This window comes from Heloderma suspectum, chromosome 4 (genome assembly GCF_057233095.1).
Source record: "Heloderma suspectum isolate Gila_16-S chromosome 4, 16-S_ref, whole genome shotgun sequence".
Classification (NCBI taxonomy): Eukaryota; Metazoa; Chordata; class Lepidosauria; order Squamata; family Helodermatidae; genus Heloderma; species Heloderma suspectum.
The window spans coordinates 305,469,711-305,613,889 of NC_139461.1; the positions used below are offsets into that span (position 1 = coordinate 305,469,711).

Sequence of the window (144,179 nt, forward strand, 5' to 3'; positions counted from 1 at the left end):
CTGGTGATTGCTTGATGATGCCCCCACACAGTTTGTACAGTCATAGGAAGGCGTGCATAATCACACACAGCTCTATCAGAATGAGGGATACAAAGATTGTGGAAAACCTGTACCATCTGTGTTCTGTGGATTGTCAAGAGCCTTTCGTTCTGCAGTCCACTTATTGACGGAATCAGATTCTTTAGTTCCCGAATTTGCACAAATGATCATTTGCGTAAAAATGTGCAGTTGTGCAAAATTCACATTTGCACAAATTTGCATGTGCGAAAAATGTGAAAATCCCCCCAAATGTACAACTCCCCTCCCCCAGTGTTCATTTTCATGCTTTAGCTTTGCCTTTAGGGCAGTATAGAAATGAAATGAAATGAAATGAAATGAAATGAAATGAAAGAAAGAAAGAAAGAAAGAAAGAAAGAAATTTAGCCTGTGGAGAAATGTGCATTTTTGGACATTTAAAAAATGTTTTGCATGATTGTTGACAATGAATTTTGCACAAAATTGGGATTTGGGAGAGAAAAATGGTCTGCAAGTTGGTGGAAGCCACCTGACAGATATCATCAATATCTGAACTCATTTGGTTCGATTGTGGATATCTCCCGAGTAGAGATGGCATGGCGCAGGTGCCAGATTCCATCTAGGAATCCAACAGGAATCCCTGCACCCACTTCCCAGAGCCATGCTCACCAAACCCCTGCCCACTGCCCTCTCTCACCGAGCCACCCACACTCACCCGGGTGGTGATGGTATGTGCCGCAATTGCCATTTTACATTTTTGAAAAGGCGATCAGGGAGTTTGACGAGGCCACTGGGTGAGTGCGGGCAGCTCAGCAGGCGGGGAGCCCAAGCGTGGGTCTGGGTGCACACAAGCAGGGGCAGGGGCTGTGTGGGCACCAGAGAACCTGGACAGGCAGGTGCCTGCCCATCCCTACTCTCGACATCCCTAAACAGAACATCGGCAAGTGCAGCAACTGACTGCTCAGTCAAGAGGGGGAGCTGGGGGACTAAATCCAGCCCCCTGAACAGGTGGTCAGCATGTTCACCAATTTGTCAGGTAGGGGCTAAGTGCACAGTGCTTTGGCTGCTAAATTGGATTGGGGCTTACCCTGCCACACACCGATGGATATTTATTTACTGATTTAATCTATTTGTGCATCACCCTTCAGTAAATAATTACCAGGGCATTTCACAAAGAAATGATAAAGGAGGACCACACAATACAACTGCGATGGTCACATGGCTACTTCTGCCCCACTGTCCACACATTCATGTGGACATCTGAAGCATGGAAGCCTGTATGTGCCAACCTCTATGTGTGAAAACTTCCCTGGATCCTGGAAGTGAGAGATTCCAGTGGATCCACTGTGGTGCAGCTAATGCTGAAGTGCAGGGTCTGGCAGCCCCCCATAAGACCACTAAGTCCACGGTAGGGATGTACGGAGTGTGTAAAATCCGTTCCGTCTGTGTTTCATGGATTCTCAGGTGCCTTTTGTTCCATTGTCCACCCACAGACAGATGCAAATATTTTTTTCGTCATGTGGAAAATACGGAAATAATTACATAGTATTTGTGTAAGTATTTATATACCTTAGTAAGTAACATCGAGTGTATTGTCCCCCATTCCATTCAGCATTTCCTCAGTAGAAACTTATGTATTTTCCTACGAATTTATATGTGCAAATTTCGGGAAGGTAAAAAAATCATCCGAAAGTCCACGGACTTCACGCAGCCTGAGGGAGCTGCTCTGCAGTGGATTCCACAAGTCGGATTCTAAGAAACCCGAGCTCATTTTAGCCCATCTCAAATTTCTCCACCATCCCTAGTCCATGGTCCAAAATTACCTAGCTGCATCCCTGTCCTCACATAGAGGTCTACATGCTAGGGCTTCCCCATGGCTATGTGAATGGCAGGGGTGGGACCAGAGGAAGTCGTGTGACATTGGGAGCATGGCTAAAGGCACAACCCTATTGCTGCTTTGAAAATGGTAATGCATCAAGGGGGCTATAGAGTTTTGGGCATGAAAGCCTGGTCATACATATTTATGCCCCCTAGCTAGATTGGGCCACTGGGTTTATTGAGCCCATACTGGAAGGGATGCCATAACTGACTGTTGGGGGAGTTCATCTTGGTAGGTCATAAATTATCTAGGCTTCAAGCCTTGCTTGAGCTCTGAGATAGGCCACAACAGGCAATGGGTCCAGTTCTGGTGCAAGCAAACAACAGATCAAAAGGGTTGAGACGGAGGACATGGTTGAAGACAGGCTTGTGGTTGGGTTCTGGAGAAAGCAGACTAGGGATGTACAAGACTTCTTTTTTCTTTTTCTTCACGGATCATGTGAACATGTCCCACTCGCAATCCCAAAGGTGAGTGGAAGCAGGGGTATTTTTTAAAAAAAAATGTTCACAAATTCCCAAATACGTTTCATTGTTCGAAAAATCTATTTAAAAAAATGAGCACTTTGAAAGGCTCATATTATTTAAAACTGTGCATTTTCACACTAATTTTTCTTTATTACATTTATATCCCACTTTTTTTTCTCCTTAAGGAACCTAAGGCGGCGACATTGGGGACTTTAGTCATTGGGGAAATGTACACTTTTGAAAAATATGCACAGAAGTACACGATTTTCCCATTCGGATAAGCAAAAAAACCAAATGAAAATGGGAGAGAGCCAAAACGAGTTTTGAAGTGATGTTTATAGCTTAAAAATCACTGGTTCTTCCATCCCTAAAGTAGATGAGGATTGGGGGCCATATGCAAATGACTAGACAACTAGTGGTCAGGTTCCAGAGGAAACAAGGCAAGGAAATTTGACACCTAATATGACTTTGTTGTGCAGGCTTTATATGGCCTGGCGCCCCCATTAGCCTGTGAGGTCAGCTCACCATACTCAGGCTAGAACTGCAGCCCACTCTTGACCTACAGAGGCCAATCCACCTGGTTTGATGAGAGACCTTAGTGCAGTTGAATTAAGAATGAAGGTGCCAAAAACTGGCTGCTGGACACCCTGGTTTGAGACACACACACCCCCCCTTGGTAAGCAGGCCTGCTGTGCTGTAGGGATGAGGTCTTCCCCCAGATTGCCACCCTTTGTGCCTGACAGCCCCCAGGCCATGGCTTGCTTGTATTGGATGGTCAAGGTGCACAAATGGAGCTCAGTATCATCAGTTCCAAATGATGGAAGAGCCCCAGAGTCCAGAACGCAACTTGCACTTATTGTGACCCAGTGAACATCTTGACTGTGCCCTGTCTGTCAGCCAGCATGCAACGCAATAAGAGAAAGGCCATGCTTCCCTCTGGCCAAATCAGGCTATGAAACAACCAGGAGTTTTGGAAAGGAACCAACACATTGAACAGTTTTTCCAGAACAAAACAGCGACATTCTCTGAGAATGTATAATCTCTAGAAACTCTTACTGTTTTTTTTTTTTTTTAAGGTATTAAATTTGAAGGGCAAATGGTGAACTCCTGGTTTGTAAGTAATTTCTCCTGTAGTGATTCATAAAAGGGTTTACAAGGCAGATGCTTTCAGCCAAAGATGAGACATAAGGAAATAGAATGAATGAGCTAGGGGCGCAGAATCTCAGGTCTTTGGTCCCAATCTTAGGGATGGATGGACTCACCTGCGCTCGGCTTTGTTGGGTGCTTGCTGAGATGCTGCCACTGCCACCACCTACCCCTGCTCACGGCGCTGCACGAGTTTTGGCGTGACCCAGAGAGGGCCCGACGAAGCTGCAGGGCTAGCCGTCCTCCCTAGCAAGCCACCATTGTGAGCAACAGTGGAGGCTCAGGTGCTTCCAGGTAGGTAATGTTGCATACTTGACAGCCACAAAGACCCCTTTTACACAATGTTAACATTGCGTAAATAGGCCCTTAACAGCTGCCAAGTACAGAACATTACCTACCCAGAAGCACCCAAGCCACCACTTTTGTTCACCATGGTGGCTCATTAGGGAGGACGGGCAGCTGCCAGGCACTCGCCAAGCCATGGGATGCTCGCCAAGCAGGTCTGCGAGCACCCCGTGGTTCAGCGAGCAGGGTCCAGGAGGGCGGGCGAGGGGGAGTCTGTCAGACTCCACCACCACCACCACCACCACCACCACCACTGACTCTCACAACAATTTTACCCAATCTGGGCCTTCAGGCTTCCCCAGATGGCCATGAACCTGGGCCTTTTCCCCAACTACCAATCATTGGTGGAGTCCTGGCTTGGTGGTTTTCCTGTGCAGTTTTCCACCATTCTAATATGTTGAAAGGCCTCCCCTAAGACTTCGTTCCTGGCAGTTAGAGCTCTAAAATATGCTGGTATTTTTAGTTTTAGAGTCTCACCCATTTTGTTTTTGGCTACACCCCTTTTGCCTTTGGCCCCACCCACCACTGGAATAACACCCCAAAGAGCTTCTCTGAAATGGAATTTGTCCCTCAGGCTCAAAGAGCTTCTGCACCCCTTGCACAATCCCATATTCTATCCCCTGTTCCCTTCCATGTTAAACATGCCTTCTCCCCTCTGTCTCCCTCTTTTCCTCCAAAACCCTGATGCTTGGAACACCAGCCTCTCACACAAGCCTTCCTGGGGCTTCACGTTCAAGAAAGATAAGAAAAGAATGATACAAGGCCACAATTACTCAGAAATCCTTTATTTCAAGTCTGTTCATGAAGCTTCAACAATTGATTCTCTGAATCGAGAAAGGTTTGGTCCAGAGTCACAGGTAATACATGTCTGGGGAAGTCATCCTCATGTTTCAATCTCCCTCCCTTCCAAAGAGTCTCCTTTCTGTCTTGCTTACATAATTTGAAAAGTTTTAAGAGTTAACCTGAGTTCACATCCTCAAGGAAAAGATTGAACTGGCATGGACCAGGCTTGGCTTGGTCCCAGATTAGAAGTGTAGAGCCCATAGGTACCTCTGCCAAAAAGGATCAAACCATAAATGATAGTATTCACCCTTCAACCCTTTTTCCCATCAATGAAACATTCCTATGTGCTAACAGTGGTGATGGGCCATGTGGACATATATGCCATTTTCCCTCAGATCTGCTAATCAAGTATGGCTTGACCCAAGAGTTGAAGCTGCATCTTCCTAGCTATATGGACTCCAACAGATAAAACTCCCCTTCATTATCAGCCTGCATTTCAGCTGCATTAGAAAAGAAAAAATCCACATTATGCACGTAGAAAATGCAAATTCTGCAACTGGAATACTTGATGTAAATTAAGCCTGATGCTTTGAAAAGAAATGGAAGGAACAGGGCATAACAGAGTAGATGCAAAATATTGCACGTGATGCCTTTTATTAGATCCATTGTGTTTATTATCAAGGGGGGGTTGCCACATGGGGTTCTTTGTTGGCCATTCCCTTCATGAAGAAGAAATCTGGGCAGAACATAAGAAGAGATATGCTGGATCAGACCAAAAGCCTTTCTAGTCCAGCATTCTGTTACCACAGTAGCAAACCAGGTGCCTATGGGAAGCTCACAACTAGGACACGAGCGTAATACCACCCTCCTGCTTGTGTTCCCCAACAACTGGAATTCAGAGGCATACTGCTCCAATACTGGAGGTAACACATCATAGCTTGCTACTTCCAGAAGCTTCCAAAGCTTGCTACTACTCTTTGCACAACTTCCAAAGTTTACTATTGTTCCAGTGTTATTGGCCCAGTAAAAGGAATTGTCAAGGCCATTTTGGATCCTCAAAATCTTTCTCTGGAAGCAACGTAGTGAGGGCTTTTCTTTCCCCCCATTTTTTTTTCTTTTTTGTAAGCTGTATCATGGGACACTGCTTCTAACTGCTTTAGCTGCAACCCAACAGAGCAGCCCACCCTGTGAAGGGAAGCAGAACTCTTCCATTGCCAGCATGACAGAGGAAAGCACCCTGTGAAGGTGTAGAACTCTGTATGACAGTGCCAGAAACAGGAATCCTGCACATATGTGGGGCTCTGGACTGCAGCTGTCTCTCTGATGTACTTTTTCTTCCCTTTCTCTCAGACCCAGATTCCACTGATATACACATTATCTCAAGAGTCACGCAGCACAGCCTTTTCTAGGCTGTCTCATTTCAGACTCTACCACCAAGTGAAGGATCTCGTGCGTGCCTGACTATTTCTGTGATGCAGAAAGCTCCCTGCAAATGCAAAACTAGCAAGTCAAGGAGAAGTGTTCTAGCCTCGTCTTCTTCCAGATGTGCTCAGTTTGTACATACAGGGAATATTTAAACATGTCTGCAGTCTGATATGGCCCAGCAGAAGCTGCAACTTGTGACTCTTCTGAACATATATATCAGCTCACAGATGAATTAGTCAATGTACACAGTCCAGCAGTGGCAGACACACTGCATGTCTTTCCTACAGTTTGCTCAGTTTCTTTATGAAGCAGAACTCTGAGGATCAGGAGAACTTGCTTTGGGAGTTTTTAATTTTTTATTTCCACCAAAATATTTCAACAACAAAACCCCATCATCTCAGCCTTCATTACCTGTTGTGCAAAATACGCACCAATGACTCCCTTAACTTGGTTCTGCAGCGCTACAGCTCAGTTCCAAGCCACTGTTTTACTCCTCAGCTAACTTGCCAGGGACTGAGTTGGTATGTTAGCGCCTCTGTTTGCACTCGCTTTAAGGGAACACAGCCATGCTCTTAGGAGTATATATGACAACAACTGCTGTCATGCTATGGAAAACCTTTAATTAACCAGCCCCTCCCCACCCACCACCCACCCTCCCAAAGAGATATAGAAGATGAAATTAGCTTAGGCAGGTGATGCAACCTTGGAAGGCATCCCGAGAGCTTCCGGGAATAATTCATGCACAGACGTTATGGTCAATTATCCTTAGTGGCTGTCTCCAGCATTCAGGTTTTCCCCTTCCAGGTGGACTGAAATCTGTTGAATGAGATGCAACGGATTCCTTTTCAGAGTTGTTTTGTTCCTAGATCATCCCTGCCAGCCAAGGCGGGAGGAAAAGCCCTACAGTTCCCAGCAAGCAGACTATGATGAACATCCAGAGGAAGATTCTGTCGATGACCATTGCAACATACTTCCAGTCCTCCTTCACCTGGGACATCAGAGAGGAGAAGAAAAGCGTTTACCAACAATACAGTGACTATTCTTTTTTTTGCGGGGGTGGGGAGGTTGATGCTGTAGTCAACTTAGGCAGAACTGGCTCCAGATCTGAGGGGACCCTTGGCAGAGTGCCTATGTAGGTGGGGCTCCCTAAGGTTCACCACGGACACTTACTTTCGCATGGCAGAGTGCTGAGCTTTCCTTCTTCCTTCTTTTAATCGTAAGAAGCAGTAAAGCTCTGAGCATCCTCCTCCCAGTGATCATCATTTTTCCCCATAATGCCTTGGACAAAACAAAAATGGCAGCCAGCACAAAAACACAGTGGCCATCAATTTGGACCACCATGTTTTGTGGTAACTACCATTTTGTTTTTCCTATAATGCCCTGGACCAAAGCAATCTCTGAGGCACTAGGGGAAAACAAAATAGCATCAACCATCCAGAGCTCAATCGTGTGTGTGTGTGTGTGTGAGAGAGAGGGGGGGGGGCAAGTAGGCATCTATGTTGCCTTCCTCTGAACCCTCTCCAGTTTGTTTGTATCCTTCTTAAAGTCTGGTGTCCAGAACTGGACACAGTGCTCAAGATGCAGCCTAACCAGTGCTGAGTAGAGGGGAACTAGTACTTCCTGGGATTTGGAAGCTATAGTTCTATTAATGCATCCCTAAATAGCATTTGCCTGTTTTGCAGCCACATCACCTTGTTGGCTCATATTCAGCTTGTGATCTACCACAATTCCAAGATCCTTCTAGCTTGTAGTATTGTTGAGCCACATATCCCCCATCTCGTAACTGTGCCTTTGGTTTCTTTTTCTAGGTGCAGAACTTGGCATTTATCCCTGTTAAATGTCATTCTGTTGTTTTCTGCCCAGCACTCTATTCTATCAAGATCACTTTGAATTTTGTTTCTGTCTTCCAAGGTATTAGCTATCCCGCCCAATTATGTTGTTTTTGAAATGTTATAAATGTCTTTTTTTCTCTCTTTTCTTGTGATTTGTGAAAATAATTAAAAAGCATACTAAAAATGCCTGTGTTCTATTTTTACACTGCTTTGCTAGATAATGTAATAGAACAAGCATAGAGGTTAATGGGATCTCATGTCTGACAAGTTTCTGAACTGCTGTTGCAATATTACTCCACTAACACTATCCCACCACATAAGAAAAAAAACCAAGTATTGGTTGTCTTTTAACATCTCTAACAAATATTCAGAAAGCTTCCATGCATTCTCTGCAATCTCATTTGAGTATAATACTACCACATAAACTTTCTGTGGAGCTCGAATCTAACGAGTATCTAGGAGTTTCTCAGTAAATGAGTATCTGTCAAGTGGCAGGGGAGAGGGACCAATCTGAAGCCCTCAACAGTGTTGTTTGACTAGGTCCAATGGACTCCTCACCCCCCACTGCTCACCCCACTGAACCTGGCTTGGTGAGCTGCTGACCAAGTCTACTGACCCTCACCCTTTTCTATATCTAACGTTGTGGAAATGGCCTTTAACAGCTCCTGCTGTGCACAACATTAGATATACGAAAATCTAGAGCCCCCATCTTCTATAAAAATAGCAGCTTGCATGGAGCAGTGAGTGGCTGTGGGCACATCTGGACTGCTCACCAAGCCCTCCAGGGGTTCTTGCGGCCCAGCTCGCATGGTCGAGCGGCAGCTGTAGCTTCTCAAGTGCCCACCAAGCGTGGACTAGGGTGAGTCCGTCCATCCCTAAATTAGCAGGCTTTTGTGAACACTGTATCTTCATAATGGTGTTCTGATGATACCATCGATTTTAAACACTAATTTACCATTGATGCTTAAAATGGTCCGTTCCTGGAGGGTAAGTCCATCAATGGATACTATTTATGATGACTATATGCTATCCCCAGGATCAGAGGCCTCTGAACACCAGCTGGGAAAACCAGGGAACAACAGAGGGACAGCACTACTGCCCTCATGTCTGGCCTATGGGATTCCCATAGGCTGGTCACAGGTTAGCTGCTGTCGGAAACAGGACGCTGGACTACATAGACCGCATAGAGCTTTGATCTGATGAAGAAAGATTCTTCTTATGTTGGTTCTGTTCATGGGGGGGGGGGAGGTTTCCAGTTTAGTTAACATTATTGTTGATTTATATTTTCCTAGCCACTATTTCAAAGAACTACTCTGTTCTTTGGAATAGAAAAGAGGGATGGAAATACTCTGAAACAAATAAGCAGATTAAAACAGTACCCTGCCCTGGGAATGGAAATGACCAGTTTTGGCTCAGGAAATTTATCCTGTTCCCACCCTTTAGGTAGCATCAGCCCTCACTATCCACATATCTGCTCTTCTGATCTATCATTCTGTCCAGCTTGACACTTTCCAGGAATACAGCCATGTAAAATCATCAGTCATACTCACTTCTGACATTAATTACAATCATGCTGCAGTGTGGGGGGTTTGGGGTTTTTTAAATCTTGTATGCAAGGAAAATCATGTCACATCAAGATAGCATGAAGTTCTGACTGAAGCATGTTGTCATTCTGTTAACAGCTCTTAGAATTATTTATGGTGCATAAGTTATCTGGCAAATTCACCTTTTTGCTCAGCTTGCAAATCATTTCCAAAACACACTTTGGTTTCTTAGGATGTGCTGTCGAGTTATAAGTGCTCAGTGAAGAATTTAAGACAATGAATTTTAGAAAGATCATGTAATCCATTCTGTTCCCTTCTTCTATCAGCGATATTAAGATATCTTTATCATTGGATCCCAGTTCATTTATGGGCACACTTAAAGATGATTGTTTTGACTGTTTAAAGGTATTATGGGGGGGACGGGACATTTTTCTGTCAAGGGCCATATTACCTCAGGGCTAATCTGGCAGGGGCCACATGCCAGTGGTGCATGGGGCTGAAACCAGCAGTGTTTAGGGCCAGACCCAAAAGTGGGTAAAGCCATCCTCCCCGTCTCTTTCTGCCACTCCCCTCTTGTTTCCTCTCCCTCTCTCTCTGCTGCCCCTTCTTCCTCACCTCTTGCTTTCTGTGTGCCATCCCCTTCTTCCTCTCTCTTTCTGCCACCCCCTTCTTCCTCCTCTCTCTCTCTCTCTTTCTGCTACCGCTTTTTCCTCACCTCTCTCTTCCTCTGTGCCACCCCCTTCTTCCTCTCTCATGGTCACTTTCTGCTACCCCCTTCTTCCTTTCTCTCTCTGCCACCCCTTCTTCTTCTCTCTCTCCTTTTGCCACCTGCTTCTTCCTCTCTCATTCTCTCTCTCTCTCTTTCTGCCACCCCTTCTTCCTCTCTCTCTTTCTTTCTGCTATCCCTTCTTCTTCTCTCACTATCTTTGCCACCCCTTCCTCTCTCTCTCTGTCTCTGCCACCCCTTCTTCCTCTCTTTCTCTCTCTCCCTCCCTATGCTACCCCTTCTTCCTCTCTCTCTGCTACCCCTTCTTCCTCTCTCTCTGCTACCCCGTCTTCCTCCCTCTGCTACCCCTTCCTCCTCTCTATCTGCTACCCCTTCTTCCTCTCTCTTTCTGCCACCCCTTCTTCCTCTCTCTCTCTCTCTCTCTCTCCCTCTACCCCCCACCTAGTGGGATGCTAGGAACTGACATATTGCCTTTGCCAGACCTGATCACTTCTAGAAGGCTTTTTGAAATTGGGACAAGGGTCACAAGAAATTCTGCTTTAGACCACATGCAGTCTAGGGATACAGGTTGCCCAGCCCTGCACTGAACAATCTGAAGCTGTCTCATGGACTGCCCCCTCCTCCTTAGCTGCCAGACAGCAGCTGAAACCATCTTCAGAGGCCCTTCTCAAGGAGTCCCTGTCTTTCAGGGGTGAGGCAGATAGCTAACAGAGGCCTTTTCAGTAGGGATGGATGTGGCTGTCGAGGGCTTGCTGCATCGCTGCCAGCTTGCTGCGCTGCACAAGCCCCTGGATGGCTCAGCAAGCACCTGGACAGCTCCACAGGGCCACCTATCCCCTTAGCGAGCTGCCATTTTGCATAAAAACGGTGGCTCAGTTTTGCATAAATGGTGGCCGTAAAGGGGCCATTTACGCAACATTACAGGCATAAACGGTCCATTTACACCATGCACAAGCGCCCGGCGAAGTAAATGGTGGTAGCTCAGCTGGCAGCGTCTGGGGGGCCAAGTGGTGGGGAGTCCACCAAACTCCACCCCCTCTTGGATGCCTACAACATCCCTGCTTCTCAGTAGTTGCTACATCCTGACTATGGCGCTCCCTCCAACCCGAAATCAGGTTGGCACCTACTTTACTGTTCTTTAAGTACCAGGAGAAGGCTGTCCTGTTTTCCCAAACTTCCAGTTGATGGACTATCATAATGGAGTTTGATTACGTTATGTTTTATGTTAGCTATGTTCTGTAGCAGTGGTGGGGAACACGTGGCCCTCTAGATGTAGTTGGACTGGAACTCTTGCCGTTGGTTCTGCTGACTAGGACAGATGGGAGTTGCATCCCTGGTAGATCACATTGCTTTGATTTGCTTTATTTATTTATTACATTTATACCCCGCCTTTTTTCCTCCTTAAGGAACCCAAGGCGGCATACATAGGCGGCATCATAAAACAGAGGCGGCCTCCTCCTCCATTTTATCCTCACAACAACAACCCTGTGAGGTGGGTTGAGCTGAGAGTCTGTGACTGGCCCAAAGTCACCCAGTGAGCTTCCATGGCAGAGTGGGGACTAGAACCTGGATCTCCCAACTCCCACTAGCCACTACGCCACACTTTTACAGCTGCTTTGAGTTACGGATTTGTTGCAGCTGCTGCTGTTGTGTTTATATTGTTGTATTCTTGTTTTAATGGTTTTTACAACTACTGAGCTGAACGTTGTCTACAGGGAACCTTTAGCTTGAATGTTGTGGTCCGGGGGGGGGGGGGTTAACTAGGGAGTTCTGTGGAACTCCCTCCCTAGGGAACTCCGTCATGCCCCCTCTTTAATGAGCTTCCGTCGTGCATTAAAAACGTGGTTGTTCAGGCAGGCATTTGGGGTGGGTTAGGGTATTTTTAAAAAAATGTTTATGGTAAAATTTTATTATTTTAAATTGTTTTATGGTGGGTTGTACATTGCCCAGAGTGGCTGAGTGACCAGTCAGATGGGCGATTAATAAATTTAATAAATAAATAAATAAATAAATAAATAAATAAATAAATAAATAAACTAAAACTGGGGCACCAAAAATCACTGCCCTCTGCTAGAGTCCTTCCAGTGGCTGCCATCTGGAGTATGCCATTTCTTTCTCTGCCATACCCCCCAAAGTGACTTTGCAGTGACATAGCATCACTCTAATGGGGGTTTCTGGGTGGACAGAATCGATTATAGTGCAGCATCATACTCACTCAGGGTTTGGGCTGTGGGGGGATTGCATCCACTAATCAAGCCGCAAGGTGCTCTGATGAAGGAAGGCCATTTTCTCTCACCACCCTCTCTTTAGCTATCTCCCTCTCCCTCATACACACACATACCTGAATTCTGCTGAAAATCAGCCAAAATGGCACCCATATTTCATTGCCTGCAGTTGGAGTGGCAAAACATTTTATGGAAGGCTTTCCCCAGTGAGGCCCACTGGGGCCAGCACCGTCATATTGTCAGTGACTTCCCTGTACTCACAGGTATTTGACAGCATATGATAAGACGGGTCCTGGGATTTTTTGTTCATTGCTGTTCTTCGGATTGTTTAAAATGGCTAGTTTTGTACTTAATTATTTTTATATTATGTTATCACATTGTATTTTTAGGGTTCTAATCTTTGTAAATTGCCCAGAGAGCTTTGGCTATTGGGCAGTATAGAAAGGTAATAAAATGAATGAAATGAAATAGCAGCACAATGGAACCAATGACCTAGGGAGGTGGTGGGCTCCCCCACACTGGAGGCATTCAAGACGAGGCTGGACAGCCATCTGTCAGGGATGCTCTGACTTGGATTCCTGCATTAAGCAGGTGGTTGGACCCGATGGCTTTGTAGACCCCTTCCAACCCTACTATTCTATGATTCTATGATTCTTTGAAATGAATGAAATGAAATGAATGAATGAACACAGCATTTCAGCTTGGCCTTCATTTTCACATACCCTTGAATAGGGATGTAGGAGAATTTTATTTTTGTTTGCAAAACATGTGAGCATGCCCTGTTTGGAGGCCCAAATGTGAGCATGTGTCTGCCCCCCAAAAGTGCACACATCGTTGAACACGTGCTTGCATTCATCTCATTCCTGATTCCAAGTTTGATTTGTGCGCATTTCCCTAAATTTAGTAGACTAAATCAGCCCCACTTTAGTCTATGGAGGAAATGGTCATGTTTCCCTTGGGCCCCCTCTTTCCTGATGCACTCACACACAGAGATACAGAGGCTTCAGTCTCAGGCCTCTAATTCATTATCAACAGGTTCATTACAGATGCAAATCCTCCAAGACTCTCCAGCTACAAAGGAATGCCTCCAGGGGATTCAAATGGGAACACCGATGTTGCCTACAGTTTGAAGTGAGGCTTGCTGGCTAGACTAACTTGGGGAGGGATGTCCCGCCCTTTCAGTGATGCTTCCCTATGTTGCCTCTCATGCATCGCTAACCGGGTCAACCGTCTGAGCTCCGCCCCTGAAGTTTCCCTCTTAGCTCTGCACCGTAGTCTACCATCTCTTAGGTCACAGCTCCCACTCTCCTCCTCCTCCTCCTCCTCCCAGCTTCTCACAGAGGGGCGCAATGGGGGGGGGGCTTCAGGCCCAGCTATCTGGTAGTTAGTAACCTGAGAAGCACGCCTACCCATATCTGAACTGGCTCGGGAAAATGCATCCCATGGTTCTGGCTGTTTCTCTTCTGAATCTGAGCTGCTAACTATTTCCCTGTGCTCGGATGAATTTCTCTTCTGAATCTGAGCTGCTAACTATTTACCTGTGCTCGGATGAATTTCTCGGATGAATTTCAGGAGATCTGCCCAAATTTTTGAAGATTTGTGCATATCTCCCATTCATTCGTCACCCGGTTTGTGCAAATCTCTCATTCACGCAAAGTGAGCACTGATCACAAACGTGAACAGGAATCCAGTGTGAGACGAGCAGCAAGGTGATGTTCAGTGCATCCTAGCATTCCGAACATTGCTTGCCCATTCCTACACTCGAATACCACAATGCATTATGCATTGCGCAGTCCCATGGGCATTCCAGGAAATCTTGCTGGATTGCAACTTGTACAATTCCCAGTCAGCATGGCCATTGGCGGGGAATCATGGGAGTTGCAGTCCAACACATCTGGAGGGCACCAGGTCGGCGAAAGCTGGCATACATATAGCTAGAAATTATTATATGCATCTTAGGCTGGAGTCCTATGGTCCCTGGGAAGGTGTCCCAGGGGCCATAGGTACAATGGGATCCCCGACTCCAAGGACAGAAAGAAAGGTCCACCATCAAAGGAGAAGATCTGACCATGGATCCAGTGGAGGTTGGTGGCTCCATTGTCAGTGGGGCAGCAAATCCGCTCCAGGTTTCAGTCAGAACCAGACAGAACTCTAAAAGCTTCACCCCTTGGATAGCTCCTTCAGAGTTCTGACTGGTTCTGACTGAAGCCTGGAGTGGATCCACTGCCCCACTGACATTAGATCCACCAGCCTCCACTGCTTGAATCCCTTTCCCTCCCTTCTTGCTCCCAGTAACCTCTACAGCTGGCCCCTATCCGACATCAGAACTCAGATGCTGGAGACGGTGGGAAGGGGGCATGCTGGGTGTGTGGCAGCAGGCCTGCTGGTTGCCAGACATACCCACAAACTGGATAGAATTCTACACCAGGCCTGGAGCTAGTACAGATGAGTCCCCTCCTGTTGGTTTCAATTGGAGGGAATTGGTAAAACGGAGGGAGAACCTCAGCTGTGTGGAGGGAGGAAAACAATAAAAACGCTGCTCCTCCCTCACTTCCAGCTACCCAGCATGACCTGGCAGGACGCTGGACATCTCGGAGGCTCTGTCATCAGAACTCTCCAAGATCCAGAATAGGATCGCCCCCTTAATAAACGTATACATGCAGAGTTTGGGACCATCCACATGATAAAAACAGAGCAGAATGTAACTTGAAAATTGCGAAACACGGATAAAACAACAACAAAAAACCAAACAACCCTGAGCTCCGTTGCTCCCTAGTCTCATGACTCTAATAAGACTTGCTTGTGTGTTTAGGCATAATTTGGTTTCAGTTCTCATAATCCATGCATATTTAACTTCATCACTTTCTACATATTTCCCCAAGAGTCAAATTAAAGTAATATCAAGCCGACTAGAAATGATCTCTGGAGGGCAATTAAAATCCCTAAGTACTTTTGGGGTGGAGAAATCAGATCAGAGGGGAAGAGAAAAAACATTTCAATGAACAGCTTAAAATTTTAATTAATGTGGAAGATTGGAAGATGGTCCTTCTCCGTTCATTATAATGAGGCTAGGGGGAAAAGCTGGTCTAAGACAATGAGCAACAGAGCGAAGCTTGATCCTATGCACGTCCCCCAAGGTCCTTACATACAGCATCGTTAAATGGCTTTTCAACTTTTTATATTGTATTTAATGTTTTAAGTTTTGTAAACCAACCAGACAGCTTCGGCTATGGGGCGGTGTAGAAATGGAAATAATAATAATAATAATAATAATAATAATAATAATAATAATTTTCACATTGCTTCCCTTTTTTCTTCCTGCGGTTCTTCATAAAATCAGTTTTGCATGAAATCCAGCATTCAGGCAGGTGTTTAGAATCCCCTAATAACGGCAGATGAAAAATCTTGATGGGCTATTTACAAAATTTCAGTTGGCTGTTATACCAGCTACATCTTTATGTGGACAGAGATAGCCTAGCTACCATGCTCTGATAACCTTTGTTTGAATTACTGCAATTTAGGATGTTGTGGGAGTCTGAGAGTGGGTGGAGTCTGGTGGAATTCCCCCCACTCGGCCTCCCAGGCTCCGTTCACTGAGCTACCGTGCACTTACCAGACCCACTCATCGAGCGCCATGCAGTCTGTGAGCACTGTGGAGCCACCTATCCACTTAGCGAGCCACCATTTTGCAGAGAAACAATGGGCTGGGTTTTTCCAAAAATGTAATGTTGCATAAATGGTGGTTGCAAAGGGGCCATTTACGCAAAATTACAGGTGTGAATGGTCTATTTGTGCCTGTAATGTTGCGTAAATGGTGCCCGCAAAGGGGCCATTTATGCAAAATTACAGGTGCGAATGGTCTATTTGTGCCTGTAATGTTGCGTAAATGGTGCCCGCAAAGGGGGCATTTACGCAAAATTACAGGTGCGAATGGTCTATTTGTGCCTGTAATGTTGCGTAAATGGCCCCTTTGCAACCACCATTTATGCAACATTATGTTCCTGGAAAACCCCGAGCTGCCATTTTTATGTAAAATGGCGACTTGCTGAGGGGACAGGCAGCCCCATGGGGCTCACCAGGTGTTCTCCAGGCCATCCAGCAGCCCACATGGTGCAGCAAATGGGGGGGGCAGCGACGGTTCTGTAAGCACCCATCGAGCGTGGGCAGAGCTGAGTCCATCTAGCCATAACTGCAAAGTGTTATGTGCCAGGCTGCCTTGAAAAGGTCCAGAAACTTCAGCTGGTCCAAAATAGGGCAGAGAGAGATTGTTAACAGGGACTGGCTAATGCAGAATTATAGAATCATAGGATTGGAAGGACCCTATAAGACCATTGAGTCCAACCCCCTGCTCAATGCAGGAATCTAAGCCAAAGCATCCCTGACAGATGGCTGTCTAGCCTTGTCTTGAATGCCTCCAGTGTGGAACAGCCCAACACATCCCTAGGGAATTGGTTTGATTTTTGTATTGCTGTAATGATCAGGAATTTTTTCCTGATGTTCAGCTGGAATCTGGCTTCCGGTAACTTGAGCCCATTATTCTATGTCCTGCACTCTGGGATGATTAGGGATGGGCAGATTACTTACCCCATTCTGGGTGGGGGCATCCACTGGGGGGGGAGGCAACCCGTCCCTCCCCCCGGAATCCTCCCCAGCTGGCTCCGTTCCGTGGTGAGTCTGCAGAACTGCCAGCCAGGCCCACCCGCAGCTGGACTTCCGTCCACTGCCGGGCTGCAGCCTCAAATGGTGTCTGGCATAGCAGGCGCCATTTGCATCCCTACATTAGCAGTGATAGGCTACGTATATATTTACGTAGGCTATCACAGCAAACAGTAGCGACGCAAATGGCATAGCAGACCCCATTTGCGTCCCTGCTCTTTGCCATGATAGGCTACGTAAATACTTACATAGCCTATCATTGCTAATGCAGGGAGGCAAACGGCGGCCGCAGACCGGGGCAGCCATTCGCGGCCACAGACTGGGGCAGCAGATAGACTGGACCAGCCGATGCCAGGTAGGGTCCATCCTGGGAAAATTTTGTGGGGTGGCGGCAGAGGGGCTGCTCCATTCCGCCATGGACTCCGGGAGGCTGGATTCTAAAGAATCCGGCCTCATTGGAGTCCATGGAGGAATTCTCTAACATCCCTAGGGATGACTGAGAAGAGATCCTGGCCTTCCTCTCTATAACACCCTTTCAGGTACTTGAAGAGCACTATCATATCTCCCCTCAGTCTTCTCTTCTCAAGGCTAAACATGCCCAGTTCTTTCATTCTCTCCTTGTCGTAGGGCTTTGTTTCCAGTCCCTTGATCATCTTCGTTGCCCTCCTCTGAACCCTCTCCAGCTTGTCTGCATCCTTCTGAAAGTGTGGTGCCCAGAACTGGACACAGTACTCAAGATGAGGCCTAACTAGTGCTGAGTAGAGGGGAACTAGTACTTCCCGGGATCATATTATGCCAGTTGGCATCAGATGGATATTATCCATCTGCACTGGCTGCCAGCCCATGTCCAGGCCTGGTTCAAAGTGCTAATACGAACATCCAAATCCCCAAATGGCTTGGAGCCAGGCTACCTGAAAGATTGCCTCCTCCTATATACACCTGCCCAGACCCTCAGATCACCATCAGCACTCCCTCTCTGGGAGCCCCTGCCAAATGAAGTGAGGTGGGTGGCTGCTAAGAAGCGTTGTAGTTTTAAACTTCTAAACATTTATACTGTATTTTATTGTCTGTATTTTATTTTATCATCTTGTATCTTATGGTTTTAATTGTTGTGAACCAACCAGAGAGCGTCAGCTATTGGGTGGTATAAAAATGAAACAAACAAACAAACAAATAGACAGCAGTAACAGGAGAAGTTTGCAAACAGGTTCAAAAGGTTCTTGTAAATCTCAGCAGTCCCTACATTAGAATACACACTGGATCTGAGAAACACCTTCACTGTCTTCACAAGCAATTTCCACCAAAGGTTGTTTAAAAAAAAAAATCCCAACAAAGAAGCATAGCGTTCGGAGCTACCAGAACTAGAATTCTTTAGATCTGCAGTTCACTGTTCATGGTCTCAGAGAACAGAGATCCGAGAAGGATGATGTCTTTCCAGGTTTACTCCACCCATCTTGGGCTTGGCAACCCTAACCTGGCAAGGGTCTAGAAGCTTCCAGGTCAAGCATGAGCTTTGGTTTGCTTGGATAATGGTCAGCTGGTAATAAGGGATGAGAGGGCTTCTAAGGGTCACTAAAATATCATTGATTCAGCCCAACCCATTTTGATTGCAATATTTGTCACGGTCACAGGTAGGGGTGTGCAGCCCCCGCTTGAGCCCCCCCTACCAACACTCGAGCCCCCATGAGCTCTGTGAGCCACCTACACTCACCCTGGCTCCCGTCCACCAGCGCCCGCCATTTTGCTGAGGGGATTTTTACAGAAAAAGGAGCTAATTAAAAATGTGCATATTTAAATATGTGTGCATTCAGGCTGGGGAAACGTGATCTATGCAATATTAGAGATGTAAATGGGCCATTTATGCCTCTAATATTGTGTAGATCGAGCTTTCCCAGCCCGAACTTGCACATATTTAAATATGCGCATTTTAATGACCTCCTTTTTTCATTAAAAAAATTGTGGGCACTCACAAATGGTTCTGGATGAGTGCAGGGAGCATCCAGAAGGGCGCGAGCTGGGGTGAGTGAGGTCAGGGGCTCAGTGGGCACAGCCCGGGGCTGCAGGTGGGGGGAGGGAAGCCCAAAAGAACCCTGGACCCAGTCAGGCCTCCGTGCCATCCCTAGCCGCAGGTAACTCTCTGCATCTTCTGTGTGCTCTGTTCAAAGTGATTTATTAGAGCACATATAAAAAACAGTGGATTTCTTTGTTTCATCACTGTTCCTGGTGAACGTTGCAGCTGAAATGCATCGGAATGAATACATGTAGGGATATTGGGTGGAGGTTGATGCATTTTCCTAGGTTTGGACCTCTGGACTTCATTTTGGCTCCTGCTGCTGCAGTGCCTGACTCAGTCTATAGTGAGCTGAGCCAGTTCACAAATTTTCTGGGCATGCTGCATATTTTTTCCGCAGGTGCCGCAATTTGCACAATTTGCTCAGAAATTTGCGCAACTTGGGGAACCTCTGAGAAAAAGGTGCAAAAAAGTTCCTGGAGTTTGAGGGAAAGCCCACAGCTTGACTCACAAATACAAATTGAGTTGTACACACTGCAGAACTCCATCGAGTCAAAAAAGAACTGGATTTCCCAGCAATGGAAATCCGTAAATACATGATACTTTGTTGTACCTTAAATGCACTGTCTTCTCTCATTTCTGCCCCCCCTCTTTCTTTCTCTCTTGGCTGCCACCCCTGGGTTCTCTTCCTCTGCCTTCTGGATTCCTCTCAAGTCCCTGGTCCCAAGGGACCTGGGCCTCCTCATTCTGCTAGTCCTGTAGCAGCACAATCCTATGCCTGTCTACTTCCAGGTAGCTGTGTACAGCAGGGGTTAGGAACCAGCAGCCTTCCAGATGTTGTTGGACTACAACTCCCATCAGCCCCAGCCAGGATGGTCAGTGGTCATGGATTATGGGAGGTGTAGTATTCTGAAGGGTGACAGGTTTCCCACCCCTGGTGTATAGCGTTGCAGCCTAGGTTGCCTACGGCCAACATTATGACCCACAGCTATTAGTAGGATTTCTTTTTAGAAAACATGGGTTGTGGGAAGCAGGATTTTAATCATTCTAATGGACTTTATCCTTTAGTATTGTTACCCATCCTGGAGTTCACTGGGGCATTGTAAATGTGCACAGGATTCCAGCCTTGGTGAGTAAATTTGTGGAGATGTTTCTCTTAAGTTCCTCACTTTTAAAAGAAGCAAGATTCGACTCACTTTTGTAAGCCCAAATCACAACCTGTTTACTGAATCACAAAACAAAACTGCACTGAATAGGACAAGTAAAGTAAAAGACAAGAACAGGCTGATGGCTATGGGTGGTATAGAAATGAAATTGGAAAAAAAAATATGGTGGCCTCTTTAGATCTAGCCGAATACAATGCACACTTAACAGTAATCCATTACTACAGTTTCCTCTGCATTTGTTCTAGACTGGCCAAAGATGGCTGCCCCCAAACCTGGATCATACAGAGCCTTTGGCCTAGCAATGTTTACAGTGGGAGAAACAAGGATGGACCCAAACCACCCCAGGTCACTAGCACCCAGCAAATGTAATTTGCAAACAGCCACCTCTGGAACACACTCTTGCTTTCTGCCTTCTAGTTTTGCTTTTTCTTTTCTTTTCTTTTCTTTTACAAAACAACAACGACAACAACAACAAAACCCCAATCACTTAATTAAAGCAACTATTTACTTTTAATAGAACCACATTTCCTCTGTGGCAGTGGAATGTCAGCAGAATTCTGATCAGGGACTTGAAGACAGACCCGCCTTGTGAAGTGATGACTTATTAAAACTCATAAGAGGTTTTCAGACCAATCTTTATCTGCATCTTTCCTTCCAAGTAAATCCTACTGAACTCACTGGGATTGGGGGCTAAATGTGGCTAGATCCATGCCTGGATCTCCCATGTTTTGATAAAGACATTAAAAGCAGCTGCTGGAGGAAGGGGGGCAGAAAGTGGATTGGGCCCATGTGGTATCTGTATATTTTCCCCTGGGCAGCAAATAGGAGTTTCAAGAAATGATTTCTATGGGCAAAATGGTGAGGGAGAAGCTTAAATTAGCTTATCCCACCCCACCACTATACAGAGGAACTGTTCACAAAAAGCCTGTCTTTAAGAGGCCTGGTGCATCATGGTGTTTTTTATGGAAGTCCTTCCATTTCTGGCTGCCCCAGAATCACTGAGGTGGGTGGGGAAAGCCATTCTGCATCCAGTAATTACGACATTCCATTGTAATGTCTGCAAAGGTGGATGAATCAGTCCTCTCATCTTGAGTTCATACTAGAACATTTCATTCCCTCTCTCAAGGATTGATTGCTCCCATTTATGATGCAGAACAAGACCACATCCCCAACATCCCCAACATTTCCAAGACAGCAAGAAAACATGGGTTGCTCAATGGCACCTGCTCAGATCTAAACTACGTGTCTTTTTTGTCCCCATTGTTCAAACACAGAATTCAGCATCTTGACCATCTTCAACAACAGAGAGTCTTTAAGGTGCCACAAGACCCTTTGTCTCCAACAGACAAACACAGCTGTCCCTCCAGAAATTCTGACCATCTTAGCTTACACTTTTTTAAAAAGAAAATTTCTATATCAGGGGAGTTGAACCTTGGGCCTGTGGGCCAAATCCTGCCCACCTGGGGTCCGAGTCTGGACCTCTGTAGGGGTGGACGAAAGTCACTTACCTGTCCTCGAAGCTTGTTCGCGGTGGGGGGGAGGCACTTCACTGCTCCCCCCGCGAAGTTCAGGCCGGGGGGGGGAGGCTTCCCACCTCGCCCGGCCGAAATTCAGGCCGGGGGGGAGGCTTCCCGCCTCGCCCGGCCGAAATTCAGGCCGGGGAGGAGGCGCCTCGCCTCGCCTCGCCCGGCCGCGAACTCCAAAGTTTTTTTTTTAAAAAAAAAAACGCCCCCGTGATGGGCTACGTGATGATTAACGTAGCCTATCACGGCTAGATCTGCAAAGTCAGCCGTGATAGGCTACGTTAATCGTCACGTAGCCTATCACGGGTGACTTTAAAACAAAAAAAAGCGTGTATGCAAATGGCGGCCCCCATAGGGAGCCGCCATTCGCATTCCTTATTTGGTCGCTGTAGTCTACGTAAAGATTTACGTAGACTACGGCGAAAACAAGGGCAACGCAAATAGCGACCAAATAAGGAACGCGAATGGCGGCTCCCTATGGGGGCCGCCATTATCCGTACGCGCTTTTTTTTTTTAAGTCACCCGCGATAGGCTATGTGACGATTTACGTAGCCTATCATGGCTGACTTTGCAGATCTAGCCGTGATAGGCTACGTTAATCGTCACGTAGCCTATCACGGGGGCGTTTTTTTTTTCTTTTATTGGAATGGCGGGGGCAGCAGCCGGTCGAAAGACCGGCTGCCGCTCCTGCCCCACACAAACACCCGCCGAACCGCCGGCCAGACCCGCCGCTGGGAGGGACATTCGGCGAAGGTAAGTCCCATCCCGGGGGTGGTGCGGGGGGCGGGGGGGGCGGAGAATTTCTCCCCGAAACTTGTTCGGGGGGCCGAACACGTTGGCGCTTGGCCCCCCGAAGTTTCGGGGAGAAATTCTCCGCCATCCCTAGACCTCTGGGGTTCCCCAAATGGACATGCCCCCTTCTCCTGGTCTCACTCCCGTTCCACCGACTGCTGATGGTTGGATGGTTTCCTGGCTTTTGCACAGTTTTTTTCCCATTCAAAAATATTGAAATGCCTCTCCTAAGGCTTAATTATGGGCAGTAAGAACTTTAAGCTAAAAGATGCTGGTATGTTTGGTGTTTCTGGTATTTTGGCACCACCCCAGTTTGCTTTCAACCCCGCCCACCACTGGAATGTGGTTCAACAGCCCCATTCTAAAGCTTAAGGCAACAAAGATGAGCTTGAAATTAGGTGGTGAATTTGAGAAGCCAGGCATGGGGTGGTGGGGGAGTAGGATGGGACAGTTCTACCCAGACTGTAACCCCACTAAAGAAGTGTGGCTCCTTCTTATTCATGTGTTTAATTGGTAACCTGGCTTTCCATCCAAAATGGCACTCAAGGCAGCTGTTTGCACAGAAGAGTTTCCAGACTGGGCCAAGGATCTGCTGTGTTGAGGCCTCTGGTACGCTAAGGAATCAGCAAATGCCTTGGGAAGAGACAGAGGCCTTGGAGCATGCTCACAGGAGGGATGCAGAATCTATTCCAGAGCATTATGCATTTTGTTCAGTACTCCACCAAAACTATGCAGAGCAGAATTCAGTGGTTCGGCTCAATCCTACTACTTGGTGGTCTGGGCACAGGATCCCCGGTCTCTCACTCAGAAGAGGTTTACATCCTGCAGAATGAGTGAACACACACAACATTGCTGTGGCTCAGTAGCAGAGTACATGTTTTGCAAGTGGAAGGTCTCCAGTTCAATCCCCAGCATCTCCAAGTAACTCTGGGGAAGACCCCTGAAAGACCCCTGTCTGAAAACCTGGAGCACCTCTCCCAGTCAGTGTAGACAACACTGACCTAGATGATCAAACAGTCTGACTCAGCATATGGCAGCTTCCTATGTTCATCTTCCTAATTTGCACCATTCCTGAAAACTACATTCTTGGGGCCAAATTTGGGTGTCTTTGGTACAGGGGTTGATTTTGGGGGGTTGTTAATTCTAATGTGACATATTTACAGACTGGCACAGGATTATTTAAGATCATTTTGACACAGTTTTCTGGGGAAATTACTTTAGTCCCTGTAGTGCTGGAAGCTGAAGAAGCAATTTCTGTTTTCAGCTGCACAAAAAGAACAAAACCAATATATTCTAGCATTATAGATTCTATATCCTTTTGCCAATAAAGTTGCAGAAAACCCAAGGTCACCAGTGGTAATTTATTTCCCTGCAATTTGATTCCTCGCTCTCACAGTGGGTTGTCTTATTATCTTTCTTCCATCAGATTAATCGTATCATGGTCCCGTCCTTTATAGCGGACAAAATTGTGTTGACATTTGCAGTGGAAGGAGCATTCCCACCAAGGACCATGATGCAACACAAAAGGGAGAAGCATCATTGCAATGGAAAAAGATGCGCCTGAGTAGTAAGTTTTTTCATCTCACTGTCTGATGTGGCAAACTAAAGGTGAGAAAGAATGGAGTAAAGGAAAATATTGACAGGATGGTGATTTCTTCACTAACGTCAGGAGGAGAGATATTTATGAGAAATGTGTGGTAGGATTTCTCAGACAACCAAAAAGTAAAATAAAAAGGGCTTCCATTATAAGCAATCATGGGGGACCCGACATGGAACAAATCATTTTGTGAGTTCCAGCAAATGGAACTAGTTCTGTTATTAAGACATGTGAGGATGTGCGTCAAAGGGTTTTTTCTGCTGCAGGGTCATGGCTACTACTGTGTTAAGATCATATCTGAAAGGCCAGGTAGTGGCTGTGCAGCTTTAGGTTCCCTTAGATCAGGGGTGCAGAAACTCAGGCTCAGTGGGCCCAGTCTAGCCCTGTGGTGTCCCCCAGATGGCCCTTCCCTAGCCCCACTTCCTCTTCCCCAACCTCCAATCAGTTGGTGATTTCCTTATCTTCCCTATCCCCAAAATAGGTTCAGCACATTAGATAGCTCCTCTAGAACTCTGGCTGAAACCCAGAATGCATTCACAGCCCCACTAAAATAGGAGCCCCCAGCCCCCACTGCCTCCATCTGGCCTTTAGCCTGGTTGAGATCAGAAACTACCTTGGTCATGCTAGTGCAGGATATTTGTCAATACAAAAATGGGAGCACAATCTTATCAGTTCTGTTGGACCCTACGGTTGAAGAGATTAAACTTTTCAAGGCTTGAATGTAATTTATTGGTTCGATTATGCTGTATTTCGCAGTATGTTTTATTGCCTGCTCCACTCCTCCTAGTAGAAATCTGAAGTTTAGTTTCCACAAGGGAAAAGTAGATTGGCCTTTGAGCTCCCCCCCCGCCCCCCACGAATACTCCTTTGCTGTGTCATTCTTCCCAGACTCAGTCCCCAGAGTCATTTTTATCAATAGTAGACAGAGGCGACGATAATTCCCTGTCTTGTTGGTGGCTTATCTATAAAGACAAACGCAGTCCAAGTCTCCCCAAATAAACAGTGAAGATTGCCTTTTTAGTTCCCTCCTTTGGCTTTTTATCTGCCTCTTGCAAGGTGCAGCCTTTCTGTTCCCAGATAATAGCTTTAGGGGTGGGTTATTACACTCAACGGTATCTGGTGTTCAGTCCTGTGAGAGAGCTCGGCACTATCAACAGCCATTGGAATCCATGTGGGTTGCCATGTGCAGCCGTCTCCAATTCTGGTGCTCAGTGCTCGATGGGTTTCCAGGTGAGCCCCTGGGAATTCAGGTAGACCTTCTCCAATGTGATTTGTTTTCAAAGAGCGGTTCTCTCCTCTATCATTAATGTACAGTTTCCTCCTGGTGGTGGTGGTGGGGGGGGGTGTTTTAAGAAAGCCTAGACAGCTATCAAATCTATCACGGCAGACTGCAGTGCACTAAATGTAGACATAAAGAAATATAAGGCAAGACCCAGCATCAGATGCTCAGTACTGGAGACTCTTCAGGGACAAGTTCCTGCAGCTGAAAAGGCTAGGAGTGACCTAAAGCAGAGGAGGCAGACAAGAATGGAGGTTGTGACCCTGACAGGGAGCAAAAAGCCAAATCTGGAAGTCTTATGACTGAGGGCAAAGCAAATGGGCTGAGTTGGGCAGAGCGAGGCAGGATAGGAAACTGGTGTGGGAGGCAAATAGCACAAAGAGGCAGCACAAAGAGGCAGCCTTGTGGCTTTCCCTGTGACAAGCTGCCCAGACTGAGAGAGTTCTCCGGGCCTTGCTGGAGCGGGATTGGCTTTTCTGAATCACCTGACTCCTAAGCCCAAGAGGGCCTTGCCCGCACAGAAATGCCTGCAGGTCTCTCCTTCTCCCCAATAATCCTGGGGGTGCAGAAGCAATGGGGCACTATACCACGGGGCCACTGGAGGCTGGTGGCTCCAATGTCAGTGGGGCAGTGAATCCGCTCTGGGTTTCAGTCAGAACCTGCCAGAACTCTAAAGGAGCTATCCAAGGTGTGGAAGCATGTCGGATGGCTTCTTTAGAGTTCTGACTGGTTCTGACTGAAACCCAGAGTGGATTCACCACCCCATTGACATTGGAACCACCAGCCTCAACTGCACGGTGCTCCCAGTTTGAGCTCAGTGGTACCTCATCCCCCCGCCCCAACCCAGTGAATAGCATGTTGCATTGCTGAGTTGAACAAGCCTGTTAGTTAAAGCCTCATTGCGGCCACTGAAGTGAAAATACAGAATTATAAAGGGTGGCCATGAATAGTTGATGATATATCAGTTTCCTTAAAATACTTCTATTCTACCACTCCGCTGAGGTGGCTTGTAAAACCCATGGAGAAAACACACACACACACACACACACACACACACAGCCCAGAAGAAAATATCCATGAATTGCTCAAATGGTAAAACCAGCCAACAGATGAGTGAACCATTTGAAAACTATGCCTGCAGGAATAGGTAAATGTTATATTTTCCTTTTGTAAGATGTTGGTCACCTGATTACTGGATCCTTTCCCCCATACCCCGCTGGGCATTTGGAGACTTTACAAGGCATTGTCCACACACTTTAAAAGTATATCTTGAAACGTGCTTAAGAGAAAGAAAGAAAGAAAGAAAGAAAGAAAGAAAGAAAGAAAGAAAGAAAGAAAGATTGATTCTAAGATCGTCAAGATTCTGTGATTTGGGCTGAACAACAAATTCTGAGCTTTTGTGGTATGATTGTTGAACCTGTCTATGTTGTGTTGCTATCTGTGCACCATCACTTAGGGCGCAATCCTATGGGGATAGGTGGCCGCCTCCAAACTTGGAGGCAACCGCCTATCCAATGCAGAGAGGGCAGAGCATGGAGGGGATCTTCTCCTCCGCACTCCAGCCACCCTGCATATTTATTGAATTTATGTATTTATGTATGTATGTATGTATCATCCATCTGGCTGGTCACCCAGCCACTCTGGGTGACGTACAACAATAAAAACAGTTCAAAACAATAAAATTCAACATTAAAACATCACATTTCTAAAATTACCTTAACCTACCCCAAATGCCTGCCTGAACAACCACATTTTTAATGCGTGGCGGAAGCTCATTAAAGAGGGGGCATGGCAGAGTTCCCTAGGGAGGGAGTTCCACAGAGTGGGGGCCACCACAGAAAAGGCCCTCTCCCTTGTCCTCACCAGCCTAGCTGTCCTGGCTGATGGGACAGAGAGAAGGCCATCCAAGGCTGACCTTGTTGAGCAGCCTATCTGGTGTTGCTGGAGGCGCTACTTGAGATAGGCTGGGCTGGAACCATATAGGGTTTTAAAGGTCAAAACCAACACCTTGAATTTGGCCCGGAAAACAACTGGTAACCAGTGCAGCTCCTTCAGCACTGGAGTGATGTGATCTTGCCGGTGGCTGCCTTTAATCAGGCAAGCCACCGCGTTCTGTACCAGCTGCAGCTTCCAAACTGTCTTCAAGGGTAACCCCACATTACAGTACGAGAGGAGACCAGGGCATGTACTACCAATTGGAGCAAATGGTCGGGAAGGTAGGGGTATAGCCACTGTATCATATGGAGTTGGAACAGAGCTGCCAGCTCACAGCTGACACCTGAGTCTCCATGGACAGCTGGGAGTCTAAACTGACCCCCAGGCTGAGGACCTGGTCTTTCAAGGGTAGCCGTACCCCATTCAACACCAGGTCAACATCCCCTAGCCTCCTCTTGTCTCCCACCAAAAGTACCTCGTTCTTGTCAGGGTTCAGCTTCAGCTTATTCCTCCCCATCCAGCCACTCACCATCTCCAGACATTTGGACAGGGATTCTACGGCCAGCCTTGGTGAAGATTTGAACGAGAGGTAGAGCTGCATGTCATCTGCATACTGATGACACCGCATCCCAAACCTCCTGATAATAGCCTCTAGTGGCCTCACATAGATGTTAAATAGCATTGGGGAGAGGATGGAACCCTGTGGCACCCCACAAGTGAGCGGTCACGGGTCCGAAACCTCCTCTCCCAGTGCTACCCTCTGGTACCTGCCAGAGAGGAAGGACCGGAACCTCCACAATACAGTGTCTCCAATGCCCAACCCCTCCAGGCGGTCCAGGAGGATACCATGGTCAACGTGGCATTTCAGCTGCCTAGCCACAAATGCAGCACTTGGGGGTAGGGGAGGCCAGACGGCACATAGGAAGCATCGTAATGACACTTCCACCATCCCCGCCCCTTCCCACCCCTGGGAATGCCCCATTTCCCCCCATTCCTCACTGCTCTCATGAGCCTGGAGCCCAGGATGAACTACACCTCTTAGGCAGTGGGGGCAGGGGTGGGGAAGCAGTTTTCTGGGAAGTGACCTCGGAGCGTGGGCTCAGACGTCAGTTCACGAAAACTGAAAAATCCTATGGCCATCTAACCACTGTCTAGCAGCCATAGGATTGCACCCTTATAGGCTCAGGCAGGAAATAAGGGCTGAATCTTTGAAGTGTCCCCCATGACATTTTAAGTGTGCACTTCAAATGTATATTATGATCAAGTGGGAACAAGGAATTGTACATATGTATGAGCCAGGATTAGGTGTGACTCTATGTGCTTGTGTAATGTGTGGAAAAGACTGAGTTGTTAAACAGTAATAGTAGGAATTAGTGCTGAGCTGAAATGGGGTAGAGGGAGTTCAACAGAAAGCTTTGTCAGAATCAAAAGGGACTTCTCTCCCCTCTTCCCTGTTTTGTTGGGGGATCACTGCAAAGGGGTTAAGAAACTCTTCAGTACATTCAGTAATCCCTGAGTGGCTGGGATGGGCCATGTGACCTCTACAGCACTCTTCTCATGCTAATAGGTTTCATCTACCCTTAGTGGCATCAGCATATCATGTCTAAATCTAATTAGCAACATACTGTTGGGATGTCATCACATCCAGCACATGATTCCCAGCTGGCTAGAATCACATGAGGATGAATGAAACAGAGGGGAAAAACTGATGTTGAAGAGGCAGCAAAGGAGGAAAATGGTGGGGGGAAGGTGATTGTGGAAAACCACATGGAAAGGTTAGAATTTAGAGTTTGAGGGGGGAGGTGTTCACCCACACCCCTACATCACTACTTTTGAGGCAAAAATTGAGGCTGGAGAACAGCAGAGGCTGGTGACTCCAATGTCAGCGGGGCAGTGAAACACCTTGGATGTGAAGCACCTTGGGGAGCTCCTTCAGACTTCTGACTGGTCCGACTGAAACCTGGAGCAGATTCACCGCCCCACTGACATTGGAGCCACCAGCCTCCATGGCTGGAGAACATGCAGCTCAACACCAGTAGTCCTAGAAAATAGGATCTGGGGGTGAATAGCTTTGGGTTTTTTGACTCGCAGTGAGCAGACGAAGATGAAAATAAGCAATTTTTTACTTACTGAAAAATCGGCATCTTCTGCTCTCAAGTGATCTGCAATATAATGAACACCTTCCACTGCTAACTTCAAGGCAGGCGACATCAGTGAAAGCGGCTGGTCCTTCATGCCCAGAGTCTTGCTCCCTGGCCTTGATGTGCTGGCTGACTCATTTTTTTTACATTTGCATTTACAATGTGTGGCTTTGGCTCTGGGCTGCTCCTCATTAAGGTGGCACCGTGGAGAGGCTGGTGACCCACTGGATTGCCCATTGGTCTGGGAGGACTCCTCTTGCAAGTAGCAATATTGGATGCTCCTGGATCGGCAACGTATGGTTCCTTCCTCAGCATCCCCTCGGCTGCTGTACATCTGCTGGACACTTAATGACCTGCCTTTGGAGATAGAGCTGGATTGAGAGTCTCCCAGTGTGTGACAGGGAGGCTGGAGCGATGTGCAGCTAGCCTGCATTGGCTCTGGGTGCAACATGGAATACTGGCCAGATGGTGACTTGCACACTGGCTGTGGCTTGGCTTGGTCATCGAGATGGGTGCAAAAAGAGGATGTGGGAGATTGCTCATTGCTCTGAGGGCTGTTGGATGATGAGGTAGTGAAGTTGGGTTCCACTTCAGCCTCTGACCAAAACCGTTGAGAGTTGGCTATTTTGTGCATGGACTCAATGAGCTTCCTGCAGTGGTCCTTGACTGTTGACGGGCGCTTCATGAAGAGAAGGCGCGGGACGATGTCAAGGAAAACCTTCCTCACCCAGTCTGGCATGGTATGGGTGCGAGGGGAGCGATGGTGGACATTGAGCACAAAGACCGTGATGATGATGGACAAGGTGACGAAGATCATGGTGAAGAGCAAGTACTCCCCAATCAAGGGAATGACCAAGGAGGTGGAGGGGATGATCTCGGTGATGAGGAGAAGGAAGACAGTCAAAGACAGCAGGACTGAGATGCAAAGAGTGATCTTCTCCCCACACTCTGAAGGCAAATAAAAGACTAAGACAGTCAGGCAGGAGATCAGTAGACAAGGGATGATTAAGTTGATGGTGTAGAACAGAGGGAGACGCCTGATGATGAAGGAATAAGTGATGTCAGGGTAGATCTCTGAGCAGCACTCATACTTCTTGATGTTATAGTTGCCCACGGCGTTGATGATCACCCATTCTCCACTCTCCCAATAGTCCAACTGATCTACATGGCGGTGCATGCTCTCCAGGTCTATCTTGGCCTTGTCATAAGTCCATGAGCCAAACTTCATGGTGCAGTTTTGCTGGTCAAAAGGAAAGAAGGTGACGTCAATGCTGCAGGAGCTTTTGTAGATGGCTGGTGGCATCCATTTGATCCGGCCATCATAGAACAGGTGGGCTTTGGTGAGGTGGGTGACTGCAAAATCCCCATCTGCACTGTGAGAAAAGGAGAGTGAAACACACAGAGGATAATCAGAAGAAGGTCTTTTTACATACCTCTTGACTTGCCCCAAAATGAGCTATGGGTGAGTAGATCATTGCTTAACTGCTTAGAGACATATTTAAATATGGTCAGCCGTATATAAATATATTAAATAAATAGAATAAAGTAATTTCTGTGAACTGTGTTTGGTGCTATACCTGGTTGCCTAGGAAGCAGGTGAATATGTCCCCATCTCCCCCATAGGTATTTTTACTACAATATTCATCAAGGCAATAGCTGTACTGATTTCCCCCCCTCTTGATCCTTTGCTTCCAGGCCTGTTAAACACAGCACTTATTGAATCTTTCCTTAGCATGAGTAGGGTTTGGTCTAATCTGTCAGGTTTGATTCCACTCAAGCCCTCTGCAAACATGCTTGGTGAAGGAGTCTTGTGTGAATGTGTATGCTAGGCTTTGCCAACCTGACACCTTCCATATAGGCTGAACTACAACCCCCATCATCTGCAGCCAGTGTGGCCAAAGGTCTGCTAGCTGGGGGTGATGGTAGTTGTAGTCCAACCCATCTGAAAGGTGCAAGGTTGCTGCACGCTGGTGTATAAAATCACCCATAACATGTGCACACTCACACACATGTACAAACATCTCATGGCATGACATTTCCATTAAAATACCTGGAAAATAGTGTATTTTCAAAAATGTTATCCAGGATGTTTTGCCTGCAAATCTAACTTTTTTAAATCTGTAATTAGAGAAAATGTAATACTTGCTTAGAAATGGGGACTAAGAATATTACCTCTTTTCATAGCCTCTTTTGTATGGAGATCATCTCAAATTCAGTCTTCATTTATACAAGCTAATGCAGCATAACTCAGAAATTATTCTTATGGTGGTATTGATTATTGCTGACTGGATGTTTGCCAGACAAATACAGCCTATTGATTTTAGCTTTGTACATATTTTGTGGCATTTTCCATTCACATTTGTGTGTATGTCTGTTGTGCTTGCTAAAGGCTGTGGGTTTAATTAGAAGTTCATAAATGAACTTGCTAACTGGTCTAATCTCATGGGGCAATATTCACAAAACCTTTTCAAGCGTACAAATATTTCAGTGAAAATGCACATACTCAAAAAAATGTGAATCTAATTGCATTAAAAGTCTCAAGAGTGCCTGCAAACTTGCAAAGTGGTGTAAAGTTGTATCAGTTGCTTGTTTAGCACTGTCACTATAAATGGTGGTTTACAGGTAGTACAAGTGAAAGGAAAGGAAGATCCCTGTCCCAACAAGTTTGTAATCTAAATTTCAACAATGGAGGAACAAGCAGGGGGGAAAGGCAAGGGGAACGAGGGAGGAATGTGAATAAATATAGTTCTACAGGGCCGGCCCACCTGTGAGGCAGGGGTGAAGACCCCGTTTCAGGCAGCAAAGCAGGAGGAGTAGGGATGTTGGAGAAATCCACAACGGAACCAAATGAGTTCATATTTTCATGAATCCAACCTGTGAATTCTGCAGAGGATCAGCTTTGCCCCTGTCGGGTGGATGCCGCAGACTTGCAGACCATTTTTCTAACCTTTTGGAATTTTGCAGAAATTTCGTCATAGAAAAATACACAAATTAAATTAAAAACTGGCCAAATATGCACACTTCCCCTATAGGCTAAATCATGGCAATGTGAATTTTGAGGGGATTTGCACATTGTGTGGGAATCTGCATATTTTTGCATGTGCGACTTTGCGCAAATTTGGAAACTAAAAACCCCCAATTCCCTTGATGAGCGGACAACAGAAGAAAGGGTGCCTGACAACCTGCAAAGCACAGACAGAATGTATTTTACACAATCTGTACATCCCTAGGAAGGAGTAGCAAATTGTGCCATCCCCCACCACCAGCGGGTGCTCCGGAGAGCCCCACTAGCCTTTCTTATTTATTTATTTATTTATTTATTTATTTATTGCATTTATACCCCGCCTTTCTCCCTCTCGCAAGGAACTCAAGGCGGCTTACATTATCCTCCTCCTCACCGTTGTATCCTCACAACAACAACCCTGTGAGGTAGGTTGGGCTGAGAGTCTGTGACTGGCCCAAAGTCACCCAGTGAGCTTCCATGGCCAAGTGGGGACTAGAACCCGGATCTCCCGGCTCCCAGTCCGTCACTCTCACCACTACACTACACTGGCTCTACATTCTTCCACCATGGTATTTGCTGCAGTGGACGTGTAGGGCCAGCGAGGCTCTCCAGAGCAGCTCTGCATGCAGATCTCTTTGAGGTGAAAATCAAAACTCCTGCATGGGGAAAAAACTTCCATGCCCCCCCCTTAATGGCAACACAAAAACAATGTGTTTTTTGTTGCTGTTGTTATTGGGCACAAAGCATTTCAAAGAGTTCAGAGCACTTTCCATATATTCTCACAAATCCTGAAAATAACTGTGCAAGGAAGGTCAAATTATACATGGGGACCTGAGAATCAGTGGTAGCAGGCTGCCCTAATGCAACTAGTAGCAGGTTGAGAGAAAGGGTGAAGTGTGAACAAGGGACTTCCTGATTCCGAGTTCATCCTCTTTGCCAGTATGCTACATTCCCATCAAAGCCCCACATGAATCATCAGATTAGGGAGCATATTTGTTTATGTCAGCCTTCCCCAATCTGGTGCCCACCGGATGTTTTGGACAACAACCACCATCATCCATGACCATTGTCCACAAAGACTGGGGCAGGTGGGAATTGTAGTCCAAAACATGTGGTGGGCACCACAGTGGGGAAGACTTTTCAAATGATGTTTTCGTGATGATAGATTGTGATAGAAATTTACGGACCTCACAATGGCACATATTATGTCTACATGCTGGGCAAGTTAATTATGCGATCTGCTTGCAAGCAAATGAAACGCCTGTCTAGTCTCCTGTCTGGAAGAATTCTACTCCCTGTTCATAATTACAACAGAACCAAACTCCAGTCTAGTCGCTGAGCCCTAATCATCATTCTTCCCTTCTTGGTGGAATGTAGACCTATCTTCATCTGACTTGCCATACTCGTGTGCACATAACCAAATACAAAATGTGTGCATGCATGCTAATGATGTGAGGAGACTTCAGGGGGGATTTGGAAGGGATTGTGAAAAAGAGAGTAGGGTTTTTGTGTGTGCATGCAGTGAGGGGGAGGAAAAAGGGACACATGTGTGTCTGTGTATTTCTGTATGTATGTATGCATGCATAATGGATACCTGGTGTGTGTGTGTGTGTGTGAGAGAGAGAGAGAGAGAGAGAGAGAGAGAGAGAGAGAGGATGGATGGACGGACGGATGGATGGATGGATGGATGGAGTATGGCTGGCTGGAGGTGTGGTGTGAGTGAGTAAAAGGGAGAGAGAAAGAGAGAGAGAGATGGAGGAGGGAATGCTGATGGGTGATAGCCAGAATGAAAGAGTGACCAGGCTCACACAAACATTGTAGCCCACCGTAACTTACTTAAGCCACGGTGGATTGCGGCATGTGTGAGCAACCATTTTGAATATAACCCCCAGCGAGGGGTTGCTATGGTTTGTCATGTCATCTGAACCCAGGCAGCATGGCTTGTTGGAGGGTTAAACAAGTATACCTACAACAGCCCATGGGTGAGCACATTTCTTTTCCAAATAAGGTTTGTAAGTGCGGGTTTCTCCCCCCTTTTGAAAAAGCAGTTGTGCTATAGGAGAGAGGCTGTTGATAAGGTGCTTGGAGGGATGTGACCTGTGTGCTCGATCCTATTCTAAAGACAGCGTTCCACAATTCGGGTGCCACTCCAGAGAAGGCCCCGCTACCACTGGTCAGCTTTCCAACATCTGATGGCAGAACCAAAAGAATATAAGAAGAGCCATGCTGAATCAGACCAAAGGCCCATCCAGTCCAGCATTCTGTTTGCCCAACTGGCTGCCTGTGGGAAGCCCACAAGCAGGACATGAGTACAATAGCACCCTCCCTAGCACCAAGAGCAGGGATGCAAAAAACACAGCCAGTGCAGCCCATCAGTGAGACCGCCCTCCCCTGCATCTGCTGCCATGGCAGTACTGCCTGCTGTTCCTCGCACTAGAAGCAGAATCCCATCCTTCTCGGTGTTAAGGAAGGAATTCCCTTGCTAGCACTGGCAAGGGAACCCACAGGCTTGTCTGTGTGTGTGTGTGTGTGGGTGTGTGTGTGTGTGTGTGTTTATATGTGTGCAAGTGTACATATGTCCTGCCGCCTGGCACTGCCCAATGCAGCCCTCAGAGCCAAAAAGGTTGTGTACCCCTGACCTAGAGTAAAGTCTCCTATGAAGACATGAATGAATGGGGAAGTTCCTATGGGAGAACATTTTTCCTTTTGCTTCTGTCACTCACCTCAAGCCTTCAGGATGGGGCAGGCTAAACATCGACACAAACAAGTCTCTTGACCACCCCCACGTTATCACGGAAGAAATGTTATTATCTATATACAACTGGACAGGCTCATTGTAGAAGAGTATATTCTCCACTGATGCTCTTTGTAGTGCTGACATGGTGAGAATGTCACACTACAGGCCTGTCTTGAAACATAGGCTTTCTTCGGCCAGGGCCAGCCCTACCATTTGGCAAAATGAAGAGGTTGCCTCAGGCACCAAATGCTGGAAAGCAGCAGCAAGGTGTTGGAGGAGAGAACTCTGTGACTGTGGCTTTCCCTACACCCCCAAGCTAGCCTGCTTCCTTCAAGCGCACTGAATGATGCTGTCGCATTGCTGGTGTCAAAGAAAAATCCAGCCAACAGTCCAGTCAGCTTTTGTACTTGGAATGTGAGGGGGTGACATTTTCTCCGTTGCCTCTGGCAGCATCATATCTTGGGCAGTGTGGTTCTCTTAATGAGTCAGCTCCTCCACCGTCAAGGAAAGGAGACCATCTATTGGAATAGATGTAGATCAAGGCCTATCTGAGAACCCTTTCAGCTCGGCTAGCTCCTAGCCCTCTCAACAATTTCAGAAGTTCTACCTCTAGCTGTGAGCCATTCCCACTCACACAACCCCCCCCCCCCACGCATCCCACTCCTCATCTTCTCGGGACTGAGAAGCTCTCTGCCAAAGGCAAGCAAAAGCTACCAAATCCCCGTGTTGTCGCTGTCGCAACACATCTGTGTGCTGAAGCAACCATGCAGAGTTCAGGGCAATCTGTAGATTTCACAAATGCAACATGCTTCCCTGGATGAGTTCTGTCTGGGGAAGGCGATGGCTCGAACAACATGGCTTCTGTGTGGAACAGATGTAATAATTTATCTCAAGTTGGTGGCAGAATGTCTCTTCTTTCTGGGCCTTTCTTTAGTGATTAGCGCTACTGCTTTTGCAAAACGGCTGCAAAATAAAGTTTTGCACAGTGGTTTGGAATCAGACTTAATCATACTTATACTAGACCCATTGAAATCAATGGGATTTAAGTAGGTCGTAACTAACAAGTCTCATTATTACAATGGGTTTGCTGTAAGTATGACTAAGACTGGATCAAACCTGTTGGACTTGTGCAGAAAACATTTTTCCTTCTTAGGCTGGGATGCTTCTGATATTCTCACTCGATTTCCTCCCGGAATGTTGACTCTTTGAGTTTCCAAATTTCCTGGGCTTATGGTCCATGGGGTCACGAAGAGTCGGACACGACTCAACGACTGAACAACAACAAATGGTTCTGTTGTTGTTATTTCATTCCCAAATTTTGTACAGAATGAGACACATGCTCAGTTAGTCTCAGTTTTAGGTTCCTTCAGTTCCATCATGTGTTTCCTTTCCCTCTACATGAAAGCACATCGATAAAACACTGTGCCATCTTTATGTGATCATATACACAGTTGTATCAAGGTTCTATTTGTGCTGTGTTCTATTCATCCTCAGGAGCAGATGTGGACATCAGTAAAACACCGCATAAAAAGAATCTTGATGCAATCATATGTAAAATCACATCAAGACTAATTTATGGCAGTCTTTTATCAATGCACACTGATAATAGTGTGTGTGTGTGTGTGCGCGCGTGTGTGTGTGTGCACATGATATCCAGGTTATCTGAAAGCTGAGGCAAACTGTCTATTTTCACTTTTGGATGTTTGTATCCATAATTTCATTTCTCTCCATTTCTGCTTTAATCTGTATTTTTAAAATTAAAAATAACAATTTTCTCAAAATATGCCTTTAAAGGCATATCGACACATTTAAACCACTAAGAATTGGGCAGCAACATTTCGAGAGGTATGAAATCTGGCAGAGCGCTAAATTTTGATCCACACATTTGTCTAAGAGGTGCAGTTTGGTCATTTCATAATATAGGAATTTGCAAAGATCAATTCCTCAAGCATCTCTAACCACAGAAGCAATAAAGGAGTGGAATCGGGGGAAATCCACTCATTCTTATATTCCAGAGTTTTAAATTTCTGGATATTCTAATAGTAACTAAAAATGATTTGCTTTCTTCCACTACCCCCCTCTACATTTAGTAATACACACTGAAAGCAACCATGTTGCCATAGTATGTATGATTGCGTCAAGGGTGTTTTATGTGATGTTTTAACTTCTGCACGTTAATAAAACACGACGCTACAGAATTATGATATAACCATATGTACAATAACATCAAGCTTGCGTTTTTCTGGTGTTTTATCAATGAACACCAGCGCACATGATCATCAGTAAAACACACACACACACACACCCAAAAACATGAAGCAATCAAATGTACGGTCATGTCCAAATTGCTTTTTTGCAGTGTTTTACCCATGCACACAAGTGTACATGTGCATCTGTAAAAGTTAGACAAAGGGAGTCTTGATGTAATTATGTGTATGATGATTACATCAAGATTGCTTGGGAGGGGGACAGTATTTTATCCATCTGTAGATGCACATCAGAGATGTGGAGTGGGGAGATGCAAATGAACGAAAGGGAATGAAAGCTGTGGCAAACTGTGCATGTTCCGATTTCCCACTAGAACCCATTATTACAATGCTTGGGGATGTCCTTAGTTTCATTTTATTTTTTACATGCGGGGAAGGAGCGTAGCTGTGAATGGCTGGCAATAGTGCAAAAGTGGGAGAGAAGAAGCAGTGGGACGAGGGAGTCTTTCAGCTTTTATGATCCAAACTGAAAATGACTGTTCTAGCGAACTTTACATAATCGCTTCCTGATGTCTCTTGCCACGGGAGAATAGAGAAATTTCTAAAGCAGGGCATATGTTTCCCAGTTGTCTTTTTGGCTATTTATATCAGACTGGTACACAGGAGTAAGCATTAGCAACGGTGTTGTCAGAATGATTGGCTTCTGAGTTTCCATGTGCCTTGGTAATCAAGCCTGTTCCTCAGTGGTTTGTATCGGGAAACTGGAAAGATCAAGCGGTAGCAGAGAGAGAAGAGAGAGAGAGAAATGGGGGCACAGGCATCTGTCATTCAGTCAATCACACTGCAGTATGAAGGAAAAAAGGAGTAAGTCTGGTGTAATGAATAGAGCCCCTGGCCTGGACCAGGAATGCCTGGGTTCAAATCCTCACCCAGCTCTGAAGCTCACCAAGTGCTCGGGCCCGCCACCCTGTCTCAGCCTAGCCTACCTCACAGGCTTGTTAGGAGGAATAAATAGGGGTGGGGAGACCCCGTGATTCTTAGATTGGAATAAAAAGGTAATAAATCCAAAATAATTTAACTTTTTAAAATTATTATTAAGCACTTGAGGATTTTTACTTGCAGGGTGGGGTCAGAGGGATGTCAGGCAAAGACAGCTTGTTGGCTTTTCAGCTGACTTCTTTCCCAAAGTAAGTTTTAACTATTGTTTTTAGATTATGCTTTTATAGTGTTTATTTATGGCTTATATTGATTTGGGTTTTTTCTGTTAATAATGGATTTCTGCATTTGTGTGTTTAAATTGCTTCAAGACTGCTTTTGTGGTGGGAAGTGAGACCAAATAATAATAATAATAATAATAATAATTATTATTATTATTATTATTATTAACTGGTGAATGCTATTTACGTTTTCTTGATGTGTTTTTAATTGTGCTTTTAACTGATCTGTTTTTATGTTGCAGTTATAGTTCTGTGTTTCATCATCATTAGCGTCTTTGAGCACTATTTTTTTAGTGGAAAGGTGAGATGTAAATGTAATAAATTAATCAATATAAATAAATCCTGATTAGGGTGGAGGGGGTAAACAGGGGGAAATGGTGCTCTCTCTGTGAGTAAATCCTTGATGTCATACAGTGAAATGGAGAGTATTTAGGCAGCAGGATTTAGGGAACATTATGCAATATGAGGTTTATCTGCAGAACTCATTTCCTCAAGATGTTGTGATGGCCATTAGCATAAAAAAATTAAGAAAATGAGTGAATAAAAAAATGGGTGAGAGGTCTGTTTGTGGCTACTAGACATAGCTGTCAGATGAAAGCCTGCCTGAACAGGGCATGTAACCGTCTCACTTTATGTTTATTATTATTATTATTATTATTATTATTATTATTAAATTTATTAATCGCCCATCTGGCTGGTCACCCAGCCACTCTGGGCGATGTACAACATACAATAAATTAAAATTCAACAATAAAAACATTTTCTAAAATACCCTAACCCACCCCAAATGCCTGCCTGAACAACCACGTTTTTAATGCACGACGGAAGCTCATTAAAGAGGGGGCATGACGGAGTTCCCTAGGGAGGGAGTTCCACAGAGTGGGGGCCACCACAGAAAAGGCCCTCTCCCTCGTCCCCACCAGTCTAGCTGTCCTGGCTGATGGGACAGAGAGAAGGCCATCCGAGGCTGATCTTGTTAAGCGGCCTGTCTGGTGTTGCTGGAGGCGCTCCTTAAGATAGGCTGGGCCGGAACCATATAGGGTTGTAAAGGTCAAAACCAACACCTTGAATTTGGCCCGGAAAACAACTGGTAACCAGTGCAACTCCTTCAGCACTGGAGTGATGTGATCTCGCCGGCGGCTGCCTTTAATCAGGCGAGCCGCCGCGTTCTGTACCAGCTGCAGTTTCCAAACCGTCTTCAAGGGTAACCCCACGTAGAGCGCATTACAGTAGTCTAAATGAGAGGAGACCAGGGCATGTACTACCGATGGGAGCAGATGGTCGGGAAGGAAGGGGCGCAGCCGCCGTATCAGATGGAGTGGTTTCAGTCTGAGTGAAACCCACAGCCAGCCTGCTAAGAATGCCTGAGACTATTTATTCAATTATTTCTATACTGCCTTTCTGAAACCAACCAGGGTAGTGTACAAAAAATTCAACAAGTAAAACAGATGAAGAAGAAACATAATATAACAATAAATGCAGCCTTAAGAGCCATGCGATAATTTGAAAAGCCAAGTCAAAAAGCTGCATCTTGACTTACTTTCAGCCTAGCAGGTGCTCATCCCAACTGCCCTGTTGGGTCCAACAATGAGACAGGAAGCAGCAATCAGGCTGCCTCCATCGTGTCTGGATACAGCTCCAGCTGCAAGACTCCCTCCCTCCAGCTACCATCACTGAGGTGACCAGAGGGAGAAGCAGAAGCCTGCCTATTGTACTTAGATCCAGCTCAATGACTTGCTGAATTACTACCCGCTGAACTGTGATGCTAAGGACTAGCACCTCGGGTTGCTTTTCCCTCCTCCCTGCCATATTTCTTTTTTTATTTCATTTGTATACCACCCAATAGCTGAAGCTCTCTGGGCAGTTCACAAAAATTAAAACTACAGAGTGCAGCATAAAAACAATATAAAATATAAAAGCTTAAAGAACACAATATAGCAGTAGAACCAGAATAAGACCTAGTAGGAATGCAGAGATTTAAAATACAGATTGAAAACACCAGAGGTAAAAGATTAGGAAGCTAAAATGCTAAAATACTGGGAGAATAAAAAAAGGTCTTGACCTGGAGCCGGAAGGAGAACAACGTAGGCACCAGGCAAACCTCCTTAGGGAGCTCATTCCACCTCCGAGGGGCCACAGCCGAAAAGGCCCTCTTCCTGGTAGCCGCCCACCTCACTTCCTTTGGCAGGGGCTCATGGAGAAGGACCCCTGAGGAAGATCTTAGGGACTGGGCAGGCACATATGGGAGGAGGCAATCCTTCAGATAACTTGGTCGGAAGCTGCTAAGGGCTTTGAATGTTAATACCAGCACTTTGAATCCGGCCCGGAAATGGACTGGCAGCCAGTGCAGCTGGAAAAGTACTGGTGTAATGTGATCTCATTGGCCAGTCCCTGTTAACAATCTTGCTGCCCTATTTTGGACTAGCTGAAGTTTCTGGACCATTTTCAAAGGCAGCCTCACGTATAATGCATTACAATAATCCAGATGAGAGGTTATCAGAGCATGGATAACCACAGCTAGGCTATCTCTGTTCAGATAAGGGCATAGTTGATATATCAACCTAAGCTGATAAAAGGTGCTCCATGCCATCAAATCCAGTTATGGCTCGAGGGGCAGTTCTGGACCCAAGAGCACCCCCAAACTACGAATCCAATCCTTTAGGGGGAGTGCAACCCCCTCCAGAACAGGTTGAACATCACCTAGCCGGGCAGATGAACCATCCACTAACAGTACCTCCATCTTGTCTGGATTGAGTTTCACTTTATTGGCCCTCATCCAGTCCATTACCGTGCCCGGGCACTGATTCAGAACAGCCACTGCCTCACCTGGGTTTGATGAGAAAGAGAGGTAGCTGGGTGTCATCCACATATGGATGGCACCTCAGCCCACACCTCCGGATAACCTCCCCTAGCGGTTTCATGTTCATGTTCAACAGCACAAGGGATAAAATAGAGCCCTGTGGAACCCCATGGCATAGTTGCCAAGGCACAGAGCAATAATCCTCCAGCACCACCTTCTGGAATCGGCCATCCAAGTAGGAGCGGAACCACTGTAGTGCAATGCCTCCAACTCCCAACCCAGACAACCTATCCAGAAGGATACCATGGTCAATGGTATCGAAAGCAGCTGAGAGGTCCAGGAGAATCAATGGGGTCACACTCCCCCTGTCCCTTCTAATCCCTTTTCCTTGAATATCATGTCACTTAGATTGCAAGCCTGAGGGCAGGGAACTGTCTTTCTGATCTTTGCAAGCTACTCTGGGTTGGGGAGCATTTGGGAGCTAAACAGCAGGTGAAAATGCTTCAAACAAACAAACAAACAAACAAGCACAAAGCAGATCCCTGTGTTATTCCAGGTGACAGAATGAAAGCGGAGTGCCAAAGCTTTTCCTGCACCTGCTTTTCAGCCTGGCAGGCATCCCTCCTTCCCCCTGCAAAGTTCTCCCTTTCTACAACGTCCTCCAGCTGTGTGCAATGATCATGCTGGGGTGGGGGAGAGCGCACCCGCTCTCCCAGCCTCCAACCTTCACATGCTGGCTGTATCTGCATTGATTTCTTCCTTCATGCCTTTATATATTTATTTGCATTGATATACCGCTTAATCGACTAAAAAGCTATCAAGCCAGTGTGCACTACAACTAAAAAAAAAACTTGCAACAAGAAAAACAAGAACATTAAAAACAGTAAAAAAAATATTTAAACATTAAAAAAAACTACACAAGTTTTAAAAGACTAACTTGAAAAGATGTGTCTTCACACTCTTTCTGAAGGCTGGGGGGGAGAGGGCAATCATAGTTCTTGTGGGAGCACATTCTATGGGCTGGGGACCACGGAGGAGAAAGCCCTTTCACGCATGCCCAACAAAAGAACCTCTGCAGGTAACAGTTGCCTCAAGAGGCCCTCTCCTGCCGATCTTAGTACTCAGGCAGGTTCATAGAGAGACAGGAGGTCCCTTAGATAACCAGGTGCTAAGCTGTTTGGGGCTTTAAAGACCAACACCTTGAATAGAGCCTGGAAAGCAATTGGCAACCAGGGCAGGTCTTTCAGGACAGGGGTAATATGATCCTGATAGCATGCAACAGTTAGCAGGCTAACTGCCACAGTTTGCACCAATTGAAGCTTCCAGACGCTTTTCTGCATTGCAACAGAGGCCTGCTGTCCTCACTCCCAAGCCTCCCACCTTCTGTGCCTGTGTGTACAGAGTTTATGCGCATCTATCTCAGCATAGGCTGAGGATGCAGGCAGACTCAGTATGTGGAGATAGGGCTGGGGGCAGCAGGCGCAATCCCGCTCCATGCATTCACTGTACGCAGCTGAAAGGTCATGTGGGAAAAGGGATCCACTTTGGCCTCCTGTCCTAGCCATTCCCATGGCCTCTCTCCTTCCTAGAGAGGTTCGCTCAGCGCCTACGTTGTATGCCTCCTGGCGCCAGGTGAAGGCATTTTCATTCTCCCAGTATTTAGCATTTCGCTTCCTAACCTTTTAGCTCTGGTGTTTTAAATCTGTATTTTAATCTCTGCAGTGCTGCTATTTTTTATTCTGGTTGTACTTTTATACTGTAGTTTTAAGCTATCATATTTTATATTGTTTTATGCTGCACTTTGTGGTTTTAATTTTTGTGAGCCGCCCAGAGAGCTTCAGCTATTTGGGCAGTATAGAAATTTAATTAATTAATTAATTAATTAATTCCGCTTGCTTTGCACTTTGCCATTATCCTAGGCTCACTTGGGCAAGCAACCCCCTTCACCCTGTGCTTCTGAGCCAAGCTCTCCATCTCCCTTTCTTGCTTTCTCCCTCTCCCTCCCTCCCCCCCTCCCTCCCCCCTTCAGCCTAAACTGCTAAATCCTGTCACCAAAGAAGAGGCACTTTCCTTTATGAGGCACCAGCCAAATAATTTCTTATAGACAACTGCAGCGTCAGCACGTGAATGCCATTGTGTTTTGGTTTATTAAGACAATTCCATTTGTAAGAACTGCTGGAAAACTTGGCTGGCATTTTCACCCAAGTCTTTCCTGCAGATTAACAACACTCTGCCAAGAAATCAATGTGAAGCAGGACTCTGGTGCCCTGACCTGTGGATGAGCTCTAGCTTGCAAGCCCAAGGGCCCAGGGCCAGTCCCTGGCATCTCCACTGGGAAAGACCCCTGTCTGAGGCCCTGGAGATCTGTTGACAGAACTTGCCAGTCAATGTACACAATAGCAAGCTAGATAGGCCCATAATCTGACTCAGTATAAGGCAGTTTCCTATGTTTACAGAGCAGGGGGTGGGGGTGGCCGAACCTCTTTCAGCCTGACAGCTGAATTCAGTTTTGGATAAGCTCTCAGGGGCCACATTCCAGTGGTGGGTGGGACCAGAGGCAAAGTGGGTGCGGCCAAAGGCAAAGGGGTGGGGCAGATCTTAACCTATATCTTTCGCTGCCTCAGGAGGGGCATTTTATCCTTTTAGAGCTTTTCCACACCAGCTGTTAATCCACTGTAACTACTTTTGGTTTTGTTGCAGAATTGAGATGCGAGCTCTACGCAAAGAGCTTTTGCTCTCCTGCTTTTCAGCTACATCACCCCTGTTCAGTGCTATAGCAGAATATCGCAATTACAGAAGTAGGAAAATACATTTTCTTTCGCTTTCACAAATAATACTCCATTTTCCCCACTCTAAAAAAAAAAAAAAACAGGGAAAGTGCTCTTGAAACTGGAGGGTCACATCGGTGTCTCAAGAACCCGTAAACAACCATGAGTAAGGAATGCTGAGCGTATAATAAATGTGTCATGTAAAAAAAGCGCTTAGAATGGGGGGGAACATGAAAATACCCACCAAATTATCCATGGGGTGGGGTGAGGGGAAGGGGGCATGGGCATCTGAGGAAACCCCGAGGGCCGGATGTGGCCTGCGACCTGAGGTTATGCACCCCTAATTTGTTTGTTTGTTTATTTATTTCATTTATGTCCCACCTTTCTTCTCTCGTGGAAGTCAAGGTGGCTACATGTGGTTCCCAGGTAGTCTCCCCTCCAAGCACTGACCAGACCCAAGCCTGCTTCGCTTCAGCAAGGTGGATGACTCATGTGCCTTCAGACTATGCCCTGGGACCGCTTCCTGTGTTTGCTTCACTGTGATGCGACATGAGCCCCTGTGCAGGTAGACTTCCCCCATTCATTTCAATGGAGGGGGCAGCTTTGCACATACACACACAGGACTGCACCCTCATTTTTGAAGAACAGTTCAGGATGGGGAGTTATCACCCATGTAGGGATGGCAGAGAATTTCGCCATGGATTCCAGTGAGGCCGGATTCTTTAGAATCCGGTAGGGATGGGGGAGAATTTATCCCCGAAACTTCGGGGGGCCGAGTGCCAACACATTTGGTCCTCTGAAGGTTCGGGGAGAAATTCTCCCCCCCGCCCCCTCCCCCCCCCCGGGATGGGACTTACCTTTTACGAATGTCGCTCCCGGCGGCAGGTCCCAGCGGCGGTTCGGCAGGTCTTCGTCAGGGGCGGGGGCGGCAGCCGGTCTTTTGACCGGCTGCCGCCGCCGCCATTACAAGAAAAGTAAAAAAAAAAAAACGCCCCTGTGATAGGCTACGTAATGATTAACGTAGCCTATCACGGCTAGATTTGCAAAGTCAGCCGTGATAGGCTACGTTAATCGTCACGTAGCCTATCACGGGTGACTCTGAAAAAAAAAAAAGCGCGTACGCAAATGGCGGCCCCCATAGGGAGCCGCCATTCGCGTTCCTTATTTGGTCCCTGTAGTCTATGTAAAGATTTACATAGACTACGGCGAAAATAAGGGAATGCTATTTTTTTTTTTTTAAGTCACCCGTGATTGGCTATGTGACGATTTACGTAGCCTATCACGGCTGACTTTGCAAATCTAGCCGTGATAGGCTACGTTAATTGTCACGTAGCCTATCACGGCTGACTTTGCAAATCTAGCCGTGATAGGCTACGTTAATCGTCACGTAGCCTATCACGGGGGCGTGGTTTTTTTTTTACTTTTATTGGAATGGCGGTGGCGGCAGCCAGTCGAAAGACCGGCTGCCGCCTCTGCCCCTGTCGAAGACCTGCCAAACCGCCACCGGGACCCATCGCCGGGAGGGACATTCGGGAAAGGTAAGTCCCATCCCGGGTCCCTCTCCACACCACTTGTGCCCCAGCTGGGAGACAGGAAGGAGGTGGCCAACTTGGGTGGCATTTGCAGGACCGGGTCTCTGCATGGCCCCTTTCTGCATGGAGGAAAAAAGGGGGGGGGGGAAGCCAGCATAGTGTAGCGATTAGAGTTTTGGACTGGGACTTGGGCGGTCCAGGTTCTAGTTCCCACTCAGGCCATGAAGTTCACTGGGTGACTTTGGGCTAGCCACTGACTCTCAACTTAATCTTCCTCACAGGGTTGTTGTGAGGATAAAATGGAGAGGAGGAGGACCCTGTGAGCCAACTTGGGTCCCTTGCAACAAGAAAAAAGGCAGGCTATAAATGTAATAATAAAAAAATTAAGAAGTGAGCGGGGCAGAAGACATGATGGGAGGGGAAGGGCCGGGCCCTCATGGTGCCAGCAGGCCCACCGGCTTGATCTTGGAGGGGGCAATCCAGCCCCTGGACCAAAAGTAGTTGCCTGGCCCTGCCCTGGAAGACCATTTCCAAACCTGGTGCCCTCCAGATGTTTTGGACTTTAACTCCCATCACCCCCAGCAAGCACAGCCAATGGTCAGGAATTTTAAGAGTTGTAGGCCAAAATATCTGGAGAGCACTAGGTTGGGGAAGCCTGCCTAAACCTTTCAGTTGTGAGCTCCTCAGAGTCAAAAACAATTTCTGTGAAAGCTTCTGTGGCATCATAGAATCATAGAATAGTGGGGTTGGAGGGGGCCTACAAGACCAACGAGTCCAACCGCCTGCTCAGTGCAGGAATCCAAGTCAGACTCAGAGCATCCCTGACAGATGGCTGTCCAGCCTCATCTTGAATGGCTCCAGTGTGGGAGAGCCCACCACCTCCCTAGGTAATTGGTTCCATTGTTGCATTGCTCTAACACTCAGGAAGATTTTATTTATTTATTTATTTATTTACATTTATATCCCACCTTTTTCCTCCTTAAGGAACCCAAGGCAGCGTACATAATCCTCCTTCTCTCCATTTTATCCTCACAGCAACAACCCTGTGAGGTAGGCTGGGCTGAGAGTCTGTGACTGGCCCAAAGTCACCCAGTGAGCTTCCATGGCCGAGTGGGGACAAGAACCTGGATCTCCCGACTCCCAGTCTAACACCCTGGCCACTACACCACACTGGCTGTCCTGATTTTTTCCTGGTGTTCAGCCGGAATCTGGTTTCCCGTAACTTGAGCCCATTATTCCTATAACTTGAGCCCATCACCCTTCCTTTGGCATGCACTTTTGCCAGGTCTAGAAGAAACTATTTGCTGAGCCTTCAGATTAATCTAACAAAGAGAAAGCCTACTGCATATTAATTCCCTTTCTGGATATTAATTTGGCTTAAGGTTCCTCCTGAATGTTGACAAGTATATATATACTCCCTGGAACAAGCTTAGCCACAGTTACTGATTTAATTTGGTCCTCCAGAGAGCGTCAGTGGAAGCTTTTGACAATAATGAGCCAAGATGAGAGGATAATGTAACAACTGCAGGGATGGGTCCTTGGAAGATGAATTTCACATCCACTCATCTTCACTTCTCCCCAGCAGAGGAAACAAGAACGTCTTTGGTTAGTGACTTCAGTCTGGATTTTTCTCTTTGGTTTTCTTGTGTATGTATTTAGTGGCTGGGCGAGATTGGACCTGGGACTGGGAGACCATGACTTGCACTGTTTCTGCTGTTGTTTCAAATCATGGGTGGGGGAATTTTTTCAGGCCAATGTCTGAATTGATTCTAGGCAAGCATTTTGGGGGGCGCATGCCAGTAGCGGGCAGGGAAACAGCACACAGCCCCATTCACTCATACAAACACACATATATACTCTCACATACAAACTCACTCACACTCGCCCATCGACCCTCCCCTGCCACAACCAGGCTTTTAAGAAGCCTCCACTGGTGGCAAAAGAGGCTTTTAAAAAGTCTGATTGCAGCAGAGGAGGGGAAATTTCTCAGGGGAGTCACAGTATCGCAGAGGGGAGGGTTAACCAATCCGTTCCCAGCAGTGCCCCCCCAATCCCCCCCCCCCCCCGGTACAATGAGACTTTTTAAAAGCCACCATGGAAACATTTTAAATGCCTAAGTGCAGAGCGGGGGTGTGACAAGGGAAAAGAGGGTTGGCTTCAGACTGGTCATTCTGCAAACCCAAGGGCCATTCACAGAACCCAGGATCCAGCAGAGACAACACACTGGAGGAAGAGGGCAGGGGCACAACTAATTTCCCCTTCCTCCTGCAGTGCCTCCTTGCCCCCTGCCCCCACTGCAATCAGATCCAACCCATAGGAACCCTGAATGTTTCTCCACACAGGTGGAAAAGCAGCTGGGGAGGTAATTTTGATCATAAGAGCAGCTTTCAGGGAAAGGGTTAAGCATCCTTGCTGCTTTTCCAGAGAAATTCTCAGCTACCCCATCACTACACTGGCTGCATTTGAGTTCAGAAAGTCAGGAAACTGTTCACAGGGCCTCAGATATCACTTTTACTTTGGCCCTGACATTTCTCCTTTGCTTCAGCCTGATTCATGGAGCAGGCAACCCACACACAGTCATGTATGAAATATCAACTGAAGATATAAAATGTATAAACAAACCAACAAAACCCTTTGCTGCTTTTCCAGCTAAGCTACAGCAATTGTAAAACCAGCTCAAAGACAAGGTTCGGCCTTCCTTTTCCACACACGATCCCAAAAGAGGAGCTGGGAGGGAAAACAATTCATATATCCTGCCTTTGTACAGAAATTGTTCTCAAGGTGGTTAACAATTTAAAATAAATCCGTAAAACTACAAATCCAATGAATGGACAATTACGAAAATAGCAGCAGTTGAAAACATTGTAAAAGTGGCAGTGTTTGACTATAAAAGCACGCTGGAATAAAACAGACTTCTTTGTTGTTCAGTCGTTAAGTCATGTCCGACTCTTTGTGACCCCATGGACCATAGCACGCCAGGCCTTCCTGTCCTCTGCTCTCTCCCAGAGTGTGCTCAAGTTCATATTCATTGCATCGGTGATGCTATCTAGCCATCTCATCCTCTGCCGTCCCCTTCTCCTTTTGCCTTCAATCCTTCCCAGCATCAGGGTCTTTTCCAGTGACTTTTCTCTTCGCATTAGGTGGCCAAAATATTTGCGCTTCAGCTTCAGTATCTGTCCTTCCAATGAGCACTCAGCGTTGATTTCCTTTAGGATTGACTCATTTGACCTCCTTGCAGTCCAGGGGACTCGTAAGAGTCTTCTCCAGCACCACAGTTCGAAAGCATCAATTCTCCTGCGCTCAGCCTTCCTTATAGTCCAGCTATCACAGCCATACATTACTACTGGGAAAACCATAGCTTTGATTATACGGACCTTTGTCAGCAAGGTGATGTCTCCGCTTCTTACTATGCTGTCTAGGTTGGCCATAGCTTTCCTCCCAAGGAGCAAGTGTCTTTTAATTTCATGGCTACAGTCACCGTCTGTGGTGATCTTGGAGCCCAAGAAAATAAAATCTGTCACTGCTTCCATTTCTTCCCCTTCTATATGCCAAGAAGTGATGGGGCCAGATGCCATGATCTTCGTTTTTTTAATGTTGAGTTTCAAACCAGCTTTTGCACTCTCCACTTTCACCCTCAACAAGAGGCTGTTTAGATCCTCTTCGCTTTCTGCCATTAGGGTGGTATCATCTGCGTATCTGAGGTTGTTGATAATTCTCTGGCAATCTTAATCCTGACCTGTGATTCATCCAAACTGGCGTTTCTCATGATGTACTCTGCATATAAGTTAAATAAGCAGGGCGACAATATGCAACCTTGTTGCCTGCTCCATGAATATGCAAAGGTGAGACCTTTGTTAAAAAAGCCCTCCCTGAACCCCACTATATTGGATAATTATCGGCCAGTCTCCAATATTCCATTTCTGGGCAAGATATTGGAATGCGTGGTGGCTTCCCAACTCCGGAGATTCCTGGATGAGACAGATTATCTAGATCCATTTCAATCTGGCTTCAAACCCTGTTATGGGACAGAAACAGCTTTGGTCGCGTTGGTGGATGACCTACACCAGGAACTAGACAGGGGGAGTGTGTCCCTGTTGGTTCTGCTGGACCTCTCAGCGGCTTTCGATACCATCGACCATAGTATCCTTCTGGGCCACCTTGCTGGGATGGGACTTGGAGGCACTGTTTTACAGTGGCTCCATTCCTTCTTGGAGGGGCGGACCCAGAAGGTGGTACTGGGGGACTCCTGTTCGACTCCCTGGCCATTGGCTTGTGGGGTCCCTCAGGGTTCTGTTTTGTCCCCCATGCTGTTTAACATATACATGAAACCACTGGGGGAGGTTGTCCAGAGTTTTGGGGTTCGGTGTCACCAGTACACTGATGACACCCAACTCTACTTTTCCTTTCCATATAATCCCAAGGTAGCTGTTGGGGTGCTGAACTGGTGTCTGTTGGCAGTAATGGACTGGATGAGGGCAAACAAATTGAAGCTTAATCTAGACAAGTCAGAGGTGCTCCTGGTCAGTCGAAAGGTAGATCAGGGAATAGGGATTCAGGTTGTGCTGGATGGGGTTACACTCCCATTGAAGACAGATGTTCACAGCTTGGGTGTACTTCTGGATCCAGCCCGGAGCCTGGATGTCCAGGTTTCAGTGGTGGCCAGGAGTTCATTTGCACAGTTAAAGCTAGTGGGCCAGCTGCGCCCGTTCCTTGACATGTCTGACTTGGCCACAGTGACACACGCCTTAGTTACATCCCGTTTGGATTACTGTAAAGCACTTTATGTGGGGCTGCCTCAGAAGAGTATTTGGAAACTTCAGCTGGTTCAAAGAGCTGCTGCCATACTGCTGACTGGGGCTGGTTACAGGGAGCATACAACTCCTCTGTTAAAACAGCTTCACTGGCTCCCAGTCTGTTTCCGGGCACAATTCAAAGTGCTGGTTATGTCCTATAAAGCCCTATACAGCTCGGGTCCAGGTTATCTGAAAGACTGTATTCTCCCTTATGAGCCTACTCATGCCCTGAGATCTTCAGGGGAAGCCCTTCTCGCCATCCTGCCATCATCACAGGCATGCCTGGTGGGCACGCTGGAGAGGGCCTTCTCGGTGGCTGCCCCAAGGCTCTGGAACTCCCTTCCCAGGGAGGCGAGAGCGGCACCCTCCTTGATATGTTTTCGCAGGCATGCAAAAACTTTTTTTGTTCCAGGAGACCTTTGGGGATAACTAGTCTGGACCTGGGAAAATGCGACGTATGGATACCATTTTTGTTGTTCTGGTTGTCTTTTAATGTTTTAATATCTTTACAATGTTAATATTGATGATTTAATTATATTTTTAACTTTTATACAGTTGTATTTATATTTCTATTTATAGGTTTTAATTGTAGCAGTTTTAACGTTGTAAGGCCACCTTGAGTCCCAGTATTGGGAAAAAGGCGGGATATAAATATAATAATAATAATAATAATAATAATAATAATAATAATAATAATAATTGTCGTACTCCTTTCCCAATTTTGAACCAATTGGTTGTTCCATGTCCGGTTCTTACTGTTGCTTCTTGACCCTCGTACAGGTTTCTCAGGAGACAGGTAAGGAGGTCTGGTACTCCCATCTCTTTCAGAATTTGCCACAGTTTGTTGTGATCCTCACAATCAAAGGCTTTAGCGTAGTCAATGAAGCAGAAATAGACGTTTTTCTGGAATTCTCTTGCTTTCTCCATGATCCAGCGAATGTTGGCGATTTGATCTCTAGTTCCTCTGCCTCTTCGAAACCCAGCTTGTACTCCCGGTAATTCTCGGTTCGCATACTGCTGAAGCCTAGCTTGTAGGATTTTGAGCATCACCTTGCTGGCATGTGAAATGAGCGCAATTGTGCGGTAGTTTGAACACTCTTTGGCGTTGCTCTTCTTTGGAATTGGAATGTAAACTGACCTTTTCCAGTCTTGTGGCCACTGTTGAGTGTTCCAGATTTGTTGGCATATTGAATGCAGCACTTTAACAGCATCATCTTTTAGGATTTTAAATAGCTCGGCTGGAATACTGTCATCTCCGCTAGCTTTGTTGTTACTAATGCTTCCTAAGGCCCACTTGACTTCACTCTCTAGGATGTCCGGCTCAAGTTCAGTGACCGCACTATCATGGCTATCAGGGACATTCAGATCTTTCCTGTATAGTTCTTCTGTGTATTCTTGCCACCTCTTCTTAATCTCATCTGCTTCTGTTAGGTCCCTGCCTTCTTTGTCTTTTATCATGCCTGTCTTTGCACAAAACGTTCCCTTGAGTTCTCTGATTTTCTTGAAAAGATCTCTAGTCTTTCCGATTCTATTGTTTTCCTTGATTTCTTTGCATTGTTCATTTAAGAAGGCCTTCTTGTCTCTCCTTGCTATTCTCTGGAAATCTGCATTCAGTTGGATATATGTTCCCCTTTCTCCCTTGCTTTTTGCTTCCCTTCTTTCGTGAGCTACTTGTAAAGCCTCATCAGACAGCCACTTGGCTTTCTTGCATTTCTTTTTCTTTCGGATGGATTGAGTTGCTGCCTCCTGAACACTGTTACGGACCTCTGTCCATAGTTCCTCAGGCACTCTGTCTATCAGGTCTAATCCCTGAAATCTATTCCTCACCTCCACTGTATATTCAGAAGGGATATGATTTAGGTCATACCTGAATGGTTTAGTGGTTTTCCCTACGTTCTTCAATTTAAGCCAAAATTTTGCAACAAGAAGCTCATGATCTGAGCCACAGTCAGCTCCAGGTCTTGTTTTTACTGACTGTATAGAGCTTCTCCATCTTTGGCTGCAAAGTACATAATCAATTGATTTCGATATTGACCATCTGGTGATGTCCATGTGTAGAGTCGCCTCTTGTGCTGTTGGAAAAGAGTGTTTGCTTTGCTATGATCAGCGTGCTCTCTTGGCAAAACTCTATTAGCCTTTGTCCTGCTTCATTTTGTACACCAAGGCCATGCTTGCCTGTTATCCCGGTGATTCTTGACTTCCTACTTTAGCATTCCAATCCCCTATGATGAAGAGGACATCTTTTTTTGGTGTTAGTTCTAGAAGGTGTTGTTGGTCTTCATAGAACTGATCAACCTCAGCTTCTTGGGCCTCAGTGGTTGGTGCATAGACTTGAATTACTGTGATGTTGAATGGTTTGCCTTGGATTCGTACCGAGATCATTCTATCATTTTTGAGATTGTACCCCAGTACTGCTTTTCCCACCCTTTTGTTGACTATGAGTGCTACTCCATTTCTTCTAAGGCATTCTTGCCCACAGTAGTAGATATAATGGTCACCTGAATTAAATTTGCCCATGCTTGTCCATTTTAGTTCGCTGATTCCCAAGACGTCGATGTTCAATCTTGCCATCTCATGTTTGACCACCTCCAGCTTACCTTGATTCATTGATCTGACATTCCAGTTTCCTAAACAATATTGTCCTTTACAGCATCGGACTTTCTTTTCACCACCAGACACATCCACAGCTGAGTGTCCTTTTTGCTTTGGCCCAGCCACTTCACTCTTTCTGGCGCTACTTGGAAATACCCTCTGCTAGCCTCTTCCCCAGTAGTATATTGGACACCTTCCGACCTGAGGGGCTCATCTTCCAGCGTCATCTCTTTTAGCCTTGTGATACATTCCATGGGGTTTTCTTGGCAAGAATACTGGAGTGGGTTGCCATTTCCTTCTCCAGTGAACCACATTTTGGCAGAACTCTCTGCCATGACCTGTCCATTGTGGCTGGCCCTGCACGGCATAGCTTATGGCTTCACTGAGTTATGCAAGCCCCTTCGCCACAACAAGACAGTGATCCATGAAGGGGAAAAACAAACTTCAGTGCCTACTAAAAGACCAGAAGTGCTGGGGGCCTGGCCTGCTGTGCCTTGGCAAGGGGGGGAGGTCTATTCCACAATCCCACAGCTTAACCTACCTCACAGGATTGTCATGAAGATAAACTGGAGGGAAGCCACCTAACAGAAGGACTCTGTTACTCCCCTGTTTTATTCTTACGGTGTTGGAATCTTTTAAATTATTTATTTGTTTTATCTTGTGGTATTGTATTTTAATGTGAACAGCTTAGGGATTCTAATATATTAAGCAGTATATAAGTATTATAAATGAATACATTTAAAAATAAATAAACTAAAGTAATGCTGAGGTCCAAAAGGTGGGATACAAATTATTTTGTCAGTGAAAGAAAATAAAATGCCTCCTGCCCAGACTGCCTTGGAGGAAAGGTGGGATAAAAATGAAAGTAATAATGACACCACTAATAGATGTTCACTGTAATCCAGCAAGAGAGACCTACGCATGTAAACAACATTCGAGGCATATTATCAAAGCAGATTCCGACGCAAATGCTCATCAGAGCCCTATTAGATTTGGCTAGATGAGTCTTTTGATGAGGAGACAAATGTGAACCTGGGGTCATCCGTCATTACACAGGAGGTGACTACATGCCCAAAGTTGGATTGGGACCAGTGGGTATGGGGTGGTATATTTAATACAGGGGTATGCACCCTGCCCTCCCGATGTTTTGGACTACAACACCCATAATACCCAACTGCCATGCATGCTGGCTGGATATGATGGGACTTGTAGTCCCATAACTACTGTCCATTCTAGCTGGATATAATGGGATGTGATCCAAAACATATGGGGGGCACCCAGTTGCCTACTCCTGATCGCGTAAAAAGTGACCTAACTCCCTCCCACCCCTTTGTCCTGTTGTGTCGTGACTTTTTCTTTTCTCCATTTTTTTTCAAAAAAGAAGAATACATAGAGGCTGTGTGTTCTCCCCTGCAGAACACTGTCAGGCTGTGAAACTGACCAAATGCATTTAAGGAGAAGCTAGGCAATACCATTTGTCAGACTTCTAGTCAGTCTCGCTTTCCAATATTTATCTACCCTACCTCCTCTCCTGGAACTTAAGGCACCATGCCTTCATTGTTGTTGTTCAGTCGTTCAGTCGTGTCCGACTCTTCGTGACCCCATGGACCATAGCACGCCAGGCCTTCCTGTCCTGTGCTCTCTCCCGGAGTGTGCTCAAGTTCATATTCATTGCATCCGTGATGCTATCTAGCCATCTCATCCTCTGCCATCCCCTTCTCCTTTTGCCTTCAGTCTTTCCCAGCATCAGGGTCTTTTCCAGGGAGTTTTCTCTTCGCATTAGGTGGCCAAAATATTGGAGCTTCAGCCTTCATGTCACCCCCCAGAAACAAGGTCTGTGTCCCTGCAGCCAATCTACCCTTGTCAAAAGCCACAGTAATCTGCACACAGATGCAACTGAAAAGGCTATGACATTATAGAACCTTTCAGGAGAAAAATATGGGGCATGGTTTGCTTGATCCTTCAAAATACATTTCTATTACATTATGACATTTTATGTGGCTGTCATCCACCAGGAGTTCTCATGAAAGAATGGTAAGCTATACATTAAAAGAAAGGCAGTAAGTTGGTTATATTCAGCCCAAACCTGTTTGCAATTTCCCACAGCCTTGATTGCCCCTAACTAGTAGGGGCAATCATTTGAGATACTATATGGAAATTCTTGCAAGATTCCAAACTGACCAAAATCAAAATGTTAAAGTGAAATAAATCCGCTGGGCCTGAAACTTGTTTAGGCTAAAGCTTCATGACATTGAAAAGAATTGCTTGTTCCGTGCAAAGTTTACAGAAACAAATATTTGCCTTTCTTTGGCTATGATCTAGGAGACAAATAATATAATATTAAAGTGCTGGTGCTTCATTTAGCATAAGGTAGATTCATGTCCTCATATATCATTAATTACACAGCCCTTGCAGAGGATATAAGAAAAAAATCTTGAGTTATAAGAAACAAATCTTGATTAAAGATGGCCAACTTAAAAAAACAAACAAACCCCAAAATGAATTCCTTCTCATGTTGGGTTGCTTTATATGAGATAGCTTTTTTAGTCCCCCCCACAACCCTATCATTTTCCATTTTATTATAAGGCCAATTCTAAAGTGGCTGTTTTCTAGCAGGTATTCAGCATCTAATATTTACGTATTGCCATTCTGCCTTGGGTCCTTTCAGGAGAGTGGTGTTCTATAAATATTAAATGAAAATGAAGATGTACCACTTTTAGTTCATGAAATGTTTTTCAAAGCTCACCTCTCATGGCAACTCTGCTAGGTTGCGATCTTCTGCAGCCTCCACCACATCTGTAATGTACCCCACCCCCATTTCCTCAGATCTGCACATCACCATTGGACAGTAGCATAGCAACATGGTGGCTTACAATACAGGCAGAAGTCCCAGACAGCTGCCTGTCCACACAGATATAGCTGCCATACGCAGAATGCATTTAAGTAGCTACCACATGGTTCATAGTCATTTGCCAAATAGTGATTTTACCCTCAAATATCCCACAATTCCCCTCCCAAAACACTTGCATGACATCATTATCTCTCTCCCTGCCCCTTCAAATCCCACCTTAAAACCCAGATTTCCCATAAAGTCTTTTGTAACTGCTTTAGGGATGAGTGAATTGAAATTGGAGGTATTTCATGAAGGGGGAAATTGCCCCCTGCAAAATCTGTCTCCCCACTTAAGTGATAGGGGCATGTTCTCCCATGCATCCAGATGGAGGGCAGGAAACACTTTGATTTGCTCTTTCGTTTTTGTTTTTTAATATTATTGCCTGGCCAAATCTGATTGGCTGTCTGGTGCTGTGACATCATCATGAGCCCTGATGGCCTTGATCACATAGCCAGAAAGAAGTAGAAGCTTTAAAATAATGATGGTGATAATGATGGCAATGATCACTATCACTGATACCAAATCATGATGATACCAAAGTAGGTGCCAACAGGGACAATAAATGGTGTGAAAATGAAAAGGCAGGAAGTATCTATGAGAGAACATTTCAAGGGCCCCCAAACTCCCTTTTGTCTCACTTAAACTGTTCACCCATGAAAATTCAAGCTTAGCCTTAAACTGCATACGTGCATATTGGCCCCTCTCCTTTCCTCCCATCCCTCTCATTGCCCCCGATGTCTAAATTTATATTGTAAGCTTCTTGGACCAATGGCCTATCGTTCTGCTTGCAAAGCTCCATGTGCATTTATGGTGCTCTGTAGGAGCTAGTAGTTGGTCTTAGTATAGGTCTTAGTAAGTTGTGACTCCAGAGGTGTGGAATGCTCTCTCAGGAGAGAGGTCCATTTGTGTTCCACTTGATCTCTGTTTGCAGACATGTAAAAACTTTTGTATTCCACCAAGCCTTTACAAAAGAACTGAAATCACCTGGTAGAGTGTTTTTTGTTTGTCTGTTGTTGCTGTTTTACAGTTTGTTGATCTGAATCTATTTTAAATAGTATATATATATATATATATATCAGTAACTGTGGTTTGTGTGAGAGGTCTGCACGGGAATGCTCATTTGTTAAAAAGCAATTAAAAAACAACAAGAATCAGTCAACCATCAAAACTGTAAGGTGTCTCTCCCCCACTTTTGTACCTCTTTTTTATATAAATTTTTGTGAACCGCCCAGAGGGCTACTGGGTGGTATAGAATGAAATTAAATAAATAAGGGCACAATCCTATGCAGATAGGCGGCCGCCTCTGAACTCAGGGGCGACCGCCTATCCAATGCAGGGCAGGAGAAGCATGGAGGGGATCGTTCCCTCCACACTCCTCCTGCACTGCATTTTCGGCTAGACAGCTGATTGTAGCTGTCTAGCTGTGGGAGGGCTGAGCTGGGGAGGAGGCTACCGGATGACACATTGGATGTGTTGTACCAGTATTTCCGCCCTCCCCGCCCCAGAATGCCCCCTGGCACACCCCGTTTTGACCGCTCCATACTCCTCTTGCGAGAGTGGAGGATGGGACTTCTTTGCGCTGCCCCATCCTCTGTGCTCATGAGGCAGCGTGGAAGGGGGCGGGGAGGTCAGTTCTCCGGGAACTGACCTCAGAGCACGGGCTCCAAGGTTGATTCCCGAAAACAAGATACCTTATGGCTGTCTAGCCACTGACTAGCGGCCATAGGATTGCTCCCTCCATAAAGGAAGGAAGGAAGGAAGGAAGGAAGGAAGGAAGGAAGGAAGGAAGGCTTCATTTAATTCTCAGAAAGAACTTGGCAGCACATTTTCTTTGAAGTCACAAGATGGTAAGTGAGCAGGTAGCTGCAACAACTTGAGAGCCTGGAGACTGAATGGCCAATCAAACAAGTGTTGCTGTTCGTTAATCTCTCTCTCTCTCTCTCTCTCTCTTTCTCTCTCTCTCTCCCTGTTAGTCTTAAAGGAATCCTGCCAAGGAGTAGTGACTTTATTAGAATGAAAAGAAAGCCCAATCCAAAAAAGGAAAAAAATAACAAAACAAAAGCAACCCCAAAACAAAGCAAGCAAGAAAGGGGCTTGTTGTTGTTGTTGTTGTTATCAACAGCTTATTGGTTTTTTCTATTTTTTAGTACAATAAAAACTATGACCATCATCCCACATCCCTTTCTCCTGAGTTCCCTCCCCTCCAGGTTTTCCCACTTCCTCTCCATGCTTAGGAACGCAGAGGTATCCGAGACATGAACAAGAGGGATGAACAAAAGTTAAATAAATGAACAAACAAACAAACAGATAAATAACAATGAAGAAGAGAATAGAGGAAAGAGAAAGGAAGAAGGGCAGGAAAGGAAAGGTTATCTCTGCCATCAGAAACAGCAAAAAGAAAATGGCAAACTGTGTGGAAAAGTGAGCCAGTCCACATGGCTGTAATGCACTTTGTGGAGCAATTTAAAGCAGATTCCATGTGATGGTTGTAACATGTGGCTGCTGGGCTTTACTTCTGTCTGGTTTCAAAAAGAAACATTCACCTTGTTCTCATGGCATGCAGGGATTTGAATGAATGGATGAGGGGAGGAGCGGGATTACACCTGCTGGCCCCGTCCCCTAGCCAGACGTTCAGCCAAAGCTGTGAACAGAACCTTGCACACCATGGCATGTTGGAGAGCTTTCCAAAGAGATCTGGCTGGCCATTATTGGAGGCCTACGCTGCACCAGATAAGCCTTCCACCCTGACCTGATCCATAATTCTCCAGTCACAAAGTGAGAAGTGTGAAACCGTCAGATGAACATCATTTTAAAGCGGTGATTAATAAACTTTGCAGTGTGCAACTCCTTTGCTGAGGGAACTGCACTGGCTGCCTATTTGCTACTGGAACAGGTTTAAGGTTTTGGCAGTAAAAGCCCTAAACAACTTGGGACCAGGATACCTGAGACAGCGCCTTCTCCCTTACCAACCTGCCCAGTCACTGAGGTCATCGGAGAAGGTGATCCTGGTGGTTCCACATGGACCCATGGCCTGGTTGGAGTCCACTAGGACATGAGCCTTGAGTGTGGTGGCCCGCTTCCTGCAGAACTGCGTGCCTTTGGACTGTGTTTCTTCCGGTGCCTCCTGAAGATATTGTTATTTCGAGAGGCCTTCTTTGAGTGACCAGCCATGGTTTATTAAATTCAGCCTTATTGAAACTTGTCATTTAAAAAATGTTGGAGGGTGCAATCCTATCGGGATAGGCACCCACCTCCAAACTTGTAGGCGACCTATCCAATGCAGGGCAGGAGCAGTGCGTAGGGGATCTTCTCCTCCGTGCTTCAGCATCCCTGCATTCACAGCTAGACAGCCAGTTTTAGCTGTCTAGCCACAGGAAGTCGGAGCGGGAGGGGGGCGGAGGCCAGACGATGCTTAGGAAGCATCAGAAAGGCACTTCCCCCCACCCTGCCTCCAGGAGTGCCCCATTTTCTCTGCTCTTACGAGCGTGGAGTGTGGGGCTGATCCACGCTGCCTACAAGGCAGCGCGGGAGGCGGTGGAGGTCGGTTCTAAGGGAACTGACCTGTCCTATGGCTGTCTAGCCACTGACTAGCAGCCATAGGATTGTGCCCTTAACTGTTTTAACATGGTGTTTTTACCTTTATTGTTCACTGCTCTGAAATCTTTTGATGTGGACCAGTATATAAATGTTGTGAATGAATAAATAAATAAGCAAGCTGTCTGCCTTCCGGGCACCCCTTTCTGCATCAGTTCTTCTGATGAAGAACTCCTGAAAATCTGGCCATGGAAACTGCACACTTTGTAGAGGATTCTGGCATATTCTAAGGCAGGGGTGGGTAGAGGTTAGACCCAAATCTACAGACAGCTCTCTGAGTCATATGAAGAATATCAGCAAGGATTTTGGACTCCCAGTTTTTTAACAATGGCAACAACAAAATCATTTTCCCCCACCCACCCCAAATTATACTGCTGAATTGAAGAAATCTGGGGGAAAGTGTAACCAGGAGTGGAGTTTTCTTTGGAAAGATGGTGAGCGCAGTTCAGTTCTGTTTCTCAAAGCAAATTCCTGGGCTGAGAATTCTTTAGTCCTAAGTGCATGTCTTTTGCACTAGGCTTTCAGGTTGGTGGATATCAGACTTCTAGAAAAAACAACAACATAGATCCTGCAAGCCTGGAGGGGAACCCAGGGTGCGACTTGGTGGATGAGCTGCCTTAAAGCAGGGTGTTGAACCTCTTTCAGCCTGAAGGTTAAATTCCAATTGGAGAAGCTCTCAGGGGCCACATTCCAGTGTCAGGTGGGGCCAGAGGCAAAGCGGGCAGGATCAAAAATACCAACTTAGCTTAGCTTAAAACTCTTACTGCCAGTAGCTAAGCCTTGAGAGAGGCATTCCAATGTTTTAGAAAGGGGGAAAAACTGCACAAAAGCTGAAAAACCACCCAATGATTGGTGGTTGGGCTGGGGGGAAGGTGGTGCCAGAGAAAGAGGCATGACCATCTGGGAAGAGCGGGAGGACTGAATCTGACGCCTGAGGTTCTGCAATCCCTGCTTTAAGGGACACTTGTTGGCTGTTACAGAACAATTCCTGTAGGAACCCCAAGGAACCTCTGAGTTCTGAGGAACACAATTGAAAACCCGCTGTTCTAAAGCTAATATGCTCAAAATGGCTTCTTACTTGTTGTAGAGAACAATGTCCGGCCTCCAAATGAGCTCGGAGGGGATTCGTATAGATGTAACATTTTCATATTCCTCAGGATCCCAGCGTAGCTTATAATCATGCCACTCCTAGAAAGAAAGAAAGAAAGAAAGAAAGAAAGAAAGAAAGAAAGAAAGAAAGAAAGAAAGAAAGAAAACATGCATATATAATTGGGCTGGGAAGTGAAATTGAAACTAAACTACATCTTTATCAAGTCTAATTCAGCAATTTACCCCATGGAGCAAAGGAGCAAATGAAATATGACATGTCAAGGCCTGAGACTGTAGCAGTAGCCCAGCTTTCGATGCCTTGGGGCACTTATCTTTTTCCCTGCCGACCATTTCCATCTTGCAAATCTTTCAGCTCTCCCCACTGAATAGGATTTGAAATGGGTATATTTCACAAAACCATATTGTTAATTTTGCAGGGGGTGGGGCAGCTGCCTGGGTATTTATCTAGGAGTCCATAAAGCCAAAGTGATGCTCTACAAGACAAAATAACAAAATCATCTCTTCATCTCCAGCACCCTGAAGTAAGCTCGAGTATGGAGTTCCTTCTTTTTTTCAATTCAAATGTGTAAGGCTATTTATGTGCCAAAAAGACCCCAAGTTATCAAAAATTTAATACCACTGAAAGGCAGGGATGTACTGATTGTATAGAATCTGTTCTGTCTGTGTTTCATATTGTTAAGCACCTTTTGTTCCATCTTCCACCCATCAACAGAATAGGGGAGGGGGGGTTTCCGAATTTGCGCAAATTTGCTTGTGCAAAAATGCATAAATCCCCCACACACCAAGCGCACATTTTCATGTTTTAGCCTATGAGGGAAATGCACAATTTTAGCTGGGTTTTTTATTCTGAGTATTATTCTATGATGAAATTTGTGCAAAATTCAGGAAAGTTAGAAAACCAGTCCACAAATCAGCAAAATCTCCCCAACAGAGAGAAAGCCAGTCCACTGTGGAATCCACGGGTTGCATTCATGGAAATATAAACTTATTTGGTTCCATTGTGGATTTCTCTGACATCCCTACTAAAAGGTTAGGGATGGGCGAATGCGTGATGTTTGAGATTGCTAGGATCCTCCAACATTGTCTTGCCACCCATCCCCTGCCAGATTCCCCTGAGCATTTCCAATTGCTGCTTGCTCTGCATGGACAGGAGATTTGTACAAATCTCCCAAGTTTTCTGCAAATTTCCTCCATAGGCTAGAGCAGGACTGATTTAGCCTACTGAGGAAATTTGCACAAATTAGGAAATTTGTGCAAATCGAGCTGGGAATTAGAAATGAGACAAATGCAAACACGTGTTCAGCAATTTGTGAATATTTTCAACAGACACGCTCACATTCAGGGCTTCAAATGGAGCATGCTTGCATGTTTTATGAGCAAAAACAAAATTCTCATAATCCCTACTAAAAGTGCAATTCTGTCTTTGTGTCAGAGCGCTCCAACTTGAGATTCCTCTGAAATGTCCAAAGCCCTGCCAGAGCCTGCCAGCAGGGTAGAAGCGAGGGAGAAGTGGCATTTGCTGCTCTTCCTCTGTTTGCTTGGGTTTTTTTTAACCAGCTCATGAGTTGGTCTGAATGTTTCCCCATTTGGGGGCCTGGGAGGGCTTTAGATCCATTGGATGCAGAGCTTCCCCTGCTCTCCCCATATTAGGCCTCTGATCCTCCCACTTTTCCTCCTCTCCAATGTCATGCCCCAGCCCATTCTTAAAGGTTGAAATGCCTCTCTTAAGGCTTAGCTGCTGGCAGTAAGAGTTTTGAGTACAATATGCTGGAGGGGGTGTGTGTTTTTGGCCCTGCCCCTTTTGCCTCTGGCTCTGCCCCTTTTGACTTCAGCTCCATCCACCACTGGAATGCAGGCCCAAGAGCTTCTCTGAAATGGAATGTGGCCTTCAGGCTGGAAGAGGTTCTGCACATCTCTCACAGATGGAAGCTGAATATTTTTGCAACTACACTCTTGCGCCAAGATCCAGTGATCCAGCTTGGTATCTAAAACATATTTTCCCTAGGGATGTACGAAACTGACTTACCTGTGCTCCATCTCTCCACACGGAATCCTCAACGGGGGGGGGGAGGCGATCCGGCCCTCCCCCCCGGAATCCTTGAAGGCTGGCTCCGCTCCACGGCCAGGCCACGGAGTAGCCGGCCTGGGCTGGCCGCAGCCAGATTTCCGGCCGCGGATGGCCTGCTGCGGATGCAAATGGCGGCCGCCGTAGAGGCCGCCATTGCCGTCCTTGCAGCCAGCCGTGATTGGCTACATAAGAATTTACGTAGCCTATCACAGCTAACGTAAAACAAAAACCACGCAGCATACGCAAATGGCGGCTACGGCGGCCGCCATTTGCATTGCCTATTTTTCGCCGACTTACGTCAATATTTACGTAAGATAAAACGGCGGGGAAAAAAGGGGAACGCAAATAGCGTAGTGGATGCTATTTGCGTTCCTTTATTTTCCCCCGTTCTGGCCTATGTAAATATTTAAATTCTTACGTAGCCTATCACGGCTGGCTGCAAGTACAGCAATGGTGGCGGCAGCAGCCCTGCCGTGGCCGGCCAGGAGACCAGCCGCCGCTGCCGCCGCCGATACCAAATCCGCCACCGCCGCCGCCAAATCCGCCCCAGGTAAGTGCCATCCTGGGGGGATTCCACGGGGGGGGGCGGGGGGCAGGAGGCCATTCCGCCACGGATTCTGGGGGGCCAGATTCTAAGGAATTCTAAAGAATCCTGCCTCACTGGAATCCGTGGCGGAATTCTCTGCCATCCCTAATTTTCCCCCTTTCCTAGAATCATAGAATAGTAGGGGCCTACGAGGCCACTGAGTCCAACCCCCTGCTCAATACAGGAATCTAAGTCAGAGCATCCTCTACTTCTTTGGTGCTGGACCCCCTCTTCTCCTCTTAATTTCACATTCTACAATGGCTACTTGAGGGCAAATTTCTGGACACGATCCAGTGGGACATTCTCCTCTACAAATCCCGCTGAAATAAATAGGATTGGCACAAGAGCATGGCATTTGCCCAGGCGAGTGTCACACTGGAAGATGCCCCCTATTTTCTCAGCTAGGAAAAAGCTGGATGTTGATAATATGAAGGAAATAAATACAAGGGAAAGCCTCTTGGTTAACTCACTTGCTTCACCCACACATTTGTGGTCATCATTTGGTTCTTTTCATCCTGAAAAAAGAGAGAAAAATAAAGACAAAAAACTGAGTTGTAAGAAGAGTGTCCATTGTCCCCAAATGCTCTTGAAGCAGCAGCTTTCATTGCTGCTGTCCACTTTTTGCAAATCACCAATAATCTCAGTAATAAATGCATTTAAACATCAGCTAAAAAGCAGATGTTACTGAAGCTTAGTATAAAATAGAACACATCTGCTTCTCACCACTCAACAACCAGACCTGACATTCCGATCTCATGTGGTTATGTTTTATTTATTTATTACGTGTTTATACCACCCGACAGCCAATGTGCTCTGGCTGGTTCACAGTTAAAACCATAAAATGCAAGTTGATAAAATACAATATAAAAGCTTAAAAGTTTAAAACTACAGTAGTAGTAGTAGTGGTAGTAATAATAATAATAATAATAATAATAATAATAATAATAATAATAATAATAATACCAAATAGAACCTAGCAGCAGTGCAAAGATTTCAAATACAGTTTTATTTTTAGCAGCTTGTACCACTGAAGCTAAAGTTCTATTAGCACAGCCTTCCCCAGCCTGACACCCTCCAGATATGTTGAACTACAGCCCCCATGCTCCCCAGCCAGCATGACCAAAGATGGAAGTTTTAATTCAACACATCTGGAGGGCACAAGGTTGGGAAATACTGCATTCATAATAATCACAGCTGAGGCCATCAGTGCGAGAGGAAACGTTAGCTACGTTAGCCATTCAGCATACTCATGACTCCATTTGCACACACTCTGCAGCATGGAGCCATCATTCTAGATCAGGCGTGGGGAAGCGCTGGCCCTCCAGATTTTGGACTACAACTCCCATCATCCTTGACCACTAGCCATGGTAGCTGGGGCTGAAGGGAGCTGGAATCCAATGACACATCACAGTTCAGGAGACGGACTGATGCTGATCTCTAACGTCGAACCCAGCTTGAAAAACTCCCCTCCCCTTTGTACATCGCCTGCTCCATCACATGTATTAAGTTCCCTCCTTCCTCATTTTCTTATAAAAGTACATGTTAGAAAAAAGGGAATCTTTCCTGCTGCTTTTCTCTGGGGGAGAGACAGATGTGTATGATGCTAAGCAAAGTGTATTTGATTTGATTTCTTTGTTTTTACCCCAGTCAGTTCATCTTGATTGGTATTGGAATAATGTGTTCATTATTCTCTACCCAAATGGCCCATTAACTCACTACAAGGAGGCTGAAACCTCTGAAATTAATTCTTTACCCCCCCAGGCATTTCACTTTTCTGCTGACAATGCCCTGCTCCCAATTTCCTTCAGTTTGTTTTAAATGGGGAGGATACTTTGGGAAGGGGTCAAGCAAGCCAGAGATCTGGAATCAGACTTGATTTTTTTTTCAACAACAAAAAAAACAGCTGGGAAGAGATGGCTGTGAGAAGGATTGGGTGGCTAGGTTGTTTAGATTGTGCATGGAGAGGTGACCAACGTCCTTCCTTTGAGCAAGATAAAAAGGTAAAGGTGTCCCCAACCAGTCGTGTCCGACTCTAGGGTGCGGTGCTCATCCCCGTTTCTAAGCCGAAGAGCCAGCGCTGTCCGAAGACGCTTCCGTGGTCATGTGGCCAGCATGACTGAACACTGAGGTGCACGGAACGCTGTTACCTTTCTGACCGAGGCGGTACCTGTTTATCTACTTGCAATTTCTTGCTTTCAAACTGCTAGGTTGGCAGAAGCTGGGACTGAAGATGGGAGCTCACTCTGTCACGCAGCACTCGGGTCTCGAACTGCTGTCCTGCCAACCATCTGGTCTGCAGTTCAGCGTCTTAACCACTAAGCCACCGCGGCCACATAAACAGGAGTGCAAACCATGGGAAGCTTGTTTGTATTATTTTATGGACATCCATCGCCATCGAATTGCTGCCATAGTTTGGTGTCAATTCAGTGGTGAGAAAAGGCCACATTTTCGCTTTAAAACAAGGTGTGTGGGGAGCACGAGTCTTGTTTGAAGACCAAATCGCATTCCCAAAGCCCCAGGGGAGCACAATTTTGCATTACAACAGGGGATGTGTTTGTTTGGGTACTTCTCTGACCCTACCGCCTGTGCTGGATGCAAGCAGTGATTGGAGCTCATGGTAAAATGCACCCTAGGATTAGACAGTGGGCCTGTCAGTCACTCAACCATACTCCCTCCCTCCCCCTCCCCTGCAGCATTTAGAGAAACAAAAACAAAATGTGCTCTCTGGAGACTAGGGATGTATGGCTGGGGTTTGAAGCCCAGCGAGAAATCACTGGTTTGGCCCCTCCGGATGCCAGTCCACGAATCCCCTTGCTTGCAAGGTTCACCGTGCCCCAAGTCGGGCAAGCGCGTGGCCGCCCGCTTCCTCACCGAGCTGCCTTTTTGAGGAAAAATGGCAGCTCGTCCTTGTTGTAAACATCCATCTCAGCAAATGGCAGCTGTAAAAGGGCCATTTGTGCAAGATTTCAGCCATAAATGGACCATTTACTTCTGTATTCTTGCGTAAATGGCCCCTTTAATGCCACCATTTGCACAGCGTACAGGGGTGGGCAGCCAGTGGGGGTCTGGTGAGCAATGCGTGACCCGGACTCCAGTGAGTTTGCTCATCCCTGTTGGAGACCTAAAGTCTGCATGTGTATACCATGTCCAAAACACAAGTCGGAAAAGAAGCTTCATTCTGGAGTCACTTTGGTTCTGTGGCTTTGGCGGCAAGCCTGCTTTGCCTTGGGACCCAACAGAACTGGAATGACGTGATCTGACTCCACTTGGGCTTCAGAGTTCATCTGAATCTGATGCACACCCCTATTAAATATTATTGCATATCAACCAGCAAATACTGTGAAATATAACAGACTGGTATCTGCGGAGCCCTAGGCGCTTTAAAAGTTTTTGGGGAGTTCTTCAATGAGGAGAAGAATAGCTGAAAGCATTTCTTCCCCAGCAGTATCAACCTTCTGCAACAGCGACCACAAGAGAAATTGAGGACAATCCTCAATTTCAATCCTCATTGAGGACAATGCCAGGACAATCCCCTGTGCCATAAGGTATTGTTTGGCAGACATGTAGAGCTTTCTTGGCAAACATCAAGGTAGAAAGCATTCTGGAAAATACTATAGAAAGTTCAAAAACCATAGTGATTTACCATTGTGTCAAACATTAAATATTATGGCTTGACAATGATCCAATCTTGCAGAATATCAACTATCGGGTATCAATACTGAAACTAAATATAATTGTGTGTCAAATATAGATGACAAACCTTTGACCACAGAAAGAACAGCAGGAGGATGTTCACCACAACATCCAAAGATTGCAAAGGGGTTGTTGGGAGTGGAATCATTTTAACTCCAGTTAGAAACATAGACGAATGAATGTGTCCAAACAATGTCTGATGATACCCCTTGAGGCATAACTCACTGGTAAGCACTCTATTATCTCTCTAGCCTAGTCTAGAATTAATAAGATAGAAAATTGGACTGACAGGCCCAAAGAAGCAAGTCCCAGAGGTCAGCAGTTAGTACTTGTGCTATTTTTCAGTGGAAGCTGCTGCAAGCAGGTTTTCTTTTCTTCTTTTTTTAATAGGGCAATCATAACTTTAGATGGAAGGTGCTGGGGGCTCTGAGATTTTGGGACTGTTACAGCCAGATACTGCTGCTTTACCCCCTGTGCAACCATAGCTATTTGCCCAAGTTGAAGCCACTGATACTGCCCAGAAGGAAGTATTGCAGTCTTCTTGACTGATGTGGCTGGACTGACTCAGCACTCTGTCAGTTGTCACAAATGCCCAATATGGGGTTCAGCTTGCAATAGAAATCTCCATAATCTCTGGAGGCCCTTTAGTCTTTGTCCTCATCACAGTGACAAATGAGGTATCCCATTCAACATTTCACAGCTGAAAAGAGGGACATGATATTTTTGCACCCAGGATTGCTTTACAAGCCCCGCCAACTGCACTAATGTCATGTCCGCAGGCCCAAGGAGGAGGACTCAGAGTCCAATGAGCCATTGGTTGCTTCCAGTGGAGGCTGGTGGCTCCGATGTCAGTGGGGCGGTGAATCCACTCTGGGTTCCAGTCAGAACCCATCAGAACTCTAAAGGAACTCTCCAAGGTGCTCCACACCTTGGAGAGCTCCTTTACAGTTCTGACAGGTTCTGACTGAAACCCGGAGCGGATTCACCTCCCCAGTGACTTTGGAGCCACCAGCCTCCACTGGGTGCTTCAAGGAGCATCCCTTCATATACCTTCCAGACCTGAGTATGTAGCCCTCCCCTCAACTTCAGAGTCTGAGGATGAGCCTCCTACAGCTTCTCCTGTCCCTCAGTCATGCAGGAACATAAGTAGTGATGGTGCAGATGCCCGATTTTGTCTGGGAATCTGGCAGAATCCCCCTGTCCACACCCCCAAGCCCCACTCACCAAGCCCCTGCCCCCACTTGCCCCCTGCCAACACTCAGCAAGCAGCCCACACTCACCCCGGCAGCCTCATCGAGCTCCGCGGTTGCCATTTTTTGAAAAAATAAAAATGGCGATAGCAAAAATGTGCATATTTGCGTATGTGTGGAAATGCGTATTTTGCGAATGTGCATATTTGCATGTGCGAAAATGGGAATTTGCATAGGTGTGGAAATGTGCATTGGGCAGGCTCTCGGAGAACCTGGATGAGGGTGGGTTAGCACATCCCTAAACATAAGGCTACAGAAAAAATGGTGGGCCCTTTAAGGGCTACAGGTAGAGGCTGAGCCTGTAAAAGCACTGGGTCTGCCAGCCTTCTTAAGGCATCAGTTGCCTGCTGTCCCTTGCTGGGACAACAGCATTCCCTGTGAGGGAGACTCCAGTTCGTACTCCATGCAGGATGCTATCCAGGGTCCTGATAGTGCTTTGCCTTACAGTGATCCTGCTCACTTGGCCCTGACCATGCTTTACCTGATATGACCCTGCTTTACCAGGCATGACCCCTTTCTATCTGACATTGAGCTATCTGTGAGTGGGAATGCAATAGACCACTTCTCCTGGGTGATTACTACTTTTTGTTGAAGATTCCAACCCACCTGCTATATGCTGCATACACTTATTCTACAACAGGTTGTCTCCTGCTAATTTTTAAAAAGACAAAAAATGCAATGTTGATAAAGATATACTAGGAAAACATCATTGTCCCACAATAAGATGTTATCAATGGTTCAATGTATTTTGCAACAGCTACGGTGTAGGACATGGCAGACTGTCCACTATATAGGTCTGCCTGAGGACTGAGATCTGTGGGAGGGGCCCTCTCTGCATCCCACCAGCACGAGACATACACTATGGTGCGACATGGGAGAGAGCCTTCTCTGCTGTGGCACCCCAGTTGCGAAATGCCCTCCCTTTGGAGGCCTGATTGGTGCAGACATTGCTTTCATTTTGGCACCAAGTAAAAACATGGCTTTTCACCAAAGCCTTTGAGGGCTAAATGCATTCCCTAAAGTAGCACACCATTTTAACTGTTTTAATTTTTTAGGTTTTAATTGGTATGAGGTTATTTAATGGTTTAATATGTTTTTAATATGTTTACAGTATTTATTCTTTTATACTGTTTAAATTTATTTTATCTGTATGCCACCCTGAGACCTTAATGATATAGGGTGGGATACAAATGTTTTAAATAAATAAATAAAATTAAAATAAATAGTGCTTTCATGTCCATGTGCATGTACAACCTACATGTGCCCTGTAGAAAAGATGCATCCATTCATCCACTGAGGGACTCTAGGAGGGAGCTCAGCCTTGATGAAAGGCAGCTCCCACAGATAAAAAAAATTAATAGGGCATCCAAAATTTAATATATGGACAAAACAGAGATGGTGATTTACCACAGATAAGTGCCAGAAAATAGGGACTGTTTCCTGGTTAAAAAGGGGAAAGCTGGAGTGTATGCTGAGGTGTTTATTATTGATTGATTGATAAAAACCATTGATCATACAGTGCCTTTCAGCTCTTAAAAAGGTCCACAAGACACTTCACAACATCAAAATACCAATTAAACAAAGTTATAGAACATTATGTTCCCATGTGTCCTCATTAACATGAACACACTACATGTGTAATAACTGACACAGGTGTTAGGAGGTGTGGGGTATGGGGTATTTAATCTGAGGTATGGTGTGCACAGAAAAGACTTATGGCCTATGCTCTTACTAAATGGGATATAACTACTGCTCAAATGAGGAAATGAGCTCCAACGCAAACTTTTTATATAGAGAGATTTTTGTTGTCAAAACATGCACATGCACATAAATTACAGAGAAGAAGATTGTGTTCATTAGTATACCCACCCCATAGCACATCGGTGAGTATACCAATTCTAATCAGCCTATCTTATAAGGGATATAAAAAAGATGACGACTGAGGGAGATTAGCATTTGCTAAATAAGGAGAGGAAGGCGGCACTTCGGATATGGTCGAGGAGGGGAGTGGAAAGCTATATGACCAAGAAAGCACAGGTGCTGGTTTCAACCATGGGGCAGAAACTGATAGATTTAGGGTGCAATCCTATGCATGTTTAGAGAGAGAAAAGTCCCACAACTCCCAGCATTCCCCAGAAATAAAGGAGAAGAAATAGAGCTGGATTACTTGACTTCAGAATAAGGGGAACCCAAAGGACTTCACTTCCTTGTTGGTTGTCAAAAATTAGAAAAATGTTGTGGGCACAGACCACCCTCTGGTTTCTCAGCTTTGTTCCAAGTTACAAAAATGGGGTAACAGCCCCATGATTCTCTGTACTTGTTGGCCACAGACTGCAGGATATTATCCACAGACTAGAGATGTGCGAACCCACCCCCGTCCGGGTTCTCCGAGCTCCCGCCCAGCCCCTGTCCCCACTCGCCAGCTGCAATTAGGTCAAAATCAGTGCTTTACAGCTGCAAGTGACATACAATACACCATTTGCATCTGTATTTTTCCCAGCGATAGGCTAATGGCAGCCTTCATTAGAGTATTGCCTTGTATAGGGAGCCAGAGAGCCACTCCACGAACTGCCCTAGACGTGGAGCAGCTCCAGAGGATTTCAAGGGGCCTTGAGTGGCACGAACCCCTCTATGAACCCACCCACCCCAGACCAGAAAGTGAGGGGTTCGTACATCACTAATAATAGATGACAAAAAATGGCCTCTAGGATCCTCGTACAAAGGACAGAACAGCAAATAATGACTTACATCTTCAGTCTGAGTGCAACCAAATATACATTTCCATTCTGCGGCTGGGTTTCCAAGACATCTTCCACTGAGATATGCAGAGGGCATCAACTGGAGCCCGGGTTCTGTAACAGCCCTTCGAAGCTGCGCAAGGCTCAGTACCTCAAAATAATGTCATCTTGCGTGATTGGCCTTAAGTTGGTTTTTTTAAAATGTATTATTTTATTATTTTTACATGGCTTGCTGGGGAATGCTGGGAGTTGTAGGACTTTTTTCTGTCTAAACATGCATAGGATTGCACCTTGAGAGGTCTTAGGATATCAAGCGGTATATAAGTACAATAAACTAACACACATGTGCATGAAACCAGCCCAAGACTAAGAAACCTTACTCGCCTCTGACACTTCTCCCCTTAATCTGTTGTACTTCAGACTAGCGATGTGTGTTCCCCCACCCTTTCCCTTGTAAAATGAGTCTCTTTGACTCTTCCGCTTCACCATAACTTCCCTCTGCACCTTTCCCCATTATTCTTTATCTAAGTCAAACCTTCCTGAAATAAGTGCCATCCACTGAACATCTCTCATGAGAAACACCGGGTTGGATGAATCACAGGTCGGAATTAAGATTGCCGGGAGAATTATCAACAACCTCAGATACGCAGACGATACCACCCTAATGGCAGAAAGCGAAGAGGTTCTAAAAAGCCTCTTGTTGAGGGTGAAAGTGGAGAGTGCAAAAGCTGGTTTGAAACTCAACATTAAAAAAACTAAGATCATGGCATCTGGCCCCATCGCTTCCTGGCATATGGAAGGGGAAGAAATGGAAGCAGTGACAGATTTTATTTTCTTGGGCTCCAAGTTCACCGCAGATGGTGACTGTAGCCATGAAATTAAAAGACGCTTGCTCCTTGGGAGGAAAGCTATGGCAAACCTGGACAGCATAGTAAGAAGCAGAGACATCACCTTGCCGACAAAGGTCCGTCTAATCAAAGCTATGGTTTTCCCAGTAGTAACGTATGGCTGTGAGAGCTGGACTATAAGGAAGGCTGAGCGCCAAAGAATTGATGCTTTCGAACTGTGGTGCTGGAGAAGACTCTTACGAGTCCCCTGGACTGCAAGGAGGTCAAATGAGTCAATCCTAAAGGAAATCAACGCTGAGTGCTCATTGGAAGGACAGATACTGAAGCTGAAGCTCCAATATTTTGGCCACCTAATGCGAAGAGAAAACTCTCTGGAAAAGACCCTGATGCTGGGAAAGACTGAAGGCAAAAGGAGAAGGGGACGGCAGAAGATGAGATGGCTAGATAGCATCACCGATGCAATGAATATGGACTTGAGCACACTCCAGGAGAGAGCGCAGGACAGGAAGGCCTGGCGTGCTATGGTCCGTGGGGTCACGAAGAGTCGGACATGACTGAACGACTGAACAACAACTGAACATCTCACTCCAGATGAGGGCACGCCTGTTGCTTCCCTAGTCTCAGCTATCACTGTGCTTGTCTTAATAAAAACCTAAAAGTGGTGATGCCCCTTTTATGCCAATGGGGCACAACAGTATTTCTGAAGCAAGACAGAAGCCAGGATGATAAATCAGTAATGCTTGGCCAGACATAATGGACACTGTTTATTTGTTTTAGCTGGGATCACACTTTTGACTTTTCTCGGAGGGAGCTTACGGTGTGAAAAACTGTCCTTCTGAGTTGTAATATTTCCACTGCCAGACTGCCGGACAATTATTGGATAAAAGCAGGAATGTCATTTGTGGAGGGCTTGGGGGAGAAACCATTATCACCCCAGCTTCTATTGTTGTTGTTGTTGTTGTTATTCAATCCTTTCTGCACACATCAAGGAGCAAAACAGTGGTTTTCTTCCTGCTCTATCTCTCCCTCTCCACTCAACTCAGAATGAGTTCTGCTATCCCTTTTTTTCATCACTGTGGCTATGTCTCTTCCTCTTTTTAATGCCTTGTATTAACTTGGCTCCCTGATGTGCTCCACATCACAGTTCAACATTCTAGTCCTCACTATCAACAGCTATCCTAATAGTGAACACACTCCAAGTGCCAGCCCTTATGTAGCAAAAATAGCACCACCCATGTACACGAGGGAGGTATCAGCAGTCTTAATGTCTGAGAAGTATAAAACAATGTGTAGGGGGAAACCATCTAAGGGACCCCACCACCACCCAAAACAGCCCAGTGGGAACTGAGCATATTCAGTGAGCAAGGAATGCTGACTGGCTGTTGTGTGGGGGTGGAAAATGGGAGTGGGTGGGGATGGGATGGGATGGGATGGGATGGGCTGGGATGGAACACTCTGGAAAAGGGTATGGCTGCCAAGCGGGCATCCTGAGTAGGAGCATTACACACTGCAACATTTTGTTAGAGGTCTCACTCATTCGCTATGATGGCTAAATTAAATATCCAGGCACAGAAGCAGTATACCACTGAATAAATACCACATTCAAGAGACAAAAATGAAGAGAAAGCCACTAAATTCAAAACCTGCCAATGAATTGGAGGACTAAGATTTGCCCCATTGGCTGGTGCCAGAAACAATATGTTGAGTAGAGATGTGCAAATCAGCAAAACCAGAGTTCACAGAAGTTTGGCAAATTCCATCTCAAAGCTCATTCTGACTTGAGTCAGACTGAGAACTTTTTTTCCCCTTTCGCATGAAAATCCATGCATATTTTCATGCATATTTTCCCAAATGTATGCATCAATTCTGCACATCTCTGAAATGTACGTATTCTTCTCCCATTAATTAAGGTGTACTTGTGTGCATTTACAATTTTTTCATGCCCATTTTTCAAATGTACGTATGCTGCTAAACGCAATTTTTTTTGTCCACAAATCACATCACAAGCTCAGAAATCTACGGAATTCAACTGCAGATTGTGTCTGAGTCTGTGTTCAGTCCTGAAGATGCAAAGTGGGTAAATCCTGATCAAAAATGAACTGAAACTAATTTTTCATACATCCCTAATGCTGACCAAGATGGACTATTTTACTGCACAAGCTCCAAATCTCACAATCAAACCTGAATAGTGAATTTAATACATCAGTTCAGGCTCGCTACAAGGGTGAGCATCACAAAAGGACGAGTTTTGACCAATGAGCCAACTAATTATGAAATTCAGCAGCATTACATCATTGAAATGTGAGTAGCCATAAAGATTTTCTGGCAGAAGTATCTGCTACTTGGATCGACTACAATGGCCTTGTAGGCCCCTTCCAATCCTGCTATTCTATGATTCTATGATCCAAGGAAATAAAATTGCAGGCCTTTGGCATGCCTAAGAGGAACCTGTTCAGTCTCAAACCAGACCAACCCATTTTTCTTTCTCCTGGTCATGTTTAACATGTTCTTTACACAAAGTAACCGACAGGTAAGTCTGCATACATTTACATTAATTGATACCTAAATGCAGTAGGCTGAAGAGCTCCCTACCACCACCACCAGCACATAATGGGAGAGGAATAACCCTACCCTAGTGTGAAATCAGGCCGGATATATGTTCTGAAAACCCAGCTGCTTGTTAGCATTCTGTGAATCATCACAACTATCTGAATTCACAGCAGATGCCAAATACTGGCAGGCTGCTATGTAAACACATACTCTGATACTAGCCATTGTGGTATCTATGCAACTCTCTATCATGTGTTTCTATCATCCATTTTGGACTTATTGGTAGCCCACAGTACTGAACATTAAGCTGCAAAATATACAATAATGTAAATAAATAAAGGAAATAGTAGACATAGCACATGCATGTTTCCAGAGCTGATACAGATAAAATGCTGAGCTTAAAACAATTCCTTTCATGTTCTCTGGATTTTTATGTCTTTTATTGCTAGAGTGTGGAATTTGGATCAGAGAGACCTGGGTTCAAATCCCTTACAGGACTATGCCTTTTTTTTCTCCACGTAAACTAACACACAAGAGTGTTGTGAGAATAATTCCAGACTACAGATGGGCGAATCTGTCAAGCTCAGTTTTGTTCAGGTTCTCATTGTTCCACTGCAAAGTTCATTCTGTCCCATTTCCTCATTTTGCAATTGTTTTTTGTCCGCATGAAAATTCATACACATTTTCATGTATATATTTTTTTAAAAAATGCATTGTTTGTGAGCATTTTAATATATGCATTTTTGTGCACAATTTTTTCAAAGGTACACATTTTTTCAAGTGGTTTCCACTGAACCTTTCCTGAAATATATGCTTTTCTTGTGCACACTTTTTCAAATGTATGCATTTTTGTACACTTTTTTTTTTTCAAATTGCAGTGCAAACTTCAGGAAAGTATGGGGTTCAGCATCTGCCTATGTTCCGGTTTGTGTTTAGGTTTGGGGAGTGAGAATTTGGTACATGTTTTAATTCCAAGTGTCCAATACATTCCAAGTAGACACTTAATTCCAAGTGTCCAAACTAGGGACGGCAGAGAATTCCGCCATGGATTCCAGTGAGGCTGGATTCTTTAGAATCTGGCTCCCCAGAATTTGTGGCGGAACAGCCTCCTGCCCCCCGCCCCCCCACGGAATCCCCCCGGGACAGCACTTACCTGGGGTGGATGCGGCGGATTCGGCGGCGGCGGCGGTTCCGGTGGCGGCGGCAGCTCTGGCGGCTGGTCACCTGTCCAGCCACAGCCGGGCTGCTGCGGCCACTGTAAGAATTTATGTAGCCTATCACGGCTAACCCCCCCCCCAAAAAAAACCCAGCGTACGCAAATGGCGGCGGCTACGGCAGCCGCCATTTGCGTTTCCTATTTTTCTCCGTTCTAGCCTACGTAAATATTTGAGTAGGCAATTACAGCGAAAAAAAGGGGAATGCAAATAGCGTAGTGGGTGCTATTTGCGTTCCTTTATTTTTTGCCATTCTAGCCTACGTAAATCCGGCTGCGGACGGCCCTGGCTGGCTGTTCTGCGGAGCAGCTGCGGAGCAGCTGCGGCCGGACAGGATTCCGGAGGGGAGGACCGGATCGCCTCACCCTCCATCGAGGATTCCAGGGGGAGGGACGGAGCACCTCCCCCCGCACCATGAATCAATCTGCGAAAAGGTAAGTGAGTTTCGTACATCCCTAGTCCAAACTGCCTTGAACACCATTTCCTAGTAGAAAGGCAATTTGGCTTAATCAATTAAATGAATGAATGAATGAATAATATAGATGACAGGTGATAGATATATATAGATAGATGTAGATAGACATAGATAGATGAGAGCGAGAGCAAGACAGACAGACAGATTAAATTAAATCATTTAGCCCAAGCCTATTCCAAATTGAGCTGGGACAGTTCACCCTTTCACTGCGGAGGATAACTAACTAAATTGCAATGGATACATGCATCTTCTTTGCTCTCTTTGCCCCCACTCACCCTCCAGCAATCTCCATGCTAATTCATTAGGGATGTCACAGGCACCCAGGTCAGGGGTGGAGTCTGATGGACTCCCCTGCCCCGCTCAGCCCTCCAGACCCCCATTCACAGACCACACGGCACTCACCGGACCTGTCTACAATGGGGGCGCATTCATGCCTGTAATATTGCATAAATCGCCCTTTACAGCCACAGTCTATGCAACATTCCCTTCCTGGAAATGCCCAAGCTGCCACTGTTGCACCAAATGGCACTTTGGGGAAGGAGCAAGAGAGTCTGTGGTGCTTGTTGGTCACTCGCCAAGCTGTTGAGAGGCTTGCATAGCATGGCAGGTGGGTGTGGGTGGCAGTGGTGGCTCAGCAAGCAAGCAAAGGCCCCGGATGGAGGTGAGTCTGTCCATCCCTAGAATTCATCCAATCAAGGGGCCGCTTCACACCCCTACATCAAGTTCAAGTTATGAATGAAGATAGAGGACCATTTACTAAGTTGTCACTTAGCTGAGGCTGCATGGAACCACTTGGTAATCTGATCATCTGTACTACCCTGCCAAATCAGAAGGAGCATCCTACCACATCCCTGCTCTGCAGGATTTATTTTCTGATCAGATGCAGCAGTAAGATTCTTCTCACCACTTGATGGAATAACACAGATGGCTGGCTTGCCAAGTGGCTACATGCAGGCTGTGGGAACAAGTGAGACATTCTGTGAAAGAAATACTCCCAAGAGTAGCTTCAGCTGGTAACAAGCAGTAAACCACTATTGGAAAAGCATGTTGAGTTTCACTGAAGTTTCAGTGTGGCCTTGTTTGTATGCCACTGACCTGATAACAACTTTAGAGTAGAGATGGGCACCATCCGCTTGTGTCAGATTGGTCCATAGGTAGAGTTATTTCTAGTACAAGTAACCCAGCTTATTTCTGAACCAAGCCAACATTCTGAGCCAGATTCACCATCCCCTTTAGTCCTTTCTAGTAGGACTGTGCATAGACCCCCCGATCCAACTCAGAGGCTGCTTCGGGGCTTCTGAGCTGGGCCTGATTCTGTTCAGACTGATTCGGGGGGGGGGGCGACTCACCTCAGCCTACAAAGCCGAATGAGGATTTGGACATCCGAATCCTGCTTCACCCACACACACACACACATGATGCCCAGCCCCCAGCTCCTTACCTGGGCCCCTAGGCTTGTTCTACATAAGGGGGCGCTGCCGTCAGGAGAGCCACCACAGGGGAGTCTCTGCCAGCACTGCTGGGGGAAGCCACCACCAGTGCTGCCGGGGGGGAGCTGCCAATCGGGTGCTGCTGGGGCAGCCCCCGGCTCTGCCGCTGCTGTGGCTGGGGGAGTCGCTGCCACCACCAGCTCCTAGGCCCTCTGGACATGTGCCAACAGCTGCCTTGTGGTTCTGGGGGATGGGGGGAATATTTCTGTATTCCAGAAATACAGCGAGTCACCATTTTAAAAATGGCTCCCCCCCCCCATTCCATAACAGCAAGATGGCTGCCCGTGCATGTCCATAGGGCCCAGGTACAGAGCCAGGGGCTGGGCGGCAGCAGTGGCAGTGACATGGCAGCTGGGCTTTTGGATTGCACCAAAGTGCACCGAAGCGCTTCAGAGTTTGCTTCGGGCCGGTTCACGCCCCTCTGCCTCACCTTGGAGGTGGCCCAAAGTGGCCTGCTTCAACTCGGAGCTTGGGCTTCATGCAGAAGCGCCGGTGCACAGCCCTACTTTCTAGCCCACCAGTCTGTCAAACCTCTCCCTCTTCTCTTTCAGTAGCAGCTTCCTGACTGGCATGCTTCTCCCTCCCTGCCCTCTCTAGTACCTGGCACATGGTGTAGCAGCATGCCAAGAGGACACAAGTCTCCAAGAGCCCCTGGGAAATGTACTTTTCCCAAGGGCTCTTGCAATGGGAGGAGCCTTGGGGAAGTTACATTTCCCAAGGTCTACTGGGATATTTTGTCCTCATGCAGTTGGCAACCTTCTTTCTCTCTCCTTGTTATTGTTTGTCAGCCCTGCCAGGTAGCAAGCCAAACACCAGCCAGATAAGGATTTGAAAGGGAAGGTGCAGCGGGCTGGATGGGGGTGATGGTGCTTTAGAGAGAAATTATTTTATAGCTCAGATTTTGTCCAAGCTAGAAAGACATTTGGGGCTTTTAACATGCATCTCATGCTTGCGGTGAATACTATGATCCCCCCACCCCAGATATATTTCAGAGCTCAGAAAAATGAGCTAGGCAACTTTTCTATTATTTATTCATCATCATTATAATACCTTGTTGTGGTGCTGGAGCTTGAACACCTCAGTGATGCCATGAGCTAAACCGTGAGGGGACACCCAAGATGGGAAGGTCATGGCAGATACAATCCTTGGGGAAGGTAATGACAACCCACCCCAGTATTCTTGCTGTGAAAACTTAATGGATCAGTACAACCAGAGATATGTCGGTATACCATTGGAAGATGGGACTCCCAGGATGGAAGATGGTCAAAATGCTACTGGGGAGGAACAGAGGATAAGTTCAGCTACCCCAGATGTGATGACGCAGCTAGCTCAAAGCCGAAAGGACGGCTAGCGGCCGACGGTGCTGGTTGCAAACGACAAATCCGATGTTCTAAAGATCAACTTACCATAGGAACCTGGAATGTAAGATCTATGAGCCAGGGCAATTTGGATGTGGTTATTGAGGAGATGTCAAGATTAAATATAGACATTTTGGGTGTCAGTGAACTGAAATGGACTGGAATGGGCCACTTCACATCAGATGACCACCAGATCTACTACTGTGGACAAGAGGACCACAGAAGAAATGGAGTAGCCTTCATAATTAATAATAAAGTGGCTAAAGCAGTGCTTGGATACAATCCAAAAAATGATAGAATGATCTCAATTCGAATTCAAGGTAAGCCATTTAACATAGGGATGTACGAAAATCACTTACCTTTCGGGGATTATGCTAATGGTGTGGGGGGAGGCATTCCGTCCCTCCCTCCGGAATCCTCGCCAGGGGGGGAGGCGCTCCGTTCCTCCCCCCCCCAGAATCCTGGCCGGCCGGCTGTGCTCCGCAGGGATTCTGCGGAGCCGCCGGCAGGCTCCGCCAGCAGCCGGACATCCGGCCACTGGCTAGCAGGGATGCAAATGGCGGCGGCCATAGCCACCGCCGTTTGTGTCCCTGCAGTCAGCCGTGATAGGCTACGTAAATGTTTACATAGCCTATCATGGCTGATTAAAAAAACAAAACAAAACGCTGATTAAAAAAAAAAAGGCACTGCCATTTGCGTTCCTTATTTTGGCACGTCTTAGTTTATGTAAACATTTATGTAGACTAAGACGGCGAAAATAAGGAATGCAAATGGCGGCGCCCATGGGCGCCGCCATTTGCGTTTGCGCGTTGTTGTTGTTGTTGTTTTACTCAGCTGTGATAGGCTAGGTAAACATTTACGTAGCCTATCACGGTGTTTTTTTAAAATCTAGCCGTGAGAGGCTATGTAAATCTTTACGTAGCCTATCATGTTTTTGTTTGTTTGTTTGTTTAACTGGAAATGGCAGCGGTGGCAGCCAGTCAGAAGACTGGCCGCCGCCGCCACCCCGCCGCCGGAGCTGCCGCCACCAGGAAGAACCGCCCCAGGTAAGTTCTTCGGGGGGGCGGGGGGGCAGTCTGTTCCGCCACCGATTTTGGGGGGCCGAATGCGCTGGCATTTGGCCTCCCCGAGATCCGTGGCGGAATTCTCTGACATCCCTAATTTAACATCACAGTAATCCAAATATCACTGAATTCTGAAGAAGCAGAAGCTGATCAGTTCTATGAGATTCTGCAGCACCTAATATGCCAAAAAGAGATGTTATTTTCATTACAGGAGACTGGAATGCTAAGGTGGGTAGTCAAATGACACCTGGAATTACAGGCAAGCATGGTCTGGGAGAACAAAATGAAGCAGGACAGAGGCTGATAGAATTTTGCCAAGACAACTCACTGTGCATAACAAACACTCTCTCCCAACAACCTAAGAGACGATTTTATACATGGACTTCACCAGATGGTCGACACCAAAATCAGATTGACTACATCCTTTGTAGCCAAAGGTGGCAGACATCTATACAGTCAGTAAAAACAAGACCTGGAGCTGACTGTAGTTCAGATCACAAACTTCTTATTGCACAATTTAGAATCAGACTAAAGAGAATAGGGAAGACCTGCAGATCAGTTAGATATGAGCTCACTAATATTCCTAATGAATATGCAGTGGAGGTGAAGAATAGATTTAAGGGACTAGATTTAGTAGATAGGGTCCCAGAAGAACTATGGACAGAAGTCTGCAACACTGTTCAGGAAGCAGCAACAAAAAACATCCTGAAGAAAAAGAAAACCAAGAAGGCAAGATGGCTGTCTGCTGAGACACTGGAAGTAGCCCAAGAAAGAAGGAAAGCAAAAGGCAACAGTGATCGGGGGAGATATGCCCAATTAAATGCAAAATTCCAGAGGTTAGCCAGAAGAGATAAGGAATTATTTTTAAACATGCAATGTGCAGAAGTGGAAGAAGATAATAGAATAGGAAGGACAAGAGACCACTTCCAGAAAATTAGAAACATCGGAGGTAAATTCCAGGCAAAAATGGGTATGATCAAAATGGGTACCCAAAAATGGGTATGATCAAAAACAAAGATGGCAAGGACCTAACAGAAGCAGAAGAGAGCAAGAAAAGGTGGCAAGAATATACGGAAGATCTGTATAGGAAGGATAATAATATCGGGGATAGATTTGACAGTGTGGTCAGTGAGTTAGAGCCAGACATCCTGAAGAGTGAGGTTGAATGGGCCTTAAGAAGCATTGCTAATAACAAGGCAGCAGGAGACAATGAGCTGAACTGTTTAAAATCTTGCAAGATGATGCTGTCAAGGTGATGCATGCCATATGCCAGCAAATTTGGAAAACACAAGGATGGCCACCAGATTGGAAAAAATCAACTTATATCCCCATACCAAAAAAGGGAAACACCAAACAGTGGCACTTGTTTCGCATGCCAGTAAGGTAATGCTCAAGAACTTGCAAGGTAGACTCCAGCAATTCACGGAACGAGATTGCCAGATGTACAAGCTGGGTTTAGAAAAGGCAGAGGAACTAGAGACCAAATTGCCAATATCCGCTGGATAATGGAGAAAGCCAGGGAGTTTCAGAAAAACATCTATTTCTGTTTTATTGACTATTCTAAGGGCTTTGGCTGTGTGGACCATAAGAAATTGTGGCAAGTTCTTGGTGGTATGGGTTCTTGTCTGCCTCCTGAGGAATCTGTATAACGACCAAGTAGCTATGGTAAGAACAGACCACGGAAGAACGGACTGGTTTAAGATTGGGAAAGGAGTATGGCAGGGTTGTATACCTCACCCTACCTATTCAACCTGTATGCAGAACACATCATACGACGTGCTGGGCTTGATGAAGCCAAGGCTGGAGTTAAAATCACTGGAAGAAACATTAACAACAATCTCAGATATGCAGATGATACCACTTTGATGGCTGAAAGCGAGGAGGAGCTGAGGAATCTTATGATGAAGGTGAAAGAAGAAAGTGCAAAAGCTGGGTTGCAGTTAAACCTCAAAAAACCAAGATCATGGCAACCAGCTTGATTGATAACTGGCAAATAGAGGGAGAAAACGTGGAGGCAGTGACAGACTTTGTCTTTCTAGGCACAAAGATTACTGCAGATGCTGACTGCAGCCAGGAAATCAGAAGACGTTTACTTTTTGGGAGGACAGCAATGACAAATCCTGATAAAATAGTGAAGAGCAGAGACATCACACTGACAACAAAGGTCCGCGTAGTTAAAGCAATGGTATTCCCCATAGTAGCCTATGGCTGCGAGAGCTGGACCATAAGGAAGGCTAAGTGAAGAAAGATAAATGCTTTTGAACTGTGGTGCTGGAGGAAAATTCTGAGAGTGCCTTGGACTGCAAGAAGATCAAACCAGTCCATACTCCAGGAAATAAAGCCAGACTGCTCACTTGAGGGAAGGATATTAAAGGCAAAACTGAAGTACTTTGGCCACATCATGAGAAGACAGGATACCCTGGAGAAGATGCTGATGCTAGGGAAAGTGGAAGGCAAAAGGAAGAGGGGCCGACCAAGGGCAAGATGGATGGATGATATTCTGGAGGTGATGGACTCGACCTTGGGGGAGCTGAGGATGGCGACAGCCGACAGGAAGCTCTGGCGTGGGCTGGTCCATGAAGTCACGAAGAGTCAGAAGTGACTGTGCGAATAAACAACAAACATTTATATCCTGCCTTTCCTCCAAGAAGCCCATGGCACTGTACATGACGCACCTGCTCTCCATTTTATCTGCACAACAACCCTGTGAGTTCGGTTAGGCTGAGAGTCAATGACTGGCCCAAAGTTACCCAGTAAGCTTCATGTGTGAGTGGGGACCAGAACCTGGGTCTCCCAAGTCACACAAGTAGACATGAGCCATATTAGTATGTTCAAATCTGTTTAGAATCATAGAACTGTAGGGTTGGAAGGGGCCTACAAGGCCATCAAGTCCAACCCCCTGCTCAGTGCAGGAATCCAAGTCAGAGCATCCATGACAGATGGCTGTCCAGCCTCGTCTTGAATGTCTCCAGTGTGGGAGAGCCCACTACCTTCCTAGGTAATTGGTTTAGTGTGGGTCCTGGCTGGATCAGGCCCCAGGTTTAAGGTAATGCCACATGTCAGTCTTTTGTACTGGGAGGGGGGTCATGTAAAGGAGAGGGGCAGGTGAGCAGTGGCAGCATTGTGGGGAGTGGGAGAGTGCATTCTCGAGCGGCAGGACATCTTGCACCACTGCTGTGTACCACTGTGCTGAATTACACAGGATTTTGGATGCTGAATCACCAAGATGGAGCTAAAAAGATTGCTCTCTATTTTTCTTTTTCTCTTTTCTTTTTCTTTCTTTCTTTCTTTCCTTTTTTGGGGGGGGGCTGCTTTGCTATGAGTTTCACATGATAACAATGTAGAAATGTAATTTGTGAGGCATTCGATATTCAAAGTGCACTCTGGCTCACAATAAGAAATTACTCTGGATGAACTAATTTAATTTTTTTAGTAAATTGCTTTGGGTGTACAGCTAAGACCAGACTTTAAAAAAAAAGATCAATAAACTGCAGAAGTGGTAATGGCTGCAATCAAAGACAATGACCCTGATACAGATAAAGTTAGTCATGACAACAGCCCTCAGAAAACCGTAACTTGTTCCATCGATTTCAATGGATACTGACTTCCTCTATTGATCTGAATGGATATTAACTTGCTCTGCTGATTTCAGTATGACTACCCTCTTGCACTGGCTTCAATAGGACTTTGTAACAACTAACTTTAGCTGGCCTAGGTCCCTTTCCAAATTACACATTCCAAGTTCGCCAAGTCTCTCCCACATTGCCTGCCATTCTGGAGGCTCCACTGATCTTCAGGAGTGGCTTCAGGAGTGGGGGGCTTGGGGGACTGCAGCAAGAAGGAGGTGAGAAAGCTCAGTTGCGGATATGGTTCTCAGGATCCAAGCCATTGTTTCTGGCATCTAGCAATGGGATTTTCCGGCAGGCCCTTAAATAATGCAACTTTTTCTATTTGCTATCTCTTTCTATACTGCTTAATATAATAAAATCCCTAAGCAGTTCACATATAAATATTAAAATCACATGTAAAATACAATATTAAAAACAATTCTAATTGCAATAAGAAGACATGGTCTGAAGCTAAGCAGGTCTGGGTCTGGTCAGTGCTTGGAGGGGAGACCCCCTGGGAATGGCATGTAGCCACCTTGAGTTCCACGATGGAAGAAAGGGGCGATATAAGTTAAATAAATAAATAAATAAATAAATAAAGTACAGAGCAATATGAGGAGCAGTAACATGGAGCAGCATCGTTCATTTAATGACAAGCCAGGGTGAACAAGTGTGTTTTCAGGAGGCATTTGAAATATGCCACATTGTACATTATTATCCATTAACTGATTTAATTAAAACCAGTTCTTCAGAAAACCACTGGATAAAAGTAGGAGGTGGACAGGTTGCAACCCAGAGATCCCCTCCTGTCTCTTTAACAGCTCTACGGCCACAAAAGGGAACACAGGACAACTTCTTCTGTGGGCAGCTCATGAAATCTGGAGGTTTTTGCCATCGACATGAATGCTGATGGGAGATGATGGGAGTTGTAATCCAGCACCTCTGGAAGTTGGGAAACATGATAGGTTGGGAACAGCTGCTGTAGAAGCAGCGCTCTCAGGGTGATCACCAGGGTGGTCCCAGGGCATGGTCTGAAGGCACATGAGGCAGCCCCCTTGCTGAAGCTAAGCAGGTCTGGGTCTGGTCAGTGCTTGGAGGGGAGACCCCCTGGGAATGGCATGTAGCCACCTTGAGTTCCACGATGGAAGAAAGGGGGGATATAAGATAAATAAATAAATAAATAAATAAAGTACAGAGCAATACATGGAGCAGTAACATGGAGCAGCATGGTGCATTTAATGACAAGCCAGGAAAAGCCTGGTAGAACAAGTACGTTTCCAGGTGGCATTCGAAATATGCCACATTGTACATTAGTTGAACATAAAATAAAGGGAAAATAAAAGTGGTGCAGCAGCAAGCCCGTAGCCACCAGGGGCCCTGGGGGGGGTGGAAATTGGCCCTCGGACTGCCTGACATTGCCCACCCCTGCACAAGAGGCAACGAAGCTTGGGAGCCTGCCCTTGGCCCTCAGTTAGGGACTTCGGAGCTGAATAACTCTGAAGTTATTCAGCAAGAATAAGCAAGGGGGGCTATTGGTCCATCCTTCTCCTAAGGTTAAGCTAGGACAGCACTTCAGAGCCTACCAATCAATCTTGCCCCTTATCCATAATTTAAGAGAGCCCATCTCGGTTAATGTACCACCGCCATGCATCCTCATTAATTATTCAACGGCAGCTTAAGCACTGGCAACTGCAGCTCGGTCTGGACTCTTTGCTCCAATTTCCCAAACATGGGGAAACAGGAGACAGGCATTTCCTCCAAACTCAGACTTAATCGTAAAATATGACTTGTCCCTCCCTACAGTAGTTTCCTACACAATGCTATATTCAGCACAATCCCCTTATCCCAGCCTTACCCAATCTGGTGCCTTCCAGATGATTAGGACTTCAATGTCCATCTGCCCACTCCAGCATGGCCAGTGGTCAAGAATGTTGGGAGTTTTCATCCAAAACATCTGGTTGGGAAAGCCTGCCTTTAAAGGTCTGTATAGGCTCATCCTGCTCAAACTTTCTGCCTTTCTTTCCAGTTATATCCCTGTTTATAATTTACTGTCCTGCATTTACTGTCCTGCATCTCTAGCATCCACAACTGACCCAAGATCTCCTGCTTGGTTAAACAACCCAACCCAGTTGCAACTCTTCTCTGTGATGTGATGTGATGATGACTTCCTTCTACATTATGTGAGAGCAGCAGAACAGAAAAAAAATAAATGAGGTAATGAATTAAGCCCTGTCCAGGTATTCACCTGAACATGTGAGGGCTTCAAGTGGGTAGAGAGTGGGGTTGTGCACACTGGCCCCACCACGTACAACTTCAGGCATGCTGGCCCCAACCCCCTCAGTTCAAACCTTGCTATGTTGAACTGGCAAAGTCAGAAAGGGAGTTCTACTTGCATTCGCTTGAACTTGAGTTAGGCCCAACGCACCCCTGTCTGTGCCTCACACCACTCACCAGACCCCTGACAGCTGCCCAACCTTCACCATGTGTGGTAAGCCACCAGGCAGTCCGTGGGCACCTGGCAAGCAGTGGGCAGTGTCCTGCTGCTCTGATGAGCCACCATTTTGTGGAAAATGGCAGCTCGTCCTTTTATATAAAGGGCCCTTTTGTGCAAATGGCAGCCATAAATAGGCCCATTTATGCAAAATTACAGGCTACTTAGACCATTTACGACTGTAATTTTGCATAAATGGGCCTTTTTACAGCTAATAGCTCTCAGGGCCGTCCTTTAGAGAGGTCCGCCCTCTGAAAGACACCCCCAATTGAAAGGGCCATCCAGTCTCCAAGTCTGGTTTAACGATAAAGAACCATATTAAGAAGGGAGAGCCAAGGCCTAGAAGTTACCCATCAACAGTCAGCACTTGGACAGCAGATGCTCAGGTCACCAAGTTGAAGTCTTCCTTTGCCATGGTAAGATGCATTTTATTTACGTTTAGATGATAGTCATTATTTCATGCAAATCTGTTCCTTCTTTTGTCCTTTTTTTCTTTTTTGATGACGCATTTCCTCTTTTTTGGCTACCCTACTAGCACCTCAGTCTTCAGCCACCTTTCCTGCCCACAACAATGTCCAACTCTAGAACTTATATAGAGATGTATGTAGCCCACTGAGTCACAACTTTCACTAATGGCAAGTTTTATCATTTATTTTAAGAGATGTACATTGATAACTTTTTTTTAGAAAAGGAAGGAAGGAAGGATAGAAGGAAGGTGCAAGGTGGCATTCAATAAAATAGCCAAAAACATATAGTGATAACATTTCAGTTAAACATACACAAAACAAATATAAAAACCATCTATAATAATCTCATTAATAAGCTGGTGGCAAGTTACAAGGCTTCTCAAATAAAAACTTTTTTTTCTTTTTTACTTGCTTTAAAAAAGCAAGTGACATCCACTATTTGCAATTTTGGGTGCAGAAGGGAGTGCCAAATCTCTACAGCTACCACAGAGAAGGCTCTGCTCATTGTCCCCACCGACACTACCTCCCTAGGATTGAGCATCTGAAGCACAGCCTCCCGCATTGCCTTTAAAGGATGGTTGAGTCCCTATAAGGAGAAACTCTCCCTCTGCTTGCATTGATTCTACTTGCCAACATTCTAATTGCCTTCTGCACAGTTAGAATGTTCATGAACATTCCATGATGTCAGAGAACTTAGCCAAGAGTCAGTGTTTAGCCTTTTCTGTCTATAGCTTACAGAAAACATCAGAAATGTGACAGAAGGCTTGCTTGGGATGTTTACAGATTTGCCAGGGTCCATGCATCTTTTGCTAGAAAATTATGAAAATGCAGATAAAATTGCATCATTTGCCAAAAGGCACATGGTGGGCCTTAACAGAGCATCTCTACACCAGCCTAAAACCCCACATTTAAAATGGGGCTTTCTGCTTCCGTTTTAAATGCAGGATCACAACGGATTCCTTTTACATACACTTCCTTTCCCTCCTCCCCTTTCCCCCTCCTTCTCCCCTTTATCTAAGCCTCCCATATGTTTCATTGCTCTCGCTCCTCTTCTTGCGGCTTTTCCTTTTTTGCGGAGGGAACTCAAGTGGAACCCAAGCACGGTAATTTGATAGCTCATTATCTCTGATCTATTTAAAAATGGAATAAAGGTCATTAGGGGCGCAATCCTATGGCTGCTAGTCAGTGGCTAGATGGCCATAGGATAGGTCGGTTCCCGGGAACTGACCTCCACCCCGTCCCGTGCCACCTCATAGGCAGCGCAGATCAGCCCCACGCTCTACACTCGTAAGAGCAGCACAGAGCAGGGAAAATGGGGCATTCCTGAGGGCGGGCCAGGGCGGGGAGGTCAGAAGTGCCTGTAGAACACATCCTCTGCGGCCACCACTTCCCATGCTCCAAAGTCCTGTGGCTAGACAGCCAAAATCGGTTGTCTAGCCACAAGAGCAGGGCAGGGGGACCGAGGATGAGATCCGCTCCTCACCACTCCTCCTTCCTTGCACTGGATAGGCTGTCACCCCCCAGCATCAGAGGTGACCATCGATCCTGATAGGATTGCTCCCTTAGTGCAGGAGATGCCCTGGAGGTTCACAACATCATCTAAAGAGCCCGCAAACTTCCATGAGTAAGTAATCTCAATAGCAGGATAAAAGCTCTGTGTGAAGAAGCCCCTGATTTCTCAGTAAGATGTCGGCATGTTCTTTCCATAGAATTTCCTGACATTTTCCACTGGCCTCCTAAAAATCCTAAGAATGACTAGCAATATCATCAGTCACCTAGTTTTACTGATATATTTAAAGCATTGGCTACAATCCAACATAGACCCAAACAGTCCTAAGCCCATTTAAAACAATACCCGGTGTGTTTAAATCTGCATCCAGTTATGACAATTGTTTATGGATACTGGTTCTATCAGGTTCCTCAGCAGAGAGAATGACAACATTTTTTAAAAGAAAACCTTGCATCCATTCCCAGTTAGCTTCCCCGTTACTCAACATCTCATACATAATATATGACAGAGCAGTCTAGTGCAAAGATCAAATGAGCAATGCTCTGGAAGGAGCTCTTTAACTGTCTCAAGACTTTCCTCCCTTGTGTACCATCAAAAATCCATGCCAGTTCACACCACAACAAAACATCCTGCGTCATCTCCTCCATTATCATGTTCTGCTTTCCTACCTGCTGGGATCATTTACTCTAGATCAAACACCAACATTCCACAGGGAAGCCTAGTTCCATAAGTCCATCAATCAATAGTTCCATCACAACAATTATGTAAATGTTATTAAACCTCACAGGTTGGTTTGTTTAAAGCAGGGGTGTTGAACCTCTTTCAGCCAGAGGGCCAAATTCCATTTTGGAGAAGGTCTCAGGGGCTGCATTCCACTAGTGGGCAGGGCCAAGGAGAAATGCGGTGAGGCCAAAGGCTAAAGCCAGTGTGGTGTAGTGGCAAGAGTGCTGGACTGGGAGCGAAGAGATCCGTGTTCTAGTCCCCACTCGGCCATAGAAGCACACTGGATGACTTTGGGCCAGTCACAGACTCTTAGCCCAGCCTACCTCACAGGGTTGTTGTTGTGAGGCTAAAATGGAGAGGAGGAAGATTATGTACACCGCCTTGGGTTCCTTAAAGAGGGAAAAAAGGTGGGATATAAATGTTAATAATAATAATAATAATAATGGGGGGCAGGGGCCCAAATTCCAGAAATACCAGCATATTGTAGCTTCAAGCTGTTCCTGCCAATAACTAAGCCTTATGAGGGGTATTTTGACCTTTTAGAATGGGAAAAAACCCACAAACGCTGGGAAACCACCAAACCATCAGCAATTGGGGAAAAGATGGTGTGGTCATCTGGAGAATCCCAAGGCCCAGATTGGATCAAATTTGGCCTGTAGGCCTGAGGTTCAGCACTGATGGTTTGAAGCAAATACATTGGATTATTAGTAATTTTGATTGCACCTTCTGGAGGGACTATATCCATTCTTCAACTGGGCCCACATTATTGTGAAACCTTAACATGACTCAATAAATTGGTTTTATTATTACAGAAACCAGCTCTCCTGTTAAAATGTTCAGAATTCCTGAAACTTCCATTAGGATCTTAAAGCCATATTTAGGCAAGAAAGTTCTTGCTGTCATGAACACCCTCAAAAGATACTGCCAAAGACTTTTAGGGTGCGATCCTATGGGGATAGTCGGCCGCCTCCGAACTTGGAGGCAACCAACTATCCAATGCAGGGCAGGCAGAGCATGGAGGAGATATCCTCCTCCACACTCCAGCTGTCCTGCATTGGCAGCTAGATGACCGGTTTCGGCTGTCTAGCCAGGGCACCTTGGAGCGGGGGGGGGGGAGCCTGGATGGTGCATAGGAAGTGTCCTAACGGCGCTTCTGCCATCCTGTCCCTATCCCCAGAAATGCCCCCTTTTCAGCTGCTCTGTGGTACTCTTACAGGTACGGAGTGGGAGACCATGCTGCCTACAGGGTGGCAGGGGTGGGGAGGGGGATTTCTGAGGACCGACCTCAGAGTACTGGCTCCAAGCTGAGTTCCCAGAAAACGAAAAATCCTATGGCTATCTACAAGCTGTCTAGTAACCATAGGATTGTGCCCTTAGTAGCCTAAATACTGTTTGCGGTTTATTATAAAAATCTCCTTCTGTCTCCTGCCACACCCTTCCCCTAAAGCAAAGGGAACCATCATGACACCCATCATGATGTTCAGATGACCTAAGCTGAAGCAATTGCAGGTGGATGGATCTGAACAAGTGATATCTAGGGCGCTTCTTAGTGAATACTTACACAAGCCTTCCCCAGGATCAACTACACAGTACATTATTTCTTTGGAGAGCAAAAAGCATTCTCTCCCACTATATATAGGAGGCTTGCCTGCTGCTAACATTGTCATCTTTTGGGCAACAGGTCAAGACTTTTCTCTTTTCCAGGCATTTGGCAGCATGTGATGAGTTTTGATTGATCCTCAATTTGTTTTTATGGTCTGGCTGATTGCTTAAAGTTGTTTTTAGGTACATGTTGTCTCTATGTATACTGACTGTAATGGGGGGTTGTATGTTTTAAACAGGATGACATTTAATACGGATAAATGCCAAGTTCTGCACCTAGGAAAAAGAAACCAAAGGCACAGTTACAAGATGGGGCATACGTGGCTCAACATCACTACAAGCAAGAAGGATCTTGGAATTGTTGTAGATCACAAGCTGAATATGAGCCAACAATGTGATGTGGCTGCAAAAAAGGCAAATGCTCTTTTGGGCTGCATTAATAGAAGCATAGCTTCCAAATCCCAGGAAGTACTAGTTCCCCTCTACTCAGCACTGGCTAGACCTCATCTGGAGTACTGTGTCCAGTTCTGGGCACCGCACTTTAAGAAGGACGCAGACAAGCTGGAGAGGGTTCAGAGGAGGGCAACAAAGATGATCAGGGGACTGGAAACAAAGCCCTATGAGGAGAGAGTGAAAGAACTGGGCATGTTTAGCCTTGAGAAGAGGAGATTGAGGGGAGATATGGTCGCGTTCTTCAAGTATTTGAAAGGTTTTCACAGAGAGGAAGGCCAGGATATCTTCTCCATCATCCCAGAATGCAGGACATGGAATAATAGGCTCAAGTTACAGGAAGCCAGATTCCGGCTGAACATTAGGAAAAACATCCTGACTGTTCGAGCAATATGACAATGGAACCAATTACCTAGGGAGGTAACACTGGTAAGGTAAGGGAGGTAACTCCACACTGGAGACATTCAAGACGAGGCTGGACAGCCATCTGTCAGGGATGCTCTGACTTGGATTCCTGCATTGAGCAAGGAGTTGGACTTGCTGGTCTTGTAGGCCCCTTCCAACCCTACTATTCTATGATTCTATGACTCTGTGAAATTTTGCATATTGTATTTTTAATGTTTTTAACCTTTGTAAACTGCCCAGAGAGCTTCAGCTTTGGGGCAGTATAGAAATGTAAGTAAGTAAGTAAGTAAGTAAGTAATAAATTCAGCTTTTACTTTGCTCAACCTGACAGCAATCCTATGATTATTAACCCCATAGGAAGCTGCCTTATTCCAAGTTAGACTGTTTGTCCTTCTAGCTCAGTACTTTCTGTCTGTGTTAAATGGCACAGGTTCTCCAGAGTCCAGAGCAGAGGACTTTCCTAACTCTGCTCCCTGATCCTTCTACTGGGAGATTCCAGGGATTGAGCCTGGGACCGTCTGCCAGAAAAGTAGGTGCTATCACTGACGTATGGTCCTTGTGACAAGGCGAGGCTGAGAGCAGGGGCTTGATTGGTTCATGGACACCAAGAAGGCCATGATTGAGGTGGGATTCAAACACAGACCTTTCTGATCCCAATTGGATTCAGGGTCAGATCCTGCCATTTTACATCTCAATAAGTCAGAACTAATTGATTGCATACAAAATGTATCCAGGACTTGAAGAAATAATGGTTTATCTCTTCGAGTCGCTAGCCTTATCTCTTCTAGTCTTATCTCATAGCTGACAATGCCAGCTATGCTTAGTTAGACACCCTTCAGGATCCTGCAATCAGAGGAGAGGGATGTGTGAGGACTGGAGGCAGGAGGCATTCAAGAGCAGCCTACCCGATACCTGAATTAGGAGCTCAGCTGAGGGAGGCAAGAGCTTTATAGGTCCAAGTGGAACCCAATTACCTCTCTCCTTGTGTCACCTGGTCTCTGCTGAATTGGCAGCTGCAATACCGTTTCTGGCCATCTCCAGTGGTGTCACTGTGTCACAGCAGCAGAGAGCAGGCCAGCATCTTCCATCCAGCAAGAGATCACAGTGGTGTGGAGAATAAGCTCCACTGCTAGAGTCTTGGGTTCAAGTCCTGTGGTGCACTATAGTAGCTATCACTGTGGGGAGATGGGTAGCCATGTGGAGCTTTAAACGGAGGGGTGGGATTTCATCATGGCTACTAGAAATCCCCCTGTGACTACTTCTAGCTTTAGAGACTTGCCTGCACCCATAGGCCAATGGGCTACTGATGCATTGGTAGATATGGGCTCCCTGCTTCCCATCAAGGAGCCGATCTATACACCCAGGTTTGGCCCCTACTCTTGCTATTGATATAAGCAAAATCAAGTCGTGGGCATCAAATTATTTGAGCTTGTGCATCAATAAAGATGTGAAGGCACAGAAAGAAAAAACAGAAAAATGGGGGGGTCTAATTTTTTAGGGGGGGTCCCCATACTTTCACATCTCTATTCTTCAGAAGATATTTTTCAAAGCAATTACATTTCAACAATCATTAATAATTTGATTATTTTACATTCTGAAAATGTTGCCTTGCTGAATTAGACCCCCTGGTCCAAAATGCAGCTTCCAACAGTGGCCAGCTGCATCCCCCAGGGAAATTCTCAACTAGGTCATTTATCCTCATCCTCTGATATGCAGAGGTCAGTGCAGGGTTTGCACCTTGGATAGCTCTTTAGAGTTCTGACCAGTTCTGACTGAAATCCAGAGCAGATTCACTGCCCTACTGACATCGGAGCCATCAGCTTCCACTGCCAGGGGTAGACTGCACCTGTATATGAAGGTTTCATTTAGCTATTCTGGCTAAAAGCCATGGCTAGACCTCTCCACCACTGATTTGTCTAACCCCCTTTAAAAACAAAAGCCACCAAATCATGTCAATGATACAATGGCTCTTTGGTATGTCTAATTACTTTTCATACCTACTAGTATTTCTGTTGAAATGGGAGTACGCTATTGGTTTATCGCATGCCCACAGTTGCAGCAAATCACTGGACTGACGCAGGCATATTCAGTTTTTGCAACAACACAAGTGAGCCACTTGCTCTGTTTTGCTCATGCCCCAAATTGAACATCCACAGAGAACTTGCAGGGGGGAGTATTTCTTTTTATTTATTTTTACATACAGTAAGGTTTTCATTCCATCTTTCCTCCAAGGAGTTCAAGCCAGCATACATGGTCCCCTCACCATTTTTATCCTCACAACAATCTTGTCAAGTAAGTTCGGATGACGGGCCCAAGGCCACCCACCAAGTTTCATGGATGAGTGGGGATTTCAATCTGAGTCTCCCCAATCTAAGTCCAATTCTCTGACCCAGCCTTCCCCATAGTGTCTTCCAGATGTGTGGGACAACAACGCCCATCTTTCCCATGGCCAGCCAGCATGGCTTGGAATGATTAGAGTTGCAGTCCAACACATCTGGAGGAGACCAGATTAGAGAAGGCAGCTCTAACAGCTACACCACACTGGCTCTCATTTTGACAATCTGATCCTGAGAGCTTTGGATGTATGGATATCCACAGGAAAATGTGAGGGTCAGAGTGAGAATGTCCACATACATATTCATAAAAACATAAGAGCCTTGCTGGACTAGATCAACAGTCCATCCAGTCCAGCATTCTGGACAACCAGCTGCACACAGAAAAGCCACAAGCAGGACATGAGTGCAATAGCACCGTCCTGCCCAGGTTCCCCAGAAACTGGTGCACATAGGGCTACTGCCTTTGATACTGGAGGTAGCATATAGCCATCAGAACTAGTAGCTATTGATAGCCTTATCCTCCATGAATTTATCTAGTCCCCTTTGAAAGCCACCCAAATTGGTGGCCATCACTACATCTTGTGTTAGTACAATGTGTATAGAGGCTGCACACTGGGTTGACATCTTCATTGAGCTGTCCACGACAACCCCAAGATCTCTTTCCTGGTCAGTCACTGCTAGCTCAGATCCCATCAGCTTATATGTGAAGTTGGGATTTTTTGTCCCAACATGCATCACTTTACATTTGCTTATGCTGAACCACATTTGCCATTTTGATGCCCATTCTCCTAGTTTAGAATGCTTTTGGAGTTCTTCACAATCCTTTTTTCTTTTAATCACCCTAAACAATTTGGTGTCATCAGCAAACCTGGCCATTTCACTGCTCACTCCTAATTCCAGACTGTTTATAAACATGTTGAAAAGCACTGGTCCAAGTACAGATCCTTTATTGTATTGATTAGGAACCCTGCAGTTTACACTCCTCTACTGGGAGAATTTGCCATTTATTCCTGCTCTCTCCTTTCTGTTCTTTAACTAGTTACTGATCCATAAGAGGACCAGTCCTCTTATTCCAGTCCTCTTATTCCATGACTGCTAAGTTTGCTCAGGATTCAGGAATCTTTGGTGAGGGACTTTGTCAAAAAAACTTTTGGAAGCCCAAGTAAACAATGTCTACCAGATCACCCCTGTCTATATGTTTATTGACACTCTCAAATAATTCTAAAAGACTGGTGAGTCAGGACTTACCTTTGTGGAAAACATGTTAATTCTTTTTCAGCAGGGCTTGTTCTTCTATGTGCTTACTAATTTTATCATTAATAATGCCCTCAACCAATTTACCTGAAACAGGAGTTAAGCTAACCAGCCTGTCATTTCCCATATTCCCCCTGGATCCCTTTTTGAAAACTGGTGTTACATTGGCCATCCTCCAGTCCTCTGGTATAGAGGCTGATCTTAGGGACATGTTTCATATTTTGGTTAGATCAGCAATTTCATATTTGAGTTCTTGAGAACTTTAGGATACATATCATCTGGGCCGGGTGATTTATTTGCTTTCAATTTATAAGTAAGGTTGAGAACTCCATCTTTTGTCACCGCTATTTGCCTCAGTTCGTCAGACTCCCTTCCTGAAAACATCAGTTCAGGCATAGGTATCTGCCCTGTATCTTCTGCAGTAGGGATGTACGAAAGTTCCTCCATGGATCTCGGGGAAGCCGAATGCCAACGCATTCAGCCCCCCGAAATCGGTGGTGGAATGGCCCCCACGCCCCCCCCCAGGACAGGACTTACCTGGGGCGGATCTTCCTGGTGGCGGCTGCTCCGGCTGCGGCGGCGACGGCGGTTTGGCGCCGCCATTTCCAGGTTTAAAAACAAAAAAACCCACAAAAAAACCGTGATAGGCTACGTAAAGATTTACATAGCCTATCATGGCTAGATTTTAAAAAAAACACCGAGATAGGCTACGTAAATGTTTACGTAGCCTATCACGGCTGACTTAAAAAAACAAACGCGCGTACGCAAATGGCGGCACCCATGGGCACCGCCATTTGCGTTCCTTATTTTGGCACGTCTTAGTCTACATAAACATTTATGTAGACTAAGACGGTGAAAATAAGGGGAACGCAAATAGCGTAGATGCTACACTATTTGCGTTCCCCTTATTTTCGCCGTCTTCGTCTATGTAAATGTTTAGATAGACTAAGATGTGCCAAAATAAGGAACGCAAATGGCAGCGCCCATGGGTGCCACCATTTGCGTACGCGCATTGTTGTTGTTGCTGTTGTTTTTAAATCAGCCATGACAGGCTACGTAAACATTTACGTAGCCTATCACGGCTGACTGCAGGGATGCAAACGGCGGCAGCTATGGCCGCCGCCATTGGCATCCCTGCTAGCCAGTGGCCAGATGTCTGGCTGCTGGCGGAGCCAGCCGGCAGCTCTGCAGAATCCCTGCAGAACGGAGCTGGCCGACCAGTATTCCGGGGGGGAGGAACGGAGCGCCTCCCCCCCGGCCAGGATTCCGGGGGAGGGACAGAACACCTCCCCCCCAGCATCAGCATAATCCGCGGAAAGGTAAGTACCTTTCATACATCCCTATTCTGCAGTGAAGATGGGTGAAAAGAATTCATTCAGCTTCTCTGCAATCTCCTTATCCTCCTTCAGTACACCTTTAACTCCATTGTCATCCAATGATCCAACTGACTCCCTACCTGGTGTTCTGCTTCTGATATATTTAAAGAATTCTTTATTGTTGGCCTTGACATTGTTAGTGATATGCTCTTCAAAATGCTTTTTTTGCATCTCTTATTGTCTGCTTGCATCACCTTTGTGCAAGCGTGTGCTGCCTTTTGTTTTCCTCACTTGGGCAGGACTTCTATTTTCTAAAGGAAGCTCTCTTTTCTCTAATAGCTCCATTAACACTGCTTGTTAACCATGCCAGTGACCTCTTGGACTTGGTGCTACCTTTCCTAACCTGTGGTATTCCTTTGGGGAAGCCATATTGATTCTTTTTCAGCAGGGCTTGTCCTTCTATATGCTTACTAATTTTATCTTTAATGATGCTTTCTACCAATTTACTGGAATAACTATTAAGCTAACCAGCCTGTAATTCCCCAACCCCCCCGCCCCCAATCCCTTTTTATAAACTGGTGTTATATTGTCCATTTTCCAGTCCTCTGGTACAGAGGCTGAGCTTAGGGATATGTTACATATTTTTGTTATGCAATCAGCAATTTCACATTTGAGTTCTTTAAGAACTCTAAGATGGATACCATCTGGGCCCAGTGATTTATTCTCTTTCAATTTGTCAATATGGTTGAGAACCTCATCTTTTGTCACCACTAGTTGCCTCAGTTCTTCAGACTCCCTTCCTGAAAAACATCAGTTCAGGCGCAAGTATCTGTCCTATATCTTCTGCAGTGAAGGCGGGTGAAAAGAATTCAGCTTCTCTGAAATCTCCTTATCTCCATTGTCACCCAATGGTCCTATTGCCTCCCTAACTGGTTTCCTGCTTCTAATATATTTAAGAATCCTTTATTTCTGGCCTTGATATTGTTAACAATATGCTCCTCAAAATGCTTTCATGCATCTCTTATTGTCTGCTTGCATCTCCTTTGTGAAAGTTTGTGGTCCCGGTTGTTGCCCTCATTTGGGCAAGACTTCCATTTTCTGAAGGAAGCCTTCTTTTCTCTAATGGCTTCCTTGAAACTGCAGTTTAACCTTGCTGATTACCTCCTAGATTTGGTGCTATGTTTTTGAACCTGCAGTATGCATTCTAGCTGAGCTTCTTTTATTGTGGCTTTGAGTCATGTCCAAGGATTTTGAAGGGATTTAATCTTCTTGAGTCCCCCTTTCAACTTCCTTTTTACCAGTCCTCTCATTTTAGAGAGGTTTTCTCTTTTAAAATGAAATGTGACTATGTTTGATTTCCTTGGCAATTTTCCATTTAAATATATATTAAATCTGATAACACTGTGATTGCTGTTTCCGGTTGGTTCAACAACACTCACATCTCACACTAGGTCCTGGATGGCACCACTTAGGATTAAATCCAGGGCCGCCTCCCCTCTGGTCAGTTCCATGACAAACTGTTCTAGGGCACAGTCATTTAGGGCACTGAGAAATTTAACCTCTTTGTCATGAATGAAACATGCATTTATCCAGTACATGTGAGGGTAATTAAAGTCACCCATTATTGCAACACAACCTTATTTTGATGCCTCCCTGATTTCATTTTCCATCAAGATCACCTGAGCTTTCTGGTCTGAGGGACGACAGCATGTTGTTGTTGTTCAGTCGTTAAGTCGTGTCCGACTCTTTGTGACCCCATGGACCATAGCACACCAGGCCTTCCTGTCCTCCGCTTTCTCCCGGAGTGTGCTCAAGACAAGTTCATATTCATTGCATCGGTGATGCTATCTAGCTATCTCATCCTCTGCCATCCCCTTCTCCTTTTGCCTTCAATCTTTCCCACCATCAGGGTCTTTTCCAGTGACTTTTCTCTTCGCATTAGGTGCCCAAATTTTTGAGCTTCAGCGTCAGTATCTGTCCTTCCAATGAGCACTCAGGGTTGATTTCCTTTAGGATGGACTGATTTGACCTCCTTGCAGTCCAGGGGACTCGTAAGAGTCTTCTCCAGCACCACAGTCCAAAGGCATCGATTCTTCGGCGCTCAGCCTTCCTTATAGTCCATCTCTCACAGCAATATGTTACTACTGGGACAACCATAGCTTTGATTGTGCGGACCTTTGTCAGCAAGGTGATGTCTCTGCTTCTTACTATGCTGTCTAGGTTTGCCATAGCTTTCCTTTCAAGGAGCAAGCGTCTTTTAATTTCATGGCTACAGTCACCGTCTGCGGTGATTTTGGAGCACAAGAAAACAAAATCTGTCACTGCTTCCATTTCTTCCCCTTCTATATGCCAGGAAGTGATGGGGCCCGATGCCATGATCTTCGTTTTCTAATGTTGAGTTTCAAACCAGCTTTTGCACTCTCCACTTTCACCCTCAACAAGAGGCTCTTTAGATCCTCTTCGCTTTCTGCCATTAGGGTGGTATCATCTGCATATCGGAGGTTGTTGATAATTCTCCCAGCAATCTTAATTCTGACCTGTGATTCATCCAACCCGGCGTTGGATCACTCTGCATATAAGTTAAATAAGCAGGGCGACCATATGCAGCCTTGTTGTACTCCTTTCCCAATTTTGAACCAATCGGTTGTTCCATGTCTGGTTCTTACTGTTGCTTCTTGTCCCTTGTACAGGTTTCTCAGGAGACAGGTAAGGTAGTCTGGTACTCCCATCTCTTTAAGAATTTGCCACAGTTTGTTGTGATCCACACAATCAAAGGTTTTAGCATAGTCAATGAACCAGAAATAGATGTTACTCTGGAATTCCCTTGCTTTCTCCATGATCCAGCGAATGTTGGTGATTTGATCTCTAGTTCCTCTGCCTCTTCGAAACCCAGCTTGTATTCCCGGTAGTTCTCGGTTCGCATACTGCTGAAGCCTAGCTTGTAGGATTTTGAGCATTGCTGGCATGTGAAATGAGCGCAATTGTACGGTGGTTTGAACACTCCTTGGCGTTGCCCTTCTTTGGAATTGGAATGTAAACTGACCTTTTCCAGTCTTGTGGCCACTGTTGAGTGTTCCAAATTTGTTGGCATATTGAGTGCAGCACTTTAACAGCATCATTTTTTAGGATCTTAAATAGCTCAGCTGGAAGACTGTCATCTCCGCTAGCTTTGTTTTTAGCAATGCTTCCTAAGGCCCACTTGACTTCACTCTCTAGGACGTCTGGCTCAAGTTCAGTGACCGCACTATCATGGCTATCAGGGACATTCAGATCTTTCCTGTATAGTTCTTCTGTGTATTCTTTCCACCTATTCTTAATCCCATCTGCTTCTGTTAGGTCCCTGCCTTTTTTGTCTTTTATCATGCCCGTCTTTGCACAAAACATTCCTTTGATATCTCAAATGTTCTTGAAGATATCTCTAGTCTTTCCCATTCTGTTGTTTTCCTTTATTTCTTTGCATTGTTCATTTAAGAAGGCCTTCTTGTCTCTCCTTGCTAATCTCTGGAACTCTGCATTCAGTTGGATATATCTTCCCCTTTCTCCCTTGCTTTTCACTTCCCTTCTTTCCTCAGCTACTTGTAAAGCCTCATCAGACAGCCACTTTGCTTTCTTGCATTTTTTTTTCTTTCGGATGGATTAAGTTGCTGCCTCCTGAACAATGTTACAGACCTCCATCCATAGTTCCTCAGGCACTCTGTCTATCAGTTCTAATTCCTTAAGTCTATTCCTCACCTCCACTGTATATTCATCAGGGATATGATTTAGGTCATACCTGAATGGTTTAGTGGTTTTCCCTACGTTCTTCAATTTAAGCCAAAATTTTGCAATAAGAAGCTCATGATCTGAGCCACAGTCAGCTCCAGGTCTTGTTTTACTGACTGTATAGAGCTTCTCCATCTTTGGCTGCAAAGGACATAATCAATCTGATTTCAATGTTGACCATCTGGTGACGTCCATATGTAGAGTCGCCTCTTGTGCTGTTGGAAAAGAGTGTTTGCTCTGATCAGCGTGTTCTCCTGGCAAAACTCTATTAGCCTTTGTCCTGCTTCATTTTGTACACCAAGGCCATGCTTGCCTGTTATCCCGGTGATTTCTTGACTTCCTACTTTGGCATTCCAATCCCCTATGATGAAGAGGACATCTTTTTTTGGTGTTAGTTCTAGAAGGTGTTGTAGGTCTTCATAGAACCGATCAACCTCAGCTTCTTCGGCATCAGTGGTTGGGGCATAGACGAATTACTGTGATGTTGAATGGTTTGCCTTGGATTCATACTGAGATCATTCTATCATTTTTGAGATTGTACCCCAGTACTGCTTTTCCCACCCTTTTGTTGACTATGAGTGCTACTCCATTTCTTCTAAGGGATTCTTGCCCACAGTAGTAGATATGATGGTCACCTGAATTAAATTCGCCCATGCTTGTCCATTTTAGTTTGCTGATTCCCAAGATGTCGATGTTCAGTCTTGCCATCTCATGTTTGACCTCCTCCAGCTTACCTTGATTCATTGATCTGACATTCCAGGTTCCTAAACAATATTGTTCTTTACAGCATCGGACTTTCTTTTCACCACCAGACACATCCACAGCTGAGTGTCCTTTCGGCTTTGGCCCAGCCGCTTCACTCTTTCTGGCGCTACTTGGAAATTCCCTCTGCTCTTCCCCATTAGTATATTGGACACCTTCTGACCTGAGGGACTCATGTTCTGGTGTCATATCTTTTAGCCTTGTGATACATTCCATGGGGTTTTCTTGGCAAGAATACTGGAGTGGGTTGCCATTTCCTTCTCCAGTGGACCACATTTTGTCAGAACTCTCTGCCATGACCTGTCCATCTTGGGTGGCCCTGCACAGCATAGCTTATGGCTTCACTGAGTTACGCAAGCCCCTTCGCCACAACAAGGCAGTGATCCATGAAGGGGACGACAGCATGTCCCTAGTACTAAATTCAAATGTACATTTTCAAACTAGTACATATTCAAACTTGTGATAATTCACATCTCTTTCTCTCTCTCTCTCTCTCTCTCTCATGCACACACGTACAGGCACACAGACACTTGATTGTTTCAGCTGTACTTACAACATCTATAAGCTGTGCAATGGACAATCCAAAACGCACAATGACCACATCTGAAATATTAGCAACTGGCCGGGACCACTTGTTGTATCCAGCAAAGAGTTTCTTCAGGAGACGCTCTTCTGCATGGGCTCGAGTTTCTACATGGCTGAATGCTGCAGAGTAAACAGAAGAGGATGGTGATAATGATGACAATGATGATGGAAGCTTATTCTTTACATTTTAAATCTATCCTTCATCCATGTTGCTCAGGGTGATGTGCAGACCTTATTAGCCTCTCAACAATTTTGTGAGGTAGGTTAGGCTGAGAGATGGTGAGAGGTCCAAGTAGGGTTGTGCGATGCTGAGAATTCTGTTCCAGTTAAGCCCAATGGGATTCCATAACAACCTAACATAAGAACATAAGAAGAGCCCTGCTGGATCAGACCAAGGCTCCATCTAGTCCAGCATTCTGTTCACACAGTGGCCAACCAGCTGTCGACCAGGAACCCACAAGCAGGGCATGAGCGCAACAGCACCCTTCCACCCATGTTCCCCAGCAACTGGTCTACATAGGCTCACTGCCTCTGGTACTGGAGGTAGCACATAGCCATCCAGACTAGTCACCACTGATAGCCTTTTCCTCCAGGAATTTGTCTAACCCCCTTTTAAAGCATCCAAACTGGTGGCCATCACTCACTACTTCCTGTGGTAGGGAATTCCATAGTTTACCTTTGCGCTGTGTGAAGAAGTGTTACCATTCCTTTTAATGGTGGTGTAGTGGAGTGGATTTTTTCCCCAATTCCAGAAATATGTTGTGTGTGCGGGGGGAGAGGGGAGGCAGATTCCACAGTTTGCACAAATTGAAATTTGCACAATTTGGGAGTGGGATCTTGAAATTTGCACAAATAGTGTCATACTATTTTAAATATATATATATATATATATATATATATATATATATATTTAATTAATTGGCAATCAAGTCTGCCTGTCCACTACTTAGCCCTGCAGAGGCATATTCCCCTCATTGATATCGTTGTCAGTTTCATCCTTTTCACACACTACTTCATTTAGCCCAGCAGAGTTATATTGCATACTTGTCAGAGAACTTGTCAATTTCATCCTCCCCTTCCTCACTTCCTGATTGCACAAGATCGCCAATCAATAAAAAATATATTTTAAAAAGAATTACAACACCATTTGCACAAATTTCAAGACCCCCCCCTCCCCATGCACATATGGCTACTATTAAAAAATCCAAACAGACAGAATCCTTTTATTGGGTCAACTCACTGCAGATCAGGTTGACGCCAGCAGGGGGGCTGAACGGGAAAAAAATGCCTAGTGTTCACACTTCACACACACCCATACAGAATCTTCATACAGCCCTAGGTCCAAGCTCAGGACATGGATCTCCCCCATCCCAAGTCCAACACTCTATCATTTAGACCACACTGCCTTGCATGCTGGTCACCTTTGGGTAGTTCACAGTTGCAGCAGAATGGATGAGCAGCTCAAAAGTATCACACAGGGATTCTCTTTGTGATGGCTCATTCACGCATGCACTTTGATGCTGCAGTTGTTAAGTGCTGAACAAGCTTGTGTGAACCAGCTATTAGTTTATGTTCAAATAAGATGTTCTCCATCCAGGGCATGCTCCCAGTGGTTCCACATGGACTTATGCCTCTACTGGAGCCCACCCAGAGAAGAACCTTCAGTGAGGTGGCTCCCTTCCTATAGAACTCCCTGCCTCTGGAGGTCAGGCAGGTGCCAAGACTCGGTTGTTTTCGCCCCTCCTGAAAACAGCTCTTTTTCAGGAAGCCTTCCTTAGTTAACCAGCCTCGGTTTTCTTGGCACTCTGTTTTTTTAAAAGAATAATTGTAATATCATATTTTAGTCTTTTTATCTTTTGTTCATTTTATCTCTTGTTGTTCACCACTCTGGAATCTGTTTAGATTTGGAGTGATATACAAATGATGTAAATAAATTAATAAAACCAGCCCCGAGAAATGACATTGGTGGCAAATTCACACAGTCAGTGTGTGTGTGGTGAAGGCAACACAGGGGCACCAGCTAATATGTGAATGCTTGCTTCTGCATGCCGTATTCACCTCTCTTTCAGGAATTTTTTTACCAGAGAAAGCCAACCACAAATTGGAACACATTTCCCTTTTAAAGTCTTTTCAGGATATAGCAAGCTGTCGTCTGGATATGTGCCCGATTTGTCTATCTCTTGTGAAAATCCATTCACAAGACTTATTAAACATGTTAGAAAGCCAATTCATCACTTAAAAAACCATACATCTGGCAATAATCAGACTTAAACGGGCCAAATATGCATGCATGGAGCCACTGCAGGTTAGTAATCAGAGAGGAAGACTTAGTCTGCAGACTAAATGAAGGTGCTAGGAAGTAAACCCCACTGAACTCACTGGAATATGTGGTGGTGATGATGATTGCTTCTGCTGCTGCAGTTATTATCAGTTTGGTGATAAAGGTGGAAATTAAGGTGAAAGGGAAAGGGAAAGACAGAAGGAGAGACCATATGGGATCATGTCTTATTCTGTGGGACTGTCATAATATATTTGTTCTTTATTGTCCTTCTTAAGGTGTCTCTATTGCTATGCAGCCAGGGAAACTTTCCTTAGCCTATCAGATGGAGAGATGTACACTTTGTTTTACTTGTGAGTAAACATGCTTAGGCCCAGGCTGTAAGAGATCTCGGTTTCAGCCTTGCCATGGATTCAGTGTATGATCTTAGGAAAGTCCCCATCTCCCAGCCTCAGTTCCCCATCTGTAAAACAGGAATTGTAGCCAGCCTGCCTTGCAAGGTTGTCAGCTGTTTTGGCACAGGCATATACTGTACAAGTAATGATTTTGCAATGTGACCAAGCATTTGCAAATTCTAAGTGCTCTATAAGTGATAAACATTCATTGAGAGACTGACCAATTTAGGATAGCGGGGATGGGATTTGCCGTGCCAGGATTCCTTTGAACTGGTCCTCCTTGGCTGGTTTCCTGTCCCTGAGCATTTATGGGAAGCAGATAATCTGCTCCTGTCCTGGGTGAGAATTAAGGAAAGGGCACTGCCCTTGCTCTTAGCAATGTCTTGGAAAGTTTGAGGCAGCTGCTGAACCATTAAGAGGGATCTCTGGAGTGCCTCTTGGCTTATTTTGGAAAGCAAGCAAGCAAATAAATAAATAAAGCAGTGCTCTGCCTTGCTGAGAAACCACCAAGAAAAAGCTTTTGCTCTTTGCAGCCTGTGGCCAAAGGCAGAAATGCAGTAACCAAAATGTGGAGCTCACACAGTCTTTATAGCACAATTCTATACATGTGTGCTCCCATGTAAGTTCAATGTAATTCACTGCCAATTGCACTAGAAATGTTATCTAATTAAAGCCAATGAGACTGCTCCAGAGTAAGCAGGATCACAGCTACAGTTTCCACTGAGCCTCTTTACTGCTGCATCCAGCAGCAACGCTTTTTGTTCTTTGCCTTCTCCAGGATTATATTATCTTTTCTTGAAAAGAAAAGAAAAGAAAAGAAAAGAAAAGAGCATTTGTGGAATGGTAAAGCAGAGCCTGGGCAACATGGGGGGGGTACATTAAAACATTGTAAGGGAGTGTGTGTGTGTGTGTGTGTGAGAGAGAGAGAGGGGGGGAGAGGAGAGGAGAGGAGAGGAGAGGAGAGGAGAGGAGAGGAGAGGAGAGGAGAGGAGAGAAGAGAAGAGAAGAGAAGAGAAGAGAAGAGAAGAGAAGAGAAGAGAGATTCTCAGAGGGAGGAAGGGGGAGAGGAGGAGAAAAGAAGAGCAATATTTCACTTCAGAGAAGAGAGGACAAGAGAGAAGAGAACAATTAGAAAGGATAGCAATATTTCAAACTGAGCCAGACTTAACCTGTTCCAGCACTAATTTTTTTAAATTATTGCTTGCAACCTGGAGTGCAAAGCAAAGGGCACATTTAGCATCAATGGCTGCTAGGTAGTGTATTTATTCATTCATTTATTTATTGTGTTGAATGTATTTGCATCCTGCCTTAAACATCTCCCATGGCGGCTAACGAACTTACCATTCACCTGGTACATTCCGCATATCCCAAAATGCATCACACATTTCAGATTACGATGTAAGCACTGGTAACAACAACCCTGCAAGGTAGGTTGGAATCATTTCCCCTATACTGCAGATCAGGGAGGGAAGCTGAGGCTGAGAGAAGTGTTGTTGCTAGTTGCTTACATCTTCCTAGTGAGCCCAAGGCCAGGTGAAATGTCTCAGTTTATGCTCTAAGCCACTATACTACCCTAAGCTTGGGACAAAAACCCTGCCCACAGGGGATGGCTCCTCTCTGCCTTCATAACATGCTCTCTGGCATCACATGGGTATCTTGATGCCTGCTATCCTGGTTATTCAGAAGCAAAAGAAGTGTACTCTGCAAATGCTCCCGGGACGGGGCTTCCATCAGCCACTAGGCAGGTCCAAAGAAAAATAAACACAATCCAAAATTACTGCAATATATAAGAGTAATATAGAAGTTGTACTCCAACACAACTGATGGGTGCTAGATTGGGAAAACTGATACAGAGAAACTTAATGACTTGATGGAGGGAACTGTCAACTGTATTCCAGAAACCTCCATAAAGTTATCATCAAAGAGACTGATCATTAGAGCATAATAACAGTTTTCCAGCAAATGTAGGACAATGCTACCCCCCCCTCCCAAAACTCACTCTGTATGTGTATCTATCTACAGCTTCATTGAAGCCAAAGCTAACTAGATCTGCTGAAGGGAACCTGTTCCAGTAAGCGTGGTGTCATCCTCAAGGGAGTGCTGGAACATGCTGGTGAAGTGTTAGTCTATGAGGACCCAGGGGAGGGAGCATAGCTCAGGACTCAGGAGTCCTAGAGCAAAAGGTCCCAGGCTCATCTCCAGTCAAGGGGATCAGGTAGCAAGTTACGGGAAAAGCCACTCTCTGGCTGAGACAGTGAGACCATGGGAAACGAGCAGCCACTCAGGCAGTACAAGGAAAGGCTGGATGGACAAATGATTTGAGCGGGTGTAAAAAGATGTGTCCTTTGTAACTCTCTTTGCAACCCAGGTTCAGCGATGACCTTTGCCCAGTCATTGTGTCTCAGCCTGATCTGTTGTTGTGAAAATGTACTGGGAGAGTGCTGTCCTGAGTGCCTTGTGGGAATAGCATACGTATGTGAGAATTTACATTTTGAGAGCCTTTGCAGTGGAGAGGACCTCAGCTAAGCCATGACACTCACTGCGGGCCAGTCACTAACCTACCCCTTAACCTAACCTACCTCGCATAGTTGTTGTTACTGCTGCTGCTACTCTTGTGAGGAACTACCAAGAGCTCCTCAGAAGACTTGTGGGATTTAATATGATAAGAGAGCCACTGAGCATGTGCAAAGTGCAATCTTTCCTTTACTGCTGAGTAACCCCGATCAGCCCTTACATAAGTCTTAAAAACAAACAAACAAAATTACATTCCTATTTATATTCCAGCGAGAAGCAAGCAGTATTCTTCAGACAGACATCTGATGATGGGCAACGGAAAATAGGGAGGGGAAGGGAAATGATTTTGGGAGAATGCCTCTTGCTGCAAAGCGACAGAGAGGACCGCCCGGGCTGGTGCTTGAGAGAGGGACCAGAGCAAAAAAGCGTCCCCGCGTGAAACTTACCAGGGAAGAAGTTTGCGCAGAGCAGTAAGAGGAGATGCTCTTGAAACGCGAGAAATCCCATCGCGGGGCGCCCACGGCGACGCAAAGCCATTCCGCCGCCTCCTCTGCTTCGGTCAACGCACAAATGCCTTTCGCGGCAACTTCGCCCCCCTCGCCATCCTCGCGGGGTCCCGATCCATCGTCTCCCCAGGAGCCCCTTCCGCGACCTCCTGAGGGCTTGCCCGATCGCCCTGCCTCTGGCAAGGCTGGGTCCGACGCCGACGCCTCGTTCACCACGCCCGCCCCAAATACAAAAACGAACAGTGGGCTGCTAGTCCTCCGTATCCTCGGGGTGGCACCTCTTTGGCAGGACTTCCGATGCTGAAACACAACGGCCGCCTCAGTCCCTGAGCGCAGAGAAACCGGTTGCAACTCTTGGCTCTGTGGCTTTGGGTTTGATTGCGCCCCAGCAGTCTCCCGTTCTCCGCCTTTGTCTGTCCTGCCCTGTCCTGTCCTGCTTCGGTTGGATTGGATTCGCTGAGGTTTAGGGACTGGGAGACGATCGATTCGCTCTCCCGCTTTGGCCACATGGAAGGCGGCTGCTTCTTCCCTTTGAATTCTCTGCGCTCAGATTGGACGGGCGGTGGCGAAGAGAAGCCAGTAGCCGGCTGGGGGGGGGGGAGAAGAGAGGAGGAGAGAGAGACACAGAGAGAGAGAGAGAGAGAGAGAGGAGGAGGAGGAAGAGGAGGAGAAGGGGGAGGGAAGAGGACGAGAAGGAGGGAGATTCCACATAAAATTACACACACACCGATTTAAAAACTCTTTAGTGGCATGAGTGTTTTAACGAGATGCAGTGAAATCTTATGCATTGTTTACTCGGAAGCAAGCCCCTCCGATTTCCATGGGACTTAAATGCAATCCTCTGCATATTTAGACAGAAAAAAGTCCTACAACGCTGGGGCGCGCTGGGAGTTGTAGGACTTTTCTGTCTAAACATGCAGAGGATTTCACTCTTAATGTCCCTTTGGTCTGATACAACGGGGGGTCTTCTTACGTTCTAAGGAAGCATTCCCTCCTGGGTGTGAGAGAAGAGGAGGAATGTCTCTTCTAAGATGCCACTCCCACCCGCAGGTTTGGTCAGTAGTCGTTCCATTTCTCTCCCACCTTCTTCCATGATGCAACATAGATGGGGTTCCCTATCTGGGCTTCAGCAAGGTGGCTAGATCATAAGCCCTCAGGCTACATAATCTGAATGCAGAACCTCTCTTCAGGATAGTCCAACCATTCTTAATAAGGTTAATAAGGCACACTTTTTTAATTAATCAAAAAGGATTTTAATCAATTGAGCTACTTAATTGACCAAATCTTACAACAACGATAACAATAATAGTACATCATCGTCATCGTCATCATTTATTACATTTCTATACCACCCCATAGCCCAAGCTCTATGGGCAGTTTACAAATGTTAAAAACATTAAAAATGCAATATGCAAATTTTTAAAACATAAAAAACACACAGACAGTATACACAGAGACAACATATATCTAAAAACAACTTTGAGCAATCAGCCAAACCATAAAACAAAGCCAGGATCAATTAAAATTGATATAAGAATACGAATAAGAATTATATGCACTTTACATAGTGTCATAAGAGAAAGACAGGTTCCTTCCCCTAAGAGTTTGCATTGTAAATTTCAGCACCATGGGAGGGGAACTCCACAAAGAAAACTGAGGGGTTTTCTTTTGCTTCAAAAATTTGCAAACCCTCTTTGACAGAGGCATGAAGGCCTACCACATAGATGATGAAGCAAATTTGCTTCCTCTTGCTCCAGAAGGCAAGGCAGGACCTGAGCCAATGGACTCAAATTACAAGAAAGGGCATTTCAACTAGACATTAGGACGAACTTCCTGAGAGTACAAGCTATTTGACAATCAGACTGCCCCAGAAGGTGGTGGACTCTCCTTTGTTAGAGGTTTTAAAGCAGAGGTCAGATGGCCACCTATCAAGGATGCTTTGGCAGGGGCTGGACCAGATCATAGAATCATAGAATCATAGAATCATAGAATCATAGAATCATAGAATCATAGAATCATAGAATCATAGAATAGTAGGGTTGGAAGGGGCCTACAAGGCCATCAATTCCAACCCCCTGCTCAATGCAGGAATCCAAGTCAGAGCATCCCTGACAGATGGCTGTCCAGCCTCATCTTGAAGGCCTCCAGTGTAGGGGTGGACGAAAGTCCCTTACCTGTCGTCGAAGGACGTTCACGGTGGGGGGGAGGCGCTTCGCTGGTCCCCCCGTGAAGTTCAGGCCAGGGGGGGAGGCTTCCCGCCTCGTCCCGGCCGAAATTCAGGCCGGGGGGGAGGCTTCCCGCCTCGCCCCAGCCGAAATTCAGGCCAGGGAGGAGGCCTCCCGCCTCGCCTGGCCGCGAACGTGAAAGTTTAAAAACAAACAAACAAAAATGCCCCCTGATAGGCTACGTGACGATTCACGTAGCCTATCACGGCTAGATCTGCAAAGTCAGCCGTGATAGGCTACGTCAATCGTCACGTAGCCTATCACGGGTGACTTAAAAAAAAAAAAAAAAAGCGCGTACGCTAATGGCGGCCCCCATAGGGAGCCGCCATTCGCGTTCCTTATTTAGTCGCTGTAGTCTACGTAAATGTTTACGTAGACTACGGCGAAAATAAGGGCAATGCAAATAGCCGTGATAATAATAGCTGTTAGTTCCCTAACTAACTAACGGCTAACTAATAGCCGTTAGTTCCCTTCTAACTTGGTGGTTGTATGACACTGGGTGAAAGAAATCAGTTAGTGTGTTCACTGTGAATGTCTGTCCTATGACCTTCAACTCTCTCAAAAACGACTGTATCCAACTTCAGTTACTCTTGTTACCAGCAGTGAAAAGAGCCTGTGTACTAGGTATGCATGCATGCCAAAGGGGAAAGTCTCTATTTTTAAGGACATCCTTAACAGCCAGCACAGAGAAGAAGCCTCCGCATGGTCAGCCCTCAGCGCTCTTGCCCTGGCTTCCTCTTGAGGAGCCTGGGGAGAGAGTGCACTGGCTGTCAAAGGCTTCCTTAACAGCCAGCACAGGAAGAAGAGACCCAGCGACCCACCTCACAAAATCCAACAGATGCGGCAAGGCTCCAGGGAAATCTGCAGGGGCCCAAGTGGCCTGAACCTCCCCACTGTGCCCCCTCAGACCAGATGCAGCAGGATTCGTATACCCGACCTAGTCAGCAGATGTTTTATTTCTGGGGGGAGGGTGTTCCAGAAAACGGGCACCACCACAGAAAAAGCACTTTTGCTGGTAGTCATAAGTTGGACATGGGCAGGATGAGACACAGCCAGGAAGGATGATGATTGCAGCAGTTGGGCAGATCTATATGGGACAAGGTGTTAGCTGTCCCAGCCCCAGGATTATTATTATTATCATCATCATCATCATCAATTCAATTTATAACCCGCCTATATCCAAATACTCTAGGTGGTGTACAAAGTTAAAAACATTTTAACAAAAGCCCCAACAATAAAAACAACACAGCATAAAAACAGTATATAACAGTCAACAAAGAGGAACAGAAGTACTAAAAAGGGGAGGCCTGCTGGAATAATGGAGTCCTTAATTCCCGCTTAAAAACCTTCAAAGAGGTCAGCAGGTGCATTTCAACTGGCAGGTCATTCCACAACTAAGGGGTGGCAAAGGAAAAGGTCCTCTTGTGTGTGGCTGCTAATCTCACATGAGGCTAGGGATGTACGAATCCCCTACCTGCCAGTCTGGGGGGGGGTCTACGGGGGGGGAGGCGATCCATTCCTCCCCCCAGAATCCTCTTTGGAAGGTCCACTCCGCAGCGATTCCACAGAGCTGCCGGCCAGCTCCGAAGTGCCAGCAATATGGCTGCCATGCCATATCGCTGACTGAAGGGGACTACTGAATGCGGCCACAAATGGCGTCCAGGACACCATTTGCATCCACAGTCAGTCCCTTCAGCCAGCGATATGGCATGGCGGCTACATTGCTGGCAATCTGGAGCCAGAGGATCCGGCTGAAGAGGATTCCTCAGGGAGGCAGAGGTAAGTCTTCCATTCCGCCACGGACTCCGGGGGTCCATGGTTTCTAAAGAATCCGGCCTCATTGGAGTCTGTGGCGGAATTCTCCACCATCTCTACATGAGGCAGCCTCAGCAGATAACCCTCAGGGGACCTTAGGTGGCGGACTGGGACGTAGGGGAGGAGGCACTCCCTAAGGTACCTTGGAGCTAGACCACGTATGGCCTAGAACTCTACAGGTAGGGATGTCAGAGAATTTCACCACGAATCTTGGGAAGGCCGAATGCCAGCGCATTCGGGCCCCCGAAATTGGTGGCGAAATGGTCTGGCCCCCCCCAGGACGGGACTTACCTTGGGCGAATCCTCCTGGCGGCGGCGGCGGCGGCAGCTCCAGCAGCAGATCAGTGGCCGTTTGGCGGTGGCAGCTGAGGCGGCCGGTCTTCTGACCAGCTGCCGCCGCCGCCGCCATTTCCAGTAAAAAAAACAACAACAAAAAAATGTGATAGGCTACGTAAAGATTTACGTAGCCTATCACGGCTGACTGCAGGGACGCAAACGGCGGCGGCTACGGCCGCCGCCATTTGCAGGCCCGGCCGGCCAGGATTCCAGGGTGAAGGGATGGAGCGCCTCCCCCCCCCAGCCAGAATTTCGGGGGGAGGGACGGAGTGCCTCCCTCCCCCACCGCGAATCAAATTTTGTTAAAGGTAAGTGACTTTCTTACATCCCTATCTACAGGTAAATACCCAAAGCCTAAACCTGCCAAGTATCCCCTACTATGTCTAGTTAAGATATATTGGCAGGAGATAATAAATGGTATTAGAGAAATTATGAACTATGTGTTACAATTAATGCCAACAAGTTTTACTCCTGGATAATATTGAAGACCAGATCCCTAAAGACTCCGTGGCACTGGTGAGTTAATAGCTGCAAGGATTTTTGTAGCAAATGTTTGGCAAACAGCACACATACCATCCCTTGCACAGTGGTAAAAAAGAAGATTTGGACCTTCATGGTGATGAACAAAATAATAAGCTATCGCTGATATAGGAGGGAAGAATGAACTCCACTCAGGCATGTTGTAAGAGCTGGAGGCCATTCATTAATTACTGGAATAGGCTTAGACCAGGAGATTTAGATATTTTATATCTCTGTTAAGCTAAGGAGAGGGGCCGCGGTGGCTTAGTGGTTAAGACGCTGAACTGCAGACTGGAAGGTTGGCAGGTCAGCAGTTCGAGACCCGAGTGCCGCGTGACGGAGTGAGCTCCCGTCTTCAGTCCCAGCTTCTGCCAACCTAGCCGTTCGAAAGCAAGAAATTGCAAGTAGATAAATAGGTACCACCTTGGCGGGAAAGGTAACAGCGTTCCATGCACCTCGGTGTTCAGTCATGCCGGCCACATGACCATGGAAGCGTCTTCGGACAGCGCTGGCTCTTCGGCTTAGAAACGGGGATGAGCACCGCACCCTAGAGTCGGACACGACTGGTTGGGGACACCTTTACCTTTACCTTTTTAAGCTAAGGTACTGTAATTGCTATTGTAATTGGGGTCAATGATTATATTTGGAAACATAAATTAAAAATATACATAAATTTTTTAAAAAGAATCCCCTACATGTGTGTGTGTGTGTGTGGTGGGGGGGGGATATCTGAAATCATCCTATGTGTAGGATTTGCATTGTAATAGGCCTACAGCAGCATCACAACTTCAAAGCAGTTCACCACCTTCATTACCACCATCACCCAAGACAAGAGCTCCCCAGCAACAGCCAACTCATGCTTGTCCAACCCAGAGTCACATCTAGCAAATGTTCTCAGCTCATCAGAAAGTAAGCTGCACATCAAACCTTGCTCAAAGCTGAAATGCCGATATTCTTATAATAAATAACATCACCAAAGTCCAAACTATTTAAATACTGAAAATTCCAAGTCACTGCTGTCCAAATTCCAGTCATTTCTTGCAGTGAGGGAGGATCTCCTTCGATACCCAAACAGCCAAAGTGATGATGAATACCTCAGTCCTAAATGCATTACTTGGAAGCAAATCCCACTATCAATGGAAGTCATTGCAAAGCCATTGTGGTCTGTAGAAGGGATCTGTGTGAAACAAACTTATAGTGACTAAGAAAGGAGAGATCCTGGTCCATGTTCAAGGGCCTGTTATAATTTATGTTCTGTAGGTTAGTAGGTATGAAGGTTTTCCCCATTCCTAGGAAGCAAATCTTTGTACATGTGTGCAGAATGCACTGATTTTTAAATAGATGCACAGGTCGATGGCACATGCATGGAGTGAGCAGAGGTCTGCTGTGTTAGGTCAACCGTCAGCAGTGGCACACTGCAAGCATGCCACCACACAACCCCCACCACTTCCTGCTTTAAGGTACTCAGTGCAGGAAGAAGTTGTAAACAGCGGAGGCTGGTGGCTCCGATGTGAGTGGGGTGGTGAATCCACTCCGGGTTTCAGTCAGAACCCATCAGAACTCTAAAGGAGCTATCCAAGGTGCAAAAGGTGCTTCTGCACCTTGGATAGCTCCTTTAGAGTTCTGACGGGTTCTGACTGAAACCCGGAGCAGTTTTACCACCCCACTCACATCGGAATCACCAGCCTTCACTGGTTGTAAAGCAGGGATGTCAAACCTTTTTTCAGCCTGAAAGAATTCACAGCTGGGGGCCTCGTTCCATTTGTGGCAAAGGCAAAAGGGATCAGGCCAAAGGCAAAGGGCAGGGGGCAAAAATATCAAAAAATGCCAGCATATTTGAGGTTAAAGCTCTTACTGCCAGCAGCTAAGCCTTAGGAGAGACATGTCAACCTGAGAATGAGGCAGGGGGTTGTGCAAAAGCCAGGAAACCATCAAACGATCAGTGGTCAGGAAAAGGGGGGGCAGGGAAGCAAATGTGGCCATCTGAGGAATCCCAGGGGCTCGATTTGGCCCTCGGTCCTGAGCTTCAAGACTTCTGTTATAAAGCATCCGACTAAGGAATGCCAATGTTTAGCCACCACTGGACTGAAGCAGAGACCAAAGGAAACCAAGGTGAATCAAAGACAAGGATGCCCATGGGCATGTGGTTTTTCATATGCAGGTTTTCCATATCCAGAAAGAAAATATGTCATTTTTCATATCCAGATGGTGCAAGCAAGTGAACATGCTACAAGGTAAGTCAAACTGAAGGGGCAACACGAGAGTAACATGCTCTCATGATACTGCATGAATTCCTAGGGACAAGGTGAGGACGGTGGGGGTTGGTGGTGTGATGGAGCTATCCACGGTGCTGAACTCCACTCACAAAAAAAACCACGGTTCAGCACCTTGGATAGCTCCTTTAGAGATCTGACTGAAACCCAGAGCCGATCCACTGCCCACTTGGATTGGAGCCACCAGCCTCTACTGGGTGAGGATTTCATTTCAGTTCATTTTTCTATAAGAGATTTTACCAAAAATTCAAATTTTCTTCAAATTCAGGATGGAAAGAACTTGAGATTGGGAAAAAAAATCAAATGTGGAAAAAACCAAAACAGACAGATTCATCCATCCAGGGCTTTGAGTGCTTAGCTCCTCAAAGGCTGGTTTTGAATCCCTGCATCTTCAACCATGTTGGGGCTGACTTAGGGTTGCCACCTCTTTTTTTCTGAGAGGCTCCTCACCTTTAACAGCTACATGGCAGGCAGGTACAATGTGGCACTTCTGTGCTGGGAATAGCCATACCTACCATTTTGGCTGATGCAGCTGGATGAGAATTTGGTTTGGTTTGTTTGTTTTATAACAATTGACCAACATTCTCAAATTTCTTCCTAAACAGGATGGAAAGAATTTGACATTTTAAAGAGCTGGATGTAGAAAAAACAAACCTGACTGATTTGTCCATCCCTAATATTGAGTGGCGGAAAGATGGCCAGGGCTGCCCCAGTTCTGAGCTACAGTAACATCCTTCTGACCCCTGTTTTGTAGCCAATAGGTCTTGTTGCAAGTGGACTTTTAGGGATGGGATCTAGTATATCCCAACAATACAAAGAAGCAGAACATGTTGTCTTTGGCTGTCCAAGAAGGAAAAGGAAATTGCTATCCTTTGTTAGGTCTTTCCTGCCCCTTGAAGCAGACATGACAGACCCTTCCTGTCTCAAACCTCCCAGCCTGCCTCCACCTTCTCTGGAGAACCTGGCAAACAACAAACTATGAGAATTCTGTTGAGTTGCCCACAAATGGCACATTTGCGCCAGAAATATTGCATAGATGGGGCCTTTACTGCCACTAGGTGCACAATATTAGATTTACAGACGTTCCCAAGGAGCGTTTTTGTTTTTTTTCAAAATTGCAACCGTGGGAATGATGGGAGCTCGGGGACAGCTCAGGGTAGCTCAGCAAGCATAGGGGGCATGAGCAGAGGTAGCGGTTCAGCAGGCACAGCCCAGAGGCATGAGTTGGGGGGGGACTTCTGGACTAAGTCGGGCACCTGCACCATCCCTACAGGTTGCCCAGGCCTGATCTGAAGGAGCGTCTCCTCCCGTATGTACCAGCACAGACCCTTAAGTCTTCTTCAGAGGTCCTCCTCTGTGTGTCCACACCAAAGGAAGTTTGGTATGTGGCTATAAATGAGAGGGTCTTCTCAGTTGTGGCACCCTGTTTTAGTGAATGCCCTCTCCAAAGAGACTCACCTAGTGCCAAAAAGATAACAATATAGGTACCTGTCAGGCAAAGACTTTTCTTTTCTCCCAGGCATTTTAGAATTTTGTTTTTTAAAAATCCTTTCTACAGAAGGTTTTTTGTGTGTGCTCATGATTTAGCCTTGAGAAGAGAAGACTGAGGGGAGATATGATAGCACTCTTCAAGTACTTGAAAGATTGTCACAGAGAAGAAGGGCAGGACCTCTTCTTGATCATCCCAGAGTGCAGGACACGGAATAATGGGCTCAAGTTACAGGAAGCCAGATTCCGGCTGAACATCAGGAAAAACTTCCTGACTGTAAGAGCAATATGAGAATGGAACCAATTACCTGGGGAGGTGGTGGGCTCTCCCACACTGGAGGCCTTCAAGATGAGGCTGGACAGCTATTTGTCAGGGATGCTCTGACTTGGATTCGTGCACTGAGCAGGGGGTTGGACTCGATGGCCTTGTAGGCCCCTTCCAACCCTACTATTCTATGATTCTATGATTAACCAATGACTAGTACCATTTTACAGATGAGGAATACTGAGTCTGGTGTCACTAAGCAACAATATTACCAGCTCACTCATGGTAGTTTGTGGGTCCTTTACATGACGTTGTCACCCTCCAGGGCCTCTCCTGTGCTTTGCAACTATTATCACTTTTTTTTCCTAATTAAGAAAGTCTGGTATTATTTAGAAATGGCAGAATGAGAGTCTCTTGTAATTGTGCAATTCCGCTATACCACAACACCATCTAGTGATTGTATAATGAAACATATAGAAAGGCAGAGAAAGAAAGGCTGGCTGGAGCATGCCGGGAGTTGTAGGGCTTTTTTCTGTCTAAACATGCATAGGACAGTGCCTTAAATAAATAAATACTTTTGCAGAAGAACAGATACTACCGTTACATAACAGGACACTCTTCCTGGAAGAGAATTGGCTTTCTACCAGGTATTACAGGGGCATAATGGAGCCCTGATGTAGAGGAGTGGAGCTCGAGCAGTTTGGGGTGTGTTTTTTTCCTCTGCCAGAGCTCAGGCGCTGGGTGTGTTCAGCAAGAAGGCAAAAGTGTGAGCTGTCATCCTTCCTCCACTGAGTGTGCTTGCACAGCTGCAGCCACACTGTGCCTTGTACTGGGTGTGTCAGGTGAGGAGGTGAGGCAGATGTGCATGTTGCTGCATCTAGGGCAGCTTGAGGGGTGGGAGAGCCTGGCCCACCACTAGTCCACACAATGTGCCTGCTATGTTTTGTTGCAGGGGGTGGGAGGCAAGAGCTAAGCTACACTTAGCTTGGTAGTGCCCCATTGCAACAGCAGCCCCCCCTCCTCGCCTGCTCAGTGGGCCAGCCCAAGTCATTTTGCTACCTGAGGCGAAGGACAAGATGGCACCCCTTCCCCATACTATGTACAGGAATGGCTGGTCTGCATGCTGAATCTTATTTCAACACTGGTGACAGGGTAGTGTCCTCCACTATAGCTGAGACATCAGGCTACATCAGAGGGAGGCGGGATGGATGGACTGTGTAAAATCGGCTTCGTCTGTGTGTCGTGGATTGTCAGGGGCCGTCCATTCCGTCGTCCACCCACAAACAGATGTGAATATTTTTTTCATCATGAGGAGAAGTACGCAAATAATTACGTAAATATTTATGTAAGTATTTACATAATTTACCTCAGTACGTAACATTTAGTGTATTGTCCCCCATTTCATTCAACATTTCCTGAGCAGAAACTTACATATTTTTCTACCGATTTATTCACGTAAATTTTGGGAAAGTAAAAAAATCATCTGAAAGTCCATGGACTCTGCACAGCTTGAGGGGGGTGCTCCACAGTAGATTCCACAGGTCAGAGTCTTAGAAATCCAAGCTCGTTTTAATCTGTCTCAACTTTCTCCAGCATTGCTATAGGCAATGATGTCCTCCAATGGGGGAAAACAGCTGGGGAATCCAGGAGGAACAGCCATGAGGCTATCACTGCTGCCCCACAGCAACCTGAGGTGATTGCCTCATTTTGCCTCATGTTAGGGATGGCCCTTCTGCCTCCCCAGTAGGCCATTGGACTGGCAAACCATGGTGAGGCACATACAAGGCCTCCCTGTTCAGTGAGTGATTCTGGCCCTTCACCACTCCAGTTCCCAGACACATAGGCATAGGAATGTTGGAGAAAACTGTGGCAGATTCAAATAAGGCTGGATTCTTTTGAATCCAGTCTCAGGAATCCACAGCAGATCGGCACCACTTACATCCGCTCCAGGAGGATTGGCGGTGGAATGGCACTCGGCTGCTTCTTGCAGCCGTTCTTGCCGTTCGCCTAGGGATGCCAGAGAATTTCTCCACGAATCTCGGGGAGGCCGAATGCCATTGCATTCGGCCCCCCGAAATTGGTGAAGAAACGGTCTGCCCCCTGCCCCCCCCCCGGAAGGGACTTACCTTGCTCGAATGTCCCTGGAGGTGGCGGCTCCGGCGGCGGTTTGGCGCCGCCGCCATTTCCAAGTAAAACAAAAACACAAACACAAACGTGATAGGCTACGTAAAGATTTACGTAGCCTATCACGGCTAGATTTAAAAAAAACCACCATGATAGGCTACGTAAATCTTTACGTAGCCTATCACGGCTGACTTTGGGAAAAAAAAAAAGCGCGTATGCAAATGGTGGCGCCCATGGGCGCCGCATTTTGCGTTCCTTATTTTGGCACGTGTAGTCTATGTAAACATTTACGACTACACGTGCCAAAATAAGGAACGCAAATGGCAGCGCCCATGGGCGCCGCCATTTGCGTTCGCGCTTTTTTTAAAAAAAATCAGCCGTGATAGGCTACGTAAAGATTTACGTAGCCTATCACGGCTGACTGCAGGGATGCAAACGGCAGTGGCTACAGCCGCCGCCATTTGCATCCTGGCAGGAGATGAGGTTCGCGGCTGGAGGGACAGGGCGCCTCCCCCCCAACCAGAATTTCAGTGGGGAGGGACGGGGCGCCTCCCCCCAGCCAGAATTTTGGGGGGAGAGACAGAGCGCCTCCCCCCCACCGCAAAGCAAGCGTCGGGATCAGGTAAGGGACTTTCGTCCATCCCTACGTTCGCCTCTTCCCTGCTAATCGCCATTTCTTTTTTTAAAAAAATGGTGATCGGCAGGATGTGCCCATTGACTTATAGGCAAATAGAGCCATGAATCTTGTGTATAGGTCTATGTGTCCATATGCTTATGTATAAGATTCACAGCTCTATTTGCATATAAGTCTATGAGCACATCCTGCCGATTGCCTTTTTTTCTTTTTAAGAAATGGCTCTGGCTGGCAGGCAGCAAGGTAAGCGGCCCCCAAGCTGGGCTCCCCTCGCCCCGGAATCCTCTCAAAGCGGAGCCCCTCTGGAGGATTTGGGTGGGGAGGAACAGATCACTCCCCCCCCCATGGATTCCCCACCAGAAAGGATAGTGGGGAATCCGTACATCCCTACATAGGCCGAAAGCCAGTTTTAGGAATAGCAGCAACAGCAGCACACTTGCCCCCTGGCTTGGCTCTGCATTTGGGGGGCTAGGCAGCAGTGGCTGCTTGCTAATGCCCACCCCTCTTGAATAACCAGAGCCAAGAGTTTGGCTAGGATAGGCAACTCTGTAGAGGCACCCATAACTGCTCTTCTTCCTCATCTTCCACACAGCCTGAGTGGGGGACTGAAAATATCCACCCCCTCTGTCTTATTCCACTCTGATCCCCACACTTGCTCATTTCCATACTCTGTATCTCCTACTCCCTTTCACCTTTGTTGCCATTTCTTATCCCTCTTCTAATTCTCCCCACAACTACAAATGCCTGATTGCCCTCCCCCTCTCTCAACCCAACTGTAAGGCCTCGGGTCTGAACCAAGCTATTAATAGTTTTAGAGGGGCTTGGATGATCCATAATGCTCTCTGACTTTGGTTCAGTTGGTTGCTGTTTTCCCTAACAGGCCTCTTGATTTACCAGGATGAGTCAAAGGTCGATAGTGCAGCCTCAGCACATTCCATACTAACAAGCCAGAGTGTCTTATCAGGGCCTAGGATGTGCCTGAGAAGTGAGGCTGTGTTTATGCCGAGTTACAGGTGGCTGTGCTGGGAAAGTTCTGATTGTTTTCCCTCTGCACAAGTACTGTTAGCCTATGCTGGGAAAGTTGCAAATGAATGCTAATTAACACTTGCCTGTCATGCTGCCTCACTGCTGACATGTATGGTATAAAACCCATTGTACCCCATGGCTCTGGGTTCAGAGAAGCTGTCTGAACCAACCACTGGGTACACCTGTGTGCTGTAAGTACTCAATAAAGTCTCCTTGTAAGTAGGGGTGGACGAAAGTCACTTACCTTTCGTCGAAGCTTGTTCGCGGTGGGGGGGAGGTGCTTCGCTGCTCCCCCCACGAAGTTCAGGCCGGGGGGGAGGCTTCCCGCCTCGCCCGGCCAAAATTCAGGTCGGGGAGGAGGCTTCCCGCCTCGCCCGGCCGCGAACTCGATTTTTTTTTTTAAAAAAAAAAACGCCCCCGTGATAGGCTACGTGATGATTAACGTAGCCTATCATGGCTAGATCTGCAAAGTCAGCCATGATAGGCTACATTAATCGTCACGTAGCCTATCACGGGTGACTTTAAAAAAAAAAAAAGCGCGTACGCTAATGGCGGCCCCCATAGGGAGCCGCCATTCACGTTCCTTATTTGGTCGCTGTAGTCTACGTAAATCTTTACGTAGACTACAGCGACCAAATAAGGAACGGGAATGGCGGCTCCCTATGGGGGCCGCCATTATCCGTACGCGCTTTTTTTTTTTTTTAAGTCACCCGTGATAGGCTGCGTGACGATTTACGTAGCCTATCACGGCTGACTTTGCAATTCTAGCCATGATAGGCTACGTTAATCGTCACGTAGCCTATCACGGGGGCGTTTTTTTTTTTCTTTTATTGCAATGGCAGCAGCCGGTCGAAAGACCAGCTGCCGCTCCCACCCCACACGAACACCCGCTGAACCGCCGGCCGGACCCGCCGCCGGGATGGACATTCGGCAAAGGTAAGTCCCGTCCCGGGGGGGGGGTGCGGGGTGCGGGAGGGTGCGGAGGATTTCTCCCTGAAACGTGTTCGGGGGGCCGAACACGTTGGCGCTCGGCCCCCCGAAGTTTCGGGGAGAAATTCTCCGCCATCCCTACTTATAAGCAAACCTGGGTCTGGCTTATCATTATCTCAGCACCTCCAAACTTTAGCAGCCCACGGCCGGGGCATACACCAACACACACACAATTCTAAGGGGTTGAGGCAGAATCCAATGGGGTGCTTCCACCACCACCCCAATTCTCTTCCTCCCTGTCAATTCCCTTGTACAAGTATCCCTCACTATTTGCGCTATGGCGGTTTAGTGCTTCTGGAGCAACCAGAAATGAGCAGAAACCCTGGTTTCTGGAAGGAGGCAGGTCAGTGGAACCCTGATCAGGGAGCTCTGCCAACCTGCCTCCTTCCTGAAATGAGTGTTTCTACTCCTTTCAGGGTTTCCCCTAGGAAGTGCTAGATCTCCCTTGCAGGATCCCTTGCTAGATCTCCCTTGCATTGGCCCCCGCTTGCGCAACAGAATCAGTAGGACCCACTGTTTGCAGAAGGGAATCAGTGGGGCAGAAAGGAATTGGTGGGGGTGCAAGCACCCATTGGATTCCACTATTCTGCGACCTCAGGATAGCACTCGATGCATCTGACGAAGTGGACCCTGGTCCATGGAAGCTATTGATGCCATAATGAATTTGCTAGTCTTTAGTTACAACTTACAAGGCTCTTCAATGCTTTTGGAGAAGATTGTCTCACGGTATCTTCAGTCCTTGAGGGAGGGGGTTTGATCCTCTGTCTCCAGCTTTCTTGACCTTTGTAACCATTCAGCTTGATGATCCTGTGATGTTATGGATCACCCCGCCCAACTGCACCACTGCCGCCACTGCTGCTGCCCTTCTGCAGTAGCCAAGAACTACTTGAAGGAGCTGGGTATGTTTAACATGGAGAAGAGAAGCCCAGGGCAGGGGGAGGCGACCCTGATAGCACCCTTCAAATACCAGAAGGGCAGGCACATCAAAGAGGGCAAAGATTTGTTCTCTGCTGCTCCAAAAAGTAGGATTAGATTTAATGGACTCAAGTTACAGAAGGAAAGCTTTTGGTTGACCATTAAGAAGAACTTCCTAGTGGCAAGAGCAGTTCAACCATGGAGCCAACTACCCTGAGGGGTGGTGGGCTCTCCCTCGCTGGAGGTGTTCAAGCAAAGGTTGGACAGCCATCCACTGGAGATGCTCTAGCTCTGGATTTCTTGCATCGAGACCAGGGTCAGACTAGATGACCTCAAAGGGAACCCTCCAACTCTATTCTATGAATGCTTGGGGGTAGGCCTGTTTTCCCATCCCTCCATATGTAGAGATGAGAGCTGAATCTGCCTGGAGAAACTCCACAACTTCCCTAGATAAGCAGAGCCCTGTTTTGAGAATGAAGTCTGAAGGAGAGGAGGGAGAGAGGAATGATCTATTACTCATGTAATAGCAGTTTATTTTCACCTCAGTCAGGAAAGGTAAGAAATCGTATGTCACTGTCTCCCTGTTATCCACAACATATTGTTTCCAGTAATATGTGTTATATTGCAAGGAGTACTCTGTGTATATTCAGGCTGTCTAATGGTCCAGCGGTGGAAGAAGCGAGCGGATGCTCCACAGGTTTCCTTTTAACTCCATCCGCCTCAATAAAGTTGGGTTCAGTGCCTCGGGAGCTGGTTACCTAGGGAACAGGTAGTGAACGGAACTGAAGGCGCCATCAGGGTTATTAAGAATGCCACGAGCAGCAGACGTTGGCATGTGGCATCCACCAGAGAAAACGTGCAGTAATTCAGGCCATAGGGAGATTATGCAGGAAAGTTTGCTTCTCTTAAGGAAAGGATTACATGCATGTGGGGGTAGATTTGGCTAGAGAAAGGGGAAAGGGCCAGTGGCAAAACCTCTGGTTGACAAAGAGGATCCCAAACAAAAAATGCGTTGATGACGTGCTAAGTGGAGAAAAGATTCCTTGGAAGCAGGAATGATGAATGCAAATTTGGAACATCCTTCTCACACCAACAACCTCTAAACTCCCTTCACATTAATTATGTCCAAATTTGTGCAAATTATGTCCAAATTTGTGTGAATTACTCAGAAATTTGCAGGAAAAATGTGCAAAATGCCTGGAAAATCCGTGAATTGGCCTGACTCAATGCAGATAGAGTCAGGCACTGCAGCAGGAACTGAAACAAAGTTGGGGGGGGGGGCAGACCTAGGCAAACTCATTAAATTCCCAAATGGATTTCTCCAACATCCCTGCATTTTCCTTTGGCACCCTGACTGTGGTCTGAGAATAAAAAGAGGCTGGGAGCTGCCCAGTCATCTCCACCTACCTCTGCCAATTGCTTTTGGGTTTGTGAGTTCTTGGATCCTGGATTGGGCCCTGTCCTATTGGGAGACCCATGCTTAAAGTATAGGGTAGGCTTAGGTATTGCTTTGTGATTTTTGCCTGGAGTATTGTTCCAGAGGCTCTCTTTGATCCTTGTGTACCTTTTTATCCCTTTCCCCTACATATGCAAACATCATCTTTGCAGCTGTGTATGTGCTTCCCTCCAGGTAAACCTCAGTACTAAATTCAGTGCCTTCTGCTTGGGCTAATTGCTACTGTGTAACCCTGAGGGTTTGAAATAGAAGGTGCCAGCTTGGACCCTTACTTCTGCACCCAGGTGCGTCCTGAAAGGTCTGAGAGTCCCCTGGCTCATGCTGAGGTAGACATAAAGGAGTGGTGGCAGTTTACTGGATAATTATTTGTCCCTGCCTACACCGCAAGGAGCTTGGGCAACCCCCTTTCTCCCTTCACTAACGTAGTGAACTCAATCCCCAGTAAACATGCATAGTAGGATTGCACTGTAAAAGCCTGATGGATTGTGTGCTACTTCAGCCATCCAACAATATCCTTGGTAATCATAAAATTGTAGGTTCAATCCCTGGCATCTCCAGGTAGGGCTGGAAAACTCCTGCCTGAAACCCTGGAGAGCCATTGCTGCTGGTCAGTGTCGATAATACTGGGCTTGTAGATGGACCAATGGCTTGACTCAGTATAAGGCAGCTTCCCGGGTTCCTAAATAGCATAACACACTTTTATCTTAGAGGCAACATCCCGCAGACATGCTTGGGGAAATGCTTTCATGTGATCGTTAATTAGCACTGTGGCTATAGCATGTCACCATGCCCATTCTGTTATTCTGGCACTTCATGTGGAGAGATTCTGTGTCTATGCATCAGCCATAGTCGTGCTGTCAAGAGAACTAGCCACATCAGGCTGATGTGACGGCTAGTTCTACATGTGGACGCTGTGGCAGGCATAAGCCATCCTGTGAAGGTAATTTCCAATTGTCTTCATGGGATGTTAGTCATCTGTGCTCCAGCAATTACTAATCCTTACAACAACTTTGTAGGGTGGGCCCTTATTCTTATTGCTAATTTACGTATTTCTGTCCTGCTTCTCAGGGTCCTGAAGTAGCTTACAGTCATTACTTCCTCATTATAATAGGGATGGGAGAATCTGTGATTTTCAGTTTTGCACAAGGATATAAACAAGGGTTCTTTTGCACTGCTAAAACCACATCATTGGATACAACCCAGTAGATTCTAAAACAAATCGGACCAAATATGCAGATGAGGACCTGGGGCAGTTCCAGTAGCTAGCCTATGAGTAAGGATGTTGGAGAAACCTGCAACAGAACCAACTGAATTAAGATTTGATGAATCCAACCAGTGGATTCCGCAGAGGACCAGCTTTTCTCCTGTCGTACAGATTTCGCCAACTTGAGGACTATTTTTCTACAAAATGTTCTACAAAATTTCCCAATTTTGCACAAATTTTGTCATAGAAAAATAAATACACAAAAAAATTAAAACCGCCCAAATGCTCATTTTCCTATAAGCTAAAGCATGAGAATGCACATTTGGGGGGGGGGGATTTTGCATATTTTCTCACATGCGAATATGCCCAAATGCGCAAATTTGGGAACTAAAGAAAAATCCAATTCCATCAATGGGTGGATGGCATAACAAAAGGCACCTGAGAATCCATGAAACACAGATAGAATGGATTTTAAACAACATTCTTATCTAAGGTACCTCCTGAGTCCATGGCACAGGTAAGGTGGGAATTTTCAGCTCATGCTCAGAGCCACTACACTACACCAACTTCACTCTTTGCAACACACTCCAGGTGCTGTCGCATTCCATCTGCTTCAAACACACACCAAAATCCCAGGCTGGTTCTCAATAAATCTGGAGTGCAAGGGTTGGCTTGGGGTTAATCTTATAAATAATTTTGATTAAAAAATGGAATCCCCCCAGGGAGACATTCATCATGGGGCTGTCATTCTGTGGAAGAGAAAGGTTTAATCTCCCCCCCACTCTTACATTAGAAGATAGCACTGGGGGAGGTGAAGGAAGATATTTTACAACGGTTGCTTCTACCTTGAAGTGACCTTGCTAAATCTTGCTGCCAGCTCCTTTCTGCATCACTGCTTCTGAAGGAAATTCCCATCACTTCCCATACATACTCTGAACACCAGTTTTAGTGCAAGGTCGCCTTAGTGGTCAAAATACATGGCACACCTCTTTAAATTGAGTCATCTTCTGCCTGACATTTTTGCAAACATTTAGGCTTTTCCAAATATTGGAGGGGGGGGGGAGTTTACCAGGACAGAGAGGAGTTTACTTCCAATGTGCTCTTCTATTTGTTTGTTCAACTATAAGTCATCATAAACTTCAAATATCTAATGGTTTTCCAACAAGATCTAGTTTGGGGAAAATCGAGTCTTTTATTGCAAGATTCAGATTCAGTGGCACTGACTCACCCTTACCCCGCTCCCTCAGGTATATTCTTGCAAAGCTTTTTTTAACAACAAAAACATGATTTAAACAACATCTCCAACTGTAGGCCCCCACTTCATTAGAGGCCCAAAATTACAATATGCCACAATAATAGAGCAATCTTTTGGCCTCTAGACAGCATCTGAAGAGCCATAGGATTTTCCCTGGGGGAAAATCTGGGCAGGGATTTCTCCCCCCACTCCAGCCACCACAGAAAGCTCCATGGTGGCTTCCTCTCCAGTGGTCTGTGTCACAACAAAGGGAAGGAAATGGGCGTGTTGGGGCGGGGGGTTAGAGTGTGGAAGACCATGGATCTTCTGAATCCACATGCCACTCAGCTCCCATCCACACCCCTGCCCATGCCCATCAGAGGTCTGTCTAGCAGAAAATACAGGGTAGGAGGCTGGAGAGGCTAGAAAGCCTCCACTCTCCTGCCCTGTAAGAGTCCAGCAGGGCACTGGATACTCAGAAGTCTCTGATCTCGAAAGCTTCTGTCTTGTGGACATCAATCCAATAGGACTGTGCCTTAAATGGGTTACTCTTTAAGGTGTCATGGGACACTGTTGTTGTTTTTGATGGGAACATGGCTACCCTCAGGTTGTTGCCCAAAGGAGCATGTAATCCAAATTTTGGCAGTGAAGGAGAGAGCAAAGAGACTGGGGTGTGGGAAGGAATGGGAAAGTCCAGGGTAAAAACAGAAGAACATGTCAAAGTGCATTTATGCTTGGTGAGAGTTGGGGATGGGAATTAAAGAGTAGGACAAAAGTATAATGGGAAAAGTGGGTTTCGAAGAGGGATTTGGCAAGAAATGTGGCAGGGAGACAGAGGATGTAGATCAGCACTAGCGTTTCAGAATACAATCCTCAATTGTACTATTATTACTTTTCTTTCTCTGTGTATGCTCATCGTGCCTTGTGCAGACATCTGGTAACCAGTGGGAGGAACAAGGCACCAGACTAATTATATCTGATGGATGGTCTAATAGTCATGACAAATCCTGCACTCCTGTAAACATAACAGCCCGCACAAGCACAAGATGTTTGGCGTGAGAAATGGCAGTTTCCTAATGATCATAATATGTCCTTGACAATCGATTAGAAGTCCAGTAAATCAACACTGTTAGCTCCTGTGTAAAGACTCCTGTGATCTTTAATCCTTCACGTTGTCAAGTGTGAAGGTCAAGGGTTGACTGAGCCAAGGATCTGGCACCTTATTGAAAACTGAAAGGGGGGGGGGAGGACAGACAGTATTTCACAAAGTCTTCAGTTCTTTATTAGTGCAGTGCTCTGATTCAGTCATCCATGGATTTGCCAAGGCAAGGTTGTTTGCTTGATGTTCTGAGGTCTTTTCAGGCTGCTCAGAACATTATTAACCTAAAACTCATTTTCACCATCCAGCTGTAAACTCCTATTGATTTCTTTGGGGGAGTTGAGTAAACCTGAAAGACGGATCTTTATTTAAAAGCTGAGGGAGAGATGTGATAGTTAATACAGTTTCTGTGTAGGCCTGAGGTGCAATCCACACATACCGTGGCACTGCGCTGAGGCGTTCCCCGCAGCACCAAGTGGCTTCTGGCTGCCATCTTCTCACCGCTGCCAGCACAAGCAGTTGAATCACCCACAAAAGCCTGGGCATACCTGGCACTGTGTGGCCCAACAAGCACAGTGATGGCAATCAAAGCGGATGTCAAGCCATCAGTGAAGTTACAATGGATCCCCCCAGAGCACCTGCTCTCATAGGGCTTTCCTCCCATTGCAAATAGTGGGGGAGGGGGGAGACAGAGATTCTTCTTTGTGAAGAAATGTGGGAATTCTGGTAAGTTGTTATAAAAAAACCTAACTGAGCAAAATTCTGACCCATCCCTAGCATGCGGAGTAGGTCAATTTATATCAAAACTCATCAAGATCAGATTCCTCAGGTATCCCTGCATCATTTCCTGCACTGAGCAGGGGGTTGGACTCAATGGTCTTGTAGGCCCCTTCCAACCCTACTATTCTATGATTCTATTTGTGCAGGGGCAGCCCTACCATTAGGCAGGGTGAGGCAATTGACTCAGGTGGCATATCTTAGGAGGGGGCAGCAAGGTCTTGGGAGGAAACATCTGTGCGCCATGCAGCCCTGCTCTGTGCCCCCTAAGTTAGCCTGCTGCCTTCTGGTACAGTGGACAACGATGTACCATTGTAAGTGTTGAAGACAGATTCATCTGGCAGGCCAGTTGGCTTTCATACGTGGAATGGGAGGGCTCCATCTTGTTTGTTTGTTTGTTTGTTTAATTTCTATACCACCCAATAGCAGAAGCTGTCTGGGCGGTTCACAAAAATTAAAACCAAACAACACACAATAACACAATTTATAATATATAGAACATTAAAACCACAATATTGTTCTTCGCTTCAGGCAGCAAAAAGTCTTGGGCCGGCCCTGAGTCATTTGTGGCACCTAGTTTGCAGGTTGGCCGTTCACACATTAGTACTCCCATGGCAAATTCTGCAGGGCAGAGGCTCCTTTTGTGTTTGCTTTATAAAGAGTCATTTTCACAGGTGGCAAATTATACTGAATCAAAAATAACAGTATTCCTGTATGATTTAGCCAGGCCATCACTGCAAACAAATTATATTTACCATTCCTCTGAGATATTTGCAGCAAAACAACTTCTGGATGGAATTAGATAATTTTTTTGCAGAAGGTCGAAGCCAACCCTCCCCCAGCTCCATAATTTCCTACCACCATTTGTTTTCCCACATTCCTGACCAGACTTGTTTTCTGAAGTAATTCCATTATGTTCTGTCCAACTGAGGTTTCTGGTGGTGAATAGAGGCCAAATAAGATGAATCATAGAAGAGTAGGGTTGGAAGGGGCCCACAAGGCCATCGAGTCCAACCCCCTTGCTCAATGCAGGAATCCAAGTCAGAGCATCCCTGACAAATGGCTGTCCAGCCTCCTCTTGAACGCCTCCAGTGTGGGAGAGCCCACCACCTCCCATGAGATGATGGAGATCCACAATCAGATATCCTGTCTCTAATTTATTGTTGCGGGGGGTGGGAACACCTGTACAGAGTAGGGATGTTGGAGAAATCCGCAATGGAGTCAAATGAGTTTCGATATCTATGAATCTGATCTGCAGATATCCCAGCAGACCATCTTTCCCCGAGTTGCACATATTCCATGGACTTGCAGGCCAGTTTTCCATGGGGGGGGTGGAGGTGGAAAGATGTGCTAATTCACATTTGCACAAGTGTGCATTACAACTAATGTGAATTAGTGCAAGTACAGTGAAATTCTGCTTTTAAAAAATCTGAGTCTTTCAGACAACAGAATGAAAGACACCTGACAAGCCATGAGACACAGATGAACAGATTTAACAGCATCTGTACATCCCTACCACAGAGAGCAACCACAGCACCAAGGGAGAGGGCTAACCTTTCCCTCCCGCCTTGCACAATTTTCCCAGTTAAATCTCCCCCTAATTCTATTTGTCCCATTAGGAAAAACAAACATATAGGAGATTTAGAAGGTGGGATTTACATTAGGAAAATAGTAGGGCTGTGAAAAGCCATCTGCTTCACTTTGGATGTTGCTTTGGACATTCTGAAGCAGCCCTGCTTCACTTCAGACCAATTTGGACCCAATCTGCTTTGCTTCGGATATTGGAATAATTCGGTTTTGACGTTTTCCCATTAATTTGCATTGGAAAGCAGAAACAGCCATAACTTTTTTCAGTTTTCATGATAAATTAGGGGTGCACGAAAGTCACTTACATGGTCTCGCAGCTTTTCGCGGTGGGGGGGAGGCGCTTCGCTGCTCTCCCCATGAAGTTCAGGCCGGGGGGGGAAGGCTTCCCGCCTCGCCCGGCCGAAATTCAGGCCGGGGGGGAGGCTTCCCGCCTCGCCCCGCCAAAATTCAGGCCGGGGAGGAGGCGCCTCGCCTCGCCCGGCCGTGAAATAAAAAGTTAAAAAAAAAAAAACGCCCCCGTGATAGACTACGTGACGATTAACGTAGCCTATCACGGCTGACTTTGCAAATCTAGCCATGATAGGCTACGTTAATCATCACGTAGCCTATCACGGGGGCATTTTTTTTTTTTTTAGTTTTATTGGAATGGCGGCGGCGGCAGCCGGTCAAAAGATCGGCTGCCACCCCCGCCCCTGACGAAGACCTGACGAACTGCCACCGGGACCCGCCGCCCCAGGAAAGGTAAGTCCCGTCCCGGGGGGGTGCAGGGGGCGGGGGGGTGCGGAGAATTTCTCCCCGAAACTTCTTCAGGGGGCCGAACACGTTGGCACTCGGCCCCCCGAAGTTTTGGGGAGAAATTCTCCGCCAACCCTATGATAAATTCATGTAATGTGGGGACCTGTCAGCCCCCATGGAGGGTATTCCACCTGCCAAATTTCAGACAGTTTGGCCCAGTAGTTTTTGTGCTAGGTGGAGTTAAAATTTGATTTTTTCAACAAAAACTCTCAAAGCAAAGAGCTGCAACTTTTCACTGTTTCCACAAAAGTGCATGAACTTTGGGAACCTGTCAGCTGCCATGGAGGTGATCCCACCTGCCAAATTTCAGACAATTGGGCCCAGTAGTTTTTGTGCTTGGCACAGATAAAATGTGCTGTTCTCAGAAACTCAAACCAAAGGTCATACAGGGATAATCAGAGGAGTTAGGTGTTTAAGTGGTGATTAGGAGGAGGTCACTGTCCCTAATCTCTGCTGCAGGTTTCATTGAAGTGCAGATAAACCCGCTCCCCTTTCCTTTCAACTTCACAGTGGGTGACCTCAGGCTCTCTTTGGCTGGGAAAACAGGCTGGCAGGCAGGCTGTGCTATGTTTTCCACAAAAACTCTCCAAGCAAAGAGCTATAACTTTTCACTGGTTGCACAGAAGTGCATGAAATCTGGGCAACAGGCAGCCCCAAATGCCAAGACCCCCAAAATGCCTCATATTAGGCTTGCTTTGCCACACAGTGTGGCATTATTTAAATAATAGGTGTTATGTGTGTGTAGTGCTTTGCCCACTGTATTTTTGAAATGTGGTCATATGCAGTGCTTTGCTTGCCCACAACACAAGCACACACACACAGACACACACAGAGAGACACACAAGAGCAAAAGAAAAGCAAATAAAGAAGCAAGCAAAGTACAAGCAAAGAAAAGGCTTTTATTTTTATTTTCTTTTTTTTAGGGAAAAGATGTAGAGTTTAAAAATGGGAAAGGAAGGAATGCAGGAATTGAGAGGGGGGTGACAGCCAAGAGCAAGGAAAGGAAAGGAAAGGAAAGGAAAGGAAAGGAAAGGAAAGGAAAGGAAAGGATGGATGGATGGATGGATGGATGGATCTAGCTAGAAAACTACAAAGAGTTGAATTGAGAATGGTGTGAAGAGTGGGGGGAGCCAAAGAACAAGGCAATGCAAGGAAATGGAGGGAGCAATCCTATGGCTGCTAGTTCTCATAGCCATAGGATATGTGGGTTTCTGGGAACCGACCTCGAAACCCACACTCCAAGGTTGGTTCCCAGAGAACTGACCTTCCCTAGAACAGTCTCATGCTCCGCGCTCAGAAGAGGAGCATGGAGCAGCCAAAACGGGGCATTCTGGGGGGCATTCCAGGGTGGGGCAGGCAGAAATCCTGGTACAACACATCCTATGTGTCATCCGGCAGCCTCCTCCCCTACTCTGCCTTCCTGCAGCTAGACAGCCAAAATCATCTGCCTAGCCACAAATGCAGGACAGGGGATGATCCCCTCCATGCTTCTCCTGCCCTGAATTGGATAGGCTTTCACTTCCGAGTTTGAAGGCAGCCACCTATCCCCATAGGATTGCTCCCTAAACTATTTTTAAAATTTTTCTTGTTTTTTCATAAAGAATCTAGACAGACAGACAGACAGACAGACAGAGAAATCTAATAAGAATAGTTGAATAATTCAGAAGGGCGGGGGGGGGGGAGAGAGCCAAAGAGCAAGGCAAGGAAAGAAGAAGGCTAAACTAATAAAGTACTGTTTTGGTTTGTTTGTTTTTAAATAAAGATCTAATCTAGAAAAGAACAAAATGGAATACTTGAATTGAAAAGGGCTGGATGGGAAAGAATAATAAGAACAAAGCTGCAGTACAACACAGAGGGAGGGAGGGAGGGAGGGAGGGAGGGAGGGAGGGAGGGAGGGAGCGCAGATCTAGCCAACTAACTAACCAATTCTTTCTAACAGCTCTCTCCAGGAACCACCACCTACCAGCTCTCTTTCTGTCTCTCTCACAACGAAACAATATATACAGTATCTCACCCCCCTCCTCCAACACTGCCACTGATTGGAGACAGCTGGGTTAACTTCAGCCCTAATTTGGCAACTAGAGTTGCGGTTCGCCAAAGCTTACTGCCTCCTCCTGCTCCTCCTGCCCCCCTCCCTGATGCTTCACACGTTGACACATTTTAGAGACAGGCTGTCTGTGCTTCTAAAGGCATCAGAATAGCCCTGAATCTCCAAAGACGCACCGAGGCACTTCAGCAGTGACCTGCCTCACTTCAGAGTGCCTCGGACCTGTTCTGATCCACCTCGGATCTCATCAAGGTACCCCAGAAGCACCCTGATTCACTTCAGTATTTGGATTCGGCACCGAAGTGATGCACAGCCTAGGGATGTACGGATTCCCCACTGTTGGTTCCAATGGGGAATCTGCAGGGGGAGGGAGGCGATGCGTTCCTCCTCGCCAGAATCCTCGCAGAGCGCCTCCGCTCCGTGAGGATTCCAGAGAGCTGAGGGCCAGCCCGTTCCACCGTCCACATGCCCTAGATTCCCCTGTTTTTTTTTGGCTCCCCGAACTTACGCAAATAATTCCATAAGTACCGCCAAAAAATCCTTTTCGCATGCGCGCTGTCGGTCTCTGTAAGGGTAAAGCCCTTTGCGGGGATTCCCCATGTAACTTCTGGTCACCTGACCTCACCTGACCTCACCGGACCGGACCTCACCTCGCCTGACCTCACCGGACCTGTCCTGACCTCACCTCACCTCACCTGACCTCACTGGACCTGTCCTGACCTCACCTCACCTCACCTGACCTCACTTCACCTCACTGGACCTGTCCTAACCTCACCTCACCTGACCTCACTGGACTGGACCTCACCTCACTTGACCTCACCTCCACAGTCAATAAACAGAAAAGATGGAGGATTTCCACGGACTTTGCAAATCAGCCCCAGCGAAAGAAAGCCTCGGGAAAACGCCTTGTAAAAAAGGTAAAGCCGTTCACATTCTTCTTCCTCCATTTCCGATTTATGGATTTCTTTTCGTGACTATTTTCATAAAGTCTGCCATTCGGTGGACAAAAAAAAATGGGTCTGCATGAGCTCCAGTCTGGGTCGACCAGGCCGCCCCATTCCAAGGAGGATTCCGTGGACCGGATTTGTCAGAATTCGATCCCATTTAAAATTCGGGTGGAATTCACTGACATCCCTAGCACAGCCCTAGAAAATAGGATAGAGGAAACATGTGAAAGAAAACACCCACCCCACAAAACCCCTTTCCCCCATTCACATGCCATTACCATATTGCCTTTATTGGCCTAGCATGTCACTCTGATGGCAAGTGAGGGGGGAGCACCACTGCAATGTCATCATCCCCCCTGTTGGTGGCAGCAGTGCCCCAAGTTGCAACAAGAAAGCGGGGAGGTCTCTCCCCCTGTCTTGTTCTGATCCCTGGCTCAATGCATAGCAGTGCACTAAGCCAAAGTCATCTCTGGGTAATGTAGTGTTCCCAAGGGATGGTGCACTGTCAGTAGCCCTTGGCAAAATTACATTTCCAAGGGGTTGCTTTGGCCTGGCCTGCTGCTATGAAGCACACCAGGAATCAGATTGGGAAGGAGGAAAGAGACCCGCCCCCCTTTCCTTCCCTCTCCCTGCTGCTTGCCATGGCAAGTGGGAGAAAAGGGGAGGTGATTGGGGGATTAGTGGGGGACTGGGTGGTTAGAACAGAAGGAGCAAGAGAGGCACTCAGCTCAGATTAAAATCTGACCCAGAGACAAATCCTACTGCTTGGCTCTTCTTGCCCTACTTGCCCTGGAAACCCATACTTCTAAGCCTGGAGGTCTGAGTTTCACCAGCATTCCTGTTCCAAACAGGTAGCCAACAGAGGTGGCTGGTACCTCCACTTCCAGAGGGGCTGATATTCCATTCAGGGTTTTAGCTACCACCAGCCACAACTCTAACAGCACTATCCAAGGTGCTGAAAAGTGCTATGCAAAGTGCTGAGCCCATTTTGGGGATAGGGTTCAGATTTCTCTGACATCCCTATTCCTCTATAGCTTGCTTCTCTATTTGACCCTCCACTTTCATTGACTTTGGATAGCACCTTTCAGTACCTTGGATAACACCATTAGAGTTTTGGCCAGTGGTAAAACCCTGAATGGAAACATAGCCTCTCCGGAACTGGAGTCACCAGCCATCACTGGTAGGCAATCTAACCTGGGTGTTACGAACTTAGGGCTCATTTCATCACCTTGCACTTTACCCACAAGCTAATGAGTAAGAAGTGTAGCAGCTGCGTTAAGATGAGCTTCATGACACAGTTAAAAGGAAAGGCAGACTTCTGAATTCTGCACATGGTGATAACTTGAGTTACGTGACTGATAACAAATGAACAGAGCCAGAGACACAGATAAAATAAAGCTTCTAGCCAGGCTGAAACTCACCTCTGTTCAGCCAGAATTCTTGGGTTGTGGCTACTCTGGTTTTGACAGAAGTAAACGGGGCTCAGTAGTTGCGAATCCAAGAATCTGGGCTAAATGGACTTGAGGATTCAGCTCAGACTGTTCTTTCTTTTCTTTCCACTGCTTGTGATATTTTAATTTTTATTATTTACCACCACCACCACCCTGTTCTGAATAAGCAGTTTTTGAGAGACCAGAACACAAACCCATTTCACTTGCTTTTATGCCTCATTATTTATTGAAACGTTTTCATTATGACAATCAGACTGTGAGAACAAAAGAGAGACAGAAGGAAAAGCATTGCCAAGGGTGTAAAACATTAGATTACAGCATCTGAACTGAAAAGTTAATTTTTCACCCTGTGAATAATGACTACATATCCTGCAATCGGACATTTGGCACTGTCATAATTTATAGCAAACCAGAAGATGAGCAGTAGATTGTGCCTTGCAGTATTCCATCATCTCCCTGTCCCTTACGTAGATCTTATTGTTTCCCTTTAAGAACTGGCCAAATTGTATTTCTCTCTCTCTTCCAAACTCTTTCCCCCCCACCCCCACCCCTTCACTCAGTGCTTTGAAAAGAAGACATCTGCCCCCTTCAGGCTCACAAAATGAGCAAGGAAAATGCTTGTCTGCATTGGACAGCATGCCTTGCCTGGGCATCTTAATTCCTGATCGTATGAAGACCTGTTGTAGCGTGGACGTTCAGAACCTAAGGCAGCAGCCAGTGGGGTGCAACTGCTGATGTAAATTACATTGCACTCATGTCAATTACTCTAGTACACCCCAGCAGTGTTAGTTGGCATGCAAATTTCCCTGGGAAATCAGTGCACCAGTTAACGCTATTGGCATTGCACTGAAGTAGTTTAGCTGGCCCTGGAGCACCCCACCTTCCTAAACCCCTTAGATCAGCCCTTCCCAACTTTGGTCCCCAGATGTTGTTGGACTACCCATCGAACTCAGCCAATATGGCCAATGGTCAGGAACGATAGGAGCTGCAATCCAGCAACATCTGGATACTAGAGTTTGGGAACCACAGCCCAAGTGCAAGAGGATGATCCCTGAAGGAGCAAAAGTCAATGAAAGTGGAGAGTCAAATAGAGAAGTGAGCTATAGAAGAATAGGGATGTCAAAGAAATCTATAATGGATTCAAATGGGTTTGTATTTCTATTAATCTGACCTGCACATTACACACTAGATTGGCTTTTTCCAAGTCACACAGATTCTGCAGACTTTCAGACCAGTTTTTTTCCTGGGGAGGGGGGGGGGATGCACGAATTCGCACATATGCTAATGCTCATTAGCACTAATGCACATTGGCACAAGTGGAATGAAATTCTCGTTCGTCCTAAAAAAAAAAAAAATCCAGTTCCATCAAGCAGATGATGGAACGAAAGACAGCTGACAATCTGTGAAACAAAGACAGAACAGATTTAACAAAAAGCCATGCATCCCTATGGAGGAAGCAGCAACCATGTGCTCAGAGGTACTCTCATCATTACTTAAGGTTTAGATATTACAGGATAAAGCCCTGGCATTAAAAACAGAGGCTGCAACCCCATGGATACTTACCTTGGAGTAACCCACATTAAACATAATGGGACATTCTTCTGAGGATACATGCAGAAGATACATGACAAGCTTGGTTGATTCTGGTTCAAATTAAGCTCCAGCATTTACCTTCCTCAAAGGATTTACCTTCATCCTGTCATAACCAGAGTTGCTGCTGAATTTTGCCTACAGCAAAAAAAAAATCAAGATAAGTGTGGCAGTTCCCATTGGGGAGAAACATCCACAGAAAGCTGAGGGAAGCAAAGCAGGGTTCAATTGGTCCAGCACAAGTTCTCAGATGGGAAATTGTGGTGGTAGTTCTGCACATCCCTAGCCCCAATGCACATGCACAGATTGGAGGTCTTCCAACATTTATTCTGGTGAATGAATTGGATTTGCACCGGGTTCATTGCATCTATCCTCTTAATATGCAAGAAATGCAAGTCCCTGCACATCAGAATTTTCTTTCATTATGGCAATATTACTAGGGATGGGTGAACAAGTGACATTCAAGTGCATCAAGATTCTCTGAATATTGCCTCACTGCTCGTCTCTCCTCAATTTGCAGTCACGTTTGCGATCACTGTTTGTTTTGCACATATGGGAAAATTCTCCAAAACCAACTGCCCTGGAATGTTAGTGTTGCGCAAGCAATTCCAAATTTGTACACATTTCCAAAATTGCACAAATTTACCCACATAGGCTAAAGCATAGGTAATTTAAAATGTGCACTTTTTAAGAAAGTTGCGCATTTTCAGGAAGTTGCACATTTTCAGAAAGTTGCACATTTTGAGAATGTTGTGCGTTTCTCAAGTACACATTCTGAGGACATGAAGGCAAGTTCAGGAATCTGTGGACATTTTAAGAGAAAATGTGCTCCCATTTGCATTTGGGATTGCAAACGGAGCATTTTCGAGTGATTTGTAAACTGAAATGAAATTCTCATACATCCCTAGATACTGCAGATAGCTAGTAGTATACTAGCCCAAACTATTGGCAATCATTGGCAGTGATGTCTGCATCTTCACAGTCTGAAAGGCAACAAGGCTATCCTTTTGAGCCAAAGACAGAAGACCACTTGTCTGGTTATTTCCACACTAGCTGTTTGTCCTGTAATTGCCATCTTTTGTTCACTCACTTTTCAGAGAGAATTGAGATGATAACATTGTCATCAGATCACAGTAATACATTGTTTTCTGTGTAGTCCGCCTCCATATTTTCAGACCAGATCTATGGCATTTGATTTATTTGTTTATTTTGCAGTATGTATGGAGAGGAGGCTTTTTAGAGCTCGGTGCCGTTAACTGAATATTTCTTATTTCCAGGGCCTGCCCACTTTATTACATCCTGTTGATCATATCAGTGATCACTGGTGGATCACCTCTTAATTATCCATGAATAGTGTCACTTAGGGCACAGTCCTATGCATGTTCAGACAGAAAAAAGTCCTACAACTCTCAGCATTCCCCAGACAACCATGCTAGCTGGGGCATGCTGGGAGTTGTAGGACTTCTTTCTGACATGCATAGGATTGCGCTCTTAATCACTGTAGAGCACAATCCTATACATGTTTAGACAGAGAAAAGCTTCGCTGGCTGGGGAATGCTGGGAGTTGTAGGCCTTTTCTCTGTCTAAACATGCTTAGGATTGTGCCCTTAATGTCAGTTTTTGATTGTGAGAAGGAGAAGGAAAAATAATGCAAGGAAATCAGTAACTAAAGTCTCTTTAGTATCTTCTTCTCAACAAGGAGGATCCAGAAACAAGGTCTGAATGTAAGCAGATATTCACGTTATTTCCATACTCTTATTTACCATGTTTTTCCTTCCATTCACCTCTTCTTTTCTCTCTGTCTACCCCCCCCATCTTTTTTTACCAGGACCCTCAAGAGACAAACCTTTCAACATTTCAAAACAAGGATGCGTTATATAACTGTAACCGCCGTGGAGCACAGCCAGCCGCCGAGGATTCTGGGGGGGAGGACCGGATCACCTCCCCCCCCCGTCGAGGATTCCGGGGGGAGGGACGGAACACCTCCCCCCCCATGAACAGAATCCGCGAAAATGTAAGTGACTTTCATACAACCCTAAGTGCTACACACACGTGCCTGGAAGCAAGTCCCATTTAACTCAGCATGACTTACTTCTGAGTAGCCATGCCTAAAACTGCTCTGTGTAGCAATTAAGAAAGGCTCTTCATCACTAATCTCACAGCTATAATCAACTGGAAGAAATAAAACAGGAGGAATGCACAAACATCCCTTGATATTACAAAAACAGGGCAGGGGGTCTCAGTCAGTCACTTGGCACACCACCATATATGGCTGGTGGCTCTCACTTTGTGCAAACCTGGCTCTGCACATTGATAGAGACTATTGTTATCAGCAAGTAGGGCTACAATCCTAAACACACTTACTAGGGAGGAAGCCCCATTGAACACAGGACTTACTTCTGAGTAAATATGCATAAGATTGCACTGTTCATGAATCAATGTACTAGGTATGTGTCATAAACTTGTTGATCACCTTTGCTAGACTGATTATGAGATAGTTTTGAAAGTAGAAATAAATAACCCCAACAGTTGCTCTTTAAAATGCATTTTATTTCCTCCATTTGTTTTGGAGTATATCCAAAAGATCCCCTTCATGGATCACTGCCTTGTTGTGGTGAAGGGGCTTGCGTAACTCAGTGAAGCCATAAGCTATGCCGTGCAGGGCCACCCAAGACGGACAGGTCATGGCAGAGAGTTCTGACAAAATGTGGTCCACTGGAGAAGGAAATGGCAACCCACTCCAGTATTCTTGCCAAGAAAACCCCATGGAACGTATCACAAGGCTAAAAGAGATGACGCCGGAAGATGAGCCCCTCAGGTCGGAAGGTGTCCAATATGCTACTGGGGAAGAGCAGAGGATATTTCCAAGTAGTGCCAGAAAGAGTGAAGCGGCTGGGCCAAACCCGAAAGGACACTCAGCTGTGGATGTGTCTGGTGGTGAAAAGAAAATCCGATGCTGTAAAGAACAATATTGTTTAGGAACCTGGAATGTCAGATCAATGAATCAAGGTAAGCTGGAGGTGGTCAAACATGAGATGGCAAGATTGAACATCGACATCTTGGGAATCAGCGAACTCAAATGGACAGGCATGGGCGAATTTAATTCAGGTGACCATCATATCTACTATTGTGGGCAAGAATCCCTTAGAAGAAATGGAGTAGCACTCATAGTCAACAAAAGGGTGGGAAAAGCAGTATTAGGGTACAATCTTAAAAATGATAGAATGATCTCAGTACGAATCCAAGGCAAACCATTCAACATCACAGTAATTCAAGTCTATGCCCCAACCACTGAGGCCGAAGAAGCTGAGGTTGATCGGTTCTATGAAGACCTACAACACCTTCTAGAAATAACACCAAAAAAAGATGTCCTCTTCATCATAGGGGATTGGAATGCTAAAGTAGGAAGTCAAGAAATCACCGGGATAACAGGCAGGCATGGCCTAGGTGTACAAAATGAAGCAGGACAAAAGCTAATAGAGTTTTGCCAAGAGAACATGCTGATCATAGCAAACACTCTTTTCCAACAGCACAAGAGGCGACTCTACACATGGACGTCACCAGATGGTCAATATCGAAATCAGATTGATTATGTCCTTTGCAGCCAAAGATGGAGAAGCTCCATACAGTCAGTAAAAACAAGACCTGGAGCTGACTGTGGCTCAGATCATGAGCTGCTTCTTGCAAAATTTCGTCTTAAATTGAAGAACGTCAGGAAAACCACTAAACCGTTCAGGTATGACCTAAATCATATCCCTGATGAATATACAGTGGAGGTGAGGAATAGATTTCAGGGATTAGACCTGATAGACAGAGTGCCTGAGGAACTATGGACGGAGGTCCGTAACATTGTTCAGGAGGCAGCAACGAAATCCATCCCAAAGAAAAAGAAATGCAAGAAAGCCAAGTGGCTGTCTGATGAGGCTTTACAAGTAGCTCACGAAAGAAGGGAAGCGAAAAGCAAGGGAGAAAGGGGAAGATATACCCAACTGAATGCAGAGTTCCAGAGAATAGCAAGGAGAGACAAGAAGGCCTTCTTAAATGAACAATGCAAAGAAATCGAGGAAAACAACAGAATGGGAAAGACTAGAGATCTCTTCAAGAAAATTGGAGATCTCCAGGGAACGTTTTGTGCAAAGATGGGCATGATAAAGGACAAAGAAGGCAGGGACCTAACAGAAGCAGATGAGATTAAGAAGAGGTGGCAAGAATACACAGAAGAACTCTACAGGAAAGATCTGAATGTCCCTGATAGCCATGATAGTGCAGTCACTGAACTTGAGCCGGACATCCTCGAGAGTGAAGTCAAGTGGGCCTTAGGAAGCATTAGTAACAACAAAGCTAGCGGAGATGACAGTATTCCAGCCGAGCTATTTAAAATCCTAAAAGATGATGCTCTTAAAGTGCTGCATTCAATATGCCAACAAATCTGGAACACTCAACAGTGGCCACAAGACTGGAAAAGGTCACTTTACATTCCAATTCCAAAGAAGGGCAACGCCAAAGAGTGTTCAAACTACCGCACAATTGCGCTCATTTCACATGCCAGCAAGGTGATGCTCAAAATCCTACAAGCTAGGCTTCAGCAGTATGTGAACCGAGAACTACCGGAAGTACAAGCTGGGTTTCGAAGAGGCAGAGGAACTAGAGATCAAATCGCCAACATTCGCTGCATCATGGAGAAAGCAAGAGAATTCCAGAGTAACATCTATTTCTGCTTCATTGACTACGCTAAAGCCTTTGATTGTGTGGATCACAACAAACTGTGGCAAATTCTGAAAGTGATGGGAGTACCAGACCACCTTACCTGTCTCCTGAGAAACCTGTACGAGGGTCAAGAAGCAACAGTCAGAACCAGACATGGAACAACCGATTGGTTCAAAATTGGGAAAGGAGTACGACAAGGCTGCATATTGTCACCCTGCTTATTTAACTTATATGCAGAGTACATCATGAGAAATGCCGGGTTGGATGAATCAGAGGTCGGAATTAAGATTGCTGGGAGAATTATCAACAACCTCCGATATGCAGACGATACCACCCTAATGGCAGAAAGCGAAGAGGATCTCAAGAGCCTCTTGTTGAGGGTGAAAGAGGAGAGTGCAAAAGCTGGTTTGAAACTCAACATTAAAAAAACTAAGATCATGTCATCTGGCCTCATCACTTCCTGGCATATAGAAGGGGAAGAAATGGAAGCAGTGACAGATTTTACTTTCTTGGGTTCCAAGATCACCGCAGACGGTGACTGTAGCCATGAAATTAAAAGACGCTTGCTCCTTGGGAGGAAAGCTATGGCCAACCTAGACAGCATAGTAAGAAGCAGAGACATCACCTTGCCGACAAAGGTCCGTCTAATCAAAGCTATGGTTTTCCCAGTAGTAATGTATGGCTGTGAGAGCTGGACTATAAGGAAGGCTGAGCGCCGAAGAATTGATGCTTTCGAACTGTGGTGCTGGAGAAGACTCTTACGAGTCCCCTGGACTGCAAGGAGGTCAAATCAGTCCATCCTAAAGGAAATCAACCCTGAGTGCTCATTGGAAGGACAGATAATGAAGCTGAAGCTCCAATATTTTGGCCACCTAATGCGAAGAGAAAACTCCCTGGAAAAGACCCTGATGCTGGGAAAGACTGAAGGCAAAAGGAGAAGGGGACAGCAGAGGATGAGATGGCTAGATAGCATCACGGATGCAATGAATATGAACTTGAGCACGCTCCGGGAGAGAGCGCAGGACAGGAAGGCCTGGCGTGCTATGGTCCATGGGGTCACGAAGAGTCGGACACGACTGAACGACTGAACAACAACAACAACAATATCCAAAAGATCAGGCCTTTGGACCTCATTGAAATTTGCTCTCTCACCCCATGCAACTGAAATCCAAAATACTGCCCTCAGCAGAGTTTCAGTACACAAACTCGAGGAGGAGGAGGAGACGGACAAGGAGAAGGAGCTAAATACAAGGAAAACTTTGAGAGGGAAGGACACACCAATCTGACCTGGTATAAGGTACCTGTGTTAAGAATATAAGAACATAAGAAGATCCTTGCTGGATCACACCAAAAGCCGGTTGAGTCCAGCATCCTGTTTCCCACAGTGGCCAACCAGATGCCCAAATGAAAAGTCCACAAGCAGATCAGGAAGGCAAATAGCCCTCTCCCACTGTACTTCTCCAGCTGTCTCTAATCCTGGAGGTACCATATAGCCATCAGGACTAGTAGCCCTTGACAGCTTTATCCTCTATGAATGTGTCTAATCCCCTTTTAAAGCTGTCCAATTTGGTGGCCATTGCCACATTTTGTGGTAGCAAAATCCCAAGTCAAACTATGTGCTGTGTGAAGAAGTACTTTCCTGCCATTCATAAGAACATAAGAGCCATGCTGGATCAGACCAAGGGTCCATCTAGTCCACCATTCTGTTCACCCAGTGGCCAACCACCTGCTACGGGAAACCCACAAGCAGGACATGAGTGCAACAGCACCCTCCTGCCCATGTTCCCTTGCAACTGGTGCACATAGGCTCAGTGCCCTGATGCTGGAGGCAGCATATAGCTATCAGGACTAGTAGCCATTGATAGCCTTATCCTCCATGAAGTTGTCAAATCCCCTTTTAAAGCCATCCAAAGTGGTGGCCATCACTACATATTTTGGTTGCAAATTCCATAGTTTAACTATGTGCTGTGTGGAGAAATAGTTCCTTTTACCTGTCTTGAATCTCCCACCAATCAGCTTCATGGGATGACTCTGGATTATAGTATTATGAGAGAGGGAGAAAAATGTCTCCCTGTCCCCTTTCTCCATGCCATGCATCATTTTGTACACCTCTATCATTTCTTCCCTTACTCGCTTTTCTAGGGCTGTGTGCAAATGGCCTCTCAAAATTATCCAGCCTATTTGTGGGCAGAGAAGGGGGGGGGCAATTTCACTGAATTTCTCCTGGGAGAGGAGAAATTCTCCAATGGTTTCTCACAAATAGCACTGACTATTGGCGGGGGTTGTAGCATAGCTTCTTTCTTTTTTCCTTTCTTTTTGGTTTACTGTACTGCTTCTGTAGGTGGCAACAGCAGCAACTGTGTTGAGGCTTCCACTTTTCTGAGGCAGAATTTTGAATGTCCTTTGGTGGCATTTTTGCACTTACCTAATCACTGCGAGGTGGCCGCGGGTGCTGTGTGTATCTTACCTCCCTACCACACATCTTTCCATTGCTCTGCAGCCTCCCAGGCCACCTGCACTTCCTGATCTGAAAAAGCCCCATGGCAGGAATTGCCTCATGATGTCTTCTTCATGATGGCTTTAACTGAAGTGCAGGAAGCTGAGAGACTACAGGCTGCCACAGAGACTACTGTACAATGACAGACAGGACACTCATGCACACTCCTCAGCCATCTCACAAGTAAGGGAGCACAAGAACCCAACACCCAACCCATGCGAATTTCTCTGAAATTTCTCCTCCTTTGAATTTCTTTTTGAAAGCAATTTCTTTTCTATCAAATTGAATGAGAATGGTCGAAAAAAATGTGGGAGAAAGTTTTGGCACAGCACTACTTTTTTTCTAAGCTAAACAATCTCATCTGTTGTAACCTTCCCTCACAAGGGAGTTGCTTCAGCCATTTGATCATTTTAGTTGCCCTTTTCTGCATGTTTTCCAACTCTACAATGTCCTTTTTTAGGCGCAGTGACCAGACCTGTACACAGTTTTCCAAATGTAGCCACACCATAAATTTGTATAAGGGCAGTATGATATTGGCAGTTTTATTTTCAATTCCTTTCCTAATTATGCCTAACATGGAGTTTGCCTTTTTTACAGCAGCTGCATACCGGGTCGACATTTTGATTGAGCTGTCCACCACAACCCCAAGATCTCTTTCTTGGTCAGTCACTGCTAGCTCAGATCCCATCAGCTTATACTTGAAGTTTTTGCCCAAATGTGCATCACTTTACACTTGTTGACATTGACTTTACACTTGCTTTCACTTTACCCTTGCTGACATTCAGTTTCATGGGATGACCCCAGATTCTAGTATTATGAGACAGGGAGAAAACATCTCTATGTGCACTTTCTCCACACTAATCTTGTCAGAGATGATCTGCAAGGGAGAGGATGGTCCCCTTGCCAGTAGAGTAGAATGGTGAAGGGACTTGTCGGGATTACAAGATAATGTCTTTCAGCATGTTGCATAAATGCTAAGCATTATGACTTTTATTAGTTGTGTGGAAAATGGAATTATTTTCAACAGTTTCAAGCAGTTTTCAATGAATTTTTCTCATCTTTCCATATGACTCTCCCCCCCCCCATCCCCATAGGAACAGAAACTGACATTAAGACTGCAGACGTGCCTGGTAGTAAGTCCAATTTAA

General features: G+C 46.0%; 1 protein-coding gene across 1 annotated transcript; it reads right to left on the reverse strand.

The window, feature by feature from the left end:
• Window positions 1-4,621: 4,621 nt before the first annotated feature.
• On the reverse strand, window positions 4,622-107,537 carry CHRNA4 (cholinergic receptor nicotinic alpha 4 subunit). Its single transcript, XM_084854384.1, has 6 exons — window positions 106,971-107,537; window positions 101,306-101,457; window positions 63,857-63,901; window positions 60,701-60,810; window positions 29,475-30,858; window positions 4,622-7,045 (listed from the first exon to the last, which is right to left on the reverse strand). Exons 1-6 carry the CDS (start codon window positions 107,059-107,061, stop codon window positions 6,920-6,922), a joined length of 1,908 nt encoding a protein of 635 aa, XP_084710510.1. The 5' UTR covers window positions 107,062-107,537; the 3' UTR covers window positions 4,622-6,919.
• Window positions 107,538-144,179: the final 36,642 nt, after the last annotated feature.

Coding starts and splice junctions, on each gene's coding strand:
- CHRNA4 (XM_084854384.1), bottom strand. CDS start 107,061: ATGGCTTTGCGTCGCCGTGGGCGCCCCGCGATGGGATTTCTCGCGTTT. Junction 63,902..101,305: donor TTGCACAGCTTATAGATGTT/GTAAGTACAGCT, acceptor CTCTTTTTTCAG/GATGAAAAGAACCAAATGAT. Junction 60,811..63,856: donor CAAATGTGTGGGTGAAGCAA/GTGAGTTAACCA, acceptor CTTTCTTTCTAG/GAGTGGCATGATTATAAGCT.